The sequence below is a fragment of the Rhopalosiphum maidis genome, chromosome 2, assembly GCF_003676215.2.
Source record: "Rhopalosiphum maidis isolate BTI-1 chromosome 2, ASM367621v3, whole genome shotgun sequence".
NCBI classification, from domain to species: Eukaryota; Metazoa; Arthropoda; class Insecta; order Hemiptera; family Aphididae; genus Rhopalosiphum; species Rhopalosiphum maidis.
Window position 1 is genome coordinate 76,579,855 of NC_040878.1, and position 127,329 is coordinate 76,707,183.

The window sequence follows — 127,329 nt, forward strand, 5'->3', positions numbered from 1 at the left end:
GGCGCTGACGTCCGGAAAACCGAAAACGAATAACAGAGGACGTGGACGTGGCGACAACAAACGATGTAGCACGCAGACGTCGCGGTCGCACAGACACGCCGTACACGGCGCGCGCAGTACTTCTATTCATAAACCGCGCGGGGTCGGCCACGGTTACAGACCTATATAGATCGTACTTAGTGCTTACTTGACTTGCACGTTTGGACCAAATGTCGTGAACCACCGCCAATCATGGGATTGGTAGCGTCTGGGAAACGGAGTATAATAATTAAGAAGAACGTGAAAAAAAACAACGGCATATACTTCAACAATGTCATATCTTACAAAAAGGATCACTAATTAACATTGTTGTAGCACCACTTTATAGGAATTCGTGATTTTTTCGGGGACCATCAAAACATTAAAAACCTTGTGTTCGTGCTGATTTAAATATTCAGACAAAATGAAAATGAAAACGAACAAAAAAAATAATAATTTAAAAAAATTCATTTCTCGTCATTGAAATCAGCGCGAAACGGGACTATATAGTGACACTATATCTGGACGCGAATACGCGATAGAAATATAGAGAATTTTGGGGTTTTAGGCATTTAACGCGTGTAGTCGCTCCGACGAATTCAGTAGAAAATTCGGAAATCGGAATTGGATACGCCAACGGTGCCAATCGCCGTACATCCAGCAGTAGTGGATGAGAATAATATAACAATCAATAATTATAATTAAAATCGCGAATTCGCCGGCGGTCGGACGGGAGCAGCCCCTCGAGGCCTGCGACGGCGGTGACTGGCCGGTGTACTGAGCAGCAAGTGGACGAGTACGAGGGGAAGGGAGGCACCCAGCGTTGGCGGCACTGCGGCAGTTTCAGCTGACCCAGAATCGAATCGCGCGCGCCAGCCAGTCCTGCGGGAAAAAATAAAATAAAAGAAAAAAATAGACAAAATATACAATATTATATGGGAGCGAACTGCGAAGCTGTATTATTAATGTAGTGGGTAACTGACAACTGTGCCTACTGCCTACTGTTTTTTAATATCGTGCAAAATTAATACCTTTTACCGAACCACCGTCAAATGCAAACACCGTGTGTAAGTCATTCCGCAACGCTGTAGTGATTAGTGTGTGACATGGTGATGTCAACGATTATTGTCGTGGACGGGCGTTTTTCTGTTGCTGGTGGTGCTATGCCCGTCGTTGTACAAGTAAGACGATATAATAATGAATTATTTTCCATGGGGTCACCCACTGATGATGTCTTGTTACAGGTGTACTGTTAAAGAGACATGAGTGTTGCGATGGAACAGAACGGCGGTGGGGCCTTTGATCCTGGTAAGAAGAGCGACGACAAATCTGAAAATTAAACCTATAAACGATGTTAACGTATTGACCTGTAATTATGTTTATTTCACTTTTAGCTTTGGCCGGCCTATTGGAGTCGTTGGTGGGATCACGAGATGCCATTTCTGCATCCAAAGAAGAACTGGACTTTTTGTCCAACTTATTGCAAAGTAAGGAACTACACGCTCTGTTTAAAGTCTATAACAGCATTGTTGACCGGGTTCGTGATGATCGTCGATGTTCTCCTGTATTGTCAAGTTCTATGCAAACTACATTGGACGTCATGGAAGTTATATTGCCTAGGATTGCCCTCAGCGATACATCTAGACAACTTTTTCAACTATTACAAAACCCTCACATACAGGTATGTATAGAGAACCGACAGAATTGTATTTAAATAATGATTTCATGATGAATATTTTAGGGACTTTTGTGTGCCCATGATGCAGTAGCTCAAAAAGACTACTTGCCCCGACTGCCAGACATTCCTCAAGAGATGGATGAGGATGAAGAGACAATCAAGATTGTTCAATTGGTTAAAAGCACTGAACCATTGGTACTAATATGTAATGAAATGTCCTAAGCATGATCATGTTTCCTATATGGCGGTGTATTATATTGTTTTATTTTATCCTATTAATTTAAGTGCTTGTTTCTTCTTTACCGGGTAGCATTTGCTGTAATTGCAATTTGTTATCAACAATAAATTAGTCTACAAATAAGAAACTTGGCTCTTAGGTTACCTTCTCCACAAATTGTACTTATAGCATTTGCTTGTAGCTTTTTATTTAAAAAAATGGTAAAGTCTTAATTTTATTCTAGTCCACTTTTTGTTTTGTTTTTTGTGTTTGTATTTTTTATTTATATATTTATGTACCTAATACATTTTTTTATTTTTTTGCTATTTGCATTTTATTTTTTAACAATTCACAACCATAACTTCTTAATGGTTAATCTGTTGTTTTTTGTATTAACTGTTTTGCATTTCACAAGGATGGGGAACCTGATTCAGCTGAACCAATTGTGGTAAGTAGGGTGATAGGTTTACTGGGTGTACATTTGCCTAAATATTCTTAAACCATTATTAGTTCTTAAACTTTTGCTACACTATTGTACAGACAATTCTATGGTTGAAATGTGTGTCTTAATATTGTATTGTATTATTTATAGACAAACTGCATTTAATAAATGCGTGTCATTAATTAAGTGAGCATGGTTTTACATTTGTGTTCTAATTGTTCACGGCCTAGTTTTTATAATACTCAGTACTTGTATTGATGTTTTATAAACTATTGCCAATAAGCCAGTACTAAATACTGAATACCTCTAAATGTTCCCCCCAATGACATTACAATCTTACATTGTTAAAGAAAAATGTTTTTTGTGTGAAGTTATTAAAGTAATTTATATTAAAACTTGGAAATTACAAATAAAATAACATTAAGTAGAAATGAGAAATATATGGGACACATATTAGTAAAGCTTGAAAATAAATCATAGTTTACCTGTGTAATTATTCTATTACGAGATATAAAAAAGAAATACCAATGAGTGCTTGAAATTGTAAAGTTTATGCTTACAACGATTGGTGACAATTACAGGGTGCCACAATAAAAACTGATGAAGAAAATGGAAAAATCATTATAGCAAGGGTCATGCATGGTGGTGCTGCAGATAGATCTGGTTTAATAAATGTCGGTGATGAAGTTTGTGAAGTTAACGGAATTAATGTAGAAGGAAAATCACCAGCAGATGTACTCCAAATACTAGTAAATAGAAAAATAATAATTTTAGTTGTGATAAGTGAGAAGTAATGGTTTTGGTTTACTTATAGCAACATTCTGAAGGTACAATAACATTCAAATTAATTCCGGCAGACCCAAAAGGTGGAGCACGAGAAAGCAAAATGAAAGTCCGAGCCCATTTTGATTTTAACACTGATGTTGATCCTTACATTCCATGCAAAGAAGCTGGCCTAAGTTTTACCAAAGGAGAGATACTTCATATTGTTAGTCAGGATGATCCTTATTGGTAATTTTTATTCATTTTTTGTTAATAATTAAGTTTATAATGAGTTTCTTACATTTATAAATCTAGGTGGCAAGCCCGGAAAGAAGGAGACCGTAATATGAGAGCTGGACTTATACCAAGTAAAGCACTTCAAGAACGTAAAATAATTCATGAAAGATTGTCTATGGCTGATCAAAAAAAGAAATGTAAGTTGTGTTTTTAATATTCCTAATCAAAACAAAACAATTATACTTAATATATTCTTATTAACTTTATTTTTTTTAAATTAATTTAGTAATACTTTAATTTTACTGATTGAAGAAAAAAATAATTTATTATTCTTATGATTTTTTCTATTTTATGAAAATTTGGAATTTAAATTATAATCTGTTATCTCAGTCATAAATTGTACATAGTGTTAAAAAAATCAAAACTAAGTTTTAAAATTTATGATTGGTATCAATGTAGATACCAATTAAAGTTTTATTGAATAAATTAAAATTTTAATTAATAAGTACCTAGACATTTTAATAGTATATTCTATAATAATCTCAAATTTGTTTTCAATTTGAGTATAAATTATAGGTTGTGAATGGGGTTGGTTTGAATATTTTACATTTAATAGCACTAAAAACACAAGTATATATACTACTTAAATTTCAATAGTAGTTTAATTTTAATTATCACTAATAAACTTAATTTTGTAAAAAGTACCTACTTTTTATTATTATTTTTTAGTTTTTAGTTTTATATTTTTTTTTTTTAAGAAGAAAATATAATTAATATAGATTTTTTTTTTAATTTAGTGTGTTTAATACCCTTATTTTTTGTTTGTTTTATTAACATGTTTTTTATTTGTAGTGTATAGTGATTTAACACATGGCTATGTTTGCGGATTACAGGGGTCCTGGATACCATTAATGGGGGTTGTATTGGTGGGGGCGGTATGACATGTTTGCCAGACCGTTCATTAGCCAAGGACCCATTATGTGGGTCACTGGCCGCTCTGAACGATCTCGGTGAAGACATGGCGTCTGAATGTTCGGTACGTACACGTGTTAAAAAAGTTATCTATGACGCAGCTGAAAGTGATGACTATGATCGTGAAGACATTGCAACTTATGAAGAAGTTGTCAAGTTGTATCCAAGACCTGAACTTCCTCGACCCATTGTTTTAGTTGGACCACCTGGAGTTGGTAGAAATGAGTTAAAGAGACGTATTATGGAATTGAATCCCGACAAATATCACACACCTGTACCACGTGAGTAGAAAATAAATTTACAAAATATTTTAAACCTATTTTATAATTAAGATTCACTTATTTTTTTGAACTTTATAGATACATCCAGATCTCCTCGGCCCGGAGAAGTAAATGGTAAAGAATACAATTTCGTCCCTAGAGAATTGATGGAAGAACAAATAGCTCGTGGTGAATTTTTAGAATTTGGTGAATACAAAGGCAATCTTTATGGCACATCTTTAGAAAGTGTTAAATCAATCATACGTTCCGGGCTTACATGTATTATAAATCCACATTATCAGGTAGAATTGTAAATCTGTATTTTTATTGCAATAGTGATTTTTAGTGTCTAAAATAATTATCTCTTGAAGGCATTAAAAATGTTACGCAATCCTGATATAAAACCTTACATTATATATATTAAGCCACCAATATTTGACATATTAAAATCAACTAGAAATGCAGCATTTGCAATGTCAACATTTGATGAGACAAATTCTAGAGGTTTTACAGTAAGTGCGTATTAATAAAAAAAAAACTAACATACTATAAGAAATCATATTTAGGATGATGAGTTCAATGAGATTCTAAGGAGTTCCAAGAGAATAGAATTTCTTTACGATCATTGGTTTGATGAAATAATAGTAAATGATGATTTCAAGTCTGCTCTGGAGCAGTTATTAGAAGCAGACCATAAATTAAAAACCGAACCATTATGGGCACCTGCTGCTTGGTTACAGTAATTTTTACAGTAAGCCTATTCTTTTTAATTCTTTAGTATTAAGTAAATATTATAAACTAATAAATTATTTTGTTCATTAGTTATGTGCGGAAACTAGTCAATCATTCTTAACTCATCACCAAAACAGTATTTATTAATGTCAAATAGAACACATCAAACTTCGACCAAAATAAAAATTTAAAAAAAATCAAACTATCAACATATTGTTCTAATTTTAAATGGATGTAGATATATAATTTTAATAGATTTTAAAATAATATAAAAGTTAGAGAAGAGTACTGAAAATAAAATGCAACTCTTTACACACAATAATTTGTTTATGCTTTTAGAAAAAATGTTAAATAACTTAATAATACGCTATTTACGGTTGTGAAATTTATTTTAGATTATAACTAATATATTTTTACCCATTTCTAGTCAATAATTTTTAAAATCCCACATATACTGAGATTTTATTTGTAAGTCTTAGGTCTTACAAATTATGTTTTGTGAAACTTTATCATTACTAATTATTTTTAGTATAGGCATTAAGCAAAATTTTGGTAAATGTATTTTGTTTTAATTCAAGTTATATTATTGTTAAATACTTAAAAAATAGAATCTATAGCATACATGATTTAAAATCGTACACACAACACACCAGACATATACCAACACTGTGTAACTATTTTAATTACAAATTTAATTTTGTTACACACTATATGTTAACATTATTTATAGATAAAATTTTAAGTATGCTGTTATTATTGTTGTATTTCATTCATATTTCATGATATGCCAATGGAACAAATATTTGTACTTATTTTAAAATCTTATTGAATTAATTTTTAAATCTGTTCTATAGCCTAATGTGAAATTGAAAATACATGAATTATTTATCATCTTATTCTAATGATGAAATACATTAATATAATATTAGGGTATATTTGTTGAATAATTGTGTTATTGTAACTATTTTTTCTCTATTTAAAAAAATGTTTTAATAGTTAATACAGTGATTTTTAGAATATTGACATGAATTTTATGTATACTGAACATTTAATAAAATGTTAATTTAAAATTAAAATCTTAAATACTTTATACTGTTCTTATTTATTCTAAGAAAACTGTTAAATTTACATTTTTTCCATTTAATAATACTTAAAATTATGTTCAAGTGAACATAAAATTTTAATATTGCGGCGAATATATTGGGTGACCAAAGAAGATCAACCCTTTGCAATCTTCTGGAAAAATGAAGATTATAATTTTGTTTTTTTTTTTATGAAATTCACAGGGACAAGTGCTACAAGTATTAAATGTTTTGATAAAAAAGTTTAAAAAAATAATTTTTTACTTAATCATTTAAAAAAAAAAATTGAAAATAGCCATTTTGTATTTTAGTTTTCTTGAGGTTGAGGTTGAGGTTTCAACATTTTATTTTCATTAATCTTATGATTTTTATTACTTTTTCTAGTTTCAAGAAAAATTGTGAATTATTTTATTCAAGTGCCAGTGTTATCAAAAATGTGGTCCACAGGGTCACACCTACACAATAATACGAAAATATTCTCAAAACTGAAAAATATATTTAAAATTCCAATGCTAATAAAAAAAAAAGTTAAAAAAACAAGATTTTTAAGAAAAATAAGCTCTACGAAATGGCTCTTCGATTTTTTTGACAATGTACAGCGACACTATCTAGTTTTTAAATGGTTCTCTCAATTTTGGTTCATAATTAATTCATTGTGCTTAAAGTTAAATTAGAACGTTAGATAACGCTGTTGTTATCGTTTGGTCGTCGATTACGTAAAATAACTAGATGTCTAGTTTGATAATTCTGTCAGTCACTGGCCATCACCAATCATCATATAATAGGATTAGTACGTATTAGTCAAACTACAAAATAAACTTACAATTAATATTTTTAGTTTTTATTGGAAAGGTTGAATTATAATAATCAAATTAATATTAATTATTATGTGTATAAAAAGTTTAAATTAGAGATAGGTTAGAATATTACAGGTTATTGTTTTCCAGATACTCCAATACATTTTTTTTTTTTTAATCAAAAAGGCATAATATTTTTATAATTCTTGTGCATTTTATTTCCATTTTTATCAGTTACAGTCTTTTCTGCAGTAATAACAAAACAGATATGTGCAACTTTGAGTTTTTAAAGGCCATGCTTAAATCTGACTGGATTCCATTTTAAATATAATTTAATTTACCTCTGTATCTAAAACACATCCTAGAAGTTCTTATCAGATATTGTCATTTATTTTGTATCATATTAATTTTTATAAAGATATATTAAAACTAAAAACATTTTGCTCCGAATTGAATATATTATAATACAATTTAAATACATTTTTAATAAAAAAATAAAATAATATAAATTCCGATATGTTAGTTGGAATATCACTTATTCACTTATTTTATAAAATCAAAATAATACCCCAACATTTTTCCATTAGAATCAGCTTTCTATGATTATTTGTTACTAAGACGTATTAAGTTTAAGATAGAACTTAGTCTAATTATGGCACTTATATAAGGTAATATTAATTATTAATTTACTATCTCAGGTATGAAAAATATGCTTATTTATCATTTAAAAAATATTTACTAAAAGTTAAGTCATAAAATGTGTTATAATTTTACCACATACAAGTATTCCATTTTTAAGACACAAAAATTACAAAAAAATTTTGATTTGAAATAATTAATTGAGTGTTATGAATAAATCAGTTATCAAAATATATTTAATTTTTATGAATGACGTAATAATATATAATAAAAAAACTTTATGTTTACTATTATATTCATAAGAAATAAACTATAACATTAATTATTGTTTTATATTCAAATGAATTAAAATAACGTAAAGACTATAATAAGATAAAAAGTACCTGATTACCAAATTTACTTGATTCATTATTATAAATAAATTATTTTAGATGTCATAAGATTACACTATTATTGCATTTAAAATTTTATACATATTTTTAATGATAATGTTTATAAAATATTAACGTTATATACAAACTTCAAAATGTTTATCAAATTTTTACAATTCTTGATTTATCTGTCTTGTATCTCCTTTAGGTGGAGCCTCATGTAAGCATTTTTGATCAGAATCCTTCAATGCACGGTCTTTGCATAAATAACTTCTTAAGCTTTCAACTTGATCATTAAAATACCATTGCTCTATATCTGATTCATAAGTTTCCAACAAATCTTCACACTTTAAAAAAAATAAATGTTATTATATTATATTTATTACTAAACATTTTAAATGAAAATTTACTTGAGTTTTCATATTTGTAATTTCTACTGAAGGTTTGTCCCAAAGTTCATATGGTATGCCAAGCTCTACTTTAACACCTTTATTCCTATTAGAAACATGTATTCATAAGCTATAAGTTATAACTTAATACAGTGCACAGAATTCATAATAATAAAAGTTAACTTACACCAGGCCATGTAATGTTTGAAAAGTTTGACTCATTCCTTTAGCAAATCGTGTACTATCAGTTCTTTCTTTATGAATATTATACTTAAGTATTCTTTCACAAAGGCCATCTAGTGATTCGACTAAACGCAGTTCCCTTATAACAGATTATAAATAGTTTTTATAAAGACCAATTGAGTATTTATGAAACTTTTAAACTCACGATTTTTTATACTCTTTTTTCTTCTTTGGCTGATCTATTGAATAACCGAGCTCTAAGTATTCACTAGTCTTGCCGGTCTCTTGTAAACGTCCCTCTAATTCTTCTGCTAATATTTTACAAACTAAAACAATACATATAATTGCATGTTTATTTATAATTGTTAAAATCCATTAAAAAATACCAATAATACCTAATATTATATTCAACAAACCTTCACATTTATTAGCATATTTAACACCATCCTCTGACGTAGTACTCAATGATTTAGCTATCAAAAGTATGAAAACTAATGACTTTATTAAAAAAATCATCTTGTAGATTTAATTTGATTTTTATTTAACAATACATAATTACACAATAGGTACTAAACATCGTCGATTAATTTTCTTACAAGTTGAAGCGAATAGTGAATTCCGAATACTTAAGATATTATTATTTAAAAATAGATTATTTAATTGTTAATAACCGGCCAGGAGGTTTTAAAATTTAAATCAGCAGAATTTCCTGAACCGAAATCGAGTATCGATCGTTGAATACCTTCTACCTAGTTTCTCATTATATAACCTATCTAAATTTTAATAAATAATATTATTTACTTAGATAATAATATCATACTATCTATGATTATTTATTTTCTTATCAGCGCTGTACTATTCATTATCACAGAATATGATACAATATATTTTATCTACAACCACGATTAAAGATGTATCTTTTTCTACAACATAAATATTAAATAAATAATTTTGAGGGCAGGGGTCAGTTTTAAGTATTTTTTGAACGGCTGCTCAGAATTATCTTTAAAAGAAGAATCTCGGGTCATATATTTATTTTTCATTAAAAACTCATTTAATCATTTTCTCTCTCTTTATATATATATATTTAGCGTCAGATTTATAGTTGTGGCGCTCCAGGGCCCATTTCAAATAGAAATTCTCGTATACGAAGGAAGGTCCTAAGGTAAATTTGAAATTTTGTGGGGGTCCCCGGGCCTGCCCCCTTAAACTCCAGTTCTGTATAATATATTCAACTTGGTGCAAAGTATATAGGTATACACACTTTATTTTAATAGCCCTAATTGGCCTGCTGAAATAATACCATTATTTACATAATTAAAATAGAATTGTAATAATAGTATTTTTAATTTTTATATTAACATTTAGCATTACAAACATGATGTTGATTTGGATGCTATAACAATATTCCTGAAAGATTTTCCTATCGGTTATGCAAAAAAATTAAAAATTATTTCATTGGTAAAAGTCTTACTGATACATGGAACATTTTTTCAACGCTGAGAAAGAGTAGTCATATTTACACACTACTATGAAATACTAAACAGTCTCATCTCTCATGGTACTTAATGTTGAAAAATAAGAAGTTAAGAATATCAATCTAGAATCTGTAGATGTATTTGCTAAAATTGATCATAACAGACATAACAACATATATAAATTACGAAAAACAATCACAAACTTATTACATTATAGAACTCTAATAAGACAAAAAATGTATTAATTGTAATTAACAGTAGTTAACTAAAAACAAAATAGACATAGTACATATTGTAGCAAACAGTGTAATTATAATTATTATCAGTTAAATAATAACAACTAATGATACTTGCCATTTTAAGTTTTAACAGTAAAAACATTAATTAAAAATAATAATTAATATGCATAGATGTATTGTATGTAAAAAAATACGATTTTTATTCACAGTATAAAAATTATATTACTCCTAGCTAAATGTTTGTAATCTCAGAAAAACTTATGACGGTTTTATATCATTTATGATGGTCTGTTGTTTACAGGATTTTATAGACACAGTGCATTTAATTAATTGTTTCTGTACAGGAAACAAAAAATTCCAATTTGTATGACAAAAAAAATTATAATTCTTATAAAGTCCTACAAATTGGTATGCTGTTTATTTTAACAATTACCTATTATAGTTCTACTTCTAGATACTATTAAATATTCAATAACTTTCTTATAATAATTAACATTTAAAAACATTTTTTAATCAACTTTATTCTATAAATACAAAAATACATATTATGTAATTCAAAACTGAACACAAAAGCTTTGATCTCTAGTCTTATCTTTATTTAACACCCACCAATTTGAGCATTTCCCAAATTTAAATTAAGTACAACTATAAATATATAATATTAAACATGATAAATTAATTTATATAGTCAATAAAATCATTATGAAAAAATATAGACATATCAACTTTAGAATAATTTTATAACTTTTCAATCTTGATTATTTAACAGTATTTGCGCGTTTGAAATCGTCCGTGCGTTTTTTGTATGTGATAAACATAGCCCAAAAGAAACCAACCATGTTATGGAACAATACTCTTAACTAAAATGAAAATCTGAATTAGTCAAAGTAAATCAATAAATAAAATATAAAAGAACTTTAACTACTTACCATTGGAGGCACAAATTTAAGGTTAAAGAACTGTACCAATGAGACAATTTGCCAATTTGCTTTCAGTATAGGCCAATAAATTGCATATATTTGCTTCATTGTATCTTCATGTGATTTTCCCTATAATAATGTATTGTTATTATTTGTTTATATCCAGAAATTATTATACAAAATATAAACTTCATACCTCAAATCTTGACAACACATATAATGAAAGAAACTGATAAAATGGTGTAAATAATAAACGTTCAATACCAAATTTTAAAAAAACCATTTTTGATGAATTTTCTGGAAAAGTGCTTTCTAATGACTCGTAGAAAAAATGTGGTACTGGCCCACCAAATAAAAGACTGCAAAAAAAAAAAAATTACTACTACTGTACTATTGTAATTAATTCAATTAAAAATGGCATGCTAATTTTAATAACAAATATAAAATTATAACAGTAAAGATATACATAATAAACTGATTTTCTGGTTACCCAAATAATCCAAAAGCGACAACACTATCCTGGTCAATCATCTTAGCTCCAGCAATGTTCTGCAACGTAATATTTCCAAGTGATGCAATAATACAACTAAAAAAAAAAAATGTCTAAAATTATTGAAAAATATTACATTTTCTAATGAAAAATAATACCTGGTAATTGATTTTGTCCGAATAGGTCTTGAATTTAAGCGTTCCAAATAGGTCAACACTAAACTTTGTAAAAATTCAGCAGGTTTTGAAAGTGCCATTTTAAAAAATATACTAAATACTGTCTTATAATATAACCTGTAAAAATACACAAATACATTAAGAATTCGGTTGTATTTATTTAAATTTATTGCATTTAAATAGCCTTAGTTAGGTATTTATACAAATTTTATAAAAATCGTTTGATCTTACTTTTTCTTAATTAATACGTTTCACAGTGATATACAAAATAAATAATAATATTTGTTTAAAACGGTTAAAAAAAAAACAATAAATAGAAAAAATTAACAACAATATGCACTAAAATACTTGACTTAGACGCCAGATTCCACAAGTGAGTGTGAAACTGTGAAATGTTTAGTGTTCAAACATGTTCAATACTTTCCAACGTAACATCCGGCATATCCGCATATCCTATCAAAATATTACCTATCGTTTATCTAACTTTTAATTTCTAGGTCATGTGATCATTGTTGTTTACGAATACTTGCAGAATACTAGATTGTGCGGCATGTATCATTCTTCAAAATACAATATTATACCTACAACTGGTCCTACTGATATCGAGCAGTAATCCCCCACCATCAAGTATCGTTCGTAAATTGTTATTCAATCATACAACCATACGAGAACTCCGAGACGGTCAACTGACAAGTGTCAATACCGACAATACCTACCAAGACATGTACTAACTAGTAGTAGTACCATTGATAAATATTAAGTATATTTAATAAAAAAAATATATATACATACACTATACTTAATATTTATCAATAGTAGTACCTACTGGCTTACTGGCTACTACCTACCTATAACATATCAAAAATGTAAAATTGAATCATAATTCATAACAGAGGCGGTGCTACACAGGGGAAACAAGGATGGGCGTCTTGCCTTAAGTGTCCACCCAAAATTTGATTTAGCCCCTCTATCATTATTAATATATAAAATAGTATTAATTTAAAGAGTTTTTATACTTGTTATATTATTTTAAGTTTGACTAGTTTGACTGTTATATTCAAATCAAATACGTTTTTTTTTTTACACATTTAGAAGTAAAAATATTCAATAAATTTAATACTAATTGCACACTTTCTAAAATATCATACATAAAAAAATAAAAAGTTATTACATACAAATCAAAGAAAACGGAGGAAATTTGATGTTTTACTGTAGTACTTTTGTGATAATATTATAGTAGGTATATATTTTGATTATTTATTTAGAAATATAACATATTATGCCCAAAACATTTATAGCAATACATTCCTGAAAATATGGTAAATAATATGGAAAATATGAGTGATCGAGTAGCATTACATAAATGCCCCAACAGAAAAAATATGGCCTGATATCGCCCCCTGGTCCCCTGGCAATAAAAAATGTCTGGCGTCGCCACTGATGTCTGATTCATAGTATATATTAGTATCTACTATAATACTATATGTCCAGGCTCAAACGTTGGAAAAAATCTCGGGGGGATGTTTATAAATATCATACTACCTATTCATTTGTAGGTCAGGTAATTTATTTTTTGTTCCAGATATTTCGGAGGGGATTTAAACACCCAACCGCCCCCTGCGTTCGCGCCTGTATATATCTATACTCTATATCAGGGACGGGCAACTGAAAGTTATTAGAGGGCCAATATTTAGAAAATTAAAATTTAGCGAGCCAGAGTATAGAGCAAAAAAAAAAGGTCATTCAAAATATATATTTTAATTTAGCATGAACGTAGTATAGAGCATAGACGATTGACTTTGAAATTGTATGATGTAATTTGAAAATGTAGCACGGGCCAGATAAAAAAGGTTCGCGGGCCGCCAGTTGCCCACCCCTGCTCTATATTATATTATATAACATTATTAACCCATTTAACTCTATAATTTTATAGAATTAATGATAGATTAGCAAACGGTATAATACGATTAAAATGAACAACACGTCGTTTACATTTTGGTAATATGTAGATAAGTAGATTATTTATAATAATTGTATAATTATAAAACCTTGTATGAGATATGGCGTTTATTCAGAACAGTCATCTGACAATACGTCGACGGACAGGAACGAGAGAGAATCCCTATCTGCGCAACGTTTGTAATCCTAGGATCGACACTATCAGCGAATTGACAGTACACCCGCGTATGTGTACGGATAAAAAATCATACTCACGCGACGTGTGTGACAACTGACAAGGAGTTCATCAGTAATAGCGTACTGATGGTACACCAGCGGACACACACGGGTGAAAAACCGTACCACTGCGACGTATAATATCAGTGGCAAGTCGTTCACTCGTTGTAGCAGTCTGACGAGTCACAATAAAAGGGTGAACCAGAATTCAATGTTTTTTGTATGCGGTCGTGTCCGTAAATTTCACGACGCTGTCTGCTAGGCTGTTTGAAAAAAATTATCCTTTCATCATGATTTCAGTTATTAATGAGGCTGTTGATAATTATGTTTGTGACTGTTAACAACATTTTATTATGTTCGTTATTAACTGCACACCCTTGTTAATTGTATTGTTTTGTGTGTATCAAAAATAAAAAATTATATGTTGTGAAAACCATTTAGTCATCATTTTCCTTTATTTTTAATAAATCAGAGCTGTAAGTAAATCATAAAAATACAATATAAAATAATAATTACGAAGTTAAAACAAGAGAGGTGTAATTCACGCTGTGTAAATGTAACGATGATATGACCCTATATCGCCACATTAGGTACTGTTTTGCTTTTAACATCTAATATAATTTACAACGTTGTACATAAAAATTACAGTTAATCATGTATATAACTGGCGTGGTTAAAAATGTGCTTTTTTTGTTTTTAATTATTATTCTAATATAATTCACTAGGTACGTTGTACATCAAAATCACAATTAAATAAATATATAATGTACAAATTCAAGTCAAATTTATTTTTTATTTATTATTTATTACTGTTTATTGTTATTATATACATGGTAAAAATTTATTTGATATATTCTTAAAGAATTCAAATCTTGAAATATTTTTATTTTCATATTTCAACATTTCTTGTCTCAAAAAAAAATTGTCTTCTATTGTTATTTTTTTCATTTTAATAACCTACCTCTTTGCTACGTATTTTTATATATATAATATCTATTTGAATGTATTTAACTAAGCAAATCGGTAATCGATAATTACTAATTGGTGACTATAGTCACTATACAGTACTCATTGAATGTAGAGACTTTTTATTTTTAAGTAGGTACACCGTAGTTATTTATAAATTATTCTTTCTAAAAATATTATTACTCGGGACTCAACCTAGTACGTTAAAGTTTTCCGGATTCAATTTACCTAGTCCCAATATCCACCTAATTATTTGGGACTCAGTTTACCACTCCCGTTTAAACTCTATAGTCTTCGGCGAGCGATGACGGTCGGCTTGCCGTCATTGGAATGTAGCACGGCGTTGAACGAAGCTTAGTAGACGTGGATTGATGAATTTTGAAATCTTAGAATATTCTATATTTTATTGAAAATATCATTGTTGATATACGTATATATATATTTATTTTTATTTCTATTCATTTAATAGTGAACCATTATTCGACATTTAAATTTTAAATGTTTTATATTGTGTATAAGTTTCTAATAATAATTAATAATGTATTACATTTTCCATTATTATGTTGTTTTTTCAGTAAGACTATTATTAATTTAAAACTATTTATTTTTTTAACTAGTAATAACTAGTATACATAATTTATATATTTTTAATTTTATAATCAAAAACAGATAATAATAAATATTAAGTGACTAGTGTCCACTACTTTAACTAATATTTCTGCATTGTGCATATAATCGGTAATATTTATAGTTATATACTTATATACATATTTTAAGAGGTAATAAATCTGTCTTATACATACCTACCTTTTATATTATGTAGACGTCTACCGCGGTAAATCACAGTACATGCAAAAGTTATTTATAAATCATTTTTTAATATTATTATTATTATGTACAACAATTTGATTAATTATTTAAAAGATTTTTAAATGATTTGGATACAGGTATGTTGGCGATGTTGCCATTTTGGTATAATATTTTATTGTGACCTCCAGCGTAGTAAATAATCAGTAAACTTTGAAACATGGAAAACTTTTAGCAATAAAGGGTACGTAAAATTGGTTAAACAAATTACAAGGTTAGTAGTTACATTACAAACTACAAAGGTTGTTACATAATTATATGTATATAATAGTAATATTTATAATTTTATATAGAAGAAGTGGTCAATAAAATACAGGATATTAATTGAAAAATTCAACCTAAAGTTCACTTTGTATTATTTTTGTTATCAATTTTTTTTTAAATAGTTTTTGTGTACTAAAGATACAAGCATACCTAGTTACACAAACAGTATAGCCAGTATAAATAATATTTCACGGTGAAATTAATTTTTCTTATTGATTAATTTATTAAATGCATTTTTAATTATGATTTATATTCTATATGATGGTAATTATGTAACAACTGCACATATTATTATACCTCTATAATATAATTAGAAACTTTTATTTTTATATTTTTGCTACTATATTAGATTATTATACTGAATTATATAGACATATTTATTATTTATATAACATATTGAAATATTTTAATCGCAGACTAAATGCAACAACTACGTTTATTGATATTATTATAACATGTATATTAATGGTATTTGTATTTTGTATTTAGTAATTATATTTCTCTTTGATGAATTAAAAAATATAATCTAAAAATTGAACAATAACTTAAAATAGGTAAAATATTGTAATAAGGTTTCAACTTAATATAATTTGAATAATTTGTTAGTATAAATATTTTATAATTCATTATGCCACTAAATTACATAAAAATACGTATATATCACTTTGATCTGATTACTGAAAAAATAATTAGACCTATGTTCATAACAATATATAAGTAGTATTTATATTATATTTTTTTGTTTTTATGTTATTTGAAAATGACATTGTGTACTTATTCAAGAATTATTAGTCGGATAATTTGCATTACTAAATTGAACTTTGATAAAATAAACAAATTATTTATAATTTAAATTACCAATGTGGCTTACTAAAAAATTTAATTAGTCTGAGTAAAAACTTGAAACTTGTTCAAAAATTAGTTAAATATTTTTTATTTTTATTTTAAATCAATAAAAAAAAATCAAGGAAATTAGTCTGCAGCTAAGTTTATAGATCAAGTGTTCCTTGTTATTGAATGGATTATAATAACAATGTTATCACATTAATTTTTTACGAATGATTGAAGTTTTACGATCTGTCAAATAACTTATTTAAATAACTCTAAACGATTTATGATATTTTGGTGTAACTTATAATTCAAAAACAAATAGCTGTAGATATTTGAAATTTTCACCAAATGTTTATATTATTATTTCCTGTACATGATAATATTTTGACTTTTTTGGGTTATTCATAAACATTTTCAGTTTACAATTTTTTTTTTAGTTTTATTTTTTTAGATATTGACAACAGTTTTTTAAATCGGTCAAGCTTGAACATTTAATAAAAGGTCCCACATATAAGATTTTTGTACTTAAATAAAAATATTTAAAATACACAAGCACAATTTGTTTTTATAATTAAAATTTTAACAATTTCTCAAAATTAAGATCATTTTTTTATAATTCGAAAACTTTATTCGTGGGGACTTAATATTTGTACTTATATTATGAAGTTTACTATTCTCGATCTACATAATCAATATTTCTAACATATTTAGATTAATTTTAAGATATCACCTATGTATTCTACAAACACTGTTTTACAATAAAGTGATATTGACATAAAAATTAATAATATTTATAAATACAATGCAAGTTTAATTTTCATTTAGGTACATACTTAAATTATGATTTGTTTTAAGTTTGTCTGATTTACATGGATATAATTTAATACTTTTTTTATTGTTAAGGTTTGACATGTAATCCTGCAGAGGTGTACATAGGATTTTTTTGAAAAGGGGGATATGAAATAATTTTTTAGTGCTGTTGCAATCTTTTAACTTCAGTTACTCCATGCAAGGCATTTTATACCTATCAATAATTGTATTGCTTACATTTGGTCTAAAAAAAAAATGCAAGGGAGGGGATCTATCCTCCCCATAAATACGTCACTATATAATGCATATATGATATATCTACCGATCGTAGAGTTTGCACGACTATTGTACATCTATTTAGTATATTCTCATGTATTTGTTATATACAACAGTTTTCAATATTTAATTTAACTGAATCGACTGAATTCGAAATATAGAAGTACCTATATTTCTATAGCTAATAGCATTAATAGCTTGATTTAGATTACTATGTTAAAATGTTGTTAATTATCATAATTTACATATCAATCGAGTTCAGTATTTTATCGGGCTTGCAATATTATGTGTTGTGTTTTATAATAAGTTGAGTCGTTGTACCTATGTATATAGCATAATAATAGTAATGTGCGTTATAAAAACAACATAAAAATGTATATTTCGTAATGGTTTTATCACATTAAACCATACATATAGGTACTACTAATGATATAGCCTATATAGGTCTATCAAGGTAGGGAGCGAAATGTTTAACAGGGTCTTGCTAAGTCTCACCTGCTATAGTAGTGTTATATAATTTAACAGGGGAAATCGTTGGACCGCAGAGCCGATCATGTATAGTTGCACGGTACGACCCCTAAAAACTTTAACCCCGCGCTCACTATTCCTCATCATCACCACCACACTTACTCCGCCAAAACCTCCCCCGCACTCCGTTAACCGCCGTGTTCGAGCAGCCCGCCCAGATGTGACGTCACCGCAGTTTCCGAGGGTGTCGCGCGACGGGGTGGCGCGGCGTGGCGCCACGCGATCGACCGGCCGGCCGGAACGACGCGGACCCTCACCCCTGTATGTTATAGACACGGTGGCAAACCAGAGAACCTTCGCGTCTCGTCCCTGCCGCCGCGCGCACTTCGAATATTATTATCACGGTCAACAATGCGACAGTCGGCGCTCCACGTTGGACGCATGTACGCGCGTGTACGATACGGAAAGTGCATCGCGGTGCAATCTTAATCGTTTTTAGTGTCAAGTCTCTCGGCGACACCGTTTTATGGCATCTGCCCAGCAGTAATAATAATAATAATTATTTAATCGTATCGACCGAGACTACGAATGCTGAGCAGTGCACGCTTTAGACCGTAGCGCATATAATAACAACTGCACGGGAACGTTTATTGTACCTACCGATTACCGACACGGTTGTAATGTTGTATATAGTGCCGGTTCTGACTTGTAGTAGTGGTGGTAATGGTGACGGTTGTTGGTGCAGGTGGTAGTGACAGTGGTGGTGGAATGGTGAGAAACCCGATACCGAGAAGATCTTTTATATTATTAGGAGGTACCTGTTTCGAATTGTAAAAGGAATACGTCACGATACACACTGGAGAGGATAGTACATTGGCGGGGAGGTGTTGTATTCCTGCGGTGTACCTATAATACAGATACAGTGACCGTGCGGAGCGAAGATTAGTCATCAAGGTCTTTGTGCGCGCGGGTTGGCTACGCACGTCGGCAATACCGGTTTCTGCGCTCGCGAGGTGGCCTAGTGTGTTTGTGTGCGTTCGTCTAAACATTATTTTGTATTATGTGAACGTGTTCACGTTTACTATAATAATATCATTGGTGTATACACGACAAGTAGAAATTCGCGTACACTTGCTACTGAGATTGCAGAAGAAGGTGCGCATACACACATACATGCGCCGTCCATTTAGTTGTATTTTAGTTCTCAGAGAGCCGCGTATAGTCGACCCCCGCATATTTTAATCCAGAAGATCATCGCCATCCCGTTTTCTAAGCAATATATATGTTTAACTCCGCGAGTGTTTCGTACTTAATGCGTTCGCCGACAAGTATTGTAGCATAGTGTTTAATATAAATATATAATATAAGTAGCAGTGCGGGTGACAGCGATGGATACCGTGCGGGCCGGAAGTGCCCCGAATTTAACCGCCTACATTGAAATGGACCGGTTCAACGGGATATCAAAAGCCGGTGAAAAACTCACTCAAAGGTATGTTTTCACTTCCGTAGAGGTATAGGTACCTATAAATACTTATTCTAATAAGTAATTAACTAATAACCAAGGATTTGGTTATAAGCATACGCTATCAAATAGTATATTTAAAATTACATACATATATTGTTCTGCAGAAGTACTTATAAAAATTAAAAGTATTATTAAACCATTCATCTGTTAAAAAAATGTGTGTCAATACTCAATTGTTATAGCTTATAACTTATACGCATATAACGTTACATTTCAAATTGTATACACATAAAAGAAATTATAAACTTAAGTTAAATGCATAAATATTATTATGATACTGTTCGTCTTTACAGTTTATCTATGGTTATAATACTGTAAGTCTTTCAAATGACGCTTATAAGAAATGGTTTCAGAAATAAGACTATTTATTAATGCAGAAACACAAGCTATAAGTTGTAAAAAAAAAATAAAAAAATTTAGATTACTTAATATGATGCAAAGAAATATGTAAAATACAAATTTTAATTCATCTTATAATATAAACCTACTTAATAGTTTTTATTTAATTCTATAATTTAAGCTTAGTATATAATAATACATTTTTTTTATGAACCGCATGTATGCATTACACGCAGTGTCGTATAAACGGTGTGCAGGAGGGTAGACCACTTCTACTTGATTTTTCTTTTTTTTTTATATGTTGCTTATATTCGTATTTTAAGCTTTTAGCGAATATTGATGAATGTATTAGTTACATAATCATGTATTTTTTGCCAACTATAATTTTTTAGTTAGAGTAGGTACTCTAAACGTTTCAAGTACCCCTATACTATACCAAGTTGCAAGGCCCTAGAGGAGAGGGTTAAGTGTTCATCCCTTTAAATTTATGAACGCAATAAAATTTGTTTTTGGTCTTATTAAAAACCCCTCATGGTATCAATTTGTATAAATACTAATAAAAAATGTATGGATGGGTATAAAATATAAATGCTTGAACATTTAATATGAGATTCCAAATTATTTGCTCATTTACCAATTACAAAATTTCGACAATTTATCATCATATTTTTTTTTTTTATAAGCATTGCAAGTTCGAATTTCGATAAAATTTGTGGTATGTAGACAATATGGTTATTAATAAGGTGGTATTGATACAAAAGTTAATAACAATAATAATATGATATAAATTAATTAAATATATACTACTATAATAATTGAATATTAAGAATTTAATATTTGGAATGTTTTTGGAAAAGATAATATCAATCTACCGCATTAATACTAAAAGTAAAATAAATGACTTAAAACTACATATCATGAAATATGATTAGTCATACAGACTGACAGGTCGTCTCCGCTCAGAATCGTTTTTCGTATGAAATGATATATCATTGAATTCAAGTTTAACTCATCAATTACAGTGATCCACTCGACACCTAATGGACAGCAGAACTGTACTCAATTGCTTACCCTTTTAAACTTGACATTTTAATACAATAATATTATTGAATAAATTCAATAATCTAAGGACGTATAAATAAAATGTCTTAATAATAATAACAGTTGTTACTTAATAAGAATACCACAAATTATATTCATCTTATACATATAATCATGTAAGCTCGAATACATTTATCCACTTTTTTTTATCAGGTTTTACGATTTTTTAGTACAAATTAAATCGAGTATAATGAAATGATAAAGCTATAAAATCTATTTATTAATTTGTTACTATTTATGATTAATCAAATTTTAAAACTTAAACTGAAAATATATTGTATACTATAATCATATAATATATATGCATAATATTTATTAATATATAACTTTGGACTTTAATTAATTACTATTTATTTTTTTTAGTTATTTACAATGAATTTTTATTACATAACATTATAGGTATATGATATTATAATCTGTGTCATAACTCTTAGCGTTATTGATTTAATCATATCACTTCTGCTGCAGATATATATAACGCAATAATTGTATTTATTATTTATTTTCATTTATTTATCATGATTTTATTGTATACAAATACTATACACATATTAATAAATAACAATAATAATAATAAAATATATTATAATATTATAAATTGTATAACAATATAAAAATAATCCCAAGCGTGAGTATGCTAACTATTAGTGGCGTAGCTCTCCCCAAAATTTCAGGAAAATTAAAAAAGATATTTTTAGTGTTCTATGAACGTATTATGTAAGACGTAACCATGTATAAAATTTAAAATTATAATTTGTATGAAGGTTTCTGCGAAATACAAACTAAGAGGACTACCTACAGTTCAATGAGTTAGCCAGGTCTAGAACTTATAAGCATTCCATTTGTTACCTTTGTCAATTTTGGCCTCATATCGATTATATGATTGGCAAAGGTTTTCGGGGGATTTGTTAAGTGGCACTCAGTTAACTTTAGTTTGTCTAACTGCCTACTAACTTTCTATAATACCTTAGTCCGTTCAGTTCTTGAATACGGGTCTGTTTTCTGGTCATCATATACTGCAGCTGACATCTGTCGGATTGATCATGCGCAAAAATATATGAATTTTGCTGGGTTTTGTCTCAAAATCCCTAATCTAAAACATGATTACACCAGGCCTATTAGTCAAGCTCTAAAACTCAATTCTTTTTCAGTTAGGCGTGATAAATTTGGTATCAATTTCATTCGAGGTCTGATCGAGGGTCGAGTCGATACTCTTATTTCACACATCTTACTTGTACAGGAATGCCCCACTTTCAAAAATGATGCTCAACGCAAATTTACCTTAATATTTTTAGTACGGAGGCAGATATTTCCCTTCTCTACAACAATTTACATCATGTTTATTTTTATCATCACTGAAGTTAATTAAGTAATTAAATTAAATTAATAACTGTTATTATATTGTTATCTTTGTATTAGTATTCTTATATACATATTGTAAAAAAATAAGTGGGATTAATAATTCTAATAAAATAAGCAAATTTAAATAAAAATTCCAAAATATTTTATACCTATACGATATCAAAAAACCTGTACATTTATGACAGATCTTAGTAAGTTGTCTTCTCTATATAACACAATTATTAATGATTATACAGTTTGAAAAATATCAACTTTTAAAAAATTGTACGATTTAATAAGTACCACAAACGATACAAACCACTTATTAAGATTTATAATTTCCTATTTTATGTAACTATATGTTACATTGTACACAATTTATATAAGTACTGATATACATTATCGTATAAAACTATTAAAACGTTACTATTTTAGCAATAATATATAATTTTCCATAAACAATTTCCCATTGTTATTTATTCATTGGGTAGCTGTATATACTAATTAATTACCAATAACATAATTGTACAATATAACTTATAATGTATAAGTATTCCTTTGAAAATATAAATAAATAACAACAATTTTAATTGATTTTATACGCCTATTTAATATTTTTACATATAGAGTACTACAGTCATACTTATATAATATCAGCTGATAGTTATTTATTTGTAATCAGTAATCACTACATTATTATAATTTATAACAAATATATATTATAGTGTATCGGTACTGTATTACAGTATATACGTTTAGAATTAACAGATACCTACTTAATATACACACGCAACTCATTCTTTTCATTATGTAGCTTTTATACCTAATTAGTATAATTATTTTCAAGTATTTGAACTATATACATATTATATTTAAATACTTTTGCAACAGTGAATACTTTTATCGATGGTATATAGAATAATGATTTAAAAAAAACCTTTATTAAAAAAAAAATACGTTTTTGTACCACAACCAATAATAATATTTGTTTAATTGCCACGTGTCACAGATATGTGTGTATAATAATAATATTGTTATATATATATATATATAGGTATAGTTGTTTAATAGTATATTAGTCTTTGTTTTATTCTACACCGCGAGTAAAGCCAGTAAAAGTTACCGCACGCGGTACTCTTGTAATATAGTAGTGAGAAGATTGAGTTGATCAAGAATCAATATGAATAAAATACCTTATAACTCATAAGGTTAAGTTAACTCTATAAGTAATAACCACATTACTGCAACACCAACAAAACGTGTTCATTGTTTTTATATATATAGGACATGTATCTTAAGTGATATAATAATTATGACATATTATTATGGACTTTCGTTGAACCATACTTGTGAAAAGTGTCTTGCACATGCACTCACTACCAATTCCAAATCTTTATGTATAATATACCTATATATATACATAAATAAACTGTAAAGCTATAAGTTATATGTCTAAATATATTGGTTAGTACAAATTTATTATATATAATTACATTGGTATATATAATACTAGTATGTACTGTAAATCGTATATAGGACAGATATAAACCATAGCTATATAATTTGTATTTTTGCAAAGGATGGTTGTATGTATTTCGCGTACCTGTATACCTATACATTGCTGCTAATTGCATTGCATATACGCGTCTGCTCTGATCACGTGTTCCATTGTCGTCATTTGTTTGCCTTTGAAAATTGTCTCATTCGGTATATAATTTTATACCATATATACACTCACATACACATGTATATAGTATATGTTATATGTATACATATTATATATGTACACTAAACATTTTTTGTGTATAAATCATATATATATATATTTGCATATTTATTAACACGCGCGTAAAGTGTACAATGTGACGTCACCGCAAGTTTTTACGCCGATAATTGTCTATCGTTTATAATATGGCAGTTATAACGTTGTGGCGTTTGAGCGTTTATCCGCCACAGTGGAGACCGAATACTTGTAGTTATTTTAAATTTTTTTATTATTATTATTATTAATAAGTTTTCCTGACTTATTATATCGACTAAACTTAAGTATATAAATTTAATAACTGCAGTATTATAGTTCGCATTTGTCCAATGCACACACGCCGTGCGATACATACAGCGAGTTCTTTCGTCAGGATATTCGAGAGACGTTACACTCGCCATCATTATGCTCATCAAAAAATTATTGTTCCTACGCAGGCGGGCCAAGCAACAACAACAGCAGCAGGATGTTTCACAGGACGTCAACAGCAGCAACCGCACGGTTAGCGAATCGTCCAATAGCGAATACTTTACCAAAAGGCGAGTTATCTTTACGCGCAATGTAATGTGTGTGTATAATCATGTGTATGTGTTAACCCTTACTAACATACTGCAAGACGACTTAGTACGCTTACTTAAAAAACTTCAATGCATTTTATTGGTTTTTAATTCTTATTGACACATATTTTTTAATGAAGTTTTTTAAACACTATAGTTTTAAATTAGTGCAAAACATATTTCCTGAATATTTTGTCAAACATGAATATTAATATCTCCTCCAATTATATATCGTAATTAGTATTCAGGTATTCACTATTCAGTGGTTTATTACACAGAATTATTTTATAGTTGAAAATTATATAGGAATTCTATGGAAGGTTATTGTTGAACTATATGTTCATATTTAATATTGACACGCACTGTTGGAGCACAAAATATTTAAACATAGATATAATCAATTAGGTTTACACTCTCAAATGTACCAGGTGCAAAAATATTATGATTATGTCTTTTAGATCTAAGAGAAATTTTGATTTTAATTTAAAGATATTCTGATCATTTTTAAATAGTTATATTATTAATAAATCTATAAAGGTCTATTGGCGCGTATTTTTGCATTATTTGAGACACATAGCGGATAAGTAAAATAAGAATAAAAATGATTTGTTATTTAAAGAAAAACAATTATTTATGTCTGATTCCATACATTTGTATACATTATTAATTAACAGATATTTTATTAAATTATGCACTCAGAAGTAAAAGAAGTTATATAATAACTAGAAGTATAAATAATTAATAATTCTTTAAATATAACATTTCTATATCTTCAGTTTTGTAGTTATATAAAACTTAAAACGATTTATTGAACTCAAATAATAATATGTTTTATTATTTAGAAAAAAGAAAACAAGTCTTCCATGGAATGTAATTTACAATAGATATATGTACTTTATATAGTTTAAGTATATGGTCAAAAAGTCTAGATAACAATATATACTTAACATGTATTGAAAACTTGTGGATAAAATACTATACAGGCACGACCTTTTTATTCAGGCATTTATTAATACTATAATATGTTTATTGTCCATCTGTCTATATATCTACATGGCTACATTGTACCTATATAGTTTATACTAGGATTTATATACTATAATAATATAATGTTGTGTTTGAAGGTATTCTTCATTGGTATGACTATATTGTCTCAAATAAGAAAACCAAATGATTTAATGGAAGAAATAGTATTGGCATTTGGCAATAACAGAGTGAAATAGAGAATTTAAAAGAAAAATATTTCAGGAGGGTGATAATCAGTGGCGTAAATTGGGCTAAATTGTTAGGGTTGCAATCAGTTTTTAGGTTGGGCAGGCTTCAAATCAGCTGCCATTTATATTTTTTGTATAACACAATACCTAATACAATATAATATATATATATATATATTATAAGTATAGATTTAAAATATTAAACTACTTAACTATTAACTTACTAAATTTATTTTTTAGTTAACGAATTTATCTTTCATTTTAAGAAATAAGTTAATTTATTTTTTTTTACATTCACTATTTTAGTCGTTTTTTTGTCAAAAAATATTTTCATTGTGAATTTATATAATGATATAAACAACTGAACTGTTTTTAATATGTATATTAAATACCTTGTTATCAATTTAATAAAATATTTTGTGGTTCTTTATTAAAAAATACACTAATACTCAATTACAAACACACAAATAATATCTCTATGAAAGACTTTATTTAATAATGTAAATTAATTATTTTCAGCTTTTAGGCACCTTAACTATTATTTAGATGACTATTGTTAGATAAAACACAATTAAACACTATTAATTAAAACACATACTATATAGAAATACTGTATGTTGTTTGAAATATAAACATTATGGTCTATAATTTAGTTGTGTGTTGATAAGAAATAAAGTACGGTAACGAATAAAAAAAAATATCTAACTGAGTTAACCAAAAATTGTATTAAACTTTTAACTTTTACTTTTTCTTATTGACGCATATCAACTTAACTGAGTTAAAAAAAACCATTAACTTGCCGAGCCTTGGTTTTTTACTGAAGGAATAATATCATTTACTGCAGTAGTAATCGGCGGCCTCTGTAATTATTATCAGCTACCATTGAGACTCGAGTCGGCCGATCACAATAAATATACATATTGGTATAATAATAGAAAATGATTAATAACAAAACTATAAATAATTGTGGAAAGGATATAAATATAATAATAATTCCAGTGCTTCAAAACAAAGTTAAACATTGGTTCTCAAAATATAAATTAGTTAATTTATTATTATATTGATATTTCAATTTTTTGAAAACTGAAATCGTGATTTTTTGGAGTCGCAAAAAGATACTCTTGCGACCTTTTGATATTTTCAGGGGTTGCAAGTGCGACCCCGTGCGACCCCCAGTTTACGCCACTGGTGATAATTGAAAGAAGATAAACGAGAAGAGGGTGGTGGTTTTACAAGAGGAAAGAAAAAAGAAAATGGGTTGATAATCACAAATACCTTTTTCATAATAAAAAAAATCAAAGAGGAGACGAATTAAGAAAAGAAAAAAAAGAAATAATTGAGAATAAGTATCTAAGGTGAAGACGAGAGTAAGAAAGTTTATTGTACTAATTAATACAATTATTATATCAAGTATACTTTAACAGTAAAACAATCATAAGTATTCGTACTTAGGTATTTATAGACTAGTATGTAGGTTGTAGATGTATTGACACAAACTATATGTATGAATCGTTCATATATTTTTTTTTTATATTTAATGAACAGAACACAGAAGTTTACATACCTGCTATATACAATACAATATTATCTACACGTATAATAAAAGCGATTTCTAAAAAAAAAAAAACAAAATGTTTCTTTAAAAAGCAGTTTTAAAAACTAGTATAAGTGCAGCTATAAATTAATATAATACTATTATGCTTATTTGTCAACAATTTGTTTTTTAAATTTTAAATTCCTCAGGTGAACCCATTTCTAATCATGAATCAAGTCATTAAAATTATTAGTTTACTAATAATTCTCTTTCAATATGAAACGAACTTTCGTGATAAGTATATAAATATAGTTAAATAATTACGATAGTTGAATATAATAGTATAAATATATAATGCCCAAATTAATAATCGCATCAACCAGTATGTGTACACACTCACACGGTCACGCGTAAGAACTATAGATATTAGTGATTATATATTTTTAGATAGATTAAAAATATGTAGAGTTAATTTAATATAACTCCGAGAATCATCATTTAAAATAACGATCATATCTAAATTGAAAATTGATTCATAATTATTCTACATTAACATTTAAGTTTAAAATTATAACCTAAAAGCTTGTTGTCGAACTGTCAAAGTATGAAAAAATAATATAAATTATAATAAAAAGAATAATCAACAATTAAGAGTGGAACGTATAGTTGGACTTAGAAGGTTTTAATTTTCAACGCCCTAAACTTTTTAATTTCTACTAACTGGTAGGTATAAGACAAAACAAACAAAAAATTACCTAAATAATTTGTGAGATTATCACATTGATCAACTAAAATTCATTCCAATCGTATTTTACAAAAAATAATAATTGACTAACAAGTATTCCTAGATCATGTTTTAAGGGGACAAGTTTAACTCAATATTGATGATATATAAATTATATTAATATAGGTACCTATATTGTCTTATATGGATTATTTATTATAATTTAATGTATTAGTTTGTACAAATGTACTACTATATACATACAAAAAATATATCTACTAAATTAGTATTGAAATTCATTGTTATCAATTATTTAAAATACCAAATGCGTATTTAAAATCTCTATCTAAAATACAATATTGAAAATATACATTGAAAATTGTGTTAAAATAATTCAGAATAAATAAATTATAATATATAATTTACAATTTATCAATAATAAATTTAAATATATTGTTTGGTTTATTTTCAACAAATGAAGTGTTTGAATCAGAGGCGCCAGGTTTTGAAAATGTCATGAGGGGCTCACTATTTTGTAAATACATGTACAGGTTAATGTACAGGTAAATAATTGCTAAACATTACTAATCGCTAAACAATTACTAAAATATGGTTATTTGTTGTTTTGTATGTTATAATTATAACATTTTAATAATATTAGTAATTTAAATTTTAGGGGGATGAGCTCCACCATATCGAGCTCATGGGGGAATGCAGCTACCGAGCCCCTCTGTACTCGGCGCTCCTGGTTTGAATAGTTGATTGGATAACTTTGATCGATTGAGGCACTGAATAAATCCAGTAAATTAATATAAACTTTCGACCGGAGCCGATACCTAATTAATTAATTTCATTATCTTGGCCCTTGGGGTATCTATTAAGATACATCTAATAAATATTTATTTTTATCTTTTAAAAATTCAATCAGTTATCACCTATTCACCTGCGATAAATAATATTTATTATAATATATATAATATATTAGAATATAATAACATCCATACATTTTTTTTTTTTATTACCACATATTATGGTAAAAAAATGTTTTGTTTATTTGCGAAATTAGTTTAGTATTTAAAAATGTATATGTAAAATTAATGTTAAATACCAAGTATAACAATTTTCTGCCATAAATTCCCTAAGTATTTGACATTTACAATGTTAAAAATACTTGGGTGTGTGTCTGGTGTTCAGTATCTTACCTTGTATTTTGGTGGAGCAGAAATGATAAGGCTCGTACAAATATACGAGTCTTGTTCGTATTTATGGAATTTCGTCGCACTGCACAGTACGTATAGTAAATACGCACTTTGTAGGACTCGATTATGAATCGAAGTAACAGAAGTGGACGACAGCCGTTTTTAAAACTTACAGACAGAAAATAAAACAACTACGACTAACAAACAAATAACAATTTACTTGAAGTTTTACTTATCACGTATGTGTGTAGCAAACGCTGAAAGTTGCCATACGGTTAAATATTACGGTTGCCTGCACTATACGGCTTATAATAAATTTATATTTAGGTATACTCATCGACGAATATTCGCGGCTGAATCGGTGAATTAGCTGACCCATGAAAACGTTCACAAAAAGTATCGCGAAAACAGTTGGTATTATATCAAGGCCGGAATGTGACGACATTCCATAGGTAATGGGTAATCACTAATCCATATTCCATAACATTATCTAAACCCAGTACCAGTGGTGCGCAACTTTAGTCAAACGGAGACCGCTGTAGTGTCACTTTTAATCAAGAGCCTTTGATTTAAGTTTTTATTTATACACTTATTCTAGACTATATCTAGTCTTAGATAATTTCGGGGTCGATAAATCGTCGAATAATATAGAAGATTATAATTTCATGATAACAAATATTGAAATAAATATAAAACTTTTCAAATTAATTAAAAAAATTATAGTATCAATACTATTGAATATTAATTAATACTTGTACCTATAAATTACCTAAACATGTTATTTTAATTATAATGTTTTTTCGAAATAACTTATTGATTAGAATACATTCTACTTCTTTTTTTTTTTTTTGTTACGTGATTCCGTGAGCTGGGAAAGGATCCCCCAGACACATCACTTATTGTGAATAGTAATAATAATAAATAATAATATATAAATATTATGTGCCCTGTGGCGATACATGGCTTATGGTCCATTTATATTATTTACAGCTACAATAATTTAATAATAAATCTGATACTTTTAGTTGTTGTTGGGCGTGTATATACCCTGATTTCGCGATCGGCCTTAGCCCGTCACCTTTTTTTTTTTTTGCAAAACTTACAATTACCTTTTCGGCAAGTAGGTACAGTTTTCTTTAAAATTTACAATTAAAACAACTGGAATTAATAATTTATATTTCATTCAATATAGTCATACTATATTATATCTATAAATGTGATTTTTAATTACTTGTCAAAATTATTACACGCAATTGTGTAAAAAAAATATGTAAAAAATTAAGATTAAGTTTCATTTTTTATTATTAAATTATATTTGTTTGATAAATATATGTGTGAAAATTTAATCAAATAACTACGGTAGGTATATACGTATAGTATATTCTATTGTATTTGATTTTGTCAGTTAGTTATAACACATTAATGCCGATACCAAATAATATACGAGTACTTGTATTTTTATTTATTGCGCTCTCGATAATTTTAATTGATTGTTAATTACTACTTATGTGTATTAGAATATACATATTTGTGAAATTTTTATCATATATTAAAATATTAAAATATTACGATTTTGTTATTTGTTGTATAATCAAACATAGAAATTAGCTGTTGTTAGTTTGATCTTAAGTTAGTTTATTGGAGACCCCAAAAGGCAGATAATTAAATTCCTAACCTTCTCGATAGCTGTGCTATTGCGTAGTATTCACTAGTGAACCAAACAAAATGTATCCTATCGACAATCAAATTATACAAAAGACGCTAATGGTGACCGTTTTTTTCATGAAAAAATATTTTGGTCATTTATACGCCAGAACGCCGAGAACGTGACTATACGTCTATACCATATACAAGGGGAAGCCAAACTTTTTCGGATAAATGTCTTCTGGGGATATATTTTTCTTCGAAGGGGCCATAATAAAATACATAAAAACGATTATTTTTAATAGTGGTCATTGGGATTTATTTAGTAGGTTACTACAGTAACTATAGTAATGTTATAGGTATTATATTAAAAAGTTACAGAAAATTTAAGGCTCATACCTATCAGTCTCTTCTAAGCTTTGTATTGGAAAAGTCTGTTATTTATTCGTTTCTGCGACTACAACCGTTGTATAGGATTTATTGTATTTACATATTTATAGTATTTAATATTTAATAGGCAGACGCCTTTTCGATGTACACAATTAATTACAGTAGAATAACAAATTAAGATAATAATTTAATAAAAAATTTCGGAACAAATGACCTAACCTAACCTACCTACCTACCCTGTTTTTGAAATTTTATGACTACCCACTCCGGTCGCAAAATTCACGATCGGGTAAACGGGGTATTATACTTAAATGTCCGGTAAAAATTTATTTTTAAAAATTACATTAATATATACATATATTAAGGAACACTATATTACACTAATTCGATTTACATTAATAATTAATGGAATAAGAATAACTTAAAAGAATTATTATTCATGTATACATTCTTAACACTTAAATATGCGTTAGTATAACTGTAATATGATAGTAAACAACAAAAATTCAAAAGTATTTAATAACAATATAATTCAATTAAAGGTAATTGATGCCCCGCCACCACACCTTTCTCTAGGGACGACTGATTTACATATATGTAATCTATAGATTACTAATACTCATTTTTGTTTTGTACCTATATTACATAGGAATAAAACAAAAATGAGTTTATTACTTATGTTATAGTCGTACGTATTCATATTTTTTATTGTTTCCGATAAGCTGGCCGCCGACAAAATGCGTTTGATCGTGGATACCAGCGCAATAATAACTAGTAAAGGTCCATAGGTTAAAGCCTTATAGGGCATAGCTCGTACACAGAATAGATAGTGATGTACACGGTTACCTAAACTTAATATACGGTAAAACGATATAAATAATATATGTCTATACCTATATTCGAGGTCATTGGACCTCTTTTACAATGATGGTTTATTCATTAGTTTATTACCAAGCACGGAAAAGGCTTGTTGGTTTCACAGAATCTCAAAATATGATGTCTAAAAACCCACGACCAATTATATATATATCACTATAATTAAATTACGGGTGACGGGCCGCGGCATTTATAATATTATCACTTATCACTTATCAGCTATAACTCTTTAAGGTCGTTCGACTATTATTCGAGTCGGGGCGTCCAAGTCGCGCGCGCTATTCAGCCTCACTCGGTGGTCCCCACTCTCGACACCTCTTGACGACAACGGTCACGTCATCGTCCATAACGTATATTATTATTATTATTTATTGCCAGTCGGCAGTCACAACTCGTAAACATAGCGTTATCGCCGTCTCAATTTCCGAGTTTTCGCATATTTTATATTGAACAGTTAACACGTGCGTACGCTCGTTCCGCAACGTATTTGCTCTCGTAGATATTTCAGATATCCATTTTCCGCGCGGTGCGAACGCGGTTCGTCGTGTTACGATCCAAACAAAACGTTTCCGATATTCTGTGCACTAATATCTGTCGCGATTACGACGATAAAACAATTACAATTATATGTCTACAAAATAACTTAATGATTTAGTGAAGACCCGTATAGGTATTTTCCGCGTACTCGGTTAGACGCATTCTAACTTCCAAAATTTTTTCTCACTTCACTTTTCCTCCGTTCTTGTTTTGTCAGACTGCTCAGATGACATAGTTACAAACACTTTTGGCCTTTATTGCAAAATATCGTAAGTCGAACCGCATTCGTTTGCTCGGTTTTGTGTTTTCATTTGATAATCGGTGATCAGAGAGACGCGTGACGGGAAAAGGTTTTAAACTTCGACACGCTCGCGGGCCAAAACCAACGATGAGATATAGTTTGAGTGATATGTTCGTCAAAACCATGCCAAGTTTGAAGCTCAGTGACAAGAAGTGAGTAGATACAAGTTTCGAGAATCCGTACTACCTGTTGCCATTATAATTGAATATATCTATATTAATCTATAACCAAGGCCCGTGGATCATGGTTTTCACATATGATGTAAATACTAAATAATTGTTATTTCAGTTATCACGTTAGTCGACATGACTGTTAGAAAGTTATCATTCAAAATGTGTATGTTTTTAACTTTTAAATGTCTTTTGAAATAGCGGGACGATTATAAATGCCTTTTATCAACTATTGAGCATTGAAACCACTTATAATTTACAGTTGTGCTTGCATTTACTACACTTAGAAACAACACAAATATATTATTTAAACTTTAAAGGTATAATTTCTCGTGCATGAATTGTGATGTAACGATTTATAATTATAATTGCCAGAGTTCGTAACGGAGAATAATGACTTTAATTAGTTTAATTTGACAGTCAAATCATTTTTAATATATGTGGATGTAGATATTATTCAACTTTTATTGAAATTGTATATTATTACTATTTTTATTTTTATATTCCTATTACAATAATATATTAAAACGTATTATTCTCTGTTTTAATGCTAAGAATCAATGCTTTAGTGTTTTTATTGATTTAAATAGTTAGCCTATATAAAATCGTTTAAAAATTAAAAATCACAAAATAGATGCTATACTATATATATTTTTTAAATTAATGTGTATGATTGTAAAATAATAAATATGAATTATTATTTATGTCATCTATATATTATGTAGACTACAGTATCAATATTTACCTTATTATCTATTATCATTGTGTAATACCATGGACAATTCAATACTTTATGGATGTTACTATAATATTTATAGCCATGATACCTTCATGGTGATGATGATGATGATAATAATAATAACAAATATGATAATTGATTGATAAATAATAATGCTTAATTAATTATTATTTACATTTAAAATAATAATTATTATAAAAATGTATGAATGTATTAGTTTTTAAATTATATTAATTTTATTTTATTTAATAAAATGTTTAAAAATGTATAAAATAAAATAGTAAGTAATTGATTAAAGGATATAGAATTATTTTACTGAAAAATGTACTGTTTATATTATTTTTTACCCAATCTACTATAACTTAAGTTACCTATTGAATTTTAATATTAACTAATAGAGTTTTTTTTTTACAGTATGTTATGCATTCAAGAAGAACTTGGGAATCTAAAAGACAAAGAACCAGTTAAAGATAATGCTGTTGGGATCAATAAATTGGAATCTGATGTTTTAAAACCTAGCGGCTGGTTTGATGGATTGTTAGGATGCTTAAAACCAATGTTGGGAATCATGGGAAAAGGAAATAGTCATGATCTTAAATCTTATCAAGGTAATAAAAACATTTTAGTCATTAAACAACTTGAGAATCAAACAACCATTTTAAAATATTAAAATGCTCATAACATGTTTTAAAAATAAAATACCAAAAAAGGATACACAGGGTCCAGGATAATATTCTTACCTGACTTTAAAAATATATTAATTCACTATAATTAAAAATAACAGAGTAAAATGGATTCTTTTGAATATTAAATTTGCTATGTTTTACCTATACATTTGTATGATGGAGACAACATTTGCAGGTGTGACATCTTCTTAAGTACATAACACTTACAACTTTAATTAATTTGTTATATATTTTATTTCATTTTAAGAAAGCTTAAATACTCAATTTCACTCAATTACATACTATTGTTTAGGTACATAGTTTTATGATATTTCGTAATATTTTAAAAATTAGAGAATAAATATTAAATATAACCTTTATGGTGTTTTGTAGATAACTGGGATATTCCATTTGAATCGATTAGTGATTTGCAATGGTTAGGTTCAGGAGCCCAAGGTGCCGTATTCAGTGGAAAATTAAAAAATGAAATTGTAGCGGTGAAGAAGGTACGTGAACAAAAAGAAACAGACATTAGACATTTGAGAAAACTGAATCATCCTAACATAGTACAATTTAGGTGAGCATATTAATAACTATAATATTTATTATAATTTTACTAATAATAAACTATAACATTTAATTAGTATCTGATAATAATTAATATTCTTGTTTCTATTTTAGGGGTGTATGTACTCAAGCTCCTTGTTACTGCATCGTAATGGAATATTGTCCATATGGACCACTTTATAATTTGCTTAGAGATGGTGAAGAAATACCACCCATACGATTAGTATCCTGGGCCAAACAAATTGCATCTGGTATGCATTATCTACATGTGAACAAAATAATTCATAGAGATCTTAAAAGTCCCAAGTATGTTGAAACTTATTTTAATTTTGCTTAAAATTGTATATTATAACTTATTTTTTGTGTCAAAAGTGTCTTGATTGGTCGTCAAGAAATGGTGAAAATCAGTGATTTTGGTACTAGCCGAGAGTGGAATGAGATAAGCACTAAAATGAGTTTTGCTGGTACTGTAGCCTGGATGGCTCCTGAAATCATAAGAAATGAACCCTGTTCAGAAAAAGTTGATATTTGGTAAATACTTTGAAAATAATGTTTATTTTTTTCATTTTCATAAATTATTTAATTGTTGTTACATATATTATATTTTAGGTCATTTGGTGTTGTTTTATGGGAACTTATGACTTGTGAAACACCGTATAAAGATGTGGATTCATCAGCCATTATATGGGGTGTAGGTAGTAATTCTTTACACTTACCAATACCTTCATCATGTCCAGATGGTTTTAGATTGTTAATTAAACAATGTTGGGCAGCTAAACCACGTAATAGACCATCTTTTAAACACATAATGATGCATCTAGACATTGCCAGTTCTCAAGTGCTGGCGAGTACGCCAGATGAATACTTTAAAACTCAGGTATAACATAAATTAATGATATTGATGAATATATTCTTTAAAAAATAAACTAGGTACTAATAACATATTATAAAGAATGAAGTATAAAATATTATTTTTAGGCCCAATGGAAGAAGGAAATACAAATACACATGTTACAAATGCAGACTAATGGAAGTCATATTCCCAAATTTGAAGAGGATCTTATTAAAAAAAGAAAAAATGAGTTAAAACATGCACAAGATATTAGAGAACATTATGAGAGAAAATTAGAACGTGCTAATAATCTTTACATGGAATTGAGTGCTGTGTTATTACAATTAGAACAACGAGAAAACGATTTAATTAGGTTAGTAATTTAAATTTTTAAATCATAATTCTAGTAATTTCTGTTAATAATTATAATGTAATTACTATGTTAGAAGAGAAAAACAAATGTCTAAAGTGTATAAAAAACGACTTATAAGACCATTATTAAAAGCTCAAGATAAATTGAACAAACAGAATAAATCTGATTCAACTACTACATCACCATCATCACCAGAAAGACTTTGTCAAAAATTTGACTCAGTATGTTTTTATTTTCAAATAATAATATTTTAATGTTTTATTTATTTTTATGATACTTTTCGGTTATAGTGACCACCAACAATTTTCGGTTATTGCAATTTCATTAGGTTAAGCTTAACACATTATTTACGTCTATAATTATTCCAGTCTACTGTATATAGTATCTACAAATATCAAATTTTTGTTCACACCATTTTACAAAAGTCAGTTCTTTTGCTCAACAATAATTAAAGCACAATGCATACATTTAGGAAATGGGTACGACTGCCAACAAACTGATTTCCCTACTCGAATGTCAACCTAATAAATTTATGTAGTCGCGATAACCAAAAATCATTGGTAGTTACAATAACTAAAAAGTACCTATTTTATTTTATATACTTTTTAACAGCAGTTAACCAAAGCTACACTTTATGCTCAAGTTAGTAGCAATTCAAATAAACCGGAATCAATTGCTGTTACACCAAAACAAACTCAAAGAAAAACACGACCTAGGAAAGCTCAAATTATATGCTCAATTGTAAAAAATAAAAAGGTTCAATCATTGAATAAATACAATTTGCCTTATGTTTAAGTAAATATTTCATTACAGTATAATACATCAAAAGAAACCAACTGGAAAAACTGTCACCAAATAAACAGCAATAAAGTCAACAGTGAAACGCAGACAGAAACTATTGATTCAGGACTTCATCAAGATATGCTCAATGGTAACATGTCTGATTCCGCTCATTCACAGGTAAAAACATGAATTATATTACTTAAGATTTAACTAACCTTAGAAATTTATAAAGGGTGAAGATAGTTCATGTAGCAGTGGAGTAAGACTGAGTGATGATGAACATTTAGATAGACTGGGCAGACAAGTAAATGAAATACTTAACAATAATAGACCTTCCAATATGACCGATTTATCAGATTATTATCAGGATACTGAATCTATTTCTAGTAACTTTAATCTTAGGAGGAAAAGGTTAGATATCAATTTTATAATAACTAATTTGATTTATATAAATATATTAATTAATTAAATTTTAGTGCTGGTCGGCGACCAATTGGACCTGGTTTACGAGTACGTCGATACAGAATGACACAATATTGTCAAGAGCCAAATGGAAATTCTTTTTCATTAAGTTCTTCAACAGAAGTAAGTGATTATTATATGTATACATTATTTAACTAATTAAAGTTTTGTGATTTTTATTTTATATAGAAACATGATTTCTTAGAGGCGGAAAGTTCAACATCAGACTCTGACATGAAAGACATTGATCTAGATTCAAATTTTTATAATGTATCTAATCAGTTTCCAGTTTAATACCGTGTATAAAACCATAAGATTGTACTATGTCTACAATTTTTGATTTAATTATTTTATTATCATTTAATATTACCAGTCCAAACATTATATTTTTCTCATAACAATGTCAAATTTAGTTTCAATGCTATCACAACTAAAGTTTCACAATTTTTAACTAACTTGCATATCTTAATCTAACATTTTTGTTTTGTCATACAACTGTTTTATTATTACTATTATTAATTATTATTGTTACTTTTTTTCTTTGAAAATGTAATGTATTTCTAATGAAATATTCAAATATTGATTTTTTTTAATCATGTTAACAATATTTTGGATATTTTTGAAGTAACAAAAAATATCTGTGATTATATAAAACAATAAGAAAGGGCACTTAAATAACAGCTTGTGATATTGTTTGAATGTGTTTAGATTTACTAATTTCGATATGCATATATACTAATTCATAATTGTAACATATTTGATGAATCAAAAGAAAGATGGAAAAATAATATTGCATAGCTTGTTATTTAAGCAATTAAATAAATTGACATTCTGGTGTTGATATTTGTACTGATTATAGGTAGTTGCTTAAACATTTTATGAGCAATAATTATTGATCTCTTTTGCCATTTATAATATTGTGATGTAAATTAATTTGTAAGTATACATGTGTAATGTAGACTGACCTTATATTAAGGCAAATTATTGTTTAGAAAATTATTATATAATTTATATTTTTTGGCTTTGTCTCTTTAAATTGTATGAATGATGCTGTATAGAAAAGAGATATAGTTTATAAAAATAAAAAAAATTTGTTTAAATAGAATTTTTGTTTTGTTTTATATAAGTATGTTTATATCTGAAAAATACACCTATAAATAATAATTATTGAGCCTTAATAATATATAAATACTATCTTCATTTTTTTTAAGACAACATATTTTTTTGTTTTTTTTTTTATTCACAATATTTAAACAAATCCAACTATATTATGTGACTTGAGTTTTTTAGTTATATATTAGTTAATAATTTACATTAATAGTTAAAAATCTTAAATTGGAATTATACAGTAAAGTAACTATAATAGAATAACTTTCACTTAATGAAAAAAATGCTAACCATTAATCTTATGCGTGAGTTTAATGATTAATTATTGATTGATAATTAATAAGTACCAGTAACTAGTGTACTACAATGTTAATGTTATTGTTAAAATTAAATTTCTTTTATTATTGATTTTATTTTCGTAACTGGTCTGTATACATTTATACAGATTGAAGAAATTCGAGATAAACAAGATGATAGTTCGGTTTATCCGTAAAAATAGTATTATTCTATAAAAAAAAAATCTTAAAGATTTTCCCCTTCAATGAATTGAATATTGATAATAAATTAACTACCAAATTAAATAATGGGAAAACAAAATTTAAGAAATACCTTAAACATAATGTACCTACTAATAATTTCAAAATAAAGTGTACTTAATCGTGATTATTTTACAATGTAAACTAATGTTAATCATGATAACAAACAACTATATCACCACTGTTTATTATCTAGTGTTCTCATAATACAAATCAATGTCACACTACTCTTTGTTTAGTCAGCAATTCGAGAGTGAAAATGGCGCGATATATCTCAAAACGATGTGGAGCCTGTATGTGAGAAATGAGAATTTTGCAAAAATTTTGTGTGCTGCCTTGCTGGCTTACTAGTTATTGCTGCCGCCTGCCAGTGCTGGTTGATGAGCAGCCGAGCTGATATCTTTTTATCAGTAGGCTCAGCACACCGCTGTGGTTTAGTGATAACAGCTATAAAATATCGGACCTAACCTCAAATGAGCCAAACTTTTATTCGGTTTAGCGGTAGGAATTGAAGTTGATTTTCTATAAAATATCATACACTTGTACCTATATTAAGATTTAAGTAATAAATTATTAGTTTTTAATTATATTACAAATTATCAAATATTACTTTATTAGTTAATACTTATATGTCTATTCTTTGATTCCTATTTGAATGAATTAAATAAGTATTTTTTTTCTTAATTTGATTAATTGACGAATTTTACTATTTTTTTCTTTTTATAATTATAAAGCTTTTCATTAAAAACCGATAATGTTTTCGAAGTCACTGATCAATTTGTGCAAACAAGGATTAGGTCCTACAAAAATTCTGCAAAATGTTTTATGTAAGTCATGATGATTCAGAAAATATATTTGTGTTAGTTTCATAGCATGCTGCCCTTATATTATTATATATATTGTAATAAATAATTTATCAAATTCTCAAATAATCTTGACAACTTTTCTAAAATATAAAAATAAGTTGTAGAGGCAATTATTAATAATTATTAATTAAAGTACCTATTTTATTTGGTATCAATTCATAGTTTGAGAACATTTTAGTTGTACAGATTTTACAAAAAAACACAATTTTAAGTTTTAGGCAAAATAATTTGTGTTCACAAAAATGTTCCATTATATATTTATCATATACATATATTATATCATAATTCCCATTGCATTATAGTTTTGCTTTGTTTTCCTGAAATTATTTTAGTTTTGTACTAATATTCAGAGTTTAAGACAATGTAGTGACATAGACAATTTAACTATTATAGTAGTTATGTATTAACTTATTAAAAATCAATTATTATCAGTTATAAATTATTTTATTTAACACATAATGACCACATTTGTAGTTTACAAGACTTTAAATATTTTTTTATTTGTGATTTTATTTTAAAAATAATGTTTGTATAAAACTAGTTAAAGATAATCGTAATTTAAATACTAAATACAATTTTATTATATTAATACTTTGAATAACAAAATTTTAAGTTTTTTTGTCGTATAACTATGAATCTTTAATTTACCATACTTATTTTAGGTAAACGTAGTTTGTATGAGCGTGCAGCTATAGGATTGGATAAATATGAGTTCTACCGAGAAAAAATTGAAAATCAGTTTTCTGAACCAGATAAACTGGTATTTCGAGATCGTATGAATTCTTTTGCCGATCCTGAGTCTAATAGTTTAATTTTTACTGAAGATTTAAAACAAATTGTACACATGGTAGGTGATAATGAAGCAGATTTAACACTAGTAGAAAAAATGATGAAAAAGTAAGTATTATTACTTTAATTTATTTAAAGTTTATATATTCCAACTAAATTTATAATAATTATAGATATAATAAGCAAAACCAAGGATTAAGATTTGGAAATTTTACTTTTGGTCCAATTGTTATGCGAATGTATTACCATCTCAATAAACCTGATATTGCATTACAAGTAAAGATAAAGTTTAATTATTTTGAAAACAAAAATATCTTATAATTATTTTAATTACAATTTTTTAGATGTTTAATGACCCAGAAATGGATGGATTTTTCAATCATTTAAGTTCTTATCAAATACTCATGGATTTATTATTTATAAATGGAAAGTTTGATGAAATATTAATTGTATACAAATCAATTCAGGATAGACAATTACAAATAGCCAAGTTTCCTAAAGGTGTAATGATGCTAGTTTTTGCTGCATGTTATAAATTGGTAAGATTTTTATTTTAATATGTGCTTATATTTTGGTATTTATTGATTTGGGTATCATATTATTGTATGCTGTGCATTTTTAAATGGTAAATTAAGCTTAGCTTATTCATCTCCAAAATGTTATTGTTTTTGTTTACCTTAATCATTTAAATTAATGGCAATACTAATGCATATTGGTTTTTTGTACCATTTGACAATGCTAGATCTTAAAGTTAATCCCTAGAACTTATAATAAGAAACACAAATTTTCATTGAAATAAATGAAATTTAACTTATATTTTACTATAAAGTTAGATACATTAAGAAAAAAGAAATTAATTATTACATCATCATCTACATTTTATATTTTTATATCTATTTAATAATTATAACACATATAACAAGAGTGGCCAAATTTTTTTTGGTCAAGATCTACTAAAAATATACTTCACTTTTGAAGATCGACTTCCATAAAAAATTATATAGATAAAACTTATTGACAATTTGTTCACTACAACCTCAATAAATTTTCGCGCAACCCTAAAAATAAATTCTAACATTAAAATCACTTTATCATGTTTGAGGTTACTTTATATATTTGAATCTGTTGTTTGTGGAGCCTTTATTTTCATAGAACAAAACGGTAATTATTCCTAAAGCTGTTTTATTATTAGAAAACATAATATTGTATATAATAATACAATATTATTATTTTGTTCATATATGCATATTATTGAAAATATTAAACATTGATGGAAAATCTTGAGGCTGCTACCTTTTCTACCTCTCTTGTTTGCATGTTTATGTTGGTAGATCATATCCAGCAATGTTGTAGGTCATACATTATATGAATATCATATTTTAAAATTAATATACTTTATGAGTAAAGTAAATCTGTTTATTTTATATTTAAACACCTTAATAGTGATTATTTTAATAACTATGATTTATATTTCAATGTTTTAGTTATTAATAATAATGATTAAAATAATTATATAAAACAGATTGTTAATGATTTCTAATTGTATTCTAGAACACAACTGAAAGTTTTGAGTATGCTTGTAAATTGTGGAGTGACCAACAAGAAGCTGGCCATAGTCCAATTAGAAAGACAATAACTTTTTTTGCTGCTAATGCAATCAATCAAAACAGTCCTCATATTGCTCTTGAAGTAATAACATCAGTGCGAAATCAAGCATATGTGACACTCCGTAATATAAAGGTGATAGCATTGTGTGATTTGGGCCGAATTTTTGATGCTTTGCCTCTTCTAAGAAGTGTATTGTCAGTAGACCAACCAATGTCTGGTGGCCCTATTATAAAACAGACTTATTGTAGAGATGTGGTAAGTATATTTTAATAAGTATTATTTCAATTTTTGATAAATTATTATTAGTCATATTTGTTTTGCAGACATTTAAATGATTGGTACTATTTTAAAATAATAATTATAAACATCTTTTTTTTATTTGTATACGTATAAGAGTACCATCTGATGATTATTGATTATTTTTCCTTTTTTTTTAAAATACTAATTGTTAAAATATAGTTGGTTTAGTGACTGATATATTGTATTATATATTTTAATAATATAACTAATAATAAAGCAAACTTGTATAAACATATTTTTTAACATTTCCTTGAAAACATTTTAATAATTTTTCTTTATAATTATAGAAACTATACAGAAGAAAATTAAAAAAAGCTTTTAATAGTACCAATTGATTTTAAACTTGCAATTTCTAATTTTATATTATATGACATTTTTTGAGTACTCTTTAGTACTATAAAAGTATTCCGATAAAAGGATATTAATAATAAAAGGTAGACATAATAATAATATATTAGATATTACTAATGTTTGAATTTTAATGTTCTAAAGTATTATAAAAAAAATGTATGATAGTCAGCTCTAATAACAACTAATTTATTCTTAAGCTATTAACAGTATTGACTAATAATAAAATATATTTACGACAATATTTTTAATACATTTTTTTATTAGTTAATGCACAAATGATAGTTTTTAATTAAGTTTTATAATTAAATATTTAATGATACATACTTTAGTTAGTTGTACTGTTAATTTATACAATTTAACTGATTACATTTTAAGAAAAAAATCATAAAAGTTTAGTGAAGATACATTAAAAAACAAAAATTATTAATGTAATGGTAGGTATGTTTAAAAATAAAAATAAAATTTACATAAAAGTATATTTTTGTCTTTATGGTAAATTGCCAAAGTTAACCTATCACTTGTTATTTATGAAAGTTATTCTCTTCTATCTACACAAATCTATGTCATATTTATTATTTAACTCAATATAGTAAATAATAGATTGAATTAACAGATTCTATATATTTAAGTAGTTTAATATGTATCAATCATATGGTTTTTAATGTGATGTAGGTCAAAAAATATTACTGATTAGTAAATTTATTTAAATTTAGTTTATTGAATTGACCTTTTATTTGTTAATAAATAAAATGTTCAATTGAGATAAATTTAATTTCTAAATTGATGTACCTATACAAAAGAAACTTGAACTAAACAACTTAATTTAAGTTACAACTAAATGCATTTTAATAGTTCGTAGAAAATTATTATAGCTATAAAATATTGTTTTATTCAAATTATAATGTTTTGTTGATTTTTACATTTTTTAAATTATCCTTGATAAAATCTTAAATAGTTTTGTAATTTTAATTGATTCTGAGAGTAGTTAACTAATGGAATGTTTTTATTTGTCAATCAAACTTCCATTTATTTGAAAATCAAAAATGTATAATAATTTATTATTATAATATAAATAATTAGTATACTTTTGTTATATCAATTTTTTTTATTCATATTTTATAAAAAAAATAGTTATGTTAAAATAAATTAATAGTTATTTTTATTTTAGATAAATTTAGTAAAATCTGCTGCTGAAAAACATAATGATAAAGAAATATCATTGGAGTTGGATAGAATATTAAACCAACTAGAAGAGTTAAATATGATTAGTGAGACTGTAAGTAATAGAATATTATTCTTACACAAAAAACATATCTATTAAAAATGTACAATAATTATTTTATTTTTATTCTCTAGACACTTGATTCGCTTCTGTGTTCAGAAATTAAAATGATCGATAGATCAGATACAAACAACAGAGAATCAGTAGTCGGTGCAAGCTACCAATCAGGCCGACCATTTAAAAAACGAGAATTTAGACGTCCGGGTATTAATGATTTGTTGTAACTTGAATTACATTTATGTAAATCATTAACTATTTTTTGTAGAATAATAATGTATTGTTTATGTAATGATAAAAAAATAAAATAAAGTTTAGTAATTTTTTTTTATTGAAATATAAACAATTTGTTCATTTTATACTTATAAAGATACATGGACATTTAATTACATATAATATTACATACAAAATTTGTAAAATAAAAAAAAATTACCACATCGAAATGAATTATAGGTTGATACAAAAAATATTTTAGTTTTGTTCGTGTTATGATCTGTAAAAATGTTCACAAAAATGGAATTTAACATAAAAACATACATTTTTAGTTAATAAGTAGGTGATTGCTTTTCAGTTTCATATAAATAATAATTATTTACTTTACTATTGAGGGCCTATTTAAATATTATTATAACAATATGTCAAATTAAAAAAAATATAAATTAGTAAAAATAATTGATGATTATTCAGTAGCATCAGTTTTGCTGACTGGGTATGGCTCAGGAACGACAATGTGTCCACTATCGACAATTACTATATTTTCAACTGGTTTGTCTCTGGAATCAGTTTCTGCTGATTCAGCTGCTCTAATTGTTTTCTGAAAGTCATTTAATTTATAATAATTTTATAAAAAATTAATTTTATTAATTTCAATATTTACCATTCCTTTGATTATTTTTCCAAACACAACATGGCGACCATCCAACCAGGAAGTTTGTTTAGTGGTAATGAAAAATTGAGATCCATTGGTATCTTTTCCAGCATTGGCCATGGACAACCAACCAGCTCCATAATGTTTCAGCTTAAAGTTTTCATCTGCAAACTTTTCACCAAAAATACTACGACCACCTGTGCCGTCACCTTTTGTAAAATCACCTCCTTGGATCATAAAGTCTTTGATAACTCTATGGAATTTACTGCCCTTGTATCCTTCACCTTCTGGTTTTTTTGCAAGTTCAATAAAATTCTTTGCGGTTTTAGGTACAGTTGCACCAAATACTCCGATTTCCACACGTTGAGGTTCACTTGAACCCATTTTGATGTCAAACCACACCTATTAAAAGAGAAAAATTCATAATTTTATTAAGTGCTTTGTGCACACAAGTTCATTGACGTGTCCAATTCAACTTACAATGTCAGTGACCTTAGGTCCTTTCTTCTGTGGGTCTTCTAATGCTTGGCTGTACACCACAAAAATCGTGAAAACCGTTAACGGCAATATAGCCCATTTCAATAACGTCATGATTTTATAAGTAGATATCATACAACTTTTACAAATATAATAGGTAACAAAACTAAATTATAAGTATTAACCAGTGACAGTAGTGAAAGAACAAGAGAAACACGACTACACCACGACTAAGTTAGTCGGACTAACCAGTAAACTACACAATATAGTATATAGTACACTACTATTGGACATGATTGGTGCGAACGGGAAGTGAAGTGTAGATGTGGACAAAAAACACAATGTACCAACGATAAAAATGTAAAATTTGTTATCAATTTCGTATTATTGGGAGTAAATAATCGATAGTTTTTTATATTCGAAAACAATTTATTTAAATTTTAATCATTTATAATATGTCCATGGTTAAATTTTAAGTTTTAATTACATTACATCTTATATCAAAATACTTATTTATCGTTTTCACCATCATTTGACGTCACAGATACATAAAATAAAAACAAACCTTCGTTTTGTCTCTTTGAATTTTAGTCATTCCCAGTTTTATAGATACAATGTAAACAGTGTTGCCAGATTTTGAAATTGTAAACATCGTTTGGTCTTATCAAAAAGATCGTTTTTTTTTTTTTTTGTTCAAATCACGACTATAGATAATGATATAGCGTATAAATCGTAGAGTATTACTCTATGGTATAAATAGAGTGTCTATAGTCGTGGTTCAAACATTGTACAGTACTACAGGCTACAACATGGTCTTGGAAAATCTTCTAAGACCGTGCTCGTGCTGTCCAGGTACATTAACATTTCTGACGAGCAAAATAATAAGTCAATCGCTTATTTATAAAAACGTGTTGTAACAATTAGCAGTAAGTACATGATTATAAATGTACTTATATACATTATACAAGGTCTTCATTTGAGGGGATCAGGGTATGCGGTTGCACCCCTAATTTTAAAATAGTTCTATTTGTTCTGCACCCTGATAAAATAATGCACGATTATTTATATGATTAAAATTAAATTGCTTTTAAATATTTTAATTTTTATATTGATATTTATCAATATTGGTATACCGTCAATTATGGTTACAACTTTAAGTTACATCGGTTATAAGAATTTTTTTTGTATTTTAGTTTTTACATTGATTTCTTCTATTTATGTTGATGTATTTATTTGGTCCATGACGTAAAGAAATAATTGGAAGCAGGATAATGTAGATATACTACGAATAAAGTATTTTTAAAATAGGTTATATAAAATAACTTTTTAAAATGAAAAATTTTGTAAATTTTTATCTACAAAGTTATTTCCAAATTATTTGTGAATTTGACCAACTTATACTTAAAGTGATTATAGATAAAAATTGTGCATAATATGTATATTTAATATTTTTAAATAGGTAGCTATAATAACTTAAATGGAAAGAAAAAGAACCATTTAGATCCAATTTTCTTCCAAAAACCACATTTATAGTTGAAAACCAAAGCGTCTTTACTGTCCTACAACATGGTTATAGACGAAAATATCACAAATAATTTTAATAAGTTATAATAACGATAAAAATATAATTTTTTCTTAAACTTATTTCAAATGTTGTACAACAAAATACTTAAAATAATATTAGTATACTTACGACAAAAATAGTGTTTATTTGTATATTATTTGAATTACTTTGTAGTAAACTGACGGAAAAATAAATTTATTTCTTACAAGACTAACATATTGTGCAATTGTATAAATATTACAAAAATATAAGTGAGATTTTACAAGGTTGTAGTTCAAAAGAGTGTTTATTTTTACTACTACTCGTTCGTTGGCTTGAATACTATAGTATCTATTAATTTTTATTTAATACTTACTTCTTCCAATAGAAATAATATAATGACACCTCAGATTGTCAGATCTTATTATATTAATGATGAAGCTCAAAAATCTTCTATTTGGTACAATAAGGTACTAACACAAGTTATTAAATGTTATTAAGATAGTTGTATTTTTGTTATCAATATTGTTATATATTAAATTTATTTTTTATTTAATATTTTAACAAAATTACTTTTTATTTAAAGTATACACACGTTTTTGTGCTTCTGTAAAAATATATGTTTATTTTTACTTATGTTACTTGATAAATTACTTATAAGTTAAAAATGTCTATTGATTTTATTGGCATAATTATATGATAATACAATTATTTAAATGCCGCATACTTGCATCAGTACACCGATTTTCTATCGAAAAAAGTGGCTTAAATATTTCTATTAATGCTATCTTAAGTGTTGTGAAATGTAAGTTTTTCATCAAAATAATTATTTTTTATATTATGCATTTTATATATTTGAATATAATACATATGATGTGCTTTTTATTTGTTTTTGAGAATAAACAACTATATAGAGATCATTAGAAGAATTTAGGACACACAATATTTTGAAAATGTTGAATATATAACAGTGGCGCAACCAGGGGGGGGAGAGTTGTTCGAGGCCTAGTATAATAACTTAGGTACTTATCTTATGTTATATACATAAGATTATTATTATATAACTATATACAATTTATATAATTGTAATAATGTAACCTCTTCTGAAATTGTTTCTAGTTGTGCCACTGATGAATAATACACCAATAGAGGAATACTCTTATAAATGAGCAAGTCTTACATTTAGTCTCAAACTAATGTCTAATTAGTAGCTATAATATTAATTACTATTTTATTATGATTTTAGATTCGACTATTAAAGTCACCGAGGAATAAATGATTAGTCATAGGTTAATTTTCAAGTAATTATAATTTATTTTTATTTTTTATTGACAGTTTATTCCAAAGGTTTGTCAAATAATTGACATGAATTGATAGTGTTTTTTTTTAGTATAAAGTTTATTTAATAATTAAGGATTTTTTTATTTTGTTTATAAAGATAATAGTACTCTGTATTTTGGGTGACACTCTTCTAACCTCTCATAGCATATTTAGATTATCGGGTGACCCGTCATTTGGTCCGGTATATAATAACCAGCGACAATTGTTCCTCGACATTTAATCCGGTTCAAAAAGAACCTGTGCCAAAAAAATCCTGTGCTAAAAAACGTCCGGTAACAAATAAATATAAAATACAAATATATAGAAATTATAATTATAATTTTAGAAAAATAATCTTTAATATTGTAGAATATTATAGAATGTAATTAGCAGATAGTCCACCTTAAATAAAGATTACCTTATGTACACAAAACGGTCGGAAAAGCCACGAATAAACGAATATAATTAGCTCTCAACGATTTATCAGATATAAATTATTATTATGACGGAGATAGCTTAATATCCATTTTTTCGATTTTAGTACAGTATGCAAACGTTCGAACGTGTATAAGTAACGTCAACATTAAATAATTCCACTTACATTCATAAAAAGCCAAAAAGGCATAAATATGCTTATAAATAATGGTTATTTTTATATAGTATTTATGATGGGTACGAAACAAAAGTAGTATTGGGTTGTATCGAGTATAAAAAGTTGTCATGTAAAAGTTGATGTCACACAACAAAGAAATATGAAACGGGGATGTACTTAAATCTGTATACCAAATTAATAGAAGCAGGAACAGGGTCTCCAAGAAGCAAAACTAGAAAAAATTATTCTGGGTGAAAGTAACCCTAGCAAAAAAAAAAGGAAATATAAAAACATTGATCAACGTCTTAAAAATACAGTAGATAACTATAAAACTACAAATATCAATACATATTTGAAGGGTATCGCTCATAATTTTAATTTCTAAACATTTTTATTTTATATTACTTTTATAGTTCCACTATATTATTTTATATTATTATGTCTTAAAGGCTTAAACAATAATTCATAATTTATATATCAACTGTCAACTGATTATTATTTTTTTTACCTGACGTTTTTATAAATTATGAAAATAAAATAATAATTCTAATTTTTAAATATTTATATTTTTATATTTATTTGTTACCGGACGTTTTTTAGTAGGATATTTTTAGTACAGGTTCTTTTTGAACCGGTTCAAATATTGCGGATCAATTGTCGCCAGATATAATTTACCGGACCAAATGACATGCAACCAGATTATCGATAGTTATACGTTTACTATCGATTATTATATCGATTTCCGTAATGCTCAAATATTAGATTAATTAGATCATCCAAATTAGGAACCAATGCAATTAGGAAAACCACAAAAAATAAAATAAATTTTATTAATAACATAATTAATACATTAAACACAAATTAAGTTTTAAAATTTCAATACTTAAAACTTAAAAGCAATAAAAGCATTGGCCAATAAATTTAAACCACAAAAATTAAGTTAAAATACAATATAATAAACTTAAGTTTATATTTTTATTATTTTTTAAAAATGTTATGTCTTAATAATTAATTATTTTTTATTATTACGCCTATTCAGACATTTTTCACATTTCGTCTAAATTATTTTATATGTTGACTATTTATTATTTTTTTTATTAATGATTATAGCTGAGTCGGTTTATTTACTAAAATATTTATAATTATTTATTAATATTTATTTGCTCAGTTTATTTAATTTATAAATATTTCCTATAATATGTAAGGTTATACCTGAATTCATTAATATTATAGCTATTTGAAGCAATTCCAGTACAAGAGGGCCACTACTTAAAATAAGAAGAAATTCAATTGAATACTATTTTGGAAATCTGGATGCAATTCGAGTAATCTTTTTAAAAAAAAATTCACGAAAGCAACTTGAGGGTCAGACGGGTGAGGCAATTCGCGAGCGCCCGTATTTTAGTTTTCTTTCACTTAGTAAAGTGAAAACTTAGAGTATAATTTTACAGAAAGATAAGAGAAAAATTAACCGAAGTTGCCATGCTTATAGGTCTAATTTATGATAATCATTTATTGTGTACACTTAGCAAAAACTTATTGATGTTTTTGACTTAATTTTATGCTTACTTATTTTTCTAGTTATTCAATAACTTATAATAGAATTGAGGTTTAGAAGTATATATATTTCATTTATTTATTTGGGAGGTTTTCGTCCACTTGCACAGGGAGATTAAATTGTTTTATCCTTAAAGTTCGGTAGGTAATGTAAAATGTAAAATCAATTGGAAAAAATAATAAACTATTAGATTACTTGATTAATAATAAATTATTACTAAAACATTTTCACCAAATTATGTTCTGCTACAACTAAAAAATGTTTGAATCTATTGCATTTCAAAACTATTACAATTTATTTTAAACAATTAAGAAAATTTAATTTTCATTATTAAACAGTATCGCTAATTTGATTGGTTTCAGCATTGGCTTTCGATCCTCGTTCTTCGAAAATTGTTATCTGTTATTCATTACTTTGGTTAAAAAATCGTTTTAGATTTGTTTCATACATTGATTTCTTTTAAAGATACAGTGTAATAATATGTAAATACGGGATAAAAGCGTCCCATTTGAAGTTTATCGGGATCGCGGGACATAATGATTAAAAAAGGGACAAACCCGATTTAAATAGGATGTCTGGTTATCTTAATCTATGAATAAAATAGGTTTAATGGTATCAAGCAGTTAAGCTGTTGGTCAGAAAAATCATTTGGATGAGTTTACGTAAAATGTATGCATCGTTGGTCTTGTAAAGACTTTACCGGTAAAACAAAAATAAGTTATAAATTAATATACGTATTGTATTAAATCTTAAAACTTATAAAACGATTACATTTTTGTATTGCTTTACGTTTACATATCATAACATAATTTAATTATGACTTGCTGAATTTCAGTTTTTTATTATATTTCAGTGACGTATATAAGCTGGAGGTTATGGAAATAATTCGTTTATACGACAGGTGTAAATAATAACTTATAAATACATATTTAAAAATATCTTTAAAAAAAAATTGTTTTTCCTTTATTCGCAGTATACAATTTATACCCATGGGGGCATGGAGCACAACAATATGGTAAGTGAAGGATACACACATATTTAATTATTAAACATATCATGATGATAATAAATACATATTTACAGAAAGCTTTGATGTAAAAAGTCCTTCATTAATGATGACACGGTACGCAACGGTCGTGGGTACAAAGTACAGGCACCGCAGCGACCGGTCTACGCCTTATCAACCGCCACCACGAGCAACGACGACACGGCGCTGTCGAGTCTCCCCACACGCCTCAAAAGCATAGGGTGGGTCGGTCCGGACGAGTACCTGCTGCCGACCGTCTCGCTCTATTGGGTGAACTATCTTATCGACAACGTCTCCTAGTCGTAAGACCGCGTAAAGCATAATTATGTATTCTCTTTTATGTCGTCAACCTCTGACATAGTGACATTTAACAACTAGCTATTGTGTACGGTTGTTTATCATCAATAAAAAATACATTGTACAAATAGTGAAATTCGTGTTGTTCTTTTATCCTGACCGGCTTACCGCGGACTCACCGAGCACTTACCGCGCCGTAGCAGTGTCAATAACACTCATGATTTTTTTTCAAATATATTTTCAATCTGTACCATATGAGCACAGAGCATGATAAGAAAAAATTAATATAAAATAAAGTTATCAAACTGATAGAAAAACCCCCTTTTGTTTTCATCTAATTATATATTTTTGTATATTTTTTAATCGTTCAGGACCAATTTCTTTTAATTTTACTCGAAAAAGTGTGACTTGTGAGTGTAGCTACTTAAGATATGAAGAAGTTGAATATTAAGGGAGTTTGGAGTGGAATCTCTTATAAAAATTACATTCTTCATAGTATATGTTTAATTTTTAGATTTGTGTGGTGCGTAGATTAGGTGTTAAACTTAAACCAATACTGGTTTTTCAATAATAATAGTGTTTTGGATAGTTTGAATATTGTTTAATAAATTTCTTAGTTTTACTTTAGATTTGAAAGTCATAAGTCCACTAAATTGGTTTAAAGATTATTAGGTGTATTAGAAGTTTTTTACTTAACTTAGCCTGTTTTTTAGTTGAAATTATTAGTTTTAATCATATACATTGTTGTATGATATGTTTATAAGAAATGTTTTGTGTTTTAACTTATAAAAATATATCGTAGTTAGAATCATAATATCATGATATTCTAGGTATCAATATATTTTATAGCTTATTGATTAAGTTATAACATACAGCTGTCTAAAACAAATGTTTAAGAACTTAAAATATTTTTTTTTATGTTTTGATAGTTAAAGTATTGTTAACAATACCTAAGCTTAAAATAATTTTATGATCTTAAATAGTTAACTGTGGCATACTAAACAATGATTATTTATCTTAAATACTGTGGTAACATATGATTTAACTGATTTAACAGTTGTAACTATTAATAGTTTAATAATTAACTTAGGTATAATGATATTGCCTATGTATGACTGTTGATTAATTTTTAAGTAGCATAAATACTATAGTTAATAGAACAAAATTAATTGTAGTAAAATTGAAAATATAAATACTTAAAATTAAATCTCACACAATAAGAGCATATAATTTAAAATATTGTATTTTTATCAATTTTTCTTTAAATTAATGGACTATATAACTAATTTGTATTACTTATAATATATTATATATATATTATTTATACGTATATATATATCACACTATTCATACGTGTAATACACGTTGTTAACCAATCTCATTAATCATATAATTTAGACTAACAAATCATAAAAGTATTTTGAATTTGATTCTGAAATATTTACGAGTTAGATTAATATTTGAAATTTTAGATGACTTATTACATTAACGTATTTTTTTTTTATAATTTAAATAAAAATAATTATAGGTACCAATTAAAACTTAAGTAAAATAATTTATACATCTAGGTATCTAGTATTTTAATAATTATTGATCTAAATAGATACCTATCTATTTAAAAAATAATTTGTTACAGCTATTTAATTTAAATAAAAACGATAAATAAATAAAATCGATTTTTAACAAAAAGCCACTAACATATTTAAATAACTTAAAAATCTTGAATGAGTGAGCGTTTAATAAATAAATATTGTTTATAATTTATTTGTTAATACAGTAATAAATGTATTTATTATCATTAATATCAATATTATCAGTGAAATACTAGTAACACGCATATAATGATTATAATATGCTTAATAATTAAATTCCATTGTTACATATAGTTCTAATATATTACTACATTAATGCAATATAGATCAGTAGAACAGATTGTAAAAAAAAATATTTAAAAAAAATAATTAAAATATATAATTTAAATAATTATTTATACGAAATTCAAAGATTAAATAGTTATAAATCATAGTAATTATTTATTTATCTCTGAGAAAAAAAGTGTAAATAATTTAACTCATGGTGTACGTATAATATAGAAGATTGATCTGAACAATTTCATAATATCTATGCGTACACACATTTACGTAGAAGTACCTATACCCGATTCAGGCCAAATGACGTTATTCAATTTAAAAATGGGGGTAAAAGTGTATGTTATAGTGAATTATCATATTAGTGTATATTATATGATGTGCAATTATTTTATAACAAGTATCTTATTTTGTTTTGGTTTAAAATACATAGTACATTTTATATTTATACACCTTAATAGTATTGTTATTCAAAGTTTATCCCATTTAAATATTATAATAAACAATATTCAGTACCTATATTTAGTATGTATGTCATACGCATTGTACATACAGAGCGATTCATTTTATATTAGATACTCAAATCTAAATGTTAAAAAATTCTAATCATGTGAATATTTCTTGAAAAACTCAATGTTGTATAATAAGCTAAGCGCATTCTAAAATTAAACATTAATTCGTATTATAGTCTATATTTTAGGCTAAGATATATATTATATTTACTTAAACATCCTAAACATGGCATGAAACAAATAAACTAGAAATAATTAAACTAAGTATTTTAATTTAAAGAATAAAGAATTAAAATTAAAGAATAAGATGATAAAATTATTATTTTTTTAAATTTTTGGTAATAGAGTTTAAGCTAATCATTATAATAATGCAGTTTATTTTTTAGATGACTTACCAAAGTTTTTAAATTGTTAAACAATTATGTTTTCTGACTTATGGTTATTTAATTTGTGTGTAATAAAGTAGTTATTTGTTATTCATAAAGGATCAAATATTATTTTAATAATATAGTATTTTAAAATGTTGATCTCACCAACTTTATAGATATTAGTATTAGTTCTATTATCAAGTAAATAAAGATTACCTACATATTAAAAATATCTATACTAAACCAATTCAGTTAGCTAAGTAAATTTTCATTAAAATGTACAAATATTGTTTATTTTATTCATTTTGTATAGGTAAAAGTTAATTAAATGCTGTAATTTTAGTTGTATAAAAAATAGATTTGTTCTAATTATGTTATTAAAAAAATATATTATGCTATCACAATACTGATTTTAGGTTCATCGACCTGAATTTTTGTTAGCTGCAATAAATTATACATATAAATAATGTTATCTGAATTAAATTTTTACTTAGATTTGCACGTTTATCGGTTAATTGTATTTATCGTATGTACTTAGTATGTACCTACATTATTTACGTTTAATGTTTCTTTTTAAACCATATTTAATATTTTGACATTCGGTTCATACTCCATCGAACACGCGTTTCATTCAAAACACTTCTAATCATAGATTATGTATGTATTCTTTGAGTTCTATAAAATTAAGGTTAGTATAAAAATTTGTATATGTATGTATTCATTTTTTAATTATGTTCTTATAAAATTAATTTGTTCTTAAATTTAAAAAACGTATAATTTATATTATCTTAATTTATTTTTAAATTATATAAATCATAAACATTTAAAGATGTTGCAGGTTTATATTCAACTATCATCTATAATCGACAATTAAAATTAAATTAAACATCTGTTCGGATATTACTAATTTAATTTTAAAATATAAACTATATTTTTTGTTGCTATAAATAATAGTAATAAAAAGATTATATTATTTTAAAATTAATGGATTTATTGCTTCACTCTGAACATAAAATAATGAAATGAATTGTATTATTAAAAATTAAAAATTATAATTACCTAGTATAGTTTGTAATATCTCATTGTTCACAGTTTTAAGGAAAATAAGTGAGCATTGAGCATGATACTAATAAATACGTATGAAAATAGTGGAATTAAAAAATAAATAAAATAATATGCGAAATCGTTCAAACCTTTTGCTCTATTTAGATAATCAAAACACTTTATTCAAATAAAATAAAATTATGTTATTCAAGTATGGATAATTTATATGTTATTATAATTAATATGCATAATACACATGCTGCTTATATATTCTACGATTGTAATATTTAAATTACCATTATATAGCTCCACGTTAAAAATATAATGTTTTTTTTAAAAAATTACATTTTTTGCAATTAACGAAATTTTAAATTATTTTTAAGGGGATTCTATTTAATGGGGCATGTGTCTGCACAAAACCATGCATTTATTAATATTCAATTCGATTAAGTGATATAAAGTGATTTTTTTATAATATTGGACATGTGCCCTTTCTGCAACTAGCGATTTACGTACATATCACATTTCAAATTTTAATGACAATATAATTGGTGATTTTATTAACCTATAGAGTTGGGGGACCAATTTTTTGTATTTTATACCCTGATGCCAATAAAGCCTGCAAACGCACATGATTTAAAATGCAAATTTTAAATAAAACGCGCCTGTAGATAACTGAAATCCTAATGATTTTATAGACCAACCGATGTGTAAATCAAAAATGACAGGTGCTAGATCATATAAATGCGACGAATCGTCTGTATATTGTACAGGATGAACATGTTACTGTTGCTAGCGTTCTTAGCCGTGCAATCATGTCCCGGAATCTTCGGTGCGCGGATTTTAGCGGTCGAACCTCACGGCAGTAAGAGTCACTGGCAGTACATGAAGTCCATACTGGATTTGTTGTCCACCCGACACCAGGTGACGGTCATCACGCCGCTACCGGCCGGCGACCGGGAGAACTACACGGAAATCGACGCGTCGCAAGTGTTTCCTGTTTACCCGGTGATGGACACGGTGTACATGATCGAGCAGTTCGGGTCGGTGGTGAACATGCTGCCGCCGATGCCGGAGCGCAGCCTCGAGCGCGACATATGCGACGCGTTCTTCGACTTCGGCCCTATCAGGGACCTGTTGCGTCGCGGCCCCGACGGTCGGTACGACGTGGTGCTGCTGGAGCCGTTCTACTCGCCGTGTCTGTCGTACTTGGCGCACAGGTTGTGCGTGCCCGAAATCTACGCGATTCCGTCGTCCATGATCACGCCCATGGAGATGCTGATATTCGGCACCGAGCCTAATCCGTCGTATGTGCCCAACCTACTGTACAACGGTGCGTCCATGGACGGTTTCGCGCAGCGGCTGGCCAACGTGGCGCTGTTCGCGTACGTCAAGATCGTACCGTGGCTGACCAACGTCCGGATGATGTACCGCGAACCGAAAAGCTACGACGTGCCCGAGGTTCGGCACAAGCCGTTGTTGGTGTTCATCAACACGCATTTCATTACGGAATCGCCACGACCGTTTCCGGTCAACATGATACAGATCGGGGGCATCCACCTGCGACCTCCCGGAGTGTTGCCGGACGTGAGTAATTTACAACACGTATATTATATTAGGTATTTGCGTAAAAAATTAAATAAGAAAACGAATCTGGTTGGTAATTTGAGGGGGGGTAAAAAAAAAATTATCAGGAGTTATCAAAAGCGTCCTGAAAAACCTTAAAAAAGTACCGGAAAACAGGAATTTTTACGCATAACCAGTTCGACAAAATCGAATTTTTTATTTTGCTGTAACTCAAAAAAGAATCATTGTAAATACTTGAAATTTTCACCAAATGATTATATTAACGTTATCTATTTACAATTAAATTTTCAAAATATTTTAACTTTTTTAAGCTATAAATATAGGCAATTGAAATTTTCGTGTTTTGGAAGTTTTTTTTTGAAATGCCAATAAAAAAAAATTTGATAATCCAAACATTTTTTAAAATTTAATACAAGGTTTATTATAAGTTTTACTTATCATAGTAAAAACATCAAAAATCGTTAGTCGCAATTTTTGTTAATAAGCGTTTAAAGTTCAAATGTTTACAAAATATGTCAAAATTGTGAAAATTTGCAAGGAATTTTGAAGTTGAAAATTCATAACATTTTTGTGATTTATATCTAAGGTTAAAAAACTCAACACAAGGTTTTCCATAACTTTTTCTTCAAAAAACTGTAAAAAAAATTTTTAGCGTCAATATAGAAAAAATTTATAAGCGTATGAAATTTATTTTTTTACGAAATCCCATAAAATAACGATTTATTACAATTTAAATATAGGTAATAATATAATATACCCTATTATAATTATCCTAGGCTGACAAATCATCTCCGTTAATAATCGTTTTTCATTTACAATGATACCTGTCATTGCATTCAAATTTAACACATCCATTATAGTAACCTAATCTCCATCTCTACTACAACTATACAGCAGAACGATACCCACTTTCCCACCCTTTTTTTAATTATTTGTTTTTTATACTTCAGGACATACTAGAATTTATTGAAAATTCGTCACATGGAGTAATATTCTTTACATTTGGATCCGTGTCATCAATGTCAACTTTGCCAAAGCACATTAAACAAACATTCATTGAAGCATTTGCAAAAGTTCCTCAAAGAGTATTGTGGAAGTATGACGGTGAAATAAATGGATTGCCTGAAAATATAATGACAAAAAAATGGTTCCCACAACGAGATATTCTTCGCAAGTTCCTAAAATATTGCATTTTTTTAAAGCAAATATTAATTATCATAATTACATTTCAGTTCATCCAAATATAAAATTATTTATAAGCCACGGTGGAATATCTGGAGTGTATGAAGCCGTAGATGCTGGAGTCCCGGTTCTTGGATTCCCTCTTTATTATGATCAACCAAGAAATGTTGGTAATTTAGTGGAAGCAGGAATGGCATTATCAATGGACTTATTGACTGTTAATAAAATTGCATTTTTGGAAAAAATTAACGAGCTAATCAATAATAAAAAGTACGTGAATTTATAAATTAAATAAAAAGAATTCCACTTAGATCTGTTTACCGCCCTAATAACCTATCTAGTATCTACGATCTACTTAATTCTATAAGTTACTTATTGTTAAATATTTAATATATTGCTTATTTTTTTTTATGAATGATTTTACTATAAAAAAATATAATGACTGCGTTATATAATAATATTCATATTTGTTCGTTCAAAAAATAAATCAAATTAAATAATAAATTATAAAAAATAAATAAATAAATAAATAAATAACAAATAAAAAAAAATAAATAATATTTAATATCAATAAATCAATAACAGATTGTTTTTATTTAACTCTAAAATAATAAATAAACATACAGTTTATATCTATTTTTATTTTAATATAAAATAATCTTACTGTCTACAGTTCAAAATGTAGAACACTTAGATAAAACACCGATTGTGTTTATTTAATCAATAAGTACTTGAACAGTTGTTTATTTTATTAACAATGGGTATCATCCATACATATAATATAATCCAATATTTCAAGAACTATTATTATGTTATTCGTTAAAAATGTCAAGTATACATATTAACCACTATATTCTAATTGTTTATGGATTAAATAAATAACTTTATTTTTAAATTACTAAATTACTACATGACGTAATATTTCTTAAATGTAAATTAACTAATTTAGTAGTGTATCTAATTTTTAAATACTTTATTTATGGTTAAGTACAATTAAATTCAGATTAAATTAATAATACACGCAAATAATTTATAGTTAAATTTTGAATAAGTTCCTAGCTCCTAAAAAAAACCGGATTATATTTTTTTTTGGAAACTTTTAAAAACTTTAAAGCTATTTGTCCAGATTTCAATGCTTAAATAAGTTTTTAATTTTTATGACCATTTATTATCCTAAGTTGTGTACTAAATAATGGTTACAATCGTGATAAACATTTTATTTTTTTTAACGTACACTTAAAACCTTACATCTAATGAATACTTAATTCATACTTTGTTTATAATTGGTACATTTTATATTTTTGAATTATATTATTGTAAAAACGAAAAATTAATACATCACTATTTTTAATTTATAGTTACTCTCACCGTGCAAAAATCGTTTCGAAACGCTTCAAGGACCGCCCAGTTTCGTCATCAGAAATGGTTAACTACTGGTTCGATTATGTACTACGTCATAACGGAGCTTACCATTTAAACTCTAAAGCTCTTAAACTAACTTGGTATCAATACTTACTGTTAGATATAATTATTGTTGTAGTAACATCACTTATTGTTTTTTCGTACTTTACGTATATCCTCTTCCATTGGTTTCAAAATTATACATTAAAGTTTAATGAACTAAACAAAAAGTTGATTACCATTAAGAAATAGGTAGTTGATAATCATATTATATATTTAGAAATAATTAATCAATGGCTTATAACTTATAACTTATAGTCTAAATACTCTAAATTGTATTCATACATAATATGTAGTTTTCCTTATTTGTTCATTACTTCATTTTATAAACATTCCAAAGATGATAAACATGAAAGACATCATCTAAAATATGTATTTACGTATGCCTTTTAACTTGTTCCTATATAGGACGTATTTTCCATAAACGTTATACCTCATAAAATGCACTTAAAAGTTTATCACATAGAAATTAAATCATATAAAAATCTAAATTTACTGCAAAGTTTTAAATGAGAATAATAAGAACTTATAAAATATAAATAGCATAATCAAAACAAAAATAATGTCCAATTATTTATAAATTATAAATAATATTTATTATTGTTTATTGAATTCAAATTTAAAATATTGTAATTTTTAAATAAATAAAAGTTAGTTATTTTGATTTTCTGATATAATAACTTATACGAATTAATATAATGTTTTAATATTAAAATATTAAGATTTAAAGTAACATAACAATTTTTATTAAATTTATAATGTCTATTTGAGTATAAATTTTCTTTTAGAGTTAAGAGGAGGCAACACCCGTATGTGTTGTCTCCGTCTTACAAGTACGGAACAGCAAATTTACGCTCAGCAGATAATGTTTAGCTCCGTGAGTTTAAAAATTAGAGTGAATCGACTTATTATGAAACTAAATGGTAAGAACATTATCTGTATTTGTCTGTCGATTTTTTATGATAGTTTAATTTTTTAGCGAGTTATGCGTATGTAACATAGCGTAAATTAAAAATACTCATAACTCACTTAAAAACTGAATAATCATAAAAAATCAACAGACAAATACAGATAACGTTCTTACCATTAAGTTTCGTAATAGGTAGATTCACTCTAATTTTTAAACTCACGGAGCTAAACGTTATCTGCTGAGCATAAATTTACTATATTACGTACTTGTAAGACGGAGACAACATATGCGGATGAGCGGATGTGACGCCCTCTTAATGGCTGATCATTTAATAAATCACTCTTACAGTCTTATCCAATAATTTTATATTTAAAACTAGATTGTAATTGTTTATAGGTTCCTAGTACAGTAATTTATATTACATAGTTTTCTCATTTCCTGTTAGACGACTAAAAACAAATATTTCTCAACCTCATTTGTTCTGTACCACAACTTTTATCTTTTAAGCATTAATTGTCAATTTTTTTTTATTATGTATAGTATAATATAAGAGTGCCTGATTAAAATTTTGCTCAATCGTTTTAGAAGTATCTTTCTATTGTTATTTTTATGTTTATTTAAATACTCCATACAATCTCAAATGTATACCTATTACTTTATATAATGTATATTATATAGGATTAATATATAAGTTTATTTTTAAATGTTCACATTATTTTTAATATTTGTATTGTTATGATTCAAATAAATAATTTTATTCATCAGTTAACAACCTATATATGTAAATAGATATAAATTTATAACAGGTAGAAAATAAAAACAATTTTGTTTCTATCTGTTATAAATAGTTATAATATTATAAATATGTAACATTGTATACTTAATATATTTGATGATTTTCTTATCGAACAACACTCATAATTTCAAAATATATTATTGTTTTTGAAAATTTTTTTTTCTGCCTAATTTCTAGTCGAAATAAAATAACATTTTTTAATGTTTCTTAATGTTATCATTTTTTAAGGTTTTATTCTGTTGAATAATACTATATTCTGTTGAAAAATATACATTTTTAATTTTGTATTCTGAAATGAAATATTTATTAATATTTATTTATTATTTCGTATTTTTCAGAGTAAAATTGATACATAAAAATCGAAATTCGGATAAGTATAGTTAATGATTTATAAGTATGTTACGTGAAGTTGAGCAGAATGGTGGGATAAAAGGATACCCCGTAAAATGTTGCTCTACATCTCCATTCACCAAATTTTTATAATACTTATAAAGTTATACCTCATAAACTGCTCGACTAAATTTCCAAATTTCGATTTTTGAGCTTTTATGATCTTTGCTTTAAGATATTAAATTAAAACTGTATGTGTTCATTCATTCATAAAAATAAAAAACTTTAAAAAAAATACAACGATATAAATCTTATTTTATAATTTAAACGAGAAATAAGACAAGTGAAAAACCTTATTTTAACACTAATACATTTTGAAATAATGAGTGTTATTCTATAGATGAATGATCCAGTATAGTTATAATTTATAATTATAGACTAGGTTTATAGTGAAAATATGATAGATACAATATAATCATTATATACAGTAACAGTATACTAGATGTATACTTATAATAACTAAACATTTAAAAAAATAATAATTAGTGAAAAATTACGTATTTTTATTGATTTATAGAATTTTCAGTTGTTCGAAAATTCCACATTACTTTTTTTTTAAGGGTTTCGAGATTTAATTATTATAAGACTTTATAGCTTTGGCAATATCCCAAAATAGACAATCAAATTTCACTTTGGTGATTGCCAAGTGCATACATATTAATTTGTAATTATTAAAACATAATACCAGTATTTACCTTTCAATTTGTATAAATGTAAGCTGCACTGTTATTATGATGTGGCATTTATTAATTGTTTTAAGTTTATTATAATGAACAGAGTGATCGTTCCGTAAACAAATGAAATATAAGAGTACTTAAAAACATTCCATTGTATATTTTATTTTCCCTTAGAACTTGTTTACAACATATTCATATCTAAACCAATCAATGTTTAAAACGTATTATTCATTCTCCAAGCCGAAAAAAAATATTGTTTATTTAAATTATCTTTTAATTGATTAATTTTTTAAAAATAAAACATTTAATACATTTTTAAAAGGATTTAAGTGTTATGTTGATGATATATGAAGAGGCTTGCGTGACTGAGCTCAAACAATAGTTGAACATCACGTTATAACTTTGTGCTCGTATTATAATTATGGAATTAAAATACTCTCTAAATGGACAATAACATAATACAATAATAGCCAGTTCCATAATTGTAAATCAACATTTAATTCTACATTTTTATTTACAGTTATGTGTGAATTAGATAAATTAAAAAAACTTTAAATTATGAAATACGTTTTTCGAGTATCTATGGTTTTATTCGATACTACATTTACAAAAACTCTAGATCCATTCTAAAAAAAAAAAATGAGAGTTGTGTGTAGATGATTAATTGGTAATTCTATATCACCTTTATGTTACATCGTTATATATGCGAGCAATTATCATGCTTTATAAGCCTGAATTTCAATTATAAGTATAACTTATCGTTAAAATTACGATCAATATAATACATTATATAGGTGCTTAAGCCTGGAACACACTTAAATTGGAAAAACCACTATGATTTGGACTTGATTTGTCCAATACATCAATTTTTCTTTACTCATTTAATCCAAACCAAATTTGAACTATTCATTTTTAATAAAGACTTTTATTCAACTAAATTGGGTATACAGAAGTTCTGATAGACGCTGCCGCTGCTGTCGGCCATTTTACATGCGTGTGAAAGTACTGTTCTCTCGTGGGCCGGAGTATAGTATAATAGTATAATATAGTATATTAATACCGATAACCTATATTTAATATTCACTATTAAACATAACAAATGTATTATAATAAATATTATCAATATAATCAATTTACAGGACAAACTTTTTTAAGTACTTTTATGACTACGAAGTGTTTATTGAGTATAGACACTTAAAAAAATGTTGATCAATAAAATATACATATTACTGTAAAACAAAAATTTGCAACTATAAATGTATATATACTATATTGTATATTTATATTAGCTTAACTCGAATGAAACATCCTAAATAAGATTAAACAATAGGTAGTCACTCTAAATATTTAAAGTTGAGTGTGGTAACTGGTATAATTAAATATCAAATATTATTCTTACTGTATTTAAAACTAAACATTTTTAACCTAATTTCTTAGCGTTGGTATAAAATAGGCGCTATTATAATATAATTGTTATTTATTCATGTTTTATAAACGATGATCACTAGAAAATGACATATTTTATTATATATCTACGTATACTAATATATAACTACCTAGCTCAATAGTTAAATATAGCTATATATTTATATATAAATGAATAATTTGCATATTTTCTATCAACATCATTATTTATTCCAATTGTATTTGATACTTGCAGATTAATAATCGATAGTATATTTTTTTTTGACTTCGGACCTTCTATAAATGCAGACATTGGTTCAGGAAATCGAACTGGTTTCTGATCAATGTCAACCAATACCCGTGATTACTGCTGATTAGCTGACATTTAATAGTATATATTATATAGAATAGTAAATTTCTCACATGCGTATAATTTATTATATAATAATAATATATAATATCTTTCAATTATTTAATTTAATAAATACAATTAGTCTGGACGAGAAAATCTCTACATATAATATGAGTATGGGCACAGAATATATTAAATCTAGTCTCCGTGGTATTGATTATACTTTTATAATCATACCTATATAAAATGCACAAAAGCACGAGTTAAAAAGAATGCATTTTCATGGACGGCAATAATGAATAGCAGCATATTATCTCGAAAAATAAATTATAAAATATATTATTCTCACGTGACCAATTTATTATCCTATAGGACTTATAACATCGATTTTATATCCTAATATAACTGCGTTTTTAATAGTATATAGTGAAGAACTATAGAATGGTGTAACCTGCATTATGCATAATACACATAATACTCGTATACTAGAATGTACAACTATATATAATTAACATGTATAGGTGCCCGTGTAAATAATAAATAAATACCTACAACTTTCGCAGATTTTTTTTGTATTTACCTATTACGTACATAATTATACTTTGTAAAAATTAATAATAATTCGAATTCAAGACTGACCATAATATATAGATATTTTAATCATAGGTTAAAATTATATGTCAATAATTGTAATAATATGAAATGGGTAATTTTCATGTTTGCGTACTTCAGTACTGCTGCATGTTTACTCCAAAAATGAAATGCACGATGTTCCGTCCAAATGTTCACTTCAGAGTACTGGAGTACTTCTATCTACTGATAGATATAAGTAGACTTTTTCACCACCTAATATATGATATATAATAACGGTAACAGAGGTTTGTTTAAAATATTTTTTTTTTATATAATTTTCTATTTTAATATTATTTTTAACACTATTTTTTAATACGCTCATTCACTAAAACTCGGCAATGAATTTGAACTCAATCTATGGAGAAGAATTGGTTGACACGAAGAGCTTTTGGTCTACGTTAATAACGTTTTAATCAGATTCTTTGAATTTTTCAAAAGTTATATATGTTTTTAATACTATTATTATATCTATTAATATACTCTAATATGGTATTATTAATATGAGGTCTATGGTCTCCGTATATTATCGTTTCTATGATAACCGTTTTCAATTGTTAATATAAATAACTATATTATATTTTTGTTCAGTGCTCTATCGTGTTCATTTTAGTATTTTCAAACATGCAGAAATTTTGCTCTGCATAAAGTATTTTCTCGTAATTTGCTTAGTTAACGGTTCTTCGTATATATTTGCAAATATTCAATCACTTGTATATAAACATGTTGTTTTGTACAATTTTTTCAATTAGTTTGACAATCACTTCAATTTGTTTGGATTGTTGTAACTGTATTCCGTACCAATATTTTGTTAACAGCGCTGAAGACGTAATGAACTCGGGTATCTGGGCGCAGTCGAACGCCAACAACTTCAAAACACTATTCAAACCGTAAGATATTTGGAATATTTTATCCTTTTTCAAAACAATCATGTTCGTATAAACGTTATACGTTATACGTCGGTCTAAAACAACTTTGCAAAATATGTATCCGATTGTCATCGTGTTTGCGTTTTATAAAGAGTTTCAGAAACCAAATCAACTGCAACGAATCTTCCTACACGGGGTTTGTATTATCCAGATGACATGTTTTTTACGAATTGGGCGCCAAGCGTTCTCACAACGGATTGTTCAGAAACTCGATCATCGGTGACGACTCCGTCGGGTTCTATTTTAAAATGCACTTCAATAACAAGGTAATAAGCATCAAAAATTCAACTACTATTTTTTTTAGAACAGTGCGATTGAAACAACTGGTATTTTGCTCGAGATATTTACGAAAATCGACAGAAATATTAATTAGAGGATACAATATTTTGATATTTGTATTAGTTTTTTGGCATTCATGACTTTTTAACGAGAATCTTTGGAAATATTATACAGTGGATTCCGTTTAATGTGGACACGTCGGGACCAGCCCTATTTGATCACATTAAGCGATTTCCCATAAAAACCGAAATGAGTTGTATAATTGTATTAATTATTTGGTATTGAGAGTTGGGACCAGATCATTTTTCACATTTTGCTCATATTAAGGGGATGCCATTATTACCGGTGCCCATATTAGGCGGAATCCACTGTATTACTGTTTAATAATAAATCGTCATTGAAACGTTAAGTAGTGTAGCGTGAAACTTTCTGAAGGATGACAAGTTATAGCCTATAAAAAGTGGAGACCCCATAAGCATAGATATTAAATTATTAAATAGTATTTTATATTTGTATACTAGAAATAATTAAATTTAAGAAGCGAATTATATATATTATTATATACATATTAATAAAATAACTGTTTTACTACTACATTCAGATGAAATAATAACATTCAATACTAAAATGAACTTTTTAAGATTTCGTTTGATTGAAAAAAACTTTCTCAGTTTTTTTTTTAATGTCATTCTAAAAGTACTGTTTGTCTGTACTCCTCTGCTTCTCCACCCAACACTAATTGAGTGTATCTTGAGGGATCCAGAGGCTCGACTTATATATCTACCTTATATATATACACCACTGTAAAAGTTAGATAAAACACACGTATTTTAAAAATGCTGTATTTTAAAAATGCTGTCATATAAGTGCTTTTATATATTATATATAACACCTAAAGTCAATTTACTGTAATTTTTCTAGTATACATAATCGTTTTTTAGCACACATATAATCCTTTTTTTTTTATCACATATTAATCTAATATGCGATGTTACAACTTCTATAGAAATTATGAGAAACCAAAAATATTACAAACAACCGTCATCCAGAAAAATTCATTGCTTGACCAAAGTTCTTCGGTACGCAGTAAAAAAACAACAATAAGCCAGAAAAATTCATCACATTACCAAAGTTCTTCGATACACAGTAAAAAAACAACAATAAGCCAGAAAAATTCATCACGTGACCAAAATTCATCGCTAGGCGATAAAAAAACAACAATAAGCCAGAAAAATTCATCACGAAACCAAAATTCATCGCTAGGCGATAAAAAAACAACAATAAGCCAGAAAAATTCATCACGTAACCAAAATTCATCGCTAGGCAATAAAGAAACAACAATAAGCCTGAAAAATCCGACGTTTAACCGGCAAAAACTTACACGTAGACATCGAATGTCCACACATACACGTCTACAAAAGACTACGGTCAATGGACAAAAGTTCTCGGATGCCGTTCAAATGTCAACCAAAGTCCACCTGCAAAATACCTCGCGTCGATTGAAAAAGACGTCACGTAAATTTCAAAATGCAACAAGTCTCAGTAAATCGACGCATGAGTTAAAGGATTCATCAGCAATCCACCAAAAATTTGTCGAAAAGTCCAATGTCGCCGCAACGCCCGCGACCACTGAAACTTTCTTTGACTACTACGCATATAATGGCGAAGATAAACTATAATTAGGTAGTAAAAGTTTTTACAAAGCTAATTATAGTTTATCTTCGCCGTTATATGCGTAGTAGTCAAAGAAAGTTTCAGTGGTTGCGGGCGTTGCAGCGACATTGGACTTTTCGACGAATTTTTGGTGGATTGCTGATGATTTCTTTGACTCATGCGTCCATTTACTGAGGCTTGTTGCTTTTTGAAATCTACGTGACGTCTTTTTCAATCGACGCGAGGTATTTTGCAGGTGGACTTACTGGTTATAGACGTCGCCTATAATTCAGTATACTCATATAGTACCACGGTATCAAAATGTTATACAAATTATATTATAATTAAATATGTTGTGTTAAATAAACCATAATTCAATTATTACAATGTTAAATTAAATGTTTACATACTGATTAAATTGTAACCCGACTATCCGAATGACGATTTGTGATTCAAATATATATTTTCCCGTTTACCTATAAACATGCAAAATCAAAAAATACCCAAGGGCCCTCGGTGACTGCCGGTCGTCGGGTTTTCCCAATGTGCCAGTCTCACATTAATTATTTATAAGCTTATTATTTCTTAACCACATTACAGTGATATTACCTTATATAATATTGCGTGCCAAACATTCAACGGTTCAACCACGCATGGGATACGCTATACGCAAAATATTTGTTATATATCATTATTATACACTACTAACGTCTACGCAATCTATGTGTTTTTTCCGTCTAATACGCGTTAATAATAACATATAACAGCATGTAAACATTACTCGTGACGAGCGACGTCAATGGATGTTGCGCCGGATTTATCGTCTACAAACAATTATGTGTCAACGCATCATGTTAATATGTATATACCCCAGACGTGTATGACAGACGCGTATTCGTGGACGATGTTAAAAAATATTCCAATACAGACGATTAGTGCTACGTCACTGTTGTTATTAATCCTTATCAAAAATTCCAATTGGATCCAGACAAATACTGAATGCTATTTGAATTTTGAAAGCATATACTTAAACAAATTGAATGAAAAAGTACAGTAAAATCTCATTAATCCGGACCTCATTAGTCCGGACTTCGCTTAATCCGTACAGCTGTTAATACATTTATAATACGTAAATTATGCTATTTTATGCCTATAGATCGGAATAAACATGAAAAGGAGTTCTATACGTTTTCCATAAATGCGGGTTATTGCGATATTTTTTAGGTTTAATATTTTTAGATATGTATTATATTAGATTAATATTAGTATAATATTATATCCAATAAATTTTTCTTAAATTTTCTTAAGTTTACGATTTTTGGTTATTCTGTTTAATCCGGACTTTCATTAATTCGAGCAACCTAAAGCCCCAATTAGTCCGGATTAATGAGATTTTACTGTAATTTAAACTTCAATTTACATAGTTTTTACAGTTTTTTTTTTTTATATATATACTCATAAGTCATTGGTTAGTTCTATTATCTAGTAATAATTTTTACTTTTAATGATAATATTATAATATTATATTATAATTCAAATAATTACAACTTTATTAAATATTATTGATTATTGTTTGGATACTGTTTCACTGTATATATTAGCTTATTACCGTAACTCGTAAGTCCATAGCAGTACAAGCCCATTTGAGTGGTTCACTGTATAATAGAAGTGTTAAATTTCAAATCATTGTATACAAAAAATGATTCTGAGCAGAGATGGTCTGTCAGCCTATATCACTGCAGAGTACTCGCAAATTTCTTGATGTGTTTTTTTTTTATATTGTTACTAAAGTAATTTATATTACTCTTAGTAATACGGTAGGTAATTTGAATTTTTACAAAAATATTCTATTTATTTATATTATTAATATATTTAACCATTATAATAATAAAAAATAATTTATACCATATTATATTTTATTATTATTGTTAATTTTCATTAACTTTGATTCAATACCACCTTACCGTGAACCAACGTGAATAGGTTCGTATTAATAAATATAAATAAATACTATGAACTAGGTAATAACGAGGGAACGATAGAAAAACATTACACTAGATCTCAATTTGATGTTTGTCCTTAGCCATTCATTACAGTAGACGAGGTGTCAAGTACAAAATAAATTGTTAAGAGAAATCGCAAAAAATATTTCATTGTTAGGTGATCAGGGTTATCAACGTTGTGCATATAAATCAAATTGTAAAACAAATGCAAATGCAAAGCATCTAGCATTTTATGCAGTGGCGTTATTTGGACCGCACATGCAGGGTATACATATGCGTATTTAAAATCCAATATTGTAGTAATTTGGTCCATGTTTATAAATTAATTGGCCTGTATAATTGATAGTGGCTTGCACTTAAGTGGCCTGCTATATATATGCCATGCGTAATATTAAAAAAAAAAATTGAAATGACGCCACTGATTTTATGCAGTTCTAAATGTCATCAAAGTTTACCATGTTTAAATAAATAATAAAAATAATGTTATCTAATAAATAGAAATAAAGTTAATATCGCATCCAATGTAGTTTAATATTTAATTGTTAACTTGTATTAATTAATTTTATTAAAATAAAATATTATATATTATGAATGTATTAATAATATTTTACATTAGCCATAACACGATGGCTTAAGTTACTTTAGCCGGGTAATGTATACATAGCCCACTTCCTAACAGTTTTTATTGACGGCTGAAATCCGAAATTGGATAATATGCACATTAGCTTGATTCGGACGATATATATATATATATCAATACGACGATTGTGACGTATTGATTTCATAATAGCGAATGATCTACGAACGACAACGTTTCCGTCCACCACTGCGTGTCACGACATTACCACGATTACCGTGCGCTACAGATAGCAGAGCGATTATAGTTTCAAGTTTGTCACGGCGCACTCGCTCCGAGCCGCTTATATAAATCCGTCCGACGGCGTTCGGTCTGAACAAATCGCTGTCATGTCGCCTGCCTATCGTCGTCGTGCCCTCGTCGTCCTCGTTCTCTACACCGCAGAGGCGTTAACCGCCGCGTCGCCGTCGCCCGGCTTTCGTGCGGCCAACATACTGGCCGTGGAAACGGTGCCGGGCCGGAGCCACTGGAATTTTATGAGCGCCGTGCTCCGGGCACTGACCGACCGCGGCCACTCGGTGGTGGCGTTCACGTCTTACCCGACGCAGACGTCGCGGTTCGGGCACGGCAATTACACGGAGGTGGACACGTCCGGCGTGTTGCTGCAGCACGCCGGCGAATGTGCGTCCCGCGTGCTGTCCGACTACAGCCGGCTGTCGTACATCGTGCCGTCCGTGGTCCGGTGGAGCAGGGAATTTTGCGACGCGGTGTACGACATGGAACAGATCCGGGCGCTCATGGTCAACGGCACCGACACGGCGGCACGGTTCGACCTGCTCGTCACCGAGCCGTTGGGCTCCGAGTGTGTGGCACACCTGGCCGCCGCGGTCGGGCTGCCCATGGTGTACGTGGTGCCGACGCCCATGATCACGTACATGCAGCCGTCCATCGTCGGCCACTCTGCCAACCCGGCGTACGTGCCGCATCTGCTCTACGGCTCGGCGGTCCGGGCGTTCCGGCACAGGTTGGCCAACACGGCCGTGTACGCTTACGGCCGGCTGGTCCGGTGGTACGCCGAGCTGACGGCCAACCGCCGGCCGTACGATGTCGGCGAGCCCGCCAAACCGTCCGTCGTGTTCGTCAACAGCCACCACGTCACCGAGCCCACCATGTTGCTGCCCCGCAACGTCGTACACGTCGGCGGGATACACTTGGACCGGGCTAGTAGCGGCAAACTGCCGACCGTGAGTATACCGCACACGACCTGTTTAGATTTGATGTGACCAATTATTCGTATAGGTGCAACTATGAAGGGGGTTGTACTTACAGCGCGGGACTATAGTTCCCGTCAGAACTGTCAGCGACTTGAAACAACCCCGTGGAGTACTCCACGCACCTCGTCCACCACATGTCGTTAGATATCGTTTAAATTCTAAACGGATCGAAAAATGTTCGTTGCTGCAGTTTTATAACGATGTGTGTGTTGTTTCATATTTTTTTTCTTTTTTTAAACCACATTATTATGAGTGAATAATGAGACGATCATAGAAGTGGTTAAAAATCAAAATTTTTTAATCGAACACTAATTAAAAACGGGTGATGTTTAAATTCCACTCGATCAGACCATTCCATATTAAACCTTCTGATAGTACCTACATTGATTTTAGTTGAAAGTTACATTTTATTTTTATTATCTACCTGCAAAAACTATTGCAGCTTAACAATCATACTTTAACTTGAAAATTGCTTATACGTGTCAATCGATTACAATGACGTTATTTCACGACGCAATTAATTAAGAAATAAATGTAAATACATATTTTCATATTATTGTTTTTAAATTGTATCTACATATATGTATAATAATTATAAAAATCAAAAACTAAGAAATTTAAAAAAAAAATTTCGTCGACTGATATATTGATGTTCATTAATAAATGGATTGTAATGTATGATTTATCGGAACTATTGCAATGCAAACCATTTCGGCGTAGAATGCAATTTTACAATAACAAGACCTCGGTTTTTTCTTTTCTATTTCGCCTTGTTCTAATTAATAATAAATATTTATTTAGCCTTAACAAAAGAAACTATTTCATAACCCCAATTTTTTTTTTGGGGGGGGGAGGATCTAAATCTTAGCCATGAGGTGGTAAGTACAATAGTGATTATAGCTCTACCCCTATAGTTGCGCCATAGGTGACTTTATTTTTCCCGTTTTAAACTGAACTATCCTTTTTTTAGGCATCGTTCTCGCTTGTCCCGACAAATTTCAAATAGGATAATACTTTTTGTTACGTTTTAATATTGTTATATCTGCATATAATCAGGTATATCGTAAATGTATGTGTTAACATATAAAAACTGTACACAAAGCGAATAAAAAACAATAATTTTGAAGTTATATACTAAATTATTGAAACAAAAGTTAATATAAGCAACAATTTTCACACAAAGAACTGTCGAGTGACGACGAACAATAATATTTTCAGCCATAAATCTAAGATAATAATATTATGGCGTACTTTGCAGTATAATATAAAAAATATGAATCCGCACGTCCGTGTTACCCTTCGTCACCCTTTCCAACAACTCACCTCATCTATCAGACATTATCTCCAAAATATTTTTTCTAAAATTTTAATCCACACTAGATACTTCGTATTACTTAGATTACAAACTTATAACAAAAATACATACTAATACGGTAATACTTATAATGTTATAGAGCACTCGAATAATATTATTAACTTTTTAAAATGAAAAATTTTGAGTACCCTTATATATTATATAACATTTGTACTTAATAATTTATTGTAAAATAATAATAACCTTTAGTTTGAACATTCAAGTATGTACTTACACATTCGCTATTGTTTTAACCCTTTCAGACCCGACTTTTTGAAAATTAAAAAAAAAATTTTTTTTTTCATCATATTTATATTTATAGTCTTAAAATTAATTTTGCGAAGTTTCGTAATATTATCATTTTTTTTTGCGAAGTTTTAAATGGGTACACTATAGTGTACCTTGGGTCTTCGTGGAGTCAATATTCATCTATAAATAAATTTTTCATTGTGTCAACTAATTATTAATCTAAATTAATCTTTTTTGATGTTAAGAAACAAATTTAGTAAAACAAATCAAATAAAATTTATTTTTAAAACCTTTGAAAAATATAAAATTAATACAGTATTCCCCTGTGCTTTTTAACAATAAAAGTTGACCCCCACTTAATAGGCTTTCCTATCATATATTGTTTGATCGATAGTTGGCCTTTGAAAGGAACCATCTGTTCATCAACACAAAGGTCCTGTTCTAAAGGTAGGCTATTACATATTTTTAACACTGCATCAAATAATGGTCTCACTTTGATAAATTTGTCTTTATTTTCTTTACTTATACTGTTGTTGTCAATTATATGAAAATTAGTTCGTAAAGCGAAAAAACGGTCTCGTGTTATATTACGTGCAATAATATTAATTTGAAAATTGTCTTCCCAATATAAACGTACTCGAGGATATTTTAAAAATATACAAATATTATAAAGCCACAGCCACTTATGTTCATAAACGTTTCCACAATACTTATGCAATGTATTTAAATAATACATACTATTATACATACATGTTATAAATCATTTATTAATTCGTTTAATCATCAATGACTTATTATTAGTTATTAATTACCTATTACATAATGTCCAATAATACACAATATTTGAAAGTTCTTTTAGACTCTTAACAAAGTGATTTTAATTCAAAAATATTTCTAGTGACTTGAAACTTTTTTTATCATTATATATTTTAAATACATAATGTAATTTTAAAATGCAACGTTTTAGTTAAAATTAATTTAACCGCTGTACTTATTACAAATATATTATGTGTATAATAAAATATACTTTCTACTTGGTAATATAGGTTGACAAACCGTTTTCGCTCAGAATCGTTTTTCGCATTCAATAATTATGAATTTTAAAAAATAAATCAAAACTACAGTAATTTACTCAATTAAATACATTATACTGTGTATAAGAGTGGCTACTTACTTAACCGCTTTTTTATTCTATACATTTCTATTATCTATTAAAACATTAAAATCAAACTAATAAATGTCTCGACAGATGAAAGAAGAAACGTTTGAGTATTAGCTTATGTCTTGTTTTCACAGGGTTAAATTATACTTGCATAATGTATATTGTAGGAATAAAAAGTTATTACAAAGGTAAGACCTACTCTTTGGTCTCAATTTTAAAATTTATTATAGACTGAAAAAAACACTTATAATTAATTTTTAATTTTTCAGAATATCAAAGAATTTATTGAAAATTCTCCACACGGTGTTATATATTTTACATTTGGATCAGTCGTAGCCATGTCAAGTTTACCAGACCATATTCAAGATACATTTAAAAATGTATTTCGACAAATTCCTCAAAGAGTTTTGTGGAAATTTGAAGGTGAAATGAAAGACAAACCGGACAACGTGATGACGGGAAACTGGTTTCCACAACGTGATGTTCTGTGTAAGTCATTACTTTCCCTCTAATATAGGTAATTTTTAAACTTATGGAGTTTTTATAATTAAACGATATGTTTGAAGATTAACTTTTACAAGCACCTAATAATTTTGTAATTATTTGATTTAAACTTTATAATGTGTACTGTTATGTAGTATTACAAGTGATAATCTGTATACTATAGTTATTATATTTAAATTATATCAGTCACAAAACGTATAATATTGCCATGTTGATAAAAATAACTATATAAGTAGGTACGTTACCCTTAACGATCAGTAATCATCGCTTATTCATTAATCACTTCTGTAATATAATGATATTATGTTATTATGTTATTATTATATCTACATTTATTTTTAATAAAATATCTAGCAATAATGTAATAAGAATTTGGTATCTATTATAGACTTTAGTGACTTGAAAGATTTTATTATAATCGATATGGTCTCTTTACACTATTTTCTATTAGTACACCCAAACGTCAAATTGTTTATAAGTCATGGTGGGATATCTGGCGTGTACGAAGCAGTGGATGCAGGTGTTCCGGTTTTGGGCTTTCCGCTTTACTACGATCAACCAAGAAACTTGCAAAGTCTAGTGGATGCGGGTATGGCGATCACAATGGAATTGTTGTCGATCACTGAACAACAATTTCTACACGGCATCAGAGAACTTTTACACAATACAAAGTATGAGAAATAAAATTACAATAGCGATGATATAAGCTCTTATAGCCAGTGCCGTACACCTTAGGAAAAGCGATCAGAGTCCGGTCACCGAGACTCGCACTTTTTACTCAGATTCAGGGATTCGTATTCCAAAAAATATAATAGTAACATTTGTTAAAAAAAAAAATTTTATGTTTCATAGAGAAATAAAGTTGGTTTACAATGTTTACGTAATACATATATTTAATATTCTAAGACCTAAGCAAATGATGTATAGGTAACTATCGTGGTCAAACATATGATAATAAGGCAAATATTGTAGAACACAATCAAGGGTTACTTAAAACTTACAAGGGTTACTATACTTTTGAAAAATCTATAAAACTTATTTTGTTCCATGCACTGCTCATAGCTTTAATTTTATTCTTTAATATGTCATATAATCAGCTGATATGACTTTTTCATTATAATTCAAAGATTACATTTTCTATTTCTTCCAAAAGATTGGCAATTCTTCTGAAATTCGTTGATTTTGAATTAATTCATATAAATAAATAAATAAGTAAACGTAGAATACATTTGTGATATCTAGCTATAACACAATTGGAGGCCTTGGTCTCGAAAATCCTAAAAAGGGCCCTGCTAAAAGTGCCTAAATATATATGTGTGTATTACGTCTTAAATATAATTGTATGCTATAATTATATGTTATACGTTTCAGAAAGTATTTAAAAAATTTTAACGGATTTTTTTTTTATTATCATTACTCTTTTACAGTTACACAAAAAATGCTGTAATCACAGCGGAGCGTTTCAAAGACCGTCCGATGATGCCTCAAGAGTTGGTTGTTTATTGGACGGAATACGTACTTCGCCACAATGGTGCACACCACTTAAAATCCGAAGCCCTAAATCTTACATGGTATCAATACATGTTATTGGATGTGATTCTTGTCTTTATCGTGTCATTCCTGGTCATAATGTACTTGATTTACAAGACGTTTAGATATTTTTATACATTTGTCGCGAATTACTTGATAAGTGTCAAAGTTAAACAACAATAGGTATAATAATATGGAATTAATTAGATACATTCTTCTGACAAAGTTAATACGCCTATTTATAACCTGCCTTAAATTACGTAGAAAATAATTGTCAAAATCAATCGTTGATCTCTGTCTCATACTCACAAACACGTTTTTATATATTGTATAAATTATGATATTAAGTAGGCGTATAGCTACATATTTTAATAGCGTATTTTGCACTGCGTGGTGTATAATGCAACTGTTTTTCGCACTTACTCATCAATCGTCATTATTATGATTTTAGTATTAAATATGTCTGAAAAAAGAACATACAGTAGATAGATAAGTACATAATATACCTGTGTAGTTAGTAAATAGATATATGACACGTATAAAATCACCCAAGTTCCCAATAAAAAAATTTTAGATACCAATATAATTTATAATTTATTAATTCGTGCTTTATCGAAATCTTTAAATTTATGGTTTTACTTAAAGTCATAAATTATTAATATTCACTTAAATTGTATTAATGTATTATATTATTAGAACAACAATATAGTCAATAATAGGTGCACCATATGATATATATGGATATAGATTATAAATATATTAGAGATTATCTTTATTGTGATTTATTACTAATAATCAAAATTAAGTTTAAGTAATCAAAGATAAAAATTATCGATTTATTGTTCATATTTATTTATTAGCTTAGATATAATCTGTGCATTATAGGATATATTTTTACTTTTTTGTATCATAATAGTACACCACCTATCTCACTATCTGTTTAAAATATACGTAAGTACCTTACTTATCTTAATAATTGTTTAATCAATTTATTTTTATAATTAATTATCTATACAGTTCTAGTGTTTATAATAGTGATTATATTATGAGATGTAATTATGAAGATTTTACTATCATTTTATACTACTGCTTTGATAATTACTATTTTTGTACTTAATTAATAATAAAATGTATTAAAAAATAATTTAACATGAGCATTTTATTTATTTTAAAATGTGTACTTTTAAAATTTATAAATATTGAGCTCATATTATAAATAATAATTATTATGCTTCATTTATATACCTTTATATATACTTATATCAAATTATAACATAAACTTAAGTTTATACTAGGTAACTAATGACTCATTAGTAACGAGTATCGCCTCTATTAGGGTGTTAACGTTTTGCAGACATTATTATTTTATTAATTATTCAAAGTTGCCGCTTCGCCTTCATGCCATGATTTTATATCGATTTTCATAAACCATTAAAAATTAAAATAATTTTTAAATTTTCTTAATATTTTGGAGGAGCTGCAGCCCCTCATCCCCCCTAGCTACGACACTATGGTCGTCTATACCAAGGTATTAATAATGGACTAACCTACACGTAATCTAGAACCTATCGGGTACAGAATAATATCGACATTTTAAATTAAATACTGATGACGTGAGGTCACCATCAGTGTGATGATAGATTTTTTACGGTTTGGTGATACACAGGGGATAATATACAATGAGACAAGTAAATAACTTTATTTTTATTAGTTACCTATCTATACTACTTAGGCACTATTGGCCTTTCGGGGCCTTAAGGGTTATAAAAATTATAATAATATCATATCAAATAGTTAAAAATTTACCAATGTACTTAACTATTTTATTAAACTTCTATTAGGTATTACATACATATTTTATATAATAACATTATTATCTTACACAGCTGCAACATATAGCATTAGCTTAAGGAAGGTGTACAAACGATTAAAATTAATTTTCATTATAGGGAGTATCAACATTGTTATTGCTTGTACTTAAACTTGCACTATCAGCGCTAGAATCATGTTTTCGTTTTTTTGTCAAAGTCGATAACTTTTATACACTAAAATAAACCATCAAAACACTCCAAAATGATTTTACACAGTTATAAACATCTTATACTGTTGTTTTTTAGAAATTGATAATAGTTACAAATGTTACAATGTTAAGATGATGAAATTAAAAATTTCGTTTACTTAATGGATTTGTTTCCACTGATTTTTAAGTTTTGGTGGAACACTTACTCCAAGTTCGCAGAACACTGGTTAAGAACCACTACTTTATGTCCTACTTTTCAATTTATTTAATTTTAAATTGATCCATTTTATGAACTTATTATTTCTTAAATGTTATTAAATTTATTATTTATTCATACCGATCAGTGTTCTGATATCCAGTAAAATAAGTAAAATTGATAATACCAGTTGAAGCATGTATAAACCAGAGACTCAAATGCTGCAAGACATCCATAGTGATAGTGCCATAGTAGTCATAGTACCTATCACTTAAATAGATTATAATTGGATAGAAGAATATATAACATTTGATAGATTCACCTTACAACAACTAAAACTAAAAAATTACCAGTTTCTGACTACGAATAGTTAATAATATAATTGATTTATAAATACCTTGTAGATAGTGTACAAATTGATTTGGTTTTTATTTTACTTAAATAAAATAAAACAATTTAAGATATTGATTTAAAAATAGTAAACAATTGACAAAACATAAATTATTTATTAGACGACATCTTTGTACGTTTTCGCATAACAGCTTTTTTCTTTTGTTGATCTCTTTTATATTTGGCCCTTACTTCTGTTTGGATGTCTTTTTTATGTTTCCTAACTCTCACTCTCATGTCTTTTCTATCTTTTCGTTTCTTCTCCTTGTAAGTGGTACGAATCATCTTCATTAAAGAAGCAACCTGTTCTTCATGACCATCTCTAACCACAGCTACACGTTGTTTTTTCAAGTCTAATTTAGCGGTTGCCAATGTCTTGGGTTTGTCTACATATGGTAACTGAGCTTGCAAATTCTTAGACAATTTGAGAGGCTTGAAATGTTTCATACTTCTATGTATTGGCTATAAAAAATGTAGAATAATAGTTTTACAATTAATCATATTCATAAAAACTGTTAGAATTAAGAAATTAAGAAAAATACTTACAGTATACATAGAATCATTTTGAGGGAGTGCTTTAATGCCTTGTTCTCTTTTTAATTGTCCTGTAGTCTTCATACCACGCCAAGAATTTTTTTCATTCAAAGGTAACAGCAATGATGTAACTGGATTATAAAGTTTTGGAACTTCAACGTTGTACCACGTACGACAAAACACGATATCTGGTAATGTAAAAAAAAAATATATGATCAGTATATACAACATAACAAACTGTAATAATCAACAATCAATAAATACCACTAATTTTAATTTTATCTTCAAAAGTTGCTCTGAATGAACCTTCTGGTTTTGGGCAAGCTTTTTTAATCTGACCTCGAACACCGGAAACAGTCTTAATGCGAGCTCCTTCAAATTTAGTTACCTCCAGAGTAGAATTAAACATATCTTTAATAAATGCTGTACGTTTGTAAATTTTTAGAGGAGTGCCAGTCAATTTCAACTTTTTAGTAACTTGAGTAGATTGGTCTGTATCTACAACCGTTCCGGTAGCTGTTATCCTGAAACCAGTCTTTAAACAAACATATAATAGAAAAAAAATTAAACATCTTATAACATTTTTTTTTACAAACCTGTTTGGTTGAAACATCTTGTACAGCTAAAAATCCAGTACCATGTTTGGTCATTGGACCCCAAAAGTGGGCCATACACATGACGTGTTCAGGTGTGTACTTAAGCATCCTTAAATGTTTAAATATATGTAAATATAAATTATACATAAATAAGAAATAATAATTATAGATACAAAAGTAATAAGTTCACTATTTAACTACCTATGTCTCATATTATCTTCTTGTTTGGAAAATATTGGTAACGTCTGAAATCTTCTCCAACCCATTGATATAATAATAGGATCTCGGTTTTTGAGTATTTTATTGTACCATCTATGTTTCTTAATTCGTACCTATTTATCAAAACAATCCATTAATAAATAACTACGAAATATTGTTAAGTTTAATATTTTAATAATTACTTTCAGAAATCCAATATTTTCTTCTCCACTTTGTAATCCTCCAACAATCAATGGGTAAGATGGATCAAAATTGCTTACTAATTCGCATGGCATTGCATCTAACTCTACCCGAACATACATTCCAGCTCTATATCCTTCTAGTTGTACACGGATTTCATCATCCATACCTTCAAACTGGCTCTTGTTGAGTTGTGCTTGTTTAGAAGCTTCTTCTTTTAATTCATCATAATATGTACTTGGACCTCCTTCTTTATCATCATAGTTTTCATCAAACTGCTCTTTTAATTTTTTCTTTTTTTCAATTAATTCATCTTCAGTTAATGGTTTATTGGGTTTTTCAATAACGCTATCGTTATCAGAATCAATATCTTGGCCCTTCACTTTTTCTCCAGTTTCCAAATCTTCAAAATCACCATACAGTTCTTCATCATCATTTTCAAGGAGTGCAGTAGCATCTTCATTACGATTCCATTTACCAGTTACAAACATGTCTTTTATAGTACCACAAACCTAACAAACATATAAGATAATTTTAATCAATAAATATAAACAAAAAAAAATCATTCATAATAGTTATTTGAAGATTTATTATTTTAGGTATTAAAAAACTAAACACTAATTGTTACATTGAAATTAATAAAACAAATATGGAAATAATTTGAATCTGAATGAATGGAAAAACATATAATGATGGTAATAATATGATCTCACTAAGAGTATTCTATACGTATAACTTAATTTAAATATTTTTAGTAATTACCTCTGATGAACTCCAGTCATGATGATGATCAACATTAAATTTTGATATGTCTTCTAAATTCATGTCATCTTTTTCTCTTTGTTTTTTAATGTTTTTCATTGAAGATACTCTAAATAGACCCCCTAATTCATCTTCATCATCATTTAACTCGTTATCATTTTTTTGTTTATTAACTTCATCACCTATTTAAATAAAATAATTTATAATTTAAAAATGGGTTTTCAAAATTTCAATTTGAATAATCTTAATATTTTAAATGCAAAAAAATTTATGTTTTAATGACATTTATTAGTCATCACTGGGACAAAGGACTTGTAGCTCTAAAAAAGCACTAAATATGCAAGCACTTAAAACCCTATTATATGAACTAAAAATTTTTTTTTCAATTACATTTAAAAGTATTAATAAAATAAATAGTATTTAAAATAAGTCAAAACAATTTCCTAATTTAAATATATTATAGATTGACAACCTAATCACCATAAATATTTATCTATCTTTATAATAATAAAATTAATTACCAAAAACTAATATTATAGCCTTATCAGTAATCTTCAAGCGCTTTTGGAAAAAGCATATGAAAGTGGACAATCAAAAACTATATAAAACAAAAATTAAAAATTAATACATTTTTATCCAAATTTATTGACTGTGTTGTTTGAAATAAAAGTCAATGTGAAAAAAATTGATTTAAGATAAATATGTCTTAAAATGTATTAAATGGAATATAAAAGTGTAAAATATGCCCTAAAAACAAAAATAACTCAAAATATGCATTTATATGCAAAATAAAATTTCAAAACTAGCTTTGTAGAAGCATGAAACATATTTGTTTAGTACTCTACTACTTTTATGACTGTGCAAAACAAATATGCAAATACTACAAGTCCTCTGACATAGACTCATCACACATAAACTTATTAAATTGCATTACATTAATTTAATATTAATTATATTAACTAAATTTACTTAAAAAATTATTTACCATAAACTAATTTCCATAGATTAGCAACTGAATTTTGTCGCTCATAATATGCATTAGCTGCTTTTTGTGCCAAATTTTTCTTCCAATTTAATGATGAATCTTCTCCATTTGTTTCTTGTAAGTTTTTATGAGATAATTTGTCAACTGAACTATTTTTTTTATCTTTATCATCTACATCATTTTCATCACTTACTGTAATATTAATATTATCCTCTTCATTATTATCACATTCATCACTATCACTTTCACTATCATCTTCAGCATCAGAATCTTCATCATACTCAATATCACCATCAGAATAATTTTGTTCTTCTTCATTTTCTTGTTCATTCCAGTTACCAATTTTTGATTCTTTGTTAATTTTGTCTAATTTTGCCAATTCATTGGCAATTTTTTTTCTGATTTCACTTTCTTTCCCAAATGATTGTCCATAAAAACGTGACTTTTCAGCTTTATTTTTTTTGTTTTCGGTTTCATCTTCAGAGTCTGACCATTCTGAATCAGAATCGTTGTTTTCTTCACTCACTGGATTAATATCTTCAATAGAAGAATCATCATCATCATCGTTGTCATCATCTTGAGTATCGGATTCATCAAGATCAGAAAATTTCATATCATCAGAACGAAACATGACTTTACGTCGATTTCGACCATCATTAGGATCTGTTACATTAGTTACAGACAATTCTTCTTCCATATCATTATCATTGCTAGAAATAAAATTTTATTATACTTAATTCTAATATTTAAAATGAGATATGTATTATATAAGATATTTAATACTGAACAAACTTTTCTACAAAATCAGTTGAAATAATTGGCTTGGTATTAGAAAAAATTTGAACTTCACTACGATCAATTTTTTGATCTAAAGTATCTTGAGTTTCCACTATATTGTTCACTAATTCTCGACCAGGGGTATCATCTTGTGTATTATTCATAATCTAAACAAAATATACATTTTATATTATTATTACTTATATTAATCAATAGTGTAAACACATTTTAACACATTGCTTATAGAACAGTTTTATACATACAAAGTACATAACCAAGTGTGGACAAATAATAAATTTTTTTTTAAGACCCACATTTATATTTATAATAATTTTAGATCAGACACTTTTAAATACTAATTTGTGCCATGATCAGTAATTAAAGTGGTGGGATTGAGGATACGGAGAGATGCCTATATACTTTTTTAAACTTACACTTCTCATCCCTCAATTATTTTGTCTAGAATAACACATCCCTCTTAAGATTTATTTTTTAAACCGAAATATATATTAACATTTTTAAAATTATTTCATTTAAAATTTAAACTATAGTATTATTTTACAGTCATTATATTTTTTATCTAAGAGAGCACATTTAATTTTTATGATGAAAATAATTATTTTATAGCATATTTTAGCTTGGCTATAATAACTGATAAGTAGATGTGTACAGTACATAATGTATGAGTCAATCAATTCCTAAATTTATAAAAAATATATATATATTAAATAAAGTAAAAAAAATTTTATGATGAAATAAGGAAATCTGAATTTTTAGGTATCCTTCTACTTCTTTTTAGTCATTTCAACCATTTGCCATGATAAGAATGTAGGTTCAATAAAATAAAAATAACTATTTAGTTCCAAATTCACATACTATAGTATAAGTTATATAGGTTTAAAAATAACAGAACCATTTTCATGTTACTAAACTAAAAATTAAAAATTTGAGCATTCATAAATAAATATATTCAAACCCTAAATAACTTAATAAAACCACAATGAAAAAATATAATGTATTGACACAAATTCCCATCATTTGTATATATGAATTAAATATGAATTAAGTGAAAATTACATACTTTACTATGAGAATGACTTCCACCAAGTTCAACATATACAGCATCTTTATCATATACAATTCCACCAACTCCAGAAAATGGTGCGTAAACAAGACGCTCTTTGTCAACTAAACTTCTCTTTTTTAATTTTTCAGGCAAAGGGCAAGGATCAGGAAGATAACACATATCATATATAGGAGAATCTCCACAACCTAGTAAAAAAGAATTACATAAATTATTTATACATTAATTAAATATATATAAATGTTTATTTAAGATTATTATAAAATTAATCATTAATTATTATACACCAAATTATAATAATAATTATAATATTTTATTACCTGGTATATGGACACTACTCTGTTTATTCATTGGAATACCTCGAACAAATCCATATAAACTAACTCGACGATCACATTTTACATTCTGCCTAATTAATTCTGGTGATGTAAGATCTTCCATACGATCCACTAAAGTTAATAAAACATATAATTAACATCAAAAAGAGAAATTTACAGAACTTTAAGGATATAAGAACATTGATGAACATTTATGAATGGCTTCATTTATTTACTAAATCATCAATCCCTGAGGAACCCCTTCCCCCGTAAATACGTTAAGTATTATAATGTAATGATTAAGTAAGTAAATAACCAATTAAAATTATTTTGAAACTACATAATAACTTACCTAGAACATACGAATGAGAAGTTTGCCAAGTTAAAGGTCTAAATTTCATAACTGAAATGAATCTTCCTAAATTTTTAACTTCATTGCGAACATACTCTCCTCTATGAACACCAGACAAATAAAATAATTTTGCACCAGCATAAACTTCAGTCCAAAATCGATGTTTGAGTAATTTCTTTGTACGTTTAAGAGTTTTGTTATTTTTTAGCATATCAAGATGAGATAAAACACCCATTACTTTAGGCATTCCATGTACCTATATAAGATAATAAAAATTAATACTGTAGATTATAGAATAAACAAATATTAAATATTACCTGACAAATATTAAGAAACTCAAATATTTCCATTTCAAATCCAAATGATGCATCAATCATGAGGAGAACAAGATCAGCTACTTTGGCCAAATCAATCATGCTATTTATGTCATTATTACATTCAATTAGTGTAATACGTCTTCTTTTACCAGATACTATAGTAACTGGACCATTAATGGTAGTAAGAGGTTGTCTAGTAAAATTTTTTATAATGCCATTAATTAATGTTGTTTTGCCAACTTTTGGAGGTCCAACAACTGCAACAATAATTGGCGGAGGTTCCAAAGGTGTACGATCAACAAGAGGTATATGTTGTTTTTTGGTATCCAAATCTTGAGCCCTAATTTAATACATATAAAAGAATTCATAGTCTTAGAATTAGAATTCTCGGTACTGAAAACATCCTGTTTAACCCACCTTCTGAATCGTCTTTGAGCATTAACAACAGAGTTGATAGCAAATGCTTTGGGATTCCTTTTTCTGGCAGAAGCTTCATCTTGATCTAACTTTTTCTTTAAGACTTTTTTCTCAGCTTTCCTGCCTGTACAAGCGAAAAACATAAAAATTGAACTTAACTATTTACTATGATGACTGATCGAACATTTTTTTATTCAATTTACTTAGTGTATAGTGTGCAATCGCCTTAAAAACATAATCATAGGTTTAAAATATTACCAGAATGTCTTTTTCTGTGTTCTTTTTTCTTGTCATCGAATTCCTCGGCCATTGTTAATCACGGTGCGAAACAAAAATGACACCGGAAAACCGTGTGACCGGCGAAAATCGAAATTAGACAAATAAGACAAAAATAATTCCACGAGTCAGCGTTAAACGTAATAATAACAATTTTGAAAACACGTTTTTATGTTTTGGTGTGATTAGAATTATCAGTTATCAACAACCACACGAGGGATCGCACTGATAACAGCGATCGAACATTTATGAAAAACAATTTATTATTCCTACACCTAGATGGCGCTGATGTTTTAATAAATCACATCAAATAAATTGTGCAAAAAATCACGGTAATGTTGAGTAATGTTGTTAGAACACAACGCATAGACTATAGACATTATATGATTGAGCATTTGAGCATCATTTTTATATGCTGTGAAATATAGCTAGAAACGATTTTATATGAACATATAATTCAAAAGTTACAATTAAAAAAAAAAAACGAAAAAAATGTTGATATATATAAAAAAAATAATAATATGCTTAGGATATTTAAGAAAATAACACAATAATATCTGTGGACTCACGGTTCGTGAATATTTAATAATTTTCGCAACTAAAACCTAACCTAATCCAATCTTTTTTTATACTTGGTGTTATCTTTTAAGAACATTTTAGAAAACACTAAATCATTGATATTTAGTAGGTATATAATAAGTTCTTTCATAACAAAAAAATTACAAATAAAGTTCATTCTAATATATTTTATAAAAAAATCTTGAATCTCTAAAATAATTATAACCCTGTTAAAACGTGATCGTGTGAACTCGTGCATGCTCTTAATTTCTCCATTGGTGTGTGTAGCGCTCATAAATTTCATAAGAAAAAACTCACCTAAACCTAGTCGTCCTGTTTAGACGTTCCAGTATCAACAAAGTTATTGGTGATTTACTCTACCAATCTACCCAAAAATAATAATTATTTTTTTAATTGATAATTTTGTATTTAGTACCGGTTATCCACTCACTAAATTTTACTTTTAATTTCAAAGAAATTGGGTTTTTCATAAATCCCAATAGGTATCTACTTCCAATTCGAATCTGCGAAAAAGATACTTATATTACAGAATATAATATATACACAGTACACAAATTTACGTAGGATATTTCTACTCTTTTATTGAAGGTTGGGCTTAGGGGACTTGCCGAATTGGTCCTTACAAATTTCTGCCAAATCCCGCCTCCTCCAAAATTAATATTTTATTTTATTTATTCTTTTTAATTGTTTCAATACACTTAGGTAATATTATTATAATATTATTAATTTTACAGGTATATAAAGTAGGAATAATTATATTATTTCAAAAGTTAGTTCTTAGTATACAGTATACTAACGTCTATAACACTATACTAACATTACTAAGTAATAAGTGTCTTGTCCAATGAATAATACTACAAAAAATAATAGATTTGTGAATTCACCGATTTGATTGCTAAGCTTGATTTTGAACGACAATGTGTGATCTGAATAGACTTACATATTACATAATACCATTGATTCTATAAACAATCAATCATAATAAGCAGGAAATCAAACTTGTATAAAATTGATTATATGTAATAAATTTAATTAAAATAGTAATTATAATATATTACTTAGGTTAGTCTAAAGTAAAAAAAAAATATTTCAACAATACTTACTATACCTACACATCGGTCATCGAGTTATTTTGATCACTAAACAGCTGTTATTTTTTAAACTATAATAAGGTACCTATTGGTTTCCAAATATTTATTCAAAAATAAATATTCGTAATCATTGTAATCAGCATCAAAAGTAGTTTGTTCCAAATAATTCTAATTTCTAATGCAAAACCATTTTTTTATTTGATATTAAATATTTTTATGTATATACCTATATATTATATCTAATACAACATTATTTAAATTGTAAAGTTAAAACTAATAAGTATATAAATGAAATTATATTTAAACATTTTAAACTTTAATATTTAAAAATGTATGACTATATAGACTTGATTATGTAAGTATCCACAATATAATTACTACCTTTTTATGTTTAGAATGTATATTTTAATTTATTTACCAGCTATTATAGTTTATAAAATTATATTCAATTAAAATTATTTAAAAAAAATCTTACTCTACATTATCGGGTTTACTGTTAGGGTTACAATTCAATTTCACACCAAATCATATGTTTTAATACTATGTATGATTTATGTACATTATAAAATAATATATTATATATTACATATTTTCTGTTATTTTCATATTTCAAAATGTTCCATAACCACAACAAATTATTATCGTTGGATTGGTTAAAAATTTTTTTTCTCTAAAATTTTATTCTGTATATATATATAAATAGATTAATATATTTATATATTGTAAATGATATTATAGACTATAGTTAATACTATATTTATATTTATATCAAATTAAACTAGGTTTTTATACCACATTTAATTTATTTTTATAATTTTATTTTATCGTAATTTGGTGTAAACTACACCAATTTTCCCCAATTATAAATATAAAATAAATTGAATATGGTTTTTTTGTTTTTTTATTCTTTTCGTAATTTATTTTGATATCACTTATTAAGAAAATATTATCTTTTTTAGGTAGGTACCTACTATTGCTTTTTACCGAGACAACGGTAATATTATAATTATTAATCGTGTTGCAGCGACTGTTTAGGTATGTAATTTAAAATTAATTTATCAAATTAATTACTTTGTAGTTTACCATTTTAAATAAATAATTTCAGTAAAAAATTAAAAATCAATAATAACTATAGCCTATAAGTAATATTTTATTTAAAAGTAAATTTTTCGTCTTCACAATTATATTAAAATTTAGTGTTAAATAATAGCATTAATTATAAATACTATTATACTAGTATTTATAATCAATGATATTAGGAACAATAAAAACAAAATATAATAATTAATAGGTTACTTGTAACAATTAACTTAAATTTAAAGTGAAGAAATAAAAAAAAAAAACATTTGTATAGTTTAAATTTAAATGTACACTCATTACATGTTGTAGATGTATAGTAATATATAATTAATATCAAAAATAATTTCGCAATAACATTGAGGAAACGAATGAATTTAAACGATTTGTAAACACAACAAATACCCTTGAACCATGGCATAGACCGATTTATATCTTACAAGAGCGAACATCCTAGGCCCTGAAATTAAGCGTCCAATGGGTAACTATGACAACGTGCATTCACGTGTATTCGTCCTTTGGACGAGATACGATACCTGTTATACAGAGTGGTTGATTTAATTAAGTTAAGTTTTTATTGATCAAATATAAACAATATAATGATTGTTGTATTGAATCATTAATAATAACGAATTGGAAATTTATCTGATATTGCATTCAAAATATTAAATAATATAAATATTATTATATTATAATATATTTAATATTTAAATATATTTTTAAACTTACTATATAATTTATTTAGTGGGTAGTAAAAATATTTTAAATATCTAAGTATTTATTTTATTTCATTATACTTTATCAACTTAAAATTATAATGACAAATAGTAAGTAGAAACATTTTCATGTATATAGTTATCTTATTTTCTTATCCATATAATTTTATCTATAAATACAATTTTATATTGTCTCGCATTTGCTATGTAAATAATTATTGATATTTCAGAAATTAAATGTAATAGCAAGTATAAATCATATTTTGACTGTGGAATATATCATAATAATATCATAATATATCAATAAAATTATAGTATTATGTAGTACCTACAAAATAGCCACTATTTACCACTTATTATCCAAGATTTTACATACCTACTAGCCAGGGACGTACACAGGGGGGTGTTTTGGGTGTTCAAACACCCCCCCCCCCCGAAATACTTGGGTTTTTGCATGGTTATTTACTTATTAAATTTTAATGTTAATTTTTTTATATCAATGTTTGAATTTTAAAAAAGTATTTTAAGTATACCTAATTTTCATACATTGTTTGTATATTAAAAAATTTAAAAAAGTTCTACTTTTCAATAACTGATTTTCAAAAACACCCCCCAAAACTTTTTTCTGCGTACGTCTCTGCTACTGGCTACTTGGTATAAATCTATTGTTGCAGGATGGACATTATAGTATGTTGTATTCACTGCCGGATTAATGTATAGGCCAAGCAGGCCCGGGCCTAAGGGCGCATAAATTTTAAATCACATAAAGGGCGCTGTCTATCGTCTATGACGTCCAGTACAAGTGGCAAAAACACGAAATTGACGTTCCTTTGTAATAGTTCTGACTAGAGTAAATAGTAATAACATATTAAATATAAGTATGTAGTAATAGTATTTTCAATATTATGCCATTCTTAGAATAACTACAGTATGTATTTATAAAAATAAACATATCATGAGATAGCAAATCAAGGAAATAATAAATTTACCATTACTTTAATTGATATTTAATATTACAATTTAGTTACAATAAATTGTAATTTATAATTATAACATAAACAGGCAGCACATTATATCTGCTCCACAAATCACTATTCCCCCCAAAAATGTGGGTAATTATCAACAATTATATTATTGAAGACAGATTTATGTTAATCAAAATCCATCCAAGTTATTCATTATTTAATTTTAATTGATATGTTATATTTTTATGGCTTTGCAAGCACAGTGCATCGTATTTTCGTACAGGAATATGAATATTATGAGCCTTAAAATTCTAAACATCTAATTACAATTATTGTTTTTCTGAATTTTATACAATTTTTAATTTAACTAAATCATGGTAATATAAAATAAATTTTGTAAACAAGTTGTATAAGAAGATTTTTATAAGTATATTAGGGCAAAATATCCTTATTACTTGTTAATAAACAAAAATGTTTTTTAAGGGCGTTATGTTATACGGGTCTAGGGGCGCCAAATCTCTTAATCCGGTACTGGTTGTATTAATAACAAAGATGATAATAATGAAAATTAAATTAAAAAATAATAATTAATTTAAATATATATGATAATTGATAACAAATTTTATATTACATATAGACGATAGATATTATAATTTTTGGATTGGCGTTTATGAAATAATTTATAAAACAAAATATGATGGTAATCTTGCTCATTTTAAGAATAATGTAGAATGATGAAGCGTCTTATATGCACTCCTCTTAAGAATAATGGAAGGGCACGCTAAAACTTCTGAAAATTAATTAGAGTAGGTACCTACTTTATCTCCCTGCGTCCCTCCAAGTCAAGTACTGTTATTAATAGGTAATATAAAATAAGGATAACTTTTGTGGTGACGGCCGACGGGTATTGTTCTGGTGATTATTAAAATAATATTAACAAGTTATATTATATTTTATATTAATTGTAAATTGATTGTACCTATACTAATTTTTATATTTTTTCTTCTAATTATTAGCATAAATAGGAAACTTGAAAAGACTTAGCCCACCAAAACTATGCTAATCTAGTAGTCTAAAATCAAGTTTTCATTAAATAAATAGGTAGAAGTTATCAATAGTAAATCATTTATTTTCTATAATTTTAATAATTAAGCCAGATCAACTTTATTGAAAAAAAAATTATTCAACATTTTATTTATGTAGTTTTAGTGTACGTTTAATATAGGTGTTTAAACACTACAAACGATATATATAATATGACTCGAAAATGTAATATTATTTTAGCACAGATACTACCAGTACCGGCAATACCTAATAATAATGTGGGTTTGTCAGCTTTTTCGTTTAGTTATAATAGGTAGTCGCTGAATATTTGAATGAAAACGATATAATTTATGTAAATAAGAATTTGTACATTTTGTAAGACTCGATTTTTTTAAATCTATTATAATATATACTATGGTGAATTTAAGCTTTCTCATATCAAACACACACACACACACACACACACACAAAACTATGTTATTTGTGCCTATGTACGTGATATATTTAAATGCGGAAATAATATTAAATAGGTATAATACCTATATGGGAAACGGTAATTTTTGACTTGAGTTTTATGAGTTGTTGACAAAAAAAAAAATTACTTTTTATATGACATGAGGATACATTGGTATGTGCAATAAATTCGCATGTACATTATCACGAGTCGTGTATTGTATTAAAAAATAATGTTGTATAGAGTATGAACAAAAAAAAAAAAACATATTAATCGAAAACATTGTCGGTGCGCGTGTCCGACAGTGTTCAACACGTATACGATATATTATTATATACATCGAAATATTATTATTTTGTTTATCGTACGAGTTATAGATTAATAGGTAAATAGGTAAGTGTATACGCGTGCAACCACTCTGTATAGCATTGTGCGGCTAACGGTGTCGGGGGCGGTGAGCGCGCGGTAGAAATGCAACTTGCCGCCCACCGAAACCGTACGGCGTATGGTCGTACGACTATGAATGTGCGGCGGCGGCGGCCGACAACGTGTTGCATGTTTACATATGGTAGACAATAATATAATATTCGCCAGCCACTGGCCCGCACAACAGTACAGCACATTCAGTACAGTTTCTCGTCCGCAGGCCGTGTGACGTTGGCTCCTCGTACAACGTGACATCGTAACAATATTAATATATTTTGTTGTCGTCGTACACATACCTGTTCTACTAGTAAAATATCTAAAATATTTTTACGAAAATTACCGACGACAACGAATATAATCCGTTTTGAACTGGACACATCGACTGCAGCAGATAAATACGCTCAATACCTATATCGATATTTATCGTTATAAACACCAACCGATTTCTAAAACCACACATAATCTCGCCGTCGACCGTGCACGGAATTTTCGTGATATCTAAATAAAACCGACGACATGGACCGACTGAGAGTTATGACCGGCGCTCGTCGCATTTTCAACGGACCGATGCACAAGTGTTCCAAAGCGTCGACAAACCACTGTCGCACGTCGCCGTCCTGGACTGCGTCCGGGTCGCACGCGCCGTGCACTACTGCAGCGGTACGCATGTTCGGCGCCACTTCCTCCCGCTCCACCCCTTCGTCATCAACCGGACCAATAATCTTGGAGTCTCCATTCGGCACCGTCAACCCCGTGGATCTCACCCTACCCGATTACATATGGAGGAATGTGGACAAGTGGGAAGACAAGCCAATGATTGTAAGTACCTAACCTACCTAATTACGACCGCCAGTCGTTAAAAAACAACAGTCTTTTATAATAATATGCGTGGTGCCAATGCTAAATGGATCGCTCTTTTTAGACTTCTACTTTTGACACTCAAATTGATGTCAGCGCAATATCGATAAAACGTATTCACATAAAATCGTTTTTCGTGATTCTCGAATAATCTTGTAATAAAATCACTTATTACAAAAATTATAGATGATAATATTTTTGAGAGTTTAACAAATCGGTTTTGTATTTCATTATTATTTGACTGAATACTCAATACAAAATTTTTTTTTGTAAATTTAAACGGATATTAAATTATTTTGAGACAATATTCAGACAAATTTTTGTGTCATACCTTCAACAATTTTATTCTCCATAACTTTTGTAATAGGCGATTTTACTCTATGTACTATCCAAAACATATGACAAGTGATTTTGCGTGAATGCATTTGCCTATGTTGCGCGTGGGTCAGAGAAAAACAATGCGATGACATCATCTTAATATAAGATTAAATGTTTTACGTATCAATATTATATTATGCTATTTGTACAATTTTGTAATTTGTAAATACGATAAATTTTAATTTGCACATTGTATTCGTGTAATTAAATTGTGCATATAACTAAATATATGTGTATATGTAATGTATAATATACACACTGCACTATGTTTACACCGCGGTGACGTTAAAACGGTTTTAAATCCACTGGTAAATGAAATTACTCTAAAAATAAATAAATAATAATCTATCGGTAAGGTATATATATCCATGTTTTTAAACTTGTTCTAAGGTCACCGTGTAAACGTGGTAATTATCTATAGGTACTAAATTAATCATATATAATAGGCGCTATCATCTGTAGATGTATCGTTATAACATTTTATCGTAGGTGCGTATATCGTATAACGTCTCGGCTCTTGCACATAACATAATATCGCTGGTTGTCCCCTAGTATTTTTTATCGTTAAATACTCTGGTTGTTTCTGCAAAGTTTCCTTTATATTAAAGACGCCTGTACGAAATTGAATTCAACGCGATGTACAGCCCGCGTTATAGATAAAACAGATTTCATCTTGTGTAATGTACATAGACTTATACAATTACACGTACAAGCGAATTTATTATTTATTATTTATATTTTATAAATCAATAGATCACTCTCAATACTTTTTAGGTAGTGTCGTAGTGATTACATTACTGTAGTAATTACTGTTGACTGGAAATTGTTCCTAATAGGCTCCTTCATCGTGATTCGTGGTCATCTGCGTACACACTTACCCAGCATTCACTCCTGGTTTCTCGTGCGGCTATCTACTTCCTAAATTCCAATGTCATCAAATTGTATTTTCACTTCAGCCATTCAATAAACACGCGTATACATTCAGGCACACGCTCACCAGTCACCACACCATAAGACAACAACGTAATAAAACGGTATTCGTATAATATACCTATGAGTTGAGTGTCGAGAGTGTCAAGAAAGTCTAAAATGATCAGTACCTATAAATAATTATAATTTATATGTTATATTTATTATATATATACATGAAATATTTATATCATCCACGTTTAAGGAAGGACACGAGTTCTGAATTTCGGATCAACTGTAGTATATATATATATACATTTAAATAATATATAAATATTTTAAATCGAAACCTTCTTTGGCACTAGTTCCGCTCAGATCTATTTTATGGTAATGACGCCGATACAATATAACAGTGAGATTTCTTTTTTATAAACTTGATTTTCACCGTTTTTGTTTTGATATTAGTTATGTTAATATCACGTCAGATATCCTATAGTCACTTCGGACCACGGTGATCACAATGAAAGTAGATTTTAAAATATCATTTTAACGTTCAGTTTCAGTACCTTCTATACCTATGGGCCATGGACATTTCATATTTTTTATATTCATAACGTGACGCAAACAATGTAACTATTATACGGAAAAAAAAACATCGCTAGGTACTGTAATAAAACTATATATTCATGAACAACTGTAACTTATATAATATATTTAGCTGGTATGTTACCAATTCAAGATATTTAATGCGTAAAAAAAATTTTACGCACGAATAAACTTATTATAATATGTTTAGAACACATATTATAATACACATTACACAGTACCTACGCACTATATACACACGACCGACGCACATTTGCTAAAAGAGTTTTTGATTTAGAGTCAAAGAATAGCTATTTTTAATCTGTGTGTTTTTTTTCGGTTTAGAAAACATCGTACTAGAATTACTGTGCGGAAACATTTTTTAAATCGACGTATTTTCAATTTACGCAAAAGAAAATTAATACACTTTAGAATTACATGTTAGTTAATTTACAATCATATTTTTTTAACTAACAGTTTTAGTTATAATCATGTTAAAACATTGTACAATAATACTCAATTATTATGAACAATTAGATAGAATAGATTCTAATTTAGATAATTGCCAAATTTGATTTACAATATTACATATAATTAAACATTATTACTCTAACAATAATTATATTCATCAATCAATAGTTAAAGTTGCGCATATTTCCAAGAATTTTTAATGATTTAATAAATCTTTTTTTTATCACATTACATTATATTTTAAATTTAGGTACCATATGCATTATGCATGGTATGAAAAAAATATCTCACTAGATACAAGTCTGCAATATTTTTTATTTATTTGCTACTTTAGTATTATATTGTCTACTTTTTATTATCTAGTAATTCGTGCAATTTATACCTATGTATTCGAAAAGTGAGATAACACATTGTGTGGTTCAATCCTGGTAAGTATCTAGTTCTAATTTCTAAACAAACATTGAATACCACTAATACTAACTTACTCGACGATAGAATAAATAATAAGTTGATAATTGCTTTCAATTTTTAAATATTATTATTATACTACTTATAATGTATATCAGTATATCTATACGCTGTGTATAATGTATAATTTGTGTATGTTATAGATTATAAAATATATTACTCTGTGTTGAATTGCATTAAATAGTAAAAACTCTATGATGATTAGTGTTTGAATTTAAATTGAATAAGCACTTTAAATGTTTTTGTTTATTTACAACATACAATAACAGTCACAATTTTAATGATTCTTAATGACGTCTGAATTAAATTCGCAAATTGTAAACCTTGTTTTATCAAATACAAGACGTGTTCAAACGCCAAAGACTAATTAATATTTTTGCTCGCACTAGTTATTACTATAATAATTTACTTGTAGTTAAATTTTGTAATTTTGTAATTAAGTTTTAGAAATATATAAACAAGCGCTTAAAAAAAGTTAACGTTAATACACAATAATACACATCATATTAATGTATGTGTTATTTTTTTATATTTTATTTGTTTAAAACAATATTAGCCATCTTATACCGGACAATGGTTAAAGTCCATCAAAATTCGACACGAATAGACAATTTTTTTATTTCTAAATTGACGTTTCGTATAAACATTTTGATAAATATTTATCGTAGTTCAATGGTATAAAATATATTAAATAGGTGCACCATACAAAATACAATGATTATTATTGTTATGAACTCATTTTGAACTTAGTGTACTTTTTTTTTATTCTCTATGCATCATTGAACTGTTGTGTAATTGGTTTACATATGAAATAATGTCAGTGATAGTATGAAGTCCAACTTTTATAGTTTTTAAAGATACAATCTATAATCGACTGTAATTATTGTACATAAGTACTTATCGCACGAACAGTTGACGTTTAAAATTATTTTTTAAAAAGTCAATGACTTTCAGGTAAGAGAATTATAATATATACATATTTTATGTATACAGTATATATGATACTGGTTGTTATTGTATTATTTTCTTAATCTAATTAACTTTCGTTGCACTTGTTAATTAGGTTATATTGAGTATTTTTTTTTCAAATACTTACTTTCGAATTTGCAGTGTAATTTATTTATGCGCAGAAATTATTAAACAAAACATATTTACTAAGACAAAATATGTCATGATGTAATATTATGACATTTTATTATGTTTAGTAAATGTTATTGTAAATTATTATACTAAATACGTTGAAATGTTAAATATTCAACTATAGGCAGGTAACAGAAAATGTATAATGCATATATAGTTTAATAAAACTAATTGAACGTTTAATTAATATAGGTAGTTATATAATTTATGTATAGTAATGAATCTATAAACATATTTATTGTTTATAATTGGTAATGAGTATTGAGTTTATATATTAACAAATAATATATTATTTTTATATTTGATTATTTAATATGTGCAATATTATTATAATGATACAAATAGCCAATAATAGATAGGTATCATACGTACATACGTTATAGCGACTTGGAAGTACACAGTGCACAGTACACGCTCATATTACAATTTAGTTTAGAATTTACATTATATATATAGATATCCATACAAATTCTTAAATTGATCAATTATAACATAAAAAATTTAATATAATCTAAACTAGAAAATTACACATAAATAGAAAATAATTCACTTATTTACGTGTTCGTTTTATGAGTAATATAGATGGTTGAATGCCAGTTTTATTAATTACTTACCTACTCATTAACACTACTGTTAAAGTGTTATTCAAACATTAAACACATTAGATATAATACGTTTAACTGCTGTACAAATTTTCACATTTTCATGATAATTATTATTTTATATTGTATGGTCTATTTTTATATATTTACAATTAATTCAGTCATCATTTTTGTTAACGATTCGTTGAATTTAATATTCATGCATTTTAATGAATTTATAAAATAATTATTAATATTATATTTTATATAATAGATGGTTCCAAAATATTGCGAATGATTATTTCCGAGTTTTGAAAATTAAAATAATTATTGCAATAATTGCAATAATCAAAATACCTTAACGATTGAGACAACGGCGACTACATACTTTATATATAGGTACATGTACATTGACATAGTTAGATAATATTAGAAAACCTCGACCTTGTTGGTGGCTGTTGTTGTGTTATACTGTTTTTTTATTGGTCAGTCGCTATCTACTTTTGCATACACTCGTATAAACTATAGCCTTTTGAACGCTACTCGGTAGTTAATGTCTTATTATCTAACAAACTAGCGTCCCCGAAAATATATTGAGAAATAGGCCGATTTTCGTTTATCATTTCCTGGTTAGTAAATTATTTGATGTACGAAGTAAAACCTGACAAAAGTCCAAGTTTTTTTTTTTAATAATAAAAGCAAGGTGTATTAATTAACAATAATAGATATCAATGTATTATTTGTTTTATACTTTTAATATACTTTGAATAAAAGTAATGTTTTGTCGTTGAAATTGAAACACTATACTTTGATAATTTAAATATTAATAATACGTTTCAGTATTTCACTATTTTAATATTTCGTATTACAAACTTATAGCTCAACAACGAATATTGACATAAAATGTTAATAGTATATCATGATAATAAATAATGAATAATAATACATGACGAGGCTCAGCACTTAACTTATATTAGGTACCTATTTGCATATTTTGTACTGGAAGTGTTTGATGCATATTATAGTGTAAATGTGTTACATACAAGCCTGAATGCCGGATGGGAAATTCATAGTGACGATTTTAACTAGGTAGTTAAAATTAGAATATTAAAAAAATTTAGTTATATGTTTAATTACACACCACCTAAACAGTTTATGAAATATAGAAACTTTGCTAAATTATAAGTTGGTCGAGTAATATATCTATAAACTGAGTTAGAAAAAAGTTACTAATAATTTATTAAAAAAACCAATATATTTTTTTCATCATTAATTTTTTACATTTATAAAAAAGGTTTATTGAATTTTAATAAAAATTTGCAAATTTTCCTCTTTGAGGATAGAGTTCTTCAGAAATAAATTTAAATATACTCATCTTTTTAGATTTTTAAAAAGAAATATTTAAGTTAGAAGTTATCGAAAAAATTAAACATTTAATTTTCTAACTAATTAGTGCCCAGCCTTTATTTCACATTAACATATACTTAACATTTTTTAAGTACATTTTTATAAATTTCAATTACAAGCAGTTAATACTTCGTAATCATATTTGGTGTACTATTTAAGAAAGTGTACATTTTTTCATAATATGTATTATTACTTACATTACTTAAGTAAATTAAGTATAGTCGTATCGACTAATTTTAAGTTCCTTTTGCGTATATCTGTATACATAATATTTATATATATTTTATTGTTTAAAAATGCAACATGAATTTCATAAGGACTCTCCCTTAGTAACTTATAGCTAGGATAAAGGTTAATCGTTGAAATGTAATTTTTTCTGTAACCTAGTTACTTTTCTGTGATTTGATGAAACACTATAAATGTGTATAGTTAAAGGTATTGCTAATTAAATTATAATTATCATGTTGCAATAAAATTTATTTTTATGAGCACAAATAATGGTTGGTACATATTTACCTGACGTCTTATGATATTAAAGAGCTATTATTATTAATACTTACCTACATATAGTTTCATTTTTTAATTCTTTACAGATATACAGTTATGTATTTTATAATTGTATATACCAAACTAATTTATTTTTCCCACATATTTAAATATTAATTGAAAAAAAAAATACTTATAATTTTAGACATGTGGTAGCAGTGGCAGATCATATACATACGGCGAAGGTCGCATGATTTGCAGATTGTTCGCTAGTACTCTTATTTCGAAACTTGGTTTAAAAAAAGGTGATGTTGTTGGACTATTATTGCCGAACCTACCCGAGTACGTTTTTGCCATTCATGGAGCCCTCGAAGCGGGACTTGTCGTTACTTTTGTCAATCCTCTTTACACTGCCAGTAAGATATTATAATTAAGAATCGTATATTCATGGATATATTTATAATTAATTTATGTCTAATCATTATTCATTGTCTTGCTTTAGTGGAGGTAAGACGGCAGTTCGAAAACGCTGATGTAAAACTCTGCATGACGATCTCTTTATTGCTTCCTGTAATTCAAGAAGTATCCCCTAGCCTTAAAGATTATGTGGGCACCATAGTGTTTGGCGGTGAAGAAGTTGCAAACGAAAAAGCTCGTGTGTATGATTTCAAGACTATAGTTTCAGGACAATCACCTGACGAACTACCAGAATCGTTCCCCCACGAAGTTGCTTTATTGCCATATTCTAGTGGTACGACAGGGCTTCCAAAAGGTGTGATGTTAACCCACAGAAACTGTGCTATTAATTTGGAACAGTGTACAAACAAAGACCTCATCAGTTATGAGCCAACAACTGGTAATTTTGCTACATTTAATTATTTATAATAATAATATTTGAGCTTCTTAACTAACTGTTAATAATCAATTATAAAAGTAGTTACTAGTTATTTATTTTAAGTTAACATTCAATATTCACTGATAATTATATTTTATAGATACCTATCAAGAAAGAGTTCTTAGTGTTTTACCGTTTTTTCATATTTACGGCTTTAATGGAATATTAAATGGAGTATTATCGCATGGTCTTCATATGATTACTATACCAAAATTTACTCCTGAATCATACATTGAATGTGTGCTCAAATATAAGGTACGTAAATTTACGTACTATGTAAATTAAAATAAGTAATATAATATATTGTATTATCATGATAATTATTATTTAGCCAACTTTTCTGTTTGTGGTGCCTTCATTACTGTTATTCCTAGCTTCCCATCCATCGGTAAAACCAGAACATTTAAGCTCAATTAAAGAAATCACATGTGGCGCTGCACCAGCATCAAAAGGTCTCATCGATAATTTTTTACTTAAAGCTCAAAAAGACATTAGAATTAGACAAGGTTAGTTTTATTTTGGTTACTTATATATTTATAATTAGGTATATCAAACAAAGACAAATTACAATAAGTACCTACTACCTATACCTATTGGATATTACAGAAGTAATATACCTAAAATACTACATAGTATGAAGTGTGGGTATCTCATGATTAGACCTCCAGCATAGTACTGATTTTGAAGAAGAGGGTGATTTAAGATACATTATATCACATTACGTTTTATTCTTGTTATATTTTAATATTTACTGTTAGTTTCCATGAATTATTTTTTTATAATATTTAAATATTAAACAAAATAAGCAAATTATGAAGATGGAGAATGATGTTCTCACTCAAAATCATCACTGTGGCCTGACACAGTAATTATTATTAATTTAAAATATTGGGTCCTGTGTATTCACAGATTTTTTTTTTTAATTGTAATAAATATATAACAAATATTACCATTTTATACGTATATAAATATATAATATATATTAAATAATAAACTTAGTTTAACAAGTAGGTAAATCATATTTAGAGTTCAACAGTGGCGTACGCGTGAGGGGGGGGGGGTGTCAGGGATATATGACACCCCCTTAAAAATAAGTAACTGTCCAAATTATGAAACGATGACTAAAAAAAAAAGGTCAATTCGTGCATATAGTTATGATTTATGACACCCCTTTTAAAAAATTCCTGCGTACGCCACTGGAGCTCAAAACTTAATATCTGTGGCATTAGGCGTTTTACCCCCCCCCCCCAATTTATTTATTTAAAAAGAATTAGATGATTATAAGTACCTATTTAATGCCTATAGGTACCTATATCATTTAGGCACATGGTTGTATTGCAAAAAAATATTATACATTTTGTATAAGTTGTTGATGGAATGAGCTAAATTACATGTTTGATGTTTTTTTTTTTAATATTAATTTTTAACAAAATAAAGTTACCCCAAAAAATGTTTGACTCAAAAAAAAAAAAAATACTTATTATAAAAAAAGAAAAATTTCAAATAAGATGTGTACCTACCTATTATTTAATTTTGCTTGCTTTACATCAATAAAATTTTTATATAAAGGCGAGCATTTGACTACTTCGAGCATCATATAAAAAATTAAAAATATATATATATATATAACAAATTACAATATATTTACTTAATATAATAATAATAAGTATTATCGAACAAAATAATAAAATCATTAGGATATCTATTTTTCAATTTTTGGCTTAATAGTGTTGGATCCCCTATACTGTAGGCCCTACAGTATAGAAAAATTAAACTCATAACTCCCACAATCACCGATAGATATTAGATGGACTAAACCCTCCACTCTCCGGACCAACATATTTTATTTCAAATTAAAAATTTTCAGGTTATGGAATGACTGAATCATCTCCAGTATCTTTATACACAAGAGTTATATTGCCTGAAAATAAAACTGGTAGTACAGGACAACTTGTACTAAGTACTCAAGCTAGGGTGGTAAGTTTAACAGATGGCTGTGACTTGGGACCACATAAATCTGGAGAATTATTGATTAAAGGCCCTCAGGTAAATTTAATTTAATGATGATATTTAAAAAAATGAAACTGATAGAAATTTGGCTTTAGGTGATGGCTGGATACCTTAATAATGAAAAAGCCACTAAAGAAACTGTGGACGAAGATGGGTGGTTACATACTGGTGATGTTGTTTATTATGATGAGGAAGAATATTTCTATGTTGTAGACAGAACAAAAGAATTGATAAAAGTTAAAGGAAATCAAGTAAGTGATTAGTATACATACCTAAAACTAATATTACTTAATCAATATATTTTTATTCTGAAACTTATTACTCATACAGTAAGTTTACCTACATCACATTTAAAAATTTGATAAATACATATTAGTTTTAAATTATTTATTCAATTAACAAATACACTTTTTCCTTGAACTTCTTTACTTTGTATAAATAAGTAAGTATCATGGGTGTAGGTAGGAAATATTTTCGGAGGGGTTTTTTGTCTAAATCTATATTAATATTATAAAATTATGAATAATTTATTTGTATGTATTAAATAAAACAATTGTTTTATTTAATTTTGGGGGGGTGTTTGAACACCCAAAACCCCCCCTTACGCCCATGATAAGTATATAATTTAGTACTTAGTACTGAGTTTAATTACAAAGTTCTAACACCTGTCTTCCATTCATCAAAATAATTCATTCTTATTTTCAAGTTTATTTTTAAAAATATATCAGTTATTCTATTATGAATTAAAAGTGTAGTTGTTTCCTACTTTTAGAGTATTTTAAATTCAGTTTAAATAGAGGATATAGTTATACTTATAATATACATATAGACATATTATTCCTTATTGAAATTATTTTTTAAATAACATAATTCCTTGCACTTGACTTGACATTTTAATGTTAAGTTATGAGGTTATTAATAATAATTATATATTTCTTAAAACTATTTTAATGTACTTACTATTATGTATATGATGTACTAGTTTTATTTTTTTAATTTGATAATTTCTGAAGTTATTGGTTTAAATATTTAGGTATATAGATTGTCATAATAAATACTAAATGTTATAACTCATCAACTTCCTATTGTTGATAATAATTAAATGGATAATAATATATTCTATAGCTTTTATTCATCAACTATAATTAAAATCATATTAAGTAAATACTAACAACAGTAACAACAAGTTATGATAATAAATATCTACCTACCTATTTACGGGAATACTATTTTCTTTCAACAAGTATAGCTAGGTATTATTTAGTATACTTAGATTGGTAACAACTGTTCTATTTTATTATACAAAATATTAACTTCATAAATTAACTAAACGTATTATACCTTTTATACTTCTTTTTATTATTATTTAAATGTTATACAGATTTGAGTGCTTGTATGGCCTCTATGTACCTACTCAATTAATAACTTGAAAAAACATAGGTATTCAATTTCTTTCAACTGTTTTATAGCCCTAGTGAATTTAATTAACAATTAACCTTAAAGATAATTCGTTTTAGCCATATACTGCATAATTGATTTAATAGTTAGTTGAGGAGAAACATAATTATGATCAAGGCATATTGAATGTGATATTGTAATTGTATTTAACGATAAAAGAATAATTAATATATATATTAAAATTTTAAATAAACTTATAACATGTAGGCGATTATGTTATTATTTTTTTAAATTAAAATAAAAATATATTTTATTTATCTTATTTTCTTACTTACCAATTTTTAACTTAAATTATTATAATAATTGATCTGTCAACTTCTAACCAGTAAGTTTGTTTGTTATATATAAACTAAATTTAAATAAATAATTTTTGCTGAAGGTTCTTTGCTTTTATATAAGTACAATTAAACAATTCAATATTTATGAATGTTAAAAAATTACTAAGTAAAAAAAAGTATTAGTAGTAATGTTATATAATATAGATTTGATTTTTTTGCATATTTGAAAAAGAATGCCTAATCTTTTAAGACAAACAATGAGAACGCTTTAATAGTTTATATTTGATAAATTATAAGTAATATATTTAAAAAATTTATGATAATATTCAAACAAAAATTATTTTGTCATTTAAACAAGGAATAGTACAATATTAACTTGATAATTTAGTAATGAATGCAATTTTTTTTTATCAAAATATAAACTGTTAATAAATACATTTAAAATTGAAGTGTACTTTATACACAATTTATTAAAATATGAATAAAAAAATATGATTAATTTTATAGATGTTAATAATTTTTATTTAGTTAACAAATAAGTAGTATAATTTTGAATGAGTATTTTCTCTGATATAATTATATTGCTTATTAAAATAACATGAAATAAATTTCTGTTTAAGCAAGAAAAAATATATACATCTATGCACTAATAATGTATTGAACTAAAAATAGTTAAAATATACATTATTTTTAATGTTTTAATAAAAATAAAAATACTTTGTTCAAAATGTATTACATTTTTATTCATTTAAAATTATATATTATAAAAAAAATTATTATTGATTATTAATTAAATCAAAATAGCAATATTTGCAAATAATTTTGTACAGTAAATGAAATAACTTATTCTGAATTTATCACGTAGGTACATATAAACATTAAATTTTACATAACTTTTACCTAATTGATAACATTTCATTATTATTAACCTAACCAGTCAATGTATATAATATTCGTTTAGGTCTAATACTTACTAAGACTATTCACTTTCAGTCAATTTATTTTCATCCAGTATCTGAGGTTCTTCAACAGCTGTATTAGGCTCTGTTGTTGGGGTGTCATCATTTTCTTTGACATTTTCTTGTGGTATGACTTCAAGAGTAATGTCATTTTCTATCTTCTCTAATTCTACCTCCATATCTGTAGAAATTGGCTCTACAGTAGGTACATCAATAATAGATTCTTTAACTTGTTGATTATCATTTTGAATTTCTGTAGGTTTTGTACACTTTTCTTGTACATTATCACAAATTACTTCTGATTCCAAACTTTTAGATACGTCTTCGACCTGTACATCCATACATTCAGGATCTTCGTCAGATTTTTTCAACACAACTGCTGGTTGTGAATCTTCTAATTCTAGTTCTACTTTACTATCAGAATCTGGAGTTTGATGAATAATTGAACCTTCTACTCGATCAACATCTGTTGGTATTAATTCTAAATGATCTAATTTATTACTTTCTACAATTGGATCTTCATTTTTTGGTTTGACCATTTCTAGCTCTAAATCATGGGATAAATCCTTAAGCTCATCAATAGAATCGTTTACAATTTGTTCTTTTACTTCAACAGGTTGAATTTCACAGACTTCTGGGCTTAGTTCTTTTGGTTGGTCAACTATAGATTCATCTTCAACAGAAACATTTGGTGAGACATCAATATTAACTGGTTCTACAACTTCAGTAGAGTCTGTGATCTGTGTCTGAGGTGTATCTTGAGTGATTAATATTGGAGTATCTTGTTTTGGTTCTTCAGGTGTAATATTAGATTCATCAGTAATTTGTGTGACAAGATGATCTTTATGTTCCGTCTTCGATTCGTCCATTTTGGTTTCAGGTGTTTTCATAGATTCTAGTTCATTCAGAAGACTTTCAACTGTATCATTACCATTTATAACACTTACGTCTGCAATAACATTATTTTTATCAACCAAGTCCATACTGATATCGGACTCTTTTCCATTTTCCCATCTGTCTGGGACACCATTGACAATGGGCTCTTCTCGCTTTGATCTTAATTCACAAGTACTGACGACCAATATGTTCTTTTCCACGGCGCGCATGAATTTGTCTACTCGATTATATTCCTTTCTTGGGCAAGACAACAGCTCGCAAAGCCTCTGTATGGTGAATGGAGGACCATTGAAAGTGTCAAAACGTTCTAACAACATAGTCTTCATAGCCTCGTAGTTGAACGGGTCAACGTTTGGGTATGGCGGTATGTCAGACAGCGCAGACTGTTCCGCAAACTCGGCAATGACGTTCATTATCTTTTCGCGGATGAACGGCTTGACCAAAGTCCACTGGAATAGTGTGTTACCAGTCTTGGCAACGTACCTTAAGTACTCTTCTAGTTCTACGGGAACCTGTTGTTTGTACATCTGGTACATCTCCAGCATTTGCATGACCAATTCTGCGTTCTCAATCATTGCTAAGTACGGACGCTGAATAGTAGTAACATTAATTGTACGGTACCAACTTGTGCGTGTCCGTCGTTTCTTGCGTTTTATTTCTGTTCCACCAAGGTACGGCCGTTTGTTGACAGATCACACCGAAACTCAAAACAACGCGAAGTCGCAAACGTTAAGCAATAATAATAACGTATAATAAAATTATTACTATTATTACTATTGCGGTTGTAATAATAAGAAAAACCGTAAACAACAAATCACTAGCCGTTCGCTGGTACAGTGGTACTGTAGAAATATTGTCGAAACGAAAACAGATAAGAAAAAAGCAAAATTGGCGTAGAGCGCACGCGCCCGCGTCATGGAACAGTGCAGTGCCGAGCCGAACGTTAATTCAACGGCAACGAACTACGATTTCTCGATAAATAAAACAAATAAATAACAACAATAGCTATGCGACTGGTACGGTCTCAATTTGAACGAAATATTGTACAGTCGGCACAGATATATTTTTATTATTATATTGTTGAATTATGACGTAAGCCGGCGGCCAGCCAGCGTTTTATTGCGGACAAGACACACATGACGTATCACACATGCGCAAAACTAAGTTGAAAACGTACCAGTGTAATTTAGCCACGGCTTTAGCGCCAATTATTAGCAATGTATTATTGCAGTTGCTGACTGGCGACTGTCGGGTGCGTGCCGCGTGGTGGTTACTCTCGACGCGCGGTTTGAATTCAAATTTCTGTTTGAATTATTTTTGCGCATCACAACTTTGATTCACATACAAAATACTGTATACATCATTATATCATTACACTTTCACAGAGATGTATGTCATCTGTTTTCTGTACTTGTGTGTCTTAATTTGAACTTAAATTATTTGCAAAGTATGCTCTCATTTAATATTTGTGAATAATTACGACGATTGACATTTGACACATTAAATATATTATGTGTAGTATTGACATATTGAAATATTAAAAGAACTATACGTACTTTTGGTTTTTGGGGTTCTTCTTACAATTTATTAACAGAATACCACATCACTGTGTTATGAATAAACCAATTCAAATTATAAAGATCTAACAAAATGGATAGACTTACGAGAGCGTATAATTTGAATTGTTTAAAAAACAGTATATTATTTAAAAGATTAATTAAAGCGGAACACCATCATGTGTATGGTGTATTCTGTAGATTGTATACAAGATATTCATATTATCTGGGTTGGAACTTGAATTTTGTAAGGGGGGAATGAATTATTTTGAAATATCTGTTCATTTTAAAAAATATTTAGCATAATATCCCTTCTATTGTTTTCTAATCGATAAAACATTTAAATCTTCAAGTACGCAATTTTCAACTACATAATTCTAATGTTGGGCCTAAGCGAACATTACAATGAATTAGGTAGATGATAAATATTATGGAATTATATTTGTTAGGTAATATTTATAATAATAAATACCTATTTTATAATTGTAAATAAAACTATTTGAATACCTATTATATATTTCAAATTAAAATGAAACATTTCTTTGTTTTTTTTTTATTAAGGTATCACCAACTGAATTAGAAAATTTGATTTCGCAATTAAAAGGTGTCGCTGATGTAGCTGTAGTAGGCATACCAGATGTTCTGTCCGGAGAAATACCTAGAGCTTTTGTTGTAAAACGACCAGGTATGGATATTGATGAAAAAACTATATTAAGCCATGTTGAAAAGAATGTAGTAGCATACAAAAAATTGGCTGGCGGTGTGAAGTTTTTGGACATGATTCCACGTAACCCATCAGGCAAAGTATTGAGAAATGAACTTAAAGTGTTTGGCAACAATCCAAGCGAACAACCACAGAACTGAATTTAAATGGTACAACATAACATTTTTTTAAATTATATAAATATAATTATATATTTATTTATTACTGGTGGTTTACATATGTACATTTTATATATGTAGGAACTGATATATATATATACTCTACCGATCAGAAAATTAGTGTATATTTTTAATAACTAATAATATGTTCAAAATTATTTAAGAAATAAATATCTAGCTAATTTTTTTTTTAAAGTTTTGTAATAGTTTGATGGTTTATGAGCCCATTAATCTTAAAATTACTTTAAAAAATAGAATATACTTTGTTAATTGTATCATTTAGCATATTATATTTATGTATTATAATTATATATGTCATTTTATTAATTATTCGGAAAAAAAATTCATCTTGATATATAATAATATTTCTTACTTTTTATGTTTGTTGAATATTGATTGTTGTAACTGTACTTTATTTAAAAATTGTAAAATACATTTTAAATGTTACTTTGTATAATAAAAGCCAAAAGGTGTTGTTGAAGTAAGATTTAATTTATACATATCATTATGTAGTATCTTATAGTTATTAAAGAATCTATTTATCCCAGTCTTAAGTGTACTACCAAGCTCAGTGGATCATTAAAAAAAACATTATGAGAATTTGACTTCATATGTGAGTAAGAAAACATTTAATTTAATTATATTTATAACAAACAAAAACATTAGATACCTAACTAACCTTTGGAAGCTAGCAGCACTTAAAGTATTAAATGTTTTAGTTGTTAACTAATAACTAATATACGAATAAGTTATTTTTAATTACTGTTACTATAATAAAATAATTAAGAAAAAGTGAAACGAATATTTGATTTTATGTTTAAATTATTTTAAAGGTTTATATAATCAAAATAAGGTCGTAAAATGTTTTGATTTCTTAAAAAAATAAGAAATTAAAAAACAATGAATATTATTTTAAATTTTAGTTAATATTCTGTTATTATTTTGAAATGTAAAAATATAATATCTTTAGATTTATAATTTCACAACAGGGATTTAAAAATTAAATGTAAATGTATAAAAATAAAGTATACAATATGTCGAACATTCATTTTATACAAAAGAAAATAATAATAATTAATTATAAAATGACTGTTAGTATTAACTTTAATTATAACATTTATTTAAACAAATACTTAATACTTAGCTCATCACAAATAGTCAAACATAACAATAATATATGAAATATAAAAAATAAATATTTTTTTTTAAGTTTATATATAATATAATCAGTCTTGGCAATGTTGCCATATTATATTTTTACTCATCAGTAAGTTATAAATTTTCCTTGTTTTGTTAACATCAATTTTAACCAAACTTCTTGCAGTCTTTAAAATTATACCTTTTGATTTTTCACATTCGTTAATAAGTAATTCCTTAAATTTCAAATATGATTCTGGTAACATTTTAATTTGTGCACAAAGTTCTCTCTCATCATTATCAAGTTTTTGAAAACCTGGAAGATTACAAACATTCATACGAGGTTTTGAGTTTTCAATAATTCTTGATGTTGATGATCCTAATGGCCTTATTTTTAAATATTCTTCTCTTTTGGTACTTAATTCTTTATAAATATTGATTTGAGCCATTTTAGTTATGCCATTTTTACGATAATCAATAAGCTTATGAATTTTAGCTAACAATTCATGTTCTTGTTTAAGATTAGTAATAAGTAAATCAAAAGCCAATGGTTTTATAAGGTGTAAATAACGAATTAATCTTTGCATCATTTCTGGACCCAATATAATCTGAAATTAAATTAGATTTCATAAAAAAAAATTAAAAAAAAAAAAAAATTAAAAACAATTATCTATACCTCCATAGACTTTATCCATAATTGGTGTTTATTAAATGCAATAAGTCCATAGTCTTTAACAATTTGTCTTCTTCTATATCGTTCATGCAGTCTCTCATTAAAAATGTCTAAAATGGTTGTATTCAGCCGTTGGTATAATAAATTTGATTCTAAAATAGTTTTAGATGTCTGGTCAATCCATATTGGTTCATTTAATAATTGTAAAATACATTCAGCTTGATTATCATATTCTTCTTCAAATGATCCGCGCACAGGTTGATAACCGGCTAAACGAATAGCTAATTCATATTGATGATATGTTTCTAAAAAATAAAATTTAAGTTTATAGAGTTATTTAATTAATGATGACAAAATCAGTAATTGAATTTATTGGAAAGTGGTAAAAGGACAAAAACTATAAAATTAATTTCAATTGTCAACATGTATCAAATAATAACACTTACAGGTTTAAAATTAAATAAATACCTTCTGAATCCAATGCATCACCAATTAATTTGGTCTCATTTTTATTAAATTTATCAAATTTATCAAATCTAAATGCATTTTTGTTTACATCTTTTAAACCTTTAATTTTTGGATAAAATACATAATTTTCAAAGTAATGGTATTCACATTCTTTAGGTGATCTATCTAGTTTTCTAGCAACTTTTTCCCATGACATGGTATCCATGAATGTATCAAGTAATATGATTTCTTCATTAGCTGCCCACAAGTGGTCGCCAATGTCGATAGCGTTACACAGCACTTGATAAGGATCGGTGTTCTTATGAATATTATCACCGGTACCGGCTGCAAAACATTGAAGGCATAGACAAATTCCTAACTCGACACAGGCAGAGGTCGCGCACTTGATGAAAGTATGCTCGAGCCAAAGGTCTGTAAAGCAAAATCTACAACACAGTTCCCTTTTTTTCGTGAACATTTTACAAAGGCCGTGAAACGTTTGAAATAAATTTTGGCATCGGTACTAGCAATTAACAAAACGTAAATCGTAAAAACTAGAACATTTGTAAGCGGTTAGTAGACAAGTAACTACATAGGAACTAGGTAGTAAGTACTACATTAAATTACAAAAAGCAAAAACAATTATTGTTTGAAAATAAATAGTGCGGTAGATAAAGATAATTTGTTAATGATACTAGATAACGATAATAATGATAACATTGCGTGATAAGAGCTTAACCTCAAAAACACATCGTTCATAGGAAACGATTCATACTTCAGTAAGTAAATTGTTTATGCGCGCTCGTGGATTTTACCGCGCTTTTCTGAAATACTCAGTGGGAATATGGAAATTAAAATTTTGTTATAATTTTAAATTAAAAATTTTTTTTTCCTATGTTCGAACTTTCAAGTCAATTATTGTGAAATTTTACAATTTTAATGAATCATTTTGAAACTATTGACGAAACAATTCAAATTTTCTTGGTTTTTTTACACAAAACCGTAGGTACTTAAAAAAAAAACACCAATATTTTATCATTACGTTGTATGATAATCCTAAACATTGTTTAAGCGGTCAAAAGCAATAAACCTTTTGGTAACTAACTGTAGTTTAATAATTATTTTACATTATTACAAAAGATTGATGGAAACTGTTTCATTCACTATAGATATAACATATGTGTGTACATCACTCGTGGTTATTTTAAATGTAAAAGTTATCTGTATTTAATGATGCGTATACTTTGTATTTTTATTTTCAGTCTTAGTCTGTAGCATTTGTTTGCGTTTTGACCGATAATTCGCCCAAACTAAACGATGTGCGCAATTCGGATTAGGATCTACAATTTACGAGTTTTGCTGAATCATTAAAGGACGATAACAGAAAACGATTCCTAGAATATGATTATCGAACACAATAAAATATTATTTGAAATACTTGTAGGATATAGTATATTTGTAAATATCACACGAATTACGATGTGGGTAATAGATTAGAGCTTGATATAGTAAAAAAAATATGGGTGAAAGTGAGCTGTTGGAGCGCGCGCGATTTCCTTGTTAAATTCGGTTATTGGTCTGAGAGGGGGAAATTTTCTCACCACCGCAAAAATCAACCACACCAAAGGGAATTTCTGAAATTTACTTTCGTCATTTTTTTTTTGTTGAGGGTATTTTTTTCTCCTCCGAGGCGCCCACAGGATTTTTCCCGCCCGTTCGTGAACGCCGCCAAACATTCGTTATCACTTGAATGCCAAGCGAGCAGCTTGATAACGTGCGTCGTCCCGTCGACATTTTTGTGGTGTTACTATTCTATACCTAACAATAATACCCGTCTGGTCTGAAGTGTTCATCAGACATTTCATCCTTCACCCCCAAGCTCGTTCGTGCCACCCGTGTTCTCATTGCGCCGCTTCAAAGGCCGCCGGGCGGTGGTACGTTATGTCTTCGTCGTCCTCTACATCTTCCTCGTACGTGGTCGTCAAACAGGAGAGCGAAACCACCAGTCAAGCAGTGCCTGTCGTCAACATGGCCCCTATTCCAGCTTAGTAAGTATATTTCCTCGCGCGTCCATTTGATGAGTCTCAGCCTAAATCGGATCAGAAAAGTCCTAGAACCTGCGCAAATGTAGTCCTCTGGTCGCGCGTCCTTATAGATCTAAGCTTTGGTAATCGACTTTTAGGGTCATATGATTCGTGTTTCACATTATTTCACTAGTCAAGAATTTTGGCGAATGGCACTTTAGCAGTAGATGTTGCCAATGCCTGAGTTCTATGAGGTTTACAACACGTCCCGTGGGATGGACAACATATTGTACGCCCACATATTGTATTCTTTCACATTCAAAAACAATGGGTAGTCAAAGGTTAGGTTAAATATTTTCTTATTTATATCAGGGTCTGACAACATGTAATTTATGCCTTTAAAAATTAATATGGTGGATGCTCCGATCATGAGCTAGACCAACTCTGACTTAGGTACTTGATCTTTTAATTAAGATATTTAAAACATACGTTTTTTGAAAATCCTATTGGTTTGATTCAGTCTTTTCTATAAAAATTATTGAGGTAATTAAAATAGAATAAATACACGATTCAAGTGTGACTTGTTATTACATTTATGCCTTCTGGTCTCAGAGTACTCATGGTTTAATTTTTGGGTTAGTCCTTATATTACTAAAATTAGTTGATATCAAAAATTTTTTATTTTATTCTTAGTTATTAATTGTAAATTAAAAGTCTTTAAAATTTTGTATGAAGAAAGTAGTGGGAATGTCATTACCTAATTTTGGGATTCACCACCAATTTTGTCTTACAACATTCAAATAAAATATATCTAAAATATTTTCACTAGTGATAGTAATTTTTACTTTTAATAATATTTAAAATATTATTTTATGCTTAATGAATTATAAAAATGTTAGTAAATTTAACTTTTTAACGGTTTTCATTTTGAACAATGAAAAAGTAAACTTTTCAAGTTTTAAAATGTTTTATTTACAGTCATTTTTTTGTTACAAATTAAAGTATAAATTACTCTCTTCTTAAAACAATTAAGTTTTATACTTTTAGTTGATTGAGTCAAATTCTAAAAATGTATATATTAGGTATACATACATGTATATTAGATTTATTTATTTTACATTTATTAACTATAAATTAAAATAATATATTAAAAAATGTGAATTTTTGTTGATTAAATAAACATTTTTTTTTAAATTTAAGTACTATCAAAAAAATAATGAGCTAAGTAACTTTTAGAATTAAATAAATTGATTTTTTAGTAATTCTTAATAATTTTATTTTGAAATTTGTTTTGAAATAAATATTATGTATGATATAATATTTCGTTTTTAGATAATTATTTCTAGATCTACTTTCTGTATAAATTTTAATTTAATATCCTTAGCTTTCCTTGTATGTTATATACTTATATTTCATACTTAATGTATGATATATTTATTTTATTTATTGTGAAACTGTGGAAAGAGAAGATTCTGATTGCTAACTGGGTTTGGGATTTAAATCAATTAAATAACCTTGTTAAATATACTAAATATAAGTATAAAAAGCAATTTCAAAAACAGTAACAGTCCATCCACCCTTATTTTTCAAAAATAAAGTCTGCATAACAACGTCTAAGTTTTTCCTCCTTGTATTACAAATAAAATTAAAAACTAGTATTATATTATAAAATTGTAATTTTTTGAGTTTATTGTAAAACAGCCTTCTTAGCACAAAGCTCAAATTATCTTACAATGACATAAAATTAAACTATTTACATATTTTGACTTTTAATGTATTTTTTTTCCTTTGTATTGCATTTTAAATTATTTTTTATTTTATAATTTTGTAACCTACATAAATAATTAACAAAATACAATTTTTGAGAGACAAAATTTGACTGAGGAAGTTTGTAGAGATATGCTGTTTTATATTAAAAATATATGCTCTGATCACTGTCTAACTAGAATCTTATTGAGATTAAAATAAATATAATCATGGTATATTTACTGACTACTGTATAATATAATATATATATTTTATATATTCATTAAAAAAAAACAATGTTTGTTCTAGATTTTTTTTTTTTTATTGATTAAGCATTAACTACAAAGGTTATTAGCTTAAAATATTACATTTTACATTTTATAGTTCTAGAATTAATTGCTATATAAACCCTTATTGCTGATTTTTGAATAATCTTAAAAAGATTATTACAGAAAATAATACTAAATAATAAAAATTGTAAAAATAATAATAAAAGTTAAAATAAATATTTTTTGTTCATCATTATCTTTATATTACCTATTTTAAAGATACCTTTGTAATAATAAGTATATTATTTTTATAAAGAAAATATAGGCTTTATGTATTAAGATACTTTTTATTTTGATAATTTTGCTACATATTAAACTATTGAATCACTTGAATATATTTTATAAAAACGAATTATTTTTAACTGAGCATTAACAATAAAATCTTAATTAAGTTTCAGTATTTATAAATATATATATATATACATATATAATACAAAATTATATAAAATTATAGTTTATTTTAGAAGTGTACAGTGTACAAAGGTTACAAAGATTTATTAATTTAAAGCAATGAACTTATGATAATTACATATCTCCAACACATTATTTTAGTAAATATTTATAGGATAAGTATATATATAAAAAGTTATATGGTTGTGAAAATAATACTTAATGTTTATTATATATTTAAATTTCACTTAAAAATATTTATGTAAAAAATGTTTTAATCTTTTTAGTAAGCGAAGACGAAATGAAAAACCTGGAAAAGGTTTACGTCATTTTGCCATGCGTGTATGTGAAAAAGTACGTAGTAAAATGGTAACTACTTATAATGAAGTAGCAGATGAACTTGTTGCTGAGTATCCAGAGGGTAGTAATGCTGAACAAGTAAGTTTCAAAATTAAATATTTATAAGTTAAAATTATGTACAAAAAATATTATATTATATAAATATTTAAGATTTAATTTAGTTAATAAATGTTTTTTTGTAGTTTTTAATCTTGATAACATCTCTGATAAACAATATATCTATGTTTTTCATAACATAAAAAATTTATAAAGTGTTGTTAATACATACATTCAATGAAAAAATTATAAAATTAATACTTATTATAAACACTGTTATAAATTAATTAAAATTAAATAACAAATTACCTAACAAACAATTAATAAAATACATTAATGTGATAAACATCATATTTTTGTATGCTTAGAAGTATGCCACATTTGTGCATAATGTCTCCATCTTACAAATAAACAACATTCCAAATTTTGCATTTACAATAATCCATTTTACTTAGCAATCTCTGCCTACCATCTTATTTAACCTGGTGCTAAAAAAAGTTGTAAAAGATGTAGTATATATAAAGCAATCAATTAGCAAACAACGACAATAGTCTGTAACGGCTGTAACTACTTGAATTAACAAACAACCTGAATATCATAGGAAACTCATTAACAGATATAGCAAACATATTAAGAACTTTGGAAAAGTCGGCTTAACAATAAACCCAAGGAAAACAAAATTAATGGAACTAATTGATATTGCCGTTAAGAGAAAGGCAAAAGGCTAACTTTCGAAAAAGTGATGGAATTAAAATACCTAGGGCAAATCAAGGGCATCAAAAACGATTGGTCTAAAATGATAAATATTTGCCAATTAATTTTAATTTTAAAATATAACAGAGTAAAATGATTATTGTGAACATAAAATTTGTTGTGATGTACTTTTGTAAGATGTTGACAACACATGTGAGTGGTATATTAGGTGTAACTATACCCTGTCTCACTATCTCATAAGAGAATAACCACTTTTCGCATATACCAACTGACCTCTTTAGCAGTGATGAGGCCAAATTTCCCCTACCTTGCTAGCCAACATTTCCCAAAGACAATGTACTAACATTAATGACAAATATTCATAATTAGTAATATTATTATATATAATTTGGGGACCGCCCAATAGTACTGGTCGTTGGTGGGAGATCCTTGGTATTAAACAACAATCGGTCGGCCAACTGATTATTCTCTTTTGAGACAGGATATATTTGTTGGGTAGATTTTATTATATAAAATTGAAAAACTCATACCATCTTATATTTTTTATTTACTAGTATGATCAAAAAAATGTGAGAAGACGAGTTTATGATGCTTTAAATGTTTTAATGGCCATGAATATTATATCAAAAGAAAAGAAAGAAATCAAATGGATAGGATTACCAGTGACTTCATATCAGGAGTCTACAACATTAACTCGAGAACGAGAGGATTTAATGGCGCGGCTCAATGAAAAACAAGCATTTTTGCATGAATTAATTGTTCAAGTATGTACTGTTGTAATTAACTAACACTTTCAGTCAATATCATTGTATACTTCTAATCTTTTTTTTTAAGTACATATGGATATTTTATTATAATATAACATTGTATTTGTTTGTGTTGACAGCAAGTAACATTTAAACAACTTGTTGAAAAAAATAAAAAGTATGAACAAATACATGGAAGACCATCTTCTGCGTCCGTTCTTAGTTTGCCATTCATTGCCATTAAAGCTGACCCTGGAACTGTAATTGATTGCAGTATTTCTCAAGACAAGTTAGATATTTTATAAATAATATTATATTTTAACTGCCAATAACATTCATAACATATAAATGTTTTTATTTGTTATATTTTTCAGAAAAGAATATTTATTTGGATTTAGTAACAGTTATGAAATTGTAGAAGATATGGATTTATTAAAAAGCATGAACCTTTCATTAGGTATATTGTACAATATTTGTAATATAATTAAACAATAAACATTTTTAACACACATTTATATATATATATATATATATATATATATATATGTTTAAATAGGTCTTAATACGGGTACAAGTACTGCAGAGCAATTAGAACAAGCAAAAACATGCGTACCAAAGAAATTACATGAATTTTTATCACGTAAATATAAAAAAATTAAATTATTAAAATGTATTTGTATTTTATTTATATGTAATCGTATGTTTTAGGAATAGCAGTTGAATCATCAGCTTTAGATGTAGTAGAAGAACAGCCTAAAAAAAAGTTCAAGTCTAGCTAAAGTGAGGTGACTTTTGCATTGATCAATGCCTAATAATTATAAATTTAATTGAAAATCACTCTATTTTTACAAAATATTATCTTAAGTTATGATTAATGTAAGTTAGGTCACATTGCTTGTTGATGCATGAACAATTTTGGTGTTATTGGTACAGTCTATATATATATATATATTTTTATTTTTACCAATAATGATATATAGTATGATGGGTAATTTTCTCTCTGTACAATTCTTGTAATTATTTGTCTATTTATTAGGGTTATGAAATTAAAAATATTGTTATACGGTTATTATTTGTTATCAAACAATATCAAATTAATGACATGATATAAAACACTTACATTTACATTGATGTAAATGAAAGAAATTTGTATATTTAGAATATTTAATTATAATAATTAAAACACTTACGTCTCCATTAATATGGATGAAAGAAATTTGTATATTTAGAATATTTAATTATAATTTATAATATTTAAATGTACAAATCTTAAAGTATGAAATAAAATTTTGTATTATACTTTGTGTGAGAGAGAAAGAATGAGAGATAGAGTATTTGTGCCATAACAAGGACTGTATAATGTTATGGTGTACAAGTATTTTTGTTGATTATTTTGATGTACTCATTTATCACGCCTGAATTTACCATGCTTTGTATCGATAATACCACTGTGTCTTTAAAGAAAGTATTAAGTTAACACATTATATGTATCATGTATATTCATACAAATACGAAATATATTATGTAATACATTTAATTTCATGTTGTATAAATTTAGTATTCTTTTTATATAATTCCTTTTGTTTATACTTAAAAATTGATAATAAAATTAAATAGTATACAAATCAATATTGTCAATTTTTAAGGTCTACAATATTCCATAAACTAGTACTAACTAGTACTAGCAGTTTAACGGCTAAATTAACATTATCATATGTAAATAATGTATTTATTATTTAAATTGATCATCTATAGAACCCTAAAAAATTCGGTTTCTTAATAGAATCTAGCAAATAAACATAGGACTTTTATGGCAGTATAATAGGTAGCTATATAAAAATTAATTTTTTATCATTTTTGATGTGTAAGTATATTGGATAGTTTTATATCCTTGGATTTAATTTTTTTTAATGTTTGTTTTGAAATCGGCGATATCAAATGTCAATGGTGTGTAGCGGACTTCGGCTTTATAATTTATAAATAAATTATATTAATACGCGAATAAAGACATATTATAATATTACACTATCGGTTATTAATTTATCTAATTCTAATGCGATTAGTCTCGGGCCACTCGGGGAGCCATGATAATTTTCAGTGACAAATAACACTCATGTTAGCGAAAAATTGCGATAAGTTTCGGACGACTTAGGCGTAACAAGTAATGACTTATGGTTATGGATCACATTGGCTGGTCCTATCAAATTAATCAACTCATATAAAAGTCTATTGTTGTCGATTATTTGGTAATAGAATATGAAGACCTTAACGCCAGTCGTCTTAACAGTTAACAATTTGTTAGATTTAAAATTATTTTCGTCTAAATGTTGTGTTTAATCATTTCAATCAATTACTGATATGACATGGATTAAATAATCAATGATAACAAATTTAACTTTTAAATTGTAATTAATTAATAATAATAATAATAATGACAATAATGTATTTATTAACTCGAATATGGTCTTTTTACTTCAAGATTATTGCTACTCGATTAAATACTAGACAACAGTGAGTGAATGTACTACGTTTCTAATATGGAAGGGGAGACTATCATATTAACATTTAACATACTTTCATAATACTTATTATTATATTATTTAAATCGATTAATTCGAAGCTATAATATATATCCAAATTATTTATAAATTATGAAAATAGTTTTGGCGGCAATTATTTCCGAATATACACTTTTGCTAAAGGCTATATTTATAAACCTCACTTACTGTTGTAACCACTCAATATAATATAATTATAAAAAAAAAAATATAAATATTTTGATACATAAAAATCGAATTTAGGGCGAGTAGTTTATGAGTTATACTTATTTAAAGTTTAGACAAGCGGAGTAGTGGACAAACATTTTGTGGGGTAACCCCTTACCACTTCACTCCGCGCAATTAAACTTTAAATACGTATAACTCATAAACTACTCGCCCTAAATTCTAATTTTATGTATCAAAATACTCAGAAAATTATTCTGCTTTGGAATATGAAATTAAAACTATGTTGTCATCCAAAAAAGTAAAATACTTAAAAAAATATAAGGATAAAAAATATTTAAAAATATAAATTTTTAATAAAAACTTTGTTTTTTAACAACTTGAAACTACGTAGAAAATATTTTTAAAAATATTAATCCTTTTTGAAATAATGAGTGTTGTTTGATAAAAGAATCATCCTGTATATGAATGTTATTATTTTAATTATGCGTATCATAATCTATGGACTCTAAGTTAATTTTTCGAACATTACATGACTTACTTAATAAATTACTCTTTGTCCACTATAGCAGTGGTGTGCAACCTAGGGGTCGCGACTCCTAATAAGGGGGTCTTGACATTTTATTAGGGAGTCGTCAATAATTTTACACCAAATGAAAAAGTTATATACTATGTAAACTATGACTATTAAATAAATATATATTATACACTTACATAATGTTGGTAGAGAGGAGGTGGTCGTATTATCAAAATAAATAATTTGGGGGATCATGGATCAAAAAAGGTTGTGCACCACTACACTATAGTTAAAGAAAGTAAAAATATCATTTGATAAATATCACTTTCATTTTTTTTTAATTATCGCTGATCTTAGCACAAACTTTATATCCCCTTTTATTGAATTGATTTCGAATGAAAAGTTGAGTGTGTTTTTACTGGCTACTTTTTTACCCTGCAGGCGATAACAAACTTTGTTCACAACTCGTAACATCAGATAATCACAGCCAATAATGTGGGATATCAACTTCATTACTTCAATCGAGTATGTTAACAGCGATTATAAATTGCGCTAAAGGTACAGGTAAACATAAAATCACATAATATGTAAACTGCGGCGAGTAAAATTTAAATTGCTATATTTTAGTTTAATTGTAAATTAAACAAATTTACAATCTCTAATCTATACTTAATTCGCTATACAGCCATATAATATGAATAGCTAATTAAATTAAATTAAAAATTAAAAACATATAATTTTAAAATGTATAATATTAGGACAAATAATAATGTATTGTTGATTCATATTCATCAATTCTTCACATTTTTTGTTAGTTTTATAATTAATATTATTTAAAGGATATTTATACTATTGAATTTAATATTTATTCCTATTTTAATTTTTTCTTCACTTATATTAAATGTATAATGTACAGTACATCTACTAAATTATATACAAATCGTGTCACTCTTTTGACGTCAGGCTTTGATTTTATTAAATAGTGTGTAAAATACTCAGATATACTTTCTGGGCTTAAAAATACTGTATACGGTATGCTGTAGGTCTGTAGCATTAAAAAATTAAAGATGTAGTTTACATAAAACCTTTTTAATGTAGATAAAAATTCAGGTGATATTTACAAAAATAAAGGTCGTTTGAGCGCAATTTACGTATATCTTATTAACGTATAGTAAGTACCTAATATACTTAAAAAATATATATAATTTTTTTAAATTAAAGTATTTTATTGTGATTATATAATATATAACTATTAAATATAAATAAGTAAGAGACAAAATATCAAACTATTAATAAAATTAATACATTTATCAAAGCTTACAAATTACTCAAAATATGACATAAAAATGACAAACAATTTCCTTAAAAATTAAATAATAAAAATTACAAACATAATACTATAGTAGACGTAGACAAGCACTTACCGACGTTTTAATTTTTGACATTTTGAAAATATTACGAAAAAATAATAAAATTTAGGTACAATAATTATCACTACAACAGGACAACGACGACTGTAATCGGTGAGATAAAATCGGATAGGTACTACTCTTAGTCCGTGGTAATTTTAAAGTTTTAAGTAAGTTATTGGAGTAATGGTCGACAAGAAACTATAAGAAGTAAATTAATGTGAAATCAGTAAAAATTACTAAAAATGTAGGAAAATGACTTAAAAAGTAATATACACAAAAAATGTAAAAAAATACAAAATAAAATTTAGAATAATTATATTCTAATAATTATGAAAAATATCAACATTTGAAAATAGGGTGTTTAAGTAGGTATTTTTAAAAATTCTTAAATCAAATTTTGGATAAAGGGGATGAGTAATACAGAATACATTATTACTCTAACTAATTAAAACAAATACACAATAAAATCTAGTACATATAATATACTCGTACAATTGAACTAGGTAAAGTTAAATTTTATGAGTGTTTACCTTTATGGCTTTATGTTGTAACTTGTAACTATTAACTATATCGAATGCAATATGATTAGATGAGATTGCATCCATTTTTATTTTTTACATTAATGTTTATATACTATATACATTTTATTAGAGTAATTAGTTGTTAGTTTTTATTTTATAGGTAAGATTTTATGATTATATTCATATTGTTAACTAATCAGGCCTACATTTATAAATTACTTATAATAAAAGTGTAAAAGCCAAAAGGTACATTTACGTTACAAGTATTTATGTATAATATCTAATGTACAGGCTATCGTCGAACACAAATTAAAGAATTGATGATGATATCTAATACCTATAGATATGATCAAATTATATTGTAAACGATATTGACTAGGAAATAACGTTTTCAGGTAAAATGATGCATTTAACAATATTTCCTATGTATCTATATATGTAATGACAATAATTCTGGTGTTTTTCAGCCTAATTGATAAAAATGTTTATTGAATTCAGAATTTGGTTATTGAAATATAAATTGACCGGCGTTGTAATATTAATTTATCTGACCAGGGTAGGACAGATAATGAGGTAAGTAAATAGTAAATACTAATAACTAATAAGTAATAAATAATAATAATAGATATAAGTAATATATAATATACCTACTTTCGAGCTCTGCTGTAATATGTCTACGATCGTAAAAGTTAGCCGTCTATTATGGATACATCTATTAATCTATCATCTATGTAGTAGGTAGATACAACATAAATACCTTTAAAATATAAATCGCGAGCGATAATCAGAAAATTATTTGTTAGATATTTGTTACATATACCTAGTATTTGTAAACTTGCACGTGTTCTATCAAATCGCTATTTTTATAACATTACCTATATTATCTGTTAATATTAAAAAAAAAATAAGTAGTTTTTTTTATTGATAAAATATGGGTGCATATTTTTATTTTTGTGCATAATTAAACTTTTTAGCACATCCTAATTGATATTTTGCTGAATTTTAGATTGAAAATGATTATGTCTTAATTGTGAATTTTGTTATGAAATATACGTACTGTACTATGCTAGTGGTAATATAAAAATAATATCTAAATATTTAAATATTATTTAGTGATCGACGTTTGGTCTATTATATTTTAGTTAATTTGCACTTTTATGTGACCAGGCATAGTACGTAACTAGTAAGTATACTTAGCAGGTACGTATACAAAAAAAAAGAATTGGGGTTTGGGGGGGTAACCCTCTCCCTTTTATACGTGCCTGATACTTAGTATATAACAGGGGTGGCGAACCTACGGCACGCGTGCCAAAGATGGCACGTTGATCAAATGTCAATGGCACGTGAAATAATTGCAATTATTAAAAATAATGGTGTTTATAAAGTTTTAATTATAATCGTTAAAAGAAATTTAAAGAAACAAATTATATACATTTAAAAAATAATAATTACCAAAAAAATGTGTTCTTACTTAATAAAATAATGTATCTATGATAAATCGGTAACTTTATTTTTATCCTTAGAAAAATGAATTTCTTTTAGGCACGTGTAAAATTTTCAAAACCTTGATTGGGAAAATTTGGCACTTGACCCCAAAAAGGTTCGCCACCCCTGGTATATAATATATATACTAAAGCGTATTGAATGTTGATATTATTAGTGACAAGTGTCTATTGGATATTTGCTTCAATAAATTGATTCTACAAAATGATGATTACACGAGAATATAGATTATAACATAAAATTATGTTTCAAGATATTATTCTATCTTGAAAAATAATCTTATTTACACAACACATAGGTAATACAAATTAAAAACTAAAAAGATAAATATAATTTACCAACCTACGCATTAGAGATTACCAACAAATAATTATTTATTAACAATGTAAATTCAGCCCATAGCAATACGTTTGTTGTTTGTCTATAATTAAAAAATATTCTGAAAGTGCAAAAAAATATTAACCTAGAGATTGAAATTCTCTGTAAAAAAAATTATTTTATTGATATAATATTATGTAACATTATTCCATCAAAAAATGTTACATTATAATTGATTATATTATTATAGTATACAGAGTGATTCTTTTTACATAAAACACTATAAAGTATAATATTTCTCTACACAAATTTAATAATTTTTGAAAAAAAATCATCGAATTACTACGGCAATTGGCGACCATTTTATAGTTTTTTTTCGTAACGCGAACAGTATTTCGGATTATTCAGCTAATATTTAATAAAAATCCATATGCAATCAAAATTATAAATTTGTATAAAGTATAAAAAGATAATACTGATAGAGGTGATTTCTTGAATTTTTATGAGCAATACTGATCTGTAAATATATATCAGGGGTGGGCAACTGGTGGCCCGCGAACCCTTTTTATTTGGCCCACGCTACATTTTCAAATTACATCATAAAATTTCAAGGTCAATGCTCTCTATACTCTGGCCCGCTAAATTTTATCTTTCTAAAAATTGGCCCTCTAATAACTTTCAGTTGCCCATCCCTGATTTATATAATAAACCAACGTGTAATTATTTAGTAGTAATTAAATTCGAAAAAAACTATATAAGATAGATATAACATTATAAGATTTTGACAGAAGACAAGGGTAATACTATTTATTCTCGCGCAGTCGCGCATAATACTTAATAGAACTGGACATTCGTTTCGTATTGAAAAAATTTAAATTCCCAGTGGGGTCTGCATTTGTCATAAACTTATAACAATCAGGGCCGTATAGCGCTAGGCACTATATGCACTGTGTCTACTGTCTAGAGCCTACGAACATTTTTGGGGCCTACTAAAATAAAATATGTGGCTACTATTTTTTTTGTTACAATTATTTTGTTTTATACTTAAATACAAGGGATAAAGAAATATTCAAATTGGTGTAAAATAAGTTTTTTTTATGGTTTTTAACAATTTAATTTTCTGTATATTCGAAGACTTGGAGTAAAATTAATTGTTTTTAAGTTTTATTAAAATTATTATTATATAAAAGTTTAGATTTTATTTTTTTTGTTTTTAAAGGATTAACACCAAAATTCAACACTTCCTCTCCTAAACAGAAGGTCTTATATCTATTTAAATACTGGACACTACAGGGCCGTATAAGCGCATAGGAATTAAAAGCACTGTGCTTAGGGCCAAGGCTGCAACTAAAAAAAAGTTTCAGAGGGGATCCAATATTTTTTTAAAAATATAAACACTGTATAATAATATTATGTATACGCATAGTAGTCAGTATTATACGTAAAAGTTTCATGATTTAAAAGTCATAGGGAATCCAAATTGAGTGCAAATTTTAAGAGAAATAGATTGAAAATATTGTACTTGATGAGACATATTACGCAGTAATGTGTGTAATATATTTTGTTTAAAATATTAATCATTTATAATGTTTGTATTATTTTTCATTCTTATTTTTATATTATAATTATAAACTCTTAGCAAATAAAATAAAAAGATGAAGGGTGGTTGGTCAGCTATGTGAGGGAATCCTAGCTATAATACATGCAATTTTAACATTTCACCTACCTATACAGGATTTAAATTTAAAATTTAACCATAGTTTTTATAATAATTGTTAATCGTGTATTATTATTTTTAATGTACACAATTAATAGAAGTTATTATAAGCAATTATTAGAAGTTAAATTAATATAATTATAAATTTATTGATACTAAATATTACAATATATATATATGAGGGCTATATCCATTTATTTGATCTATCTCATAACATATGTTAATTATACAATGAAGTCTAAAAAAACTACTTAACCTCATAAGTAAAACAACTTTTAATTTTTGATTTTTAAATGATAAATTCTAATTCTAATATCATAAATCATAATATAAAGGAGAAATGCAGCAAAATGCTTCTCTAAAATTCCATATACATAATACCATCGAGCATTGGTAAACCGGTAAACGGATAGTACCTATATCATTTGGTTAAAAGA

General features: G+C 27.3%; 13 protein-coding genes and 1 long non-coding RNA gene across 24 annotated transcripts; 7 read left to right on the plus strand and 7 right to left on the minus strand.

Annotated features, from left to right (window-relative positions):
* The first annotated feature begins 858 nt into the window (after positions 1-858).
* LOC113554134 (MAGUK p55 subfamily member 7) lies at positions 859-5,506 on the plus strand. 3 transcript variants are annotated; one of them, XM_026957841.1, is made up of 13 exons: positions 859-1,199; positions 1,263-1,326; positions 1,413-1,699; positions 1,760-1,891; positions 2,329-2,361; positions 2,937-3,104; positions 3,170-3,366; positions 3,433-3,551; positions 4,248-4,607; positions 4,686-4,888; positions 4,958-5,098; positions 5,153-5,337; positions 5,409-5,506. In XM_026957841.1, exons 2-12 carry the CDS (start codon positions 1,281-1,283, stop codon positions 5,327-5,329), a joined length of 1,863 nt encoding a protein of 620 aa, XP_026813642.1. In that variant the 5' UTR covers positions 859-1,199; positions 1,263-1,280; the 3' UTR covers positions 5,330-5,337; positions 5,409-5,506. The 3 variants fall into 3 exon arrangements, with proteins under 3 accessions (XP_026813642.1, XP_026813643.1, XP_026813645.1); XM_026957844.1 differs by having other exon boundaries at positions 863-1,199; positions 4,428-4,607; XM_026957842.1 differs by lacking the exon at positions 2,329-2,361 and having other exon boundaries at positions 861-1,199.
* Positions 5,507-8,153: 2,647 nt separating this feature from the next.
* On the minus strand, positions 8,154-9,560 carry LOC113553535 (protein canopy 4). Its single transcript, XM_026956903.1, has 5 exons — positions 9,196-9,560; positions 8,985-9,105; positions 8,784-8,918; positions 8,618-8,702; positions 8,154-8,554 (listed from the first exon to the last, which is right to left on the minus strand). The coding sequence occupies exons 1-5, from the start codon at positions 9,293-9,295 to the stop codon at positions 8,378-8,380; spliced, it is 618 nt and encodes a 205-aa protein (XP_026812704.1). The 5' UTR covers positions 9,296-9,560; the 3' UTR covers positions 8,154-8,377.
* Positions 9,561-10,997: 1,437 nt separating this feature from the next.
* Positions 10,998-30,239, minus strand: LOC113551167 (PXMP2/4 family protein 3). 3 transcript variants are annotated; one of them, XM_026953243.1, is made up of 6 exons: positions 30,039-30,239; positions 12,065-12,199; positions 11,907-12,002; positions 11,613-11,775; positions 11,426-11,545; positions 10,998-11,356 (listed from the first exon to the last, which is right to left on the minus strand). In XM_026953243.1, exons 2-6 carry the CDS (start codon positions 12,160-12,162, stop codon positions 11,255-11,257), a joined length of 579 nt encoding a protein of 192 aa, XP_026809044.1. In that variant the 5' UTR covers positions 12,163-12,199; positions 30,039-30,239; the 3' UTR covers positions 10,998-11,254. The 3 variants fall into 3 exon arrangements, with proteins under 3 accessions (XP_026809044.1, XP_026809045.1, XP_026809043.1); XM_026953244.1 differs by lacking the exon at positions 30,039-30,239 and adding an exon at positions 12,431-12,845; XM_026953242.1 differs by lacking the exon at positions 30,039-30,239 and adding an exon at positions 12,314-12,842.
* On the plus strand, positions 19,154-38,883 carry LOC113551166 (mitogen-activated protein kinase kinase kinase 13-like). 4 transcript variants are annotated; one of them, XM_026953240.1, is made up of 13 exons: positions 19,154-20,228; positions 35,107-35,300; positions 35,751-35,934; positions 36,039-36,230; positions 36,297-36,455; positions 36,534-36,801; positions 36,903-37,129; positions 37,203-37,350; positions 37,742-37,885; positions 37,943-38,089; positions 38,145-38,323; positions 38,389-38,497; positions 38,564-38,882. In XM_026953240.1, exons 1-13 carry the CDS (start codon positions 20,128-20,130, stop codon positions 38,666-38,668), a joined length of 2,157 nt encoding a protein of 718 aa, XP_026809041.1. In that variant the 5' UTR covers positions 19,154-20,127; the 3' UTR covers positions 38,669-38,882. The 4 variants fall into 4 exon arrangements, with proteins under 4 accessions (XP_026809041.1, XP_026809040.1, XP_026809039.1 ...); XM_026953239.1 differs by lacking the exon at positions 19,154-20,228 and adding an exon at positions 24,967-25,346 and having other exon boundaries at positions 37,745-37,885; positions 38,564-38,883; XM_026953238.1 differs by lacking the exon at positions 19,154-20,228 and adding an exon at positions 24,967-25,346.
* A 1,648-nt stretch (positions 38,884-40,531) lies between these two features.
* LOC113551857 (pentatricopeptide repeat-containing protein 2, mitochondrial-like) lies at positions 40,532-45,553 on the plus strand. The gene is made up of 7 exons (XM_026954402.1): positions 40,532-40,844; positions 41,546-41,780; positions 41,846-41,948; positions 42,017-42,211; positions 43,224-43,535; positions 45,100-45,207; positions 45,288-45,553. The coding sequence occupies exons 1-7, from the start codon at positions 40,772-40,774 to the stop codon at positions 45,435-45,437; spliced, it is 1,176 nt and encodes a 391-aa protein (XP_026810203.1). The 5' UTR covers positions 40,532-40,771; the 3' UTR covers positions 45,438-45,553.
* Positions 45,519-46,879, minus strand: LOC113551858 (peptidyl-prolyl cis-trans isomerase 5). The gene is made up of 3 exons (XM_026954403.1): positions 46,559-46,879; positions 46,088-46,480; positions 45,519-46,024 (listed from the first exon to the last, which is right to left on the minus strand). The coding sequence occupies exons 1-3, from the start codon at positions 46,688-46,690 to the stop codon at positions 45,890-45,892; spliced, it is 660 nt and encodes a 219-aa protein (XP_026810204.1). The 5' UTR covers positions 46,691-46,879; the 3' UTR covers positions 45,519-45,889.
* A 9,321-nt stretch (positions 46,880-56,200) lies between these two features.
* Positions 56,201-61,473, plus strand: LOC113554869 (UDP-glucuronosyltransferase 2B2-like). 4 transcript variants are annotated; one of them, XM_026958946.1, is made up of 5 exons: positions 56,201-56,328; positions 57,481-58,271; positions 59,222-59,441; positions 59,504-59,723; positions 60,812-61,473. In XM_026958946.1, exons 2-5 carry the CDS (start codon positions 57,570-57,572, stop codon positions 61,104-61,106), a joined length of 1,437 nt encoding a protein of 478 aa, XP_026814747.1. In that variant the 5' UTR covers positions 56,201-56,328; positions 57,481-57,569; the 3' UTR covers positions 61,107-61,473. The 4 variants fall into 4 exon arrangements, with proteins under 4 accessions (XP_026814747.1, XP_026814746.1, XP_026814745.1 ...); XM_026958945.1 differs by having other exon boundaries at positions 56,243-56,328; positions 57,383-58,271; XM_026958944.1 differs by having other exon boundaries at positions 56,260-56,328; positions 57,458-58,271.
* LOC113554871 lies at positions 59,287-63,799 on the minus strand. Its single transcript, XR_003405316.1, has 4 exons — positions 63,706-63,799; positions 60,970-61,073; positions 59,497-59,668; positions 59,287-59,393 (listed from the first exon to the last, which is right to left on the minus strand). It is a non-coding gene; the product is annotated as an uncharacterized LOC113554871 (long non-coding RNA).
* An 8,104-nt stretch (positions 63,800-71,903) lies between these two features.
* On the plus strand, positions 71,904-78,282 carry LOC113554868 (UDP-glucuronosyltransferase 2B2-like). The gene is made up of 4 exons (XM_026958943.1): positions 71,904-72,758; positions 75,823-76,042; positions 76,509-76,728; positions 77,485-78,282. The coding sequence occupies exons 1-4, from the start codon at positions 71,904-71,906 to the stop codon at positions 77,768-77,770; spliced, it is 1,581 nt and encodes a 526-aa protein (XP_026814744.1). The 3' UTR covers positions 77,771-78,282.
* Positions 78,283-80,206: 1,924 nt separating this feature from the next.
* On the minus strand, positions 80,207-87,043 carry LOC113554243 (ribosome biogenesis protein BMS1 homolog). The gene is made up of 15 exons (XM_026957995.1): positions 86,992-87,043; positions 86,734-86,857; positions 86,317-86,656; positions 86,000-86,255; positions 85,651-85,779; positions 85,328-85,518; positions 84,262-84,413; positions 83,470-84,179; positions 82,485-82,666; positions 81,725-82,234; positions 81,525-81,655; positions 81,324-81,432; positions 80,992-81,262; positions 80,740-80,915; positions 80,207-80,655 (listed from the first exon to the last, which is right to left on the minus strand). Exons 1-15 carry the CDS (start codon positions 87,041-87,043, stop codon positions 80,305-80,307), a joined length of 3,684 nt encoding a protein of 1,227 aa, XP_026813796.1. The 3' UTR covers positions 80,207-80,304.
* A 6,489-nt stretch (positions 87,044-93,532) lies between these two features.
* Positions 93,533-109,714, plus strand: LOC113555308 (4-coumarate--CoA ligase 3-like). Its single transcript, XM_026959734.1, has 8 exons — positions 93,533-94,180; positions 100,850-101,060; positions 101,147-101,500; positions 101,640-101,794; positions 101,871-102,045; positions 103,407-103,585; positions 103,645-103,800; positions 109,259-109,714. The coding sequence occupies exons 1-8, from the start codon at positions 93,878-93,880 to the stop codon at positions 109,559-109,561; spliced, it is 1,836 nt and encodes a 611-aa protein (XP_026815535.1). The 5' UTR covers positions 93,533-93,877; the 3' UTR covers positions 109,562-109,714.
* On the minus strand, positions 106,087-108,220 carry LOC113555309 (serine/threonine-protein phosphatase 4 regulatory subunit 2). The gene has a single exon (XM_026959735.1). The coding sequence runs from the start codon at positions 107,714-107,716 to the stop codon at positions 106,265-106,267; it is 1,452 nt and encodes a 483-aa protein (XP_026815536.1). The 5' UTR covers positions 107,717-108,220; the 3' UTR covers positions 106,087-106,264.
* Positions 109,715-110,737: 1,023 nt separating the features above from the next.
* LOC113553247 (transcriptional adapter 2-alpha) lies at positions 110,738-112,497 on the minus strand. The gene is made up of 3 exons (XM_026956470.1): positions 111,858-112,497; positions 111,393-111,694; positions 110,738-111,324 (listed from the first exon to the last, which is right to left on the minus strand). Exons 1-3 carry the CDS (start codon positions 112,312-112,314, stop codon positions 110,806-110,808), a joined length of 1,278 nt encoding a protein of 425 aa, XP_026812271.1. The 5' UTR covers positions 112,315-112,497; the 3' UTR covers positions 110,738-110,805.
* A 941-nt stretch (positions 112,498-113,438) lies between these two features.
* LOC113552999 (transcription factor Dp-1-like) lies at positions 113,439-119,702 on the plus strand. The gene is made up of 7 exons (XM_026956089.1): positions 113,439-113,884; positions 116,613-116,763; positions 117,990-118,199; positions 118,322-118,470; positions 118,556-118,638; positions 118,738-118,821; positions 118,890-119,702. Exons 1-7 carry the CDS (start codon positions 113,778-113,780, stop codon positions 118,958-118,960), a joined length of 855 nt encoding a protein of 284 aa, XP_026811890.1. The 5' UTR covers positions 113,439-113,777; the 3' UTR covers positions 118,961-119,702.
* Positions 119,703-127,329: the final 7,627 nt, after the last annotated feature.

Coding starts and splice junctions, on each gene's coding strand:
- LOC113554134 (XM_026957841.1), top strand. CDS start 1,281: ATGAGTGTTGCGATGGAACAGAACGGCGGTGGGGCCTTTGATCCTG. Junction 1,327..1,412: donor CGGTGGGGCCTTTGATCCTG/GTAAGAAGAGCG, acceptor TTTCACTTTTAG/CTTTGGCCGGCCTATTGGAG. Junction 5,099..5,152: donor CAAATTCTAGAGGTTTTACA/GTAAGTGCGTAT, acceptor AATCATATTTAG/GATGATGAGTTCAATGAGAT.
- LOC113553535 (XM_026956903.1), bottom strand. CDS start 9,295: ATGATTTTTTTAATAAAGTCATTAGTTTTCATACTTTTGATAGCTAAA. Junction 8,703..8,783: donor CAAACATTACATGGCCTGGT/GTAAGTTAACTT, acceptor TGTTTCTAATAG/GAATAAAGGTGTTAAAGTAG. Junction 8,555..8,617: donor TTACAAATATGAAAACTCAA/GTAAATTTTCAT, acceptor TTTTTTTTAAAG/TGTGAAGATTTGTTGGAAAC.
- LOC113551167 (XM_026953243.1), bottom strand. CDS start 12,162: ATGGCACTTTCAAAACCTGCTGAATTTTTACAAAGTTTAGTGTTGACC. Junction 11,776..11,906: donor GTCGCTTTTGGATTATTTGG/GTAACCAGAAAA, acceptor TTTTTTTTGCAG/TCTTTTATTTGGTGGGCCAG. Junction 11,546..11,612: donor ATGTGTTGTCAAGATTTGAG/GTATGAAGTTTA, acceptor ACATTATTATAG/GGAAAATCACATGAAGATAC.
- LOC113551166 (XM_026953238.1), top strand. CDS start 25,213: ATGCTCATCAAAAAATTATTGTTCCTACGCAGGCGGGCCAAGCAACAA. Junction 35,301..35,750: donor TGATCTTAAATCTTATCAAG/GTAATAAAAACA, acceptor GGTGTTTTGTAG/ATAACTGGGATATTCCATTT. Junction 37,351..37,741: donor TTTGTCAAAAATTTGACTCA/GTATGTTTTTAT, acceptor ACTTTTTAACAG/CAGTTAACCAAAGCTACACT.
- LOC113551857 (XM_026954402.1), top strand. CDS start 40,772: ATGTTTTCGAAGTCACTGATCAATTTGTGCAAACAAGGATTAGGTCCT. Junction 40,845..41,545: donor AATTCTGCAAAATGTTTTAT/GTAAGTCATGAT, acceptor TACTTATTTTAG/GTAAACGTAGTTTGTATGAG. Junction 42,212..43,223: donor TTGCTGCATGTTATAAATTG/GTAAGATTTTTA, acceptor ATTGTATTCTAG/AACACAACTGAAAGTTTTGA.
- LOC113551858 (XM_026954403.1), bottom strand. CDS start 46,690: ATGATATCTACTTATAAAATCATGACGTTATTGAAATGGGCTATATTG. Junction 46,481..46,558: donor GACCTAAGGTCACTGACATT/GTAAGTTGAATT, acceptor CTCTTTTAATAG/GTGTGGTTTGACATCAAAAT. Junction 46,025..46,087: donor GAAAAATAATCAAAGGAATG/GTAAATATTGAA, acceptor AATGACTTTCAG/AAAACAATTAGAGCAGCTGA.
- LOC113554869 (XM_026958945.1), top strand. CDS start 57,429: ATGCGACGAATCGTCTGTATATTGTACAGGATGAACATGTTACTGTTG. Junction 59,442..59,503: donor CCCACAACGAGATATTCTTC/GCAAGTTCCTAA, acceptor ATTACATTTCAG/TTCATCCAAATATAAAATTA. Junction 59,724..60,811: donor GAGCTAATCAATAATAAAAA/GTACGTGAATTT, acceptor TTTAATTTATAG/TTACTCTCACCGTGCAAAAA.
- LOC113554868 (XM_026958943.1), top strand. CDS start 71,904: ATGTCGCCTGCCTATCGTCGTCGTGCCCTCGTCGTCCTCGTTCTCTAC. Junction 72,759..75,822: donor GTAGCGGCAAACTGCCGACC/GTGAGTATACCG, acceptor TTAATTTTTCAG/AATATCAAAGAATTTATTGA. Junction 76,043..76,508: donor TCCACAACGTGATGTTCTGT/GTAAGTCATTAC, acceptor ATTTTCTATTAG/TACACCCAAACGTCAAATTG.
- LOC113554243 (XM_026957995.1), bottom strand. CDS start 87,043: ATGGCCGAGGAATTCGATGACAAGAAAAAAGAACACAGAAAAAGACAT. Junction 85,519..85,650: donor GAGTAGTGTCCATATACCAG/GTAATAAAATAT, acceptor CTTTTTTACTAG/GTTGTGGAGATTCTCCTATA. Junction 80,656..80,739: donor AAAATGATTCTATGTATACT/GTAAGTATTTTT, acceptor CATTTTTTATAG/CCAATACATAGAAGTATGAA.
- LOC113555308 (XM_026959734.1), top strand. CDS start 93,878: ATGGACCGACTGAGAGTTATGACCGGCGCTCGTCGCATTTTCAACGGA. Junction 101,501..101,639: donor CAGTTATGAGCCAACAACTG/GTAATTTTGCTA, acceptor TATATTTTATAG/ATACCTATCAAGAAAGAGTT. Junction 102,046..103,406: donor AGACATTAGAATTAGACAAG/GTTAGTTTTATT, acceptor AAAAATTTTCAG/GTTATGGAATGACTGAATCA.
- LOC113555309 (XM_026959735.1), bottom strand. CDS start 107,716: ATGATTGAGAACGCAGAATTGGTCATGCAAATGCTGGAGATGTACCAG.
- LOC113553247 (XM_026956470.1), bottom strand. CDS start 112,314: ATGTTCACGAAAAAAAGGGAACTGTGTTGTAGATTTTGCTTTACAGAC. Junction 111,695..111,857: donor TGATGCATTGGATTCAGAAG/GTATTTATTTAA, acceptor TTTATTTTTTAG/AAACATATCATCAATATGAA. Junction 111,325..111,392: donor TATGGATAAAGTCTATGGAG/GTATAGATAATT, acceptor ATTTAATTTCAG/ATTATATTGGGTCCAGAAAT.
- LOC113552999 (XM_026956089.1), top strand. CDS start 113,778: ATGTCTTCGTCGTCCTCTACATCTTCCTCGTACGTGGTCGTCAAACAG. Junction 118,471..118,555: donor TGCAGTATTTCTCAAGACAA/GTTAGATATTTT, acceptor TATATTTTTCAG/AAAAGAATATTTATTTGGAT. Junction 118,639..118,737: donor AAGCATGAACCTTTCATTAG/GTATATTGTACA, acceptor ATGTTTAAATAG/GTCTTAATACGGGTACAAGT.